This window comes from Nelusetta ayraudi, unplaced genomic scaffold (assembly GCF_046127955.1).
Source record: "Nelusetta ayraudi isolate G7.1 ecotype Tasmania unplaced genomic scaffold, CSIRO-AGI_Nayr_v1 ptg000005l, whole genome shotgun sequence".
NCBI classification, from domain to species: domain Eukaryota; kingdom Metazoa; phylum Chordata; class Actinopteri; order Tetraodontiformes; family Monacanthidae; genus Nelusetta; species Nelusetta ayraudi.
Window position 1 is genome coordinate 6,407,608 of NW_027466055.1, and position 103,767 is coordinate 6,511,374.

General features: G+C 42.9%; 3 protein-coding genes and 2 pseudogenes across 7 annotated transcripts; 4 read left to right on the top strand and 1 right to left on the bottom strand.

The window, feature by feature from the left end:
- The first annotated feature begins 2,436 nt into the window (after positions 1–2,436).
- Positions 2,437–5,755, top strand: LOC142905014 (UDP-glucuronosyltransferase 2A2 pseudogene; annotated as a pseudogene).
- A 661-nt stretch (positions 5,756–6,416) lies between these two features.
- On the top strand, positions 6,417–9,222 carry LOC142905022 (UDP-glucuronosyltransferase 2A1 pseudogene; annotated as a pseudogene).
- A 772-nt stretch (positions 9,223–9,994) lies between these two features.
- rec114 (REC114 meiotic recombination protein) lies at positions 9,995–44,639 on the bottom strand. Of its 4 annotated transcripts, XM_076051529.1 has the most exons (7): positions 44,424–44,637; positions 43,340–43,429; positions 41,541–41,624; positions 40,828–40,998; positions 39,827–39,907; positions 39,517–39,711; positions 9,995–11,159 (listed from the first exon to the last, which is right to left on the bottom strand). In XM_076051529.1, exons 1-6 carry the CDS (start codon positions 44,505–44,507, stop codon positions 39,547–39,549), a joined length of 675 nt encoding a protein of 224 aa, XP_075907644.1. In that variant the 5' UTR covers positions 44,508–44,637; the 3' UTR covers positions 9,995–11,159; positions 39,517–39,546. The 4 variants fall into 4 exon arrangements, with proteins under 4 accessions (XP_075907644.1, XP_075907652.1, XP_075907634.1 ...); XM_076051537.1 differs by lacking the exon at positions 9,995–11,159 and having other exon boundaries at positions 38,618–39,711; positions 40,849–40,998; positions 44,424–44,638; XM_076051519.1 differs by lacking the exon at positions 9,995–11,159 and having other exon boundaries at positions 38,618–39,711.
- Positions 13,248–39,256, top strand: LOC142905033 (neuroplastin-like). 2 transcript variants are annotated; one of them, XM_076051498.1, is made up of 9 exons: positions 13,249–13,989; positions 23,860–24,207; positions 27,720–27,894; positions 28,900–28,994; positions 32,566–32,699; positions 32,877–33,150; positions 37,914–37,935; positions 38,041–38,114; positions 38,208–39,256. In XM_076051498.1, the coding sequence occupies exons 1-8, from the start codon at positions 13,908–13,910 to the stop codon at positions 38,099–38,101; spliced, it is 1,191 nt and encodes a 396-aa protein (XP_075907613.1). In that variant the 5' UTR covers positions 13,249–13,907; the 3' UTR covers positions 38,102–38,114; positions 38,208–39,256. The 2 variants fall into 2 exon arrangements, with proteins under 2 accessions (XP_075907622.1, XP_075907613.1); XM_076051507.1 differs by lacking the exons at positions 37,914–37,935; positions 38,041–38,114; positions 38,208–39,256 and adding an exon at positions 34,017–34,921 and having other exon boundaries at positions 13,248–13,989.
- Positions 44,640–47,097: 2,458 nt separating the features above from the next.
- Positions 47,098–103,360, top strand: hcn4 (hyperpolarization activated cyclic nucleotide-gated potassium channel 4). The gene is made up of 8 exons (XM_076051560.1): positions 47,098–48,661; positions 63,595–64,018; positions 74,230–74,391; positions 78,079–78,297; positions 88,403–88,549; positions 89,143–89,383; positions 98,720–98,884; positions 100,409–103,360. The coding sequence occupies exons 1-8, from the start codon at positions 47,964–47,966 to the stop codon at positions 102,688–102,690; spliced, it is 4,338 nt and encodes a 1,445-aa protein (XP_075907675.1). The 5' UTR covers positions 47,098–47,963; the 3' UTR covers positions 102,691–103,360.
- The last annotated feature ends 407 nt before the right edge of the window (positions 103,361–103,767 follow it).

Consider the following 103,767-nt stretch of genomic DNA (forward strand, 5'->3'; position numbering starts at 1 on the left):
TGCTTAATCAGTAACTCTGTATCAGTAACTTGTCAGGGTGGGGCAAAATATGGCTCTTTTTTCTCTGCATTGCCACTGGTGTGTGAGCATGAGTGGAACACTGTGTATGACCTTTACTACTTCTGCTGTCTTATCTTAGGATCAACATAAAAAGAAAAATCACACAACCAAAGTTTCATTGAACCTGGAGATCTGAGTATATCATCTCATTGCCTTCCTGCAGGTAATATTAGTATTTGTAAACTGTCTGCACTTTTCGGTCAATCTAGTATGGCAGCTAAAAAAAGTGCTTTTACCCATCTGAGAAATGAAGTTAACAACAGTCCTCTGGCGTTGAACGCGGCTTTTGGCTTCATCCTCGCGGGACTAGAGAAGCTGGTGGAGCTGGAGTTCCAGTGTCCTTGCGATCCCACATGGAATGGAGTGTTTTCATCAGCATTCTTCATCATTCCTGCCGTCATGGCCTTCACCTTGATGCTGATCATTAAAGGCTGCAGATGTGATGACAAGTGGAGGGAAACCGTCTGTCCAGCCCTGTCCAGCTTCGTTCCTGCCATCGTTTGGCTGATTTTGCTGTTCCTCGACGGCCAATACTTTGCTTGTGCTATGACAGACTGGAAGGGCAGATTTGTACTAGTGGACAAGGCAGCTCCGCAGAAGTGGTGCGAGCCAATAAGTGAGGGAAATGTCACCCTACAAGAACTAATGCTCCGCTCGCAGCAGCTGTTTGTTTTTTCTCAGGTGAGTTGATTTTTCTTGGAGTCATGCTTTATAATTTTAATGTCAGTCACATTGACCTTTGCCGTCTACTTGAGAGAGCGTACTGATAGCGTGAATGGCCTTTGGAAACTTGACTTTGCTCTTTTGAATAATAATAGGTAGTGCTTACCGACGACTACTACACAGTCTTACCCAACTCTTTTGTATCCCAGGCTACAGGGCTTGCCCTCCTCATTCCCATCTGTGTGGGTCTCATAGTGTACTTAATCATGAGTTGCCAAACAGACAAGTCAAAGGAGACGAAGGATCAGACGACTGTTGAAATGAACACAGTCGAGGCGGAGACCTCGTCCTAAGAGGACGTACACCAGACCCTTTGTAAATACCTTTTCAAATTTGAAATGTTGACATGAAATGTTTTACAGCTTCTTTAAAGCCTTCGGATCATGTGCTTTCTTTAACGCGATGAAACGTTTCATAAATGTGATTCATTAACTCAAGATAAATACTTTTGCCCTGAGGAGCGCTAAACTGTGCTTTTTCAAAATTTACTGGGCTGCCGTTTTTTCGAGTTAAAGGAAACAAAGTGGCACAGTTGGAGGGCCTTTCCTCACTCAGTATTGTGCTTCCAACAGTTTGAAATGCATGCAACCAAGTGCTGTTCCATACTGCAATTTATCTGCAAGGGCCATTTACCACAATCAGATTATCATTTTAGTGTGCCTGACTCACGTTCTCTGTTGGATCAGTCAAACTGTTGTTGTTGTTGTTGTTGTTGAGAAGCAAACTAAACATTTTGAATGCTCCGATCTATTTCTCCATTTAAAAAAGATGAAAAATATGCAAAATTGTGAAATACTTACCAGTATCCATCTCATGTGTTGTCTCAAACCGTGGTGATAAACTAGAATGTTGCCACACCGTGGACCATCACCCTGCAGACATGAGTAGTGCAGTTTCATAATTATAAGCTATTTTGTTGTGTATCTGACCTCCTGCAATGATTGCATGATTCCTCTTCTCACAATAAATCATTACAGTAAAATGAACGTTGCTCATCTCAAATAAACAAGATTCTTTGCTTTGCTTAAACTCTTTTCTTTTTTTTAACGTATCATTCGTTACTACACCATAAATCAGATTAGCAGATGAAAACAAATTATGTTGCATAATAAAAGCTGAGTTCACAAACGCAGAACCTCTTATTTATGAGACTTTGGAGTTTTAAAAGAACTCTGAGGATATTCAGGTAAAGGGAAATCGGTGACAGTGTGGTTGGGGTAGGGTTTGCTGCATACACAAAGAATTGCAAAAACCCTCCTCCTCCTCCCTCACGTTTCAGGAGTGTAACCAAAATAGACGCATCTGTCAAAGACGGTAGCATTTCCATTGCCTCGAGTTTTAAGGTGTGACGCTCACGCTTAATTATCAAACAAATGAACCCTTCACCCAATGAAGTGTTAATAACAAACAAACAAACAAACAAACAACAGTTTAAAGGGCATGTCTGTTGATTTGCACAAGTGGCAGCGGAAGAGAAAGCTGCCTTGTCAGTCATTAACTTCGCTATTGCCGCGGTCTTTTTTTTGTCATATCGACCCCTCCTGCTTCGTCACTTCTGGACGTCGTTAGTCTGGACTCACTCCAAACAGCAACACTCCGGCAGCGCTGCGCTCCTGTCCGTGTGTCGTTTTTTTTTTTTTTCTTTTTTTTATCTGCTGGACACCAAGCAACTGTAAGTATGTCTCGAGAAGAGGTTTGATTGTATGCTGGATGCTGAACGTATTTGTTTGGGTGGTTCGCGGTGTGGGGATTGACAAAACGAAAGCACAGTAAGGCGAACACAGTTCGATAGTTGTTTTCTGTTAGGTTAAATGATGAGACCAAGCGAATTTCGCGATTTGCAGCAGACATATGAGGAAACCGGCGCGATTTGTTTTTATTTTATTTTATTTTATTTTTTACGCTTTTGACTTTTGAAGAGAAAAAGAAACAGGAACATCGAAAACCACCGTCGTGTCTAGTTTTATTATACTCGAAGAAAAAGAATCCCGGAAGTGTCTGAAAAGTTTAATCTAACTGTTCCCGGTTCGAGTGTGTCTAAAAATATCTTTATAGCGGGCGTATCTTGACTACTACTGTGGCAGAGGTAGCTGGGAACCGTTCTAGATTAACGTCACACACACACACACACACACGCACACACACACACACACACACACACACACACACACACACACACACACACACACCTCACTTTGAATTTACTAGCTACAGTTTCATTGTTTGGTGTAGCCAATCAACTGGCTGCTAAGTTGTCATAAAACACAAAACTGAGTTAGATTTAAACCATTGTTTCCTCTTGACATAGCACAGTTTTAAATTAGCAGGCATTAAGTTAATTTTTATAGGACCTTAATCAATAGTATTGTAAAACAAAACAAAACAAACAAAAAAAAAAAACCAACAACACCTGACCAACGAGTTTCGTCACTTAAAGACCAGCAAAATGTAGGGAATCGGAGTGGAATTCAGTAACTCCAACTGCACTGAACCCGCTGCCTTCATTATCCATGGGGAGGAAGTGGAGAGTGCAGAGAAACCGAAGTTCTTCTGAGGTCACATCTTGGCCAACCTCACCGGGATCACACACATCTCACGCCAGATGAGGGAAAGCCCAACAAGAGACCGTATTTCCTCAGAAAGTTCAAACAAGCTCACCTACCTCAACACGTGCTCATCAACTGGTCAGCTGTGAGCATCCTTGATCGACTGTTCTAGTGCATGGTTCTCCAGGTGTGTGGAGGAGCAGGGGGGACCTCGAGCAGGGGGTGAGGGCAGTGGAGCGTACCATTGGCATTGCATTCTTGCATCTCCAAGGATCTCCGCACACACCCTGGAACCCCTCGGTTCTTTCCGCTGCCCTCAGAGAGACGGGATAGTAAGATCAAGAGCAAAAAGCAGTTTAATCTTACAAGCTGTTGATGCCACCATCCCTAACTTTGGCTGTCAAGAACACTCTGAACATAAACTGACTGAATGCCTGCAAAATTTGCACATTTATTTTTCTTCAATTTAAATTATTTATTTTTGCTGTTGTCCATTTTAAATTGTATGCATGTATTACTCGAGATTATGAGTATGTTTAAATATGATACTGCTGGTGTACTGCAGTTTGCTGCATTTCATTGTTTTAAACAGTGACAAAAGTCACTGAAACAGGATGTTTCAATCCCCAGTTGTTGTTTTTTTTTAATTCCGTCAGAATTTTAATTGTAAGTCTTGTCTTACATGATCTGACAAACTGTTAAATTTTTTTTTTATATATATATTGACTGAACAACAAAAACACTATTTTCTTTTCAGATGAGGCCAGTTTTGTGTCACAGTGCTTTACTGCTGCTGCTGCTCGGTCTCATTCCCACCACCTGTCAAGGCGGAAACATCTTGGTTTTTCCTACTGAAGGAAGTCACTGGATCAACATGGACATCCTGCTACAAGCTTTGCACTCTAGAGGACACAGTATCACTATTGTGCGTTCCGATAAAAGCTGGTACATCAAAGAAAAATCTGACTATTACAGAAGCTACACAGTTCAGGTAGAGAGAACAATAGATCAAGATTTTATCACAGGCATCATATCCAAGACCATTGAATTTGAAAGGGGGTCTCTTCCAGTAACAAATTTTCTCCACATGATGTTTGGAATGTTCGGCATATTTGTTGATGCTCACTTAGCTGTGGGAGACTTTGTAACGGCGATGCTCGATGATCAGAATTTAATGAAAACCTTACGTGGAAGCCAGTTTGACCTCGTTCTTACTGACCCCTGTTGGGGCGGTGGAGTTATTTTGGCCAAATATCTGAATCTTCCATTGGTGTACAATGTTCGTTGGCTAATTGGTGTAGAGGCTCATCTTGCTATTGCTCCTTCCCCCATATCATATATTCCCATAACGGGAAGTGGAAACACTGATAAAATGACCTTTGCTGAAAGAATGAAAAATGTGCTTTTGTACGTAGTGAGTCAAACACAAAATCACTTGGTTGCAAAAAAAGCATATCAGCCAATATGTGACAAATATCTCGGTCCTGGTTATGACTATAATCAGTTAATGACTGAAGCAGATATTTGGCTCATGAGAGCAGACTTTGTGTTTGAATTTCCCCGTCCCACCATGCCTAATATTGTTTACATGGGAGGTTTCCAATGCAAACCTCCCCAGCCCTTACCTGCAGACCTGGAGGAGTTTGCGCAGAGCTCCGGAGAACATGGCGTCATCATCATGTCTCTGGGGACTTTTGTGAGCAAACTCCCAGCTGACATTACCGACGAGATTGCTGCAGCTTTTGCCAAGCTGCCTCAAAAAGTCATCTGGAGACACAAGGGCCAAAGACCCGCAAACCTGGGCGCAAACACCTTGATAGTGGACTGGATGCCTCAGAATGATCTTCTGGGACATCCCAAGACAAAACTGTTTGTCGCTCACGGAGGAACAAACGGTGTTCAAGAGGCACTGTACCATGGTGTCCCAGTTGTAGGCCTACCTCTATTTTTCGACCAATACGACAACCTCCTGCGTCTGAAAGTGAGAGGAGGAGCTGAGCTGCTTTCCCTTGGTACAGTGGACAAAGATGACAATTTCCTCAAGGCAGTGCAGAAAGTTCTGAACGATTCCTCCTACAGGATGAACATGCAGAGACTCTCCAGTTTGCACAGAGATCAGCCCATGAAGCCGATGGACACTGCCCTCTTCTGGATAGAGTTTGTCATGAGGCACAAAGGTGCGCCTCACCTGAGACCAGAGGCCAACAACGTGCCCTGGTACACCTACCACTCTGTGGATGTATTTTTGTTTATTTGTGGAGCTGTGCTGCTCATGCTTATTGCTTTTTTCATGTTTATCAGGTGTATATGCCGCATTGTGTGTAAACCAAAAGTCAAACGCGACTAAACGCTTCAGGAGTACATGTTTAAATTCAGCATATGAAATTAAACCTATTCCAATAAAAAATATGTTTGAATGGGGTTGCATATGATAACATTGTATATGGTCATTGTGAACAATGTTGCATGCAGTGGATTCAGTGCTCAGGTTCACCCATAAAAAATAGGTACATGTCTGCATGGTTGTTGCTAACTTTTATTATTTTGATTACAAATCTTACTGAGTAAGTCTGATGTTATATTATCGTATATAATACTATATCATAGTCTATATTATATTGTATGTCATAGATAAAATGTTCAGCTCATAATTTTTCTTTTTTTAAATCTCATTTAATTGCATTAAATTTCTCTTCGACGTTGTAATTTTATCAAAGCTGCATATGTTGCTACTGATTATATTTGAGACATGTTTATAGCATAGTAGTAAATTAAATCCCCTTAGGAAAGCAGGCTTTTGTAAAACTGTGAACCAAAAGGAAATAAGTAGATAACACTGGATGTTCAACTGCTGTTATTTTGGCTCTGTGCAATAAAGGCTCTTGGCTAGCTGAGAAAGTGAGCTCATTAATGTGATTTTCTTCGATGTGGGTACATTGTGTTTTTAGTATGTTGCATTAAACAATTACATATTTAGTAAAACGTATTTGGTCAGGATTGCTTAATCAGTAACTGTATCAGTAACTTGTCAGGGTGGGGCAAAATACGCGTCTTTTTTTTACTGTATTGCCACTGGTGTGTGAGCATGAGTGGATCACTGTGTATGACCTTTACATCTGCTGTCTTATCTTAGGATCAATATAAAGCGTAAAATTGCACTTCCAAAGTGTCACTGAAGTTGGAACCTGGAGAGCTGAGCATATCGTCTCATTGCCTTCCTGCAGGTAATTTTAGTCTTTGTAAACCTCTCCCAATTTCTTTTGACATTGTGTTTTGAAGAGCTACACTTGTTCCAAGAGTTACTTTTTAACTATACGTTCTTGTACCGTTTTCAACATGGTTTCAGGTTCTTGTTTTTTTTTCAGATGAATTGCAATGTTTGCTTTTTATGGTAGACTTTGCTATGTTCAAAGGACTTACACAGGCAGATGGTGAATTAATATTTACAGTATTGTGCAGAATGAATGGATTGAGTAAATATAAACATAATTCTATTTAATGATATTAGGCATGTATTCAAAGGCAATTCTGCTGTTTCTTTTAACTATAGGTCTCAACACTCTTAAAGAGCAATTGTCTTATATAAGATTCATTTTTTTCATTTTTAGACTAAAAATGCAGTGGCCTTTGGTTTGGATTGCTGTCTGCTCACTCTGTCTGACTGGGGCTTCCGGTGGGAAGATTCTCGTTTATCCTGTGGATGGAAGTCACTGGATAAACATGAAAATTATCATCGAAGCCCTACATTCAAGAGGCCATGAGATTTCCGTTATACGTACCTCAGACAACTGGTATATCAAGGAAACTTCGCCATTCTACACTTCCATTACACTTGACACAGAGTCGGGATTTGATGAAGAATTCATAAGTGACTTTGTGGCCCAGTTGCTGTCAATTCAGCGGGAAGGAACGTCTGCTTGGACACGTTTCAAACTGGAGATGGAACAGGGGAGAAAGTCTGCTGAAATACATATTAAAACATCCAAAATTCTCGAGAAGCTTTATGAAAGCAAACAGGTCATGCAGTTCATACGGGATACCAAATATGACCTTGTACTAACAGACCCCGTTACCCCAGCAGGCATCATAATTGCACGCCACTTTGGCTTACCTATTGTTTTCAATGTCAGGTGGACCAGTCACGGCGAAGGCCACTTCTCAATTGCGCCTTCTCCGTTATCTTACATTCCATTGACAGGGACAGAGTTCACAGATAAAATGACCTTCTTTCAGAGATTTGTTAACGTATTGAATTTTGGTTTTTGGCATTATCAAATAGAAACCTTTATCAAACCAAGTTATGAAGGAGTAATTGAAACATATTTGGGCCCGGGGGTAGATTTTCTGTCACTCTTCCAAGGAGCAGACCTCTGGCTCATGAGAGTGGACTTTGTGTTTGAGTTCCCTCGTCCCACAATGCCAAACGTTGTCTACATGGGAGGCTTCCAGTGCAAACCCGCACAACCGCTTCCTCAACACTTGGAGGAATTCGTCCAGAGCTCAAGAGACCATGGGGTCATTGTTATGTCTCTAGGGACTTTAATTGCAGAACTTCCCCAGGACCTTGCTGACGACATTGCTGGAGCATTTGCCAGATTGCCGCAAAAAGTCATCTGGAGATACAAAGGTGCCCGACCAGCCACTCTGGGCAACAACACCTTACTCGTGGACTGGATGCCACAAAGTGACCTTTTAGGACATCCCAAAACAAAAGTATTTGTGGCTCATGGAGGAACGAATGGGGTTCAGGAGGCCCTTTTCCACGGTGTTCCAATTCTTGGACTTCCACTAATCTTTGACCAACGTGATAATTTACTCAGAATCGAGGCGAGGAAAGCAGGAAAGATAATTGATTTTTTTACGATGGATGAAGATACGTTTTTTCACGCATTGTTGGAAGTTCTGAACGATCCCTCCTACAGGATGAACATGCAGAGACTTTCTAGTCTGCACAGAGATCAACCGATGAAACCGCTGGACACTGCCATCTTCTGGATTGAGTTTGTCATGAGACATAAAGGAGCAGCTCACCTGATAACCGAGTCCTACAAGCTTCCTTGGTATTCCTACCATTCTGTGGACGTGATACTTTTCTTACTCGGAGTTCTTGTGATTATTCTTGGCACATTTGCTGCTTTAATAAGATGTTTTTGCACTATGTGTATGAGGAAAAAAAGTAAACGTGAATAGGAATAAAAAAAAGAGAAAAAAAAGCAATCAATCTGAAACATAAACACCCCAAATTAATGTGTTCATAATGAAGCATATGGGACAAAGCAAATTGTTTTTCCTAAGCTTGAATGTGACCGTAAACATTTCAGTTGATGTCCTCAATGTTATTCTCTAACTTTCTAATAATTAAGAACACGAATGAATGCTAGTGAACTGCTAATTGTTGTTGGTTTACAAGATATATATGCATATATATACACTACCAGTCAGAAGTTTGGACATACATTCTCATGCAATGGTTTTTCTTTCATTTTAATGACAACATAGATTCTCACTCAAGGGATCAAAACAATGAATGAATGAAACACATAACTCAAAAAACTCAAAAAAAAAAGTCAGATTTTAATTTCTTCAAAATAGCCCCCTTCATATAAAACATTTAGAGTTATTTAACAATGTTTTCTTTGCAACATAATTTCATATATACTGCTCATATATTTGAGGTCTTCAATATCTATCTACAATGTAGAAAGGAGCAAAGATAAAGAAAAAACATTGCATGAGAAGGTGTGACCAAACTTCTGACTGGTAGTGTATATACATACATACATGCTCACATTTTTATGATTTTTTTTTCACTTTGTTTGCAATTTGCAGAAACACAGATGTGAAAGAAAATGAAAAAATGGCTCTTCATTAATTTAATAAAAAGTAAATTGATGTGTTTTTTGTTTTTAAATAAAAACCTTAATTAAACTTTGTCAGATATATTTGAAAGAATTTATCTTTTTTATCAGTCCACTATAGAGTACGTATGGAACCTGCTTCAATAAGGAGTCATAACCTGTTCTCACCACGAGATTTTGGGATAGGCTAAATGATTTGTGTGTAAGGTTAACTTTATCACTGTAACAAGTAACACGATGGAGCAGCCATGCTGATAGCAAACCAAACAAAACTGTTCATTGTCATGGTCTTTGACACTCACTGAAAACCTGTAAAATCACCCTCTCAAAGTCTCTGTCCATTCTTGATTAGGTTCTATACTTGTGTGCCAATTATGCGACACCCCGCTCAGTCTGCAGTGGGCAGAAGCTGAAGAGATAAAACTAACAACATCCTCAAGGCCGTCCAGGTAGTGTCATTAAAGTCCATCCACGGACATGCAGAGTCTGTCTGTATTACTCTGCTCAATGGGAAGGACTTTGGCAAAATCAGAAACACATATGTTGCCTCGTAACATACTGGCCTAATATGCTTCTTTGTGTTACAGAAATGACTGAAAACACTCAACTGGCCTAATCGCAAATTTGCTGTGGATGTGAGAATTTAATTGGATATTATAGAAATGGTGGCCAACAATTTGTATAAGTGTCAATTGGTACATATTACCAATATCATAAAGCTCATTACAACAACGGCTTGGGACTTGGCGCTTGGAAGGATTATGGAACTTAACGAGGGATAAAGACACGATACAAAATTCCTGAGGGTTTCACTTCAATAAATAAATTCTTTTTTTTATTACAAAACAATAAAAAAAAATGCTGCTTTTACAAAATTTACATCCACACCCTATTGGCTGATGGCAGCCATTGTACGAATCATCATGTAAACAGTTTTACATCTATACAGGTCAGTTACAAGGAGTAGAAGTTTGTTCTGCATCGTCTGATAATCTCTGAGCCTTCATACGTCTGGAGATGTCTGTTACCCAGTTAAGAAAGCAAGAGCATACAGAGTTCTATTCAACTTTGAGAGAAATCTTCACATTTGGCATTCGTGCCTAGCACAATAGTTGATGTAAACAAACGGTATTTGGTAAATATTAGCTGCCAGGTGGTGTCAAAGCTAATAAAAAGGGGTAAAATAAAAACATGGAGTGAAACCATTTTCAGTTGAAGAAATGACAGCACCTCTCTTGGAGGAAGAATCAAATGAAAGAGAGGATATTATACAGTATATGATGTCTCTGGTAGAAAGCAAAAGCTGTACAAGGCCAGTTAGCTGAACGCAGCATTACTTTGAAAGAAATGCCAGAAGCAAAAAAAAAAAAAGAGAGAGAGAGAGAAAAAGTAAAAGAAAATGAGCAGATAAGCATCTTTAAGAAGTGAAATTAGAGAATATTTTTCATTTTTGGACAGACCCGTCTGACTGCTTTGACCTATTTTTGTAAATGTTTTTGTGTTTATGCTAAGCTAACTGCTTCTGGTTGTGGCATCAGACTTATTAGTCTGACATGACAGTGCTAATACTTTAGTCATCTAACACAGGAAGGCAGGAATCATGCAAGCAAAACACGCTTGTATGTATAATATTGAACCATTTCCTTGAACGTTTTGTGCGCTGAAATACGAGATTAACGACCATAAGACCGGTTACATGTATTTATATGACGGTAAACATTTTACAGTTTGCAAAATGACAACACACAGCAACCGCAGCTCTCGACAAAAGTAATAAGAAGTCATTGTAAAATCTTTGAAAAGGTATTTACAAAGTGTCTGTGCCAGCACGGGGCCAGCAGGTGTAGTGGGCGGTGTACGTCCTCTCAGGAGCTCCTCGTCCGTAAGGAGCTCATCCTGAGTACTGTGAGCTCAGCAACATCTGCTTCCTGCATCTCCTCGTCTTGATGGCAACTCTCTCTGATTACGTACACTATGAGACCCACACAGATGAAAATGAGGAGGATAATCCCTATAACCTGGGATACAAAAGAGTTGGGTAAGACTGTGTACTGTAGTAGTCGTCGGTAAGCACTACTTATTTTTGATCCACACATTATTCAAAAGAGCTAAGTCAAGTTTCCAAAGGCCATTCACGCTATCAGTACGCTCTCTCAAGTAGACGGCAAAGGTCAATGTGACTGACATTAAAATAACGAAGCGCGACTCCGAGGAGCGAGCAGACAAACAAAATCAACTCACCTGAGAAAAAACAAACAGCTGCTGCGAGCGGAGCATTAGTTCTTGTGGGGTGACATCTCCCTCACTTATTGGCTCGCACCACTTCTGCGGAGCTGCCTTGTCCACTAGTACAAATCTGCCCTCCCAGTCTGTCATAGCACAAGCAAAGTATTGGCCGTCGAGGAACAGCAAAATCAGCCAAACGATAGCAGGAACAAAGCTGGACAGGGAGACGGGTTTCCGGCACCACGTGTCACATCTGCAGCCTTGAATGATCAGCATCAAGGTGAAGGCCATGACGGCAGGAATGATGAAGAATGCTGATGAAAACACTCCGTTCCATGTAGGATTGCAAGGACACTCAAACTCCAGCTCCACCAGCTTCTCTAGTCCCATGAGGATGAAGCCAAAAGCCACGTTCGACACCAGAGGACTGTTGCTAAGCTCATTTTTCAGACGGGTAAGCCATTGTTGTCTACTTTCCATACTAGATTGACCGAAAAGTGAAGACAGTCGTTGCAAAAAGCCCAAAAGAGGGTCCTCCGTTGTGAACACATTGGCAACAGCCAAGTGATGCGTAATTAACGCATCCAGGGGTAAGTTTTCCCCTCGGGCAAAATGCCACACTTCCACTCTGATTGGTTTCGAACAAAGGAGGGTGTGCCGTCTGCTCTGACATCGCTCAGGCTGATTGGTCTGTCCAGACTTTCAGGTGGGGTTACATTTGAAATGTGCTGTCCCTTGGGCAAACTGGAGGGAGGGCTGTAAAGTGGAGGGAAGTTTGTTCTGCTCGCGAGACCGCGCTCGTCATTTGCAGTGGGCGGACAAAGAGTAAATAAGCAAGCAAAAAGGACACACGGAGGCGCTCTGCAGTATTTGCAGCAGATCTGAGAACCATGTAGGACACTTTAAATGACAAGAAAAGAAAACCATAAATACAGCAATTCACACACTTCTGATTAAAGAACGCACACCACACGCATTAGATACAAGTGACAGGCCCAAATCCAAAACGCTATAGTTCCTGGTTTTTGCCTCACGCCTTTGTACCAACTGTCTGCAGGCAGTGTAAACAAGCCGTGCTCCGACCCTTCCGTTTACCACAAACGGCCACATGAGGGCGCCCGCGTAGTGTCGCAGCCGCGAAACTGTGGAGGCTTGAAGCTGGGATGGGGGGGGATTACAGGAGGCCATATTAGACTTTCAAGGGGATGTGGTACATGCAGCTTGAGAACACCCGGGTCACTGATGTGATGACATAATTCATAAATGGCCTCAGTGAGCTCAAGAGCATCGCTGTAAGCCTCTCGCATTAAAACCCTGACAAGAGCGAGCGTTGTAACGCGGCCCTCGCCGTGTGGCTGGTGAAATGCGCCGCCACTGCAACTCATTATTCTCATCACTTGTGCAACTGTCTCTCTTTGCACGCATCCGGTCTGCACCATCAGCTGTGGTGCCGTTTGAGGGGCCAGTGTGACCCGGGTCACTCACTGGTAGTGGGGCTATTTTGTTTGCTTGTTTTATTAGATGACACTGTTTATTCCAAGATATGTTGGGGAAGGGGTGCATAGTTTATGTAATATAAGACCAGCATTAATTATATGACAAATAATTCATATAAACCGCCTTTCGTCGCATTCACGAACTGTACACAAACGTCTACTACAAATCCCTGCGTGTGCACGCGTCCGTCCACGGTCGTGAGCGCATAGGGCACGCGCAGCTTGTCGTCGCTTCCGTCGTCGGTGTCCGACCAGCAGCATCTGCCCCCCCACCCCCCCCCTCGCCCCACCACCACCCACCACCTCCCCTCCTCTCCTCCCCTCCCCGCCCGCGCGCTCCGCTCCTCCACCGGGAACAGATTTTATGTTCGGGCCACATCGCCCCCCGCGGGGACTTGGATTTGTGCGCCACTGCTACTGCTGCCGCTACCACCATCAACACCACCACTACTACTACTACTACTACTACTATTACTTCTATCCGAATCGCCGAGTCGCGGCCGCCGCCAGAGTGCGTAAACGCGCAATCCTTCTGCGCATCTTGGGATCTTCCCCAGCCAGCCGCACCGTGGACAATCTCTCTGACATCTTACGGACTTCAACCACCGCAATCCGACGAGGCTCCGCCGCCGCCGCCGCCGCCTCATGGCCGCTCATCGGCATTCCTGAGCCACCCGGCCCTGGTCCCGCATCTGACAGCCGCCACCGGAAGGTCTTTCAATCCCAGGGAGAGGATCATCGCGGGGTTTTTTTAGTTTGTTTGTTTTTTTTTGTTTTGTTTCTCCCCTCTCCTCCTCTTCCTCCCCCGTTTCCAATCGTCCTTGGGTAGCCGTTGTTTTTTATTTTTTTATTTTATTTTTTATTTTTTTTGAAAACAGACTACTATGCTGGGCCCGTCTCCCTAGATCTCGTGATAAACACACGACCTCCCCTCCCACAATTTGTCCGACCGCGACCCCCCTCTTCCCGCCCCCAACCCCTGCTACTGTCATCCAGCGATGTATCCTAACGCGGCGATGCTGGCGGTGGTCCTCCTGGGGAACTTGATGCTGCTGCTGCCATCAGCCTGGGCTCAAAACGGTAAGGAAGCGCCTTGTGAACCGAGAGCGTTGGCAGTAAACATCATCATCGACGTCGGTCGAAAGTCACTCGACTCTGCGTGCGGACGACCGTTTGTAGCGGGCTGCTGCAGCTGCAGCTGCTGCTGTTTGGGGTGGTGGTGGTGGTGGTGGTGGTTGGGAGGTTGGAGGTGAGCTCGACGGCGGTAAACGACTTCTGCTTGTAGTTTGCTGCACATCGGATGGGGGGTAACCGAACACAGCCGACGTGTGGTTTGTGTGACATTAGTGCAAGGTTATTGACTGTCAACTAAGTACGCGTCTGTTGGGGGGGGGGGGGGGGGGGGGGTCATCATTTGGCAGAGGTGGGAAGTAACGAATTACAAATACTTCGTTACTGTAGTTGAGTAGATTTTTCATGCATCTACTTTGCATGAGTATTTCCTTTTCTGAAGACTATTTATTTTTACTCCCTATATTTGTACACAAATATACATACATTTTACTTACATTGGAAAAAAACACTAGTTATTGATTTTGTGTTTAAAAGTGTTTTAAAAAAATACACATTGTTTTCAAAGTAATTCAGTTATTACTATGTGTTATAGTTGTAATTAGGTGTAGTGGAGCTATTTGAACTATACTTTTGTGTCGTTTTACATAAAAGTGGATCATATTTTAGAGGGAGATTATTTTAGAGTACCTCGGTTTTGGGGGTTGTGTACTGTACAATACGTTTCCAGTACACAGAAAAATAAAGCTGCAGAAAATAACGTTCTCGTTATTAAAAGTATCTGTGCTTTTACCTAAGTACAGAATGTGAATACTTTTACCACATTGTCAGTCAGGCGTCAATCTAATATACGCAGATGCTCATTGTTTATTAAGTGTGTGTGTGCACGTGTGTGTGTGTGTGTGTGTGTGTGTTTCGTCGTTGAAATTAGTTCTAAAGATTCTACAAATGTAAAATGCTCACAGCTGCACTCAGACCTGCTTCAGTTTGACCAGATTCTCAATGCTTTGCCTGCTAACTGCAACAGTCGGCAGTTACAATCAGACCGCTATCTACCTGTGTAATGTTTAACCCCGCGTCGTTCCCAGAGGTCAAATAGAACAATTTCAATCGTTGACTTCCACACGACGTTCACTTTGCGTTAATCAAAATCAAACTGTCACGATTTCCTTGAAGTAAATGTCAGGAAATGCGCTGCTGGGTTTCCAGGATGACCTCTGATGCAACAGCTTCAAATTCTGTTGAATCACATCACTCTGAGGGCCATGCAGCTGATTTTTTTTCTTTTCTTTTTTTTTTTTTTTTAATGGCCCAACAGGCTCCTTGAGAAATATTGACAGGACCTCCAAGACACACTTGTATTTATAGGGCATTTCCTTTCCCACAATGCACCCACTGCCTGTTTAAATTACACAAAAGAAGCTTCTACACCCACATGTCAAGCATCACATGCTGACAAATCAGTATCCCTGATATAATCTAATCCCCTGTCAGATATAAGTGTGGCACACTAATAATGTTAATGCCTAATGCCTACCTCCTCTCGTCTAATAGCTGCACGCCCACCGTGCAAGACTTAAGACTTGTCATTTGCTGATGGAGGTGTTTGAACACGAAATCCATTGATGCCCTACTTTTGTTTTGTCTAATCATTTTCACGGTTTAAAAACTCACACGTGAGAAAAATATCAAGCATGACCCGTCATTCATGCAGGGAGTATTGCATTGTATGCTGTCTGTTTGAAGACAAAAAAAAAAAGTGTGATAAAGCTTAAGCAAAGGCATTCCAATCACTTCCTGTTTACTGCGGCCAGTATGTGTGCACTCTCGCAGAGGCCTGGTTCACAGTGTGCCAATGTGCACACAGACGTGCATTTCATCCGTTCGACACTGTCCGTTTGATCCCAACCCAAATGTCTAAATTTTAAAAATTCTCAAAATGAATATTTAAAAAACATTTTAGTTATGCATTATTTTTTATCACTGTTTCTTTTTTTTTGCAAGCTGTTCAGATCTGGCAGACACACAGAATGCATAAAAAATTATTTCTCTGCTACAGTTCAGATTAAGGACAGTCAGTGCACGGCTTCTTATGCAATCCTAGATTTTCCTGTGATTTTTACTCCATTCGGGCTGTAGCAAGGGGAGGGAGGGAGTGGGTCGGGGTGGGGGTGGGGGTGGTGGTGGCGGGGAGGGTTGGAATAATAACTATAATTGCATGAGATGTAATCACTGTATCTGGGAAGCAGAGGGAATTCATCCCATCATTTCCCAGTGCTCAAGGAAAAAGATGGCGCGCTATAGGTGGCCGGTTCCAGCGACAGATATTCAGAGGACTGTAAATAGCATCCATCCATTCTGCCATGTTTCTATTTTTACCCACCGAGACTCTGAGCCCAGAGAACTGTGGCTTTAAGGTCCTTTTGTGAAAGTGAATTCATTAACTCTTAATGGATGGCCGCCTTGTGCACAGCTGCGCGGCCTTCTAAAGGCTCGCTAGGTGGCTGTGAACTATTTAGCCTGGGAGACGGTGCGATGTTTAGGGAGAGAAAGCGCGGCTGCTTGAGAAGGTGGCAGGGACTGACCCGAGGAAGTGCATTTGTGTCTTACATAATGCCACCCCCACCCCCAACCCCCACCCTTGCAAAATGTGTAGCTTGATGCTGCCTCCTCCTGCCCGTCGACGATGCCGTTGTAAAAGTGCAATGTGTCAACCTCCACTGCCGCCATCTAGGAAAATTAAAAATTCAGATTTTTCATTTTTCTTTGTCGCACCGAGGTCAGAGGCTGCTTCAGAACAAGCGCGTGCAAAGTCTCATTTCTACATGCAATTAGAAAGCGCCACTAAAGCAATACGTGTTACAATTGGCACACGGATCGACACTCTAATCACGAAGTCAGTTTCTTGCCGCTTCAAAGATTTCTGCGTCGGCATCTCAGCGGCTCGGCTCTGCGTTTCGAGATTTCATAGGCACGCACCATTAAATCAATAGGCCTATGACACATAGCACCCTCTTATCACGTTTCTCTCAGCGCTCTGGACGACTGTACAGCTCAAAAGAGAAATATATACTGTGGGACCCAAGCCAGCAAGACAGACTGAGTCATACTTGTGAAATCTGATACAAACTGCAATGATTAGTGGTGGCATTATGCAATACAGAGCCCGGTGCAGATATACAGTACAGCATCCAGACAAACAACCGAGGGTCAACATTTCATTTATCAAAATTAATTTTCTTTTGATATCTTTATCTTGTTTTTTTTATTCTATCTTTTTACAGAATTACTTGTTTGGGGATTAGCTTTTTCGCTGAGTGTGTTGTGCCATGCTTTCACAGCTGGAAGTTTCCCGATTTAGCTCTGGCACTGCAACACCGGCATCTGTGCTGGCAGACCTCAGCACTGCACAATGGTGGCTGAGGGACAGATTATTCAGGGGTTCCTCTCATATACGATCGGTAAAGTGTCATTTACAAAGAAGACGACGAGTGGTTAACCAGCTTATAGATTCAGCGGGCTCACCTCCTTGATGTTCATGTTATTTATTTCAGTCAATTTGAAAAACTTGATAGGGAATGTATTCCTTCAGTAATATAGAAAATGATTTGAGGTAAATGAGACTCTACTGGAGATGACATTGGACATTGTTCTATTTTTAGATCTACCGTGTTATCCTGATGATGAGAGTCAGAGACTCCCATGATGCACCTCCCCCTGCAGGTTTTCACATCAAATCGTTTAAATTCCCTGGTTTGTGACCTCCCGAAGTGAAACAGGAAGTGCTCGCTGGTTGTGATTAAAGAGTGGGATTAGAGCATTTCTACCAAGCAGAGGAGTTATTGGGATTTAAATCTCATTAAACTGTTGACTCTCTTCTGTGATCTCAATGACAGAGTCGGGCATTAGCGGTCTTCTTTTGCTGAAAATTCTGTTTCACATAAACGCTTATATATTGCTCCAGCATATCAACATAATTAATAAGATAGGAAATAAAGTCAGGGAAGACGACTACATATTTGTATTCTCGGCTATATTAGCACAGAGAGACAAAATCAGCGCAATGTAACAATGTAACGGTCATCGTTGATAATTATGCTATGAGAACGGACGCTATGAGAGTAAATAGGCTTGAAGACCAGTTTGTTGAATTGATGATATTTTGCTAATGGTATAGCTGTGCTCTTCATATTCTAATTGTGTTTTTTTTGGTCTAAAAGGTATTGTTTGTCATTGCCAAAGTTAGGTGGCTTATAACCATATGGATGTATGTATACATACATATATATATATATATATATATATATATATATATATATATATATATATATACATATATATACACATATATATATATATACACATATATATATATATATACACATATATATATATATATATATATATATATATATATACACACACATATATATATATATACACATATATATATACACATATATACACATATATATACATATATATATATATATATATTTATATTTTGCCAATTGACAGCTATTCCAGAAATCCTCATTCATATTTACCTCGCCAGTCCTATGACACAACTACGCTTTAAATGGAATTAATTTGCATTAAATCATGCATTGAATTCAAAATGGCAACTGGAATTAGTTAACCTTTAAATAGACATGTATTATAAACTAGTAAAACCAGTCACAGTAAAACCCTTATAATTAGAGCAAAATGTTTAATTGATTATTAAATGTTATTTCCCAAAATCCAAAGTGTTATTTAAAATCACATTTTAAAAGAAATTCTTTAAAAACAGAATTTTAAGTCATGCCTTAAAAAGCAGGCTGGCCCATCTATTTTGTTGCCAGGTTGCTGCGATAAGTCTACCACTTCTGTCTGCCACTTCCTTTTCCATCAGGCCTTTAGACCAGATGAGTGACTGACTGCTCTGTGCTTTGTTCGGACTGTTTGAAGAAGTGGATGTGCCCTCCGCAGAATTCCTTGCATGAATTTGTTAAAGAAGTGATTAGCAGCAATGTTGGGTGCACTTGAGTTCCTCTTGACACGCTGTAATGTGCACACCAGGAAAAAGGCCTCAATGGTGTTTGCTTGATTCTTCAAAAATGCGACAGAAATGCGTTGTTATACATCTCGCTCACTTGCGTAAAAAAAAAAATGTCTGACAGAAGAAATAAGAGAGGGTTGACGTTTCGAGAGAAAAGATTCAATGTATATTTTTGACCTTGACAGACAATTCTCAGGACCCAGCAGTTATGTTGCCCCCGTGCATATGGCACTCTCATGTTTACCTACTCACACTTAAAGCCTTCTGCTTGCTATTGACTGTGCCTGTGATATCTTCAACAGCAGTGGGCCTCCAATTATTAACCTTGCATCAAGTTGGTTCTCAAAGTTATCAGCCAGACAGTCAGGCGAGCTGATGTTTGCTAATCAGACTGTCATGCATTAACTTATGATTTTGTGCGTGGTACTTGCATCCTGGGATCTGATGGGTCAAGTGCACACTTGCCAAGAATGGAGGCGTAATCCACTGAAATAAAACACATTTTGTTGGTTTTAGCTATTAAAGCAAATTAATGCAGTTACCCGCCGATGTTGTCTCACACAAATGACCTGTAAAGGTCTACGTATTTGTCACAGTGCCATGCAGGTACAACACAGATGCAACCACACGCACGCACATGCACAGCACAGCACACCACCAGATCGGCGGCCCCTGGAGGTTTCCTACTCACTGCATCCACTGTCTGTGTTGTGGGAAGCAAACGGGGATCTAGGTTGTAGGAAGGCAGCTGACTCACTCTCGGGCTACATGGTGGTGGTGTGTGCCTTGTTGCCTGTCCTCAGGGGAGCTCTTTTCTCTGCCTACATCAGTGGAGAAGGTAGGCTGTAATGACCGTGGCTCCCATGCACCCGAGAAAGGGTTTGTCACAAAGAATCGCATTTGTCTTATGGGAGCACAGTGGGACTGAGGGCGGAAGTAAGATGTGACACGCTAAAGGACTTCATTATTTTTGCGTTGAATTGTCTTTGCACAAGCAATGGAGTGATCCTCAGTGCTACAATTCGAACAGTGTAATGCCCTGTGCCATCACAGTACACCTGGAGAAGCTAGTCCTGAGTCAATTTCAAAACTAAATGATTAGTTCAGTCAATTTTCTAAGAAAGAGGCATTACCTGTGGTTGAGGAATATAGTTGAAGAAGAATAGTTAGACACCTATTCAATTGACCAAGATCATTTATTGTTGTGTGCTTTCTGGTTACACAGCCCATTAATAAGGACAGTAGTAGCAATGCTTCCTTTCAGTTCAATGATATAATGAATTCACAGGCTTTGAAATGTTTTTTTTTTTTTTATATATATATATGGCTAAAAACATGTTAACCTTTTAAACAGAAAGAATCTGACCTTGTTTGGGGCACCATGTCTGCCCAGTCTTATATAACAGCTGTACACAGGTTAAATGTTATTTGGGCCTTACGGCCTCAGAGAAATGTTAAACACGCATACAAGTTCCTTGTAAGATAAAAGCACCCAGCCCTCTCCTTCAGAAATGACTTAAATAAAAAAAAATTATTTAGGAATTCTGAAAGAATCGGATAGAGAGTTCCAACCTGGATGTCGTCCAAAAGGGTGTCCAACCCTATCAACAAAGACATTCTGTAAAACTGACACAACGAAACCCATGTAGGTCGTTATTCTGACAACCCAATAGGTTGGTTTGGTTTTTCCCCCACCCTGCCGTCATGTGAGTGGTTAGACCCACCTGGGACGCGGTGTGAAAGGTTGTTAACCGTCTTGGGAAAGTCCTCCAGGCAGATGGCTAAAAGGTGGAGATGGAGACGGAGACCGCCTCCTTTCTTTACTCAGGGTCCTTCATTGTGAACTAATGGCCTCTTTCGCGCATCTCTCAAACCATCTGTCTATCCCTGTCCAAGAAATGTACATCAAAGTCTTCAGAGAAGTGTCCTTTCCCCTGCAAATGCATATGTACTGATCCTGTCCCTTGGTGCTGGCCCCTCTGTGCTTGGGTCGTACACTTGTGGAGAGGATGTTTGGTCTCACCAATATGAAGATCAGGGCAGGCCCCATTGCTTGACCATGTTGCTGAGATAATGTCTTGGTGTTTCATCTTTTGGATGAACCAATCTCTGTCTGAGGGTGTTGCTGGGTTTCCAAACCGAGTGACCGTCAACCCACCCCAGTTTCCTTAACTTTCAAGAAATACATTGACAAATTTGAAATAAAAGGATCAGATCTATACATGATGGACACTTTCAATCCAAGATTGGCAATGTGCGCATTACTATTAATGGTGGAAATGCCAATATTGAACATTAAGTCGTGCCTTAAAAAAGCAGGCTGGCCCATCTATTGTGTTGCCAGGTTGCTGCGATCAGTCTACCACTTCTGTCTGCCACTTCCTTTTCCATCAGGCCTTTAGACCGGATGTGTGACTGACTGCTCTGTGTTTTGTTCAGACTGTCTGAAGAAGTGGATGTGCCCTCCAGCTCTGTGGAGTGAGACTGATGCCAATGCCTTTATGCTGCAATCTAATGCTGGTGGAAAACATCAGTTGGTTTTAAATGGTTGAAGCATAAAGTCTGAACATACATTGTGTTCTAAGAACATAAACCAGGCAAAAAGCACATAAAACTATTCTTGACACTAATATGAATTCCTTCGTTTTTGGCAACAAAAGCTGTTGTAAATCTTCTTTACCTGACCTGCTATGGTTGTTTACAACATAATTTAATTAAAATATAGGATAGCACGTTTGCTATACATATAACAGTTGATTTTAGGAGGTTGTTATTCTATATTGTTAACCTCAGTCAAAGCCTTGCACAGTAAACCACCGTCTCATACAGATATTGCATCTTTGAGACACAAAGTTTACGCCGCACCACTGCGGCTCTCCTGTTTAAACATGGAAATGTTCTGAGCACTGAACAAATGTTGCCTGCAGTTTATTCTGTATTTCCCAGCAGCACCCGTGAGCCTGAATTCAGTTTGATTCTTTGTGACATACATTTCTTTTTTATTAAAATTGAGGTACATTGGGATCATTAGATACTATGCGTGGCTGGCACTATTAATGCTTTGCAGTATAAAATAGTCAGGGTTATATATAGAGAGAGTGGAGAAAAAAAAACCCCACTGCACTAGCAGAGTAGTCACTGCAGCCTGGATTCACCCTCTGGGATTGTGTGGCAAGCTTTATAAGCCCAGATGTTCCCAGAGAAAAGATACAAATGCTAATTACTCATCGTATCTCTAAGCATTCTTCCATAGAAATATAGGAGCGCACAAAAACAGCCTCAGTAAAAATTTGTTTCAATTTTTCTCTCTCATCGTCTAATTCATTTCATGTGAGTGTGAGTCACAAAGTGGTGTTGGGAAACAGACTTGTTACCATGGTACCAAATACACTCCATTGTTAAATATGTGAAAAAAAAAATTTTGGCTCTACTTTGACTGCCAGTTTGTGTGGCATGCAAAAAAGGATGCTCATGAGCACTTCAAACAGTGCATTGCTGCATTGTAATATGCAGAAAACTATATAAAAACACTTACAATTGTGCCACTTACTTGTAGGTATTGTTTTAACTTTCAAAAATCGTCCTTTTATACAAAGAATGGCTCCAGTAACACAATATAATAAGCTAAATTACAGCACTTAGCTGAATACTGTGATTGTTCACAGCCCTTTGTCAAGCTTTTTGTCAACTATGATACATGACTGTGAGCAGGGCTGACAGATTGTTAGGGGGTGAGTGCTGGACACTCACGTTGCTTCTACAAAAAGTTTTTTAGTTTTCTGTGTAAGCAAATTAAGTTTATAGCCGACAGGCTGCAGAGGACGTCAGGAAACCTTGTCTGTGGTTCAGGTGATTTGTCATTGGATGAGGCTCATTAAGGCTGCGATGCGAGTCTTGTCTTGAGCTAACTACTGATGTGTAACAAGGTCACTTTTCAGGCCCTTGTCTTACACAGATGAGTATGAGTCATTATGAATTACATTGCATTCAAAATTTGAAATATGATTCTTACTTTACCTGGCAGTATTTTTGTAAGGATAAATGGGGTCTACACGCCCACTGCTAAGATTAAAATTGTGTGTGTGCGTGCGTGCGTGCGTGCGTGATATTGTATGTGATCATGAGTGAAATTTAAAAAACCATGCCCCGCAAATCCAGCTTATCGTACACGAAAGCCACATGACCTCATTTCTGGCTTTACCATCAATGAACAATATGGATAAGGAGATTTTGCTTATAAATATGAAGTACACATACAATACTACAATGCTGACAATTCAAATAAACATTAGTCCTGGAATGAATAGTTTATTGCAGGCTTGTTAGTGTGCGATTTTTGTCAATATAAAATCATTAATTAAAAAGGCTCAAGATTTCTGTCTACTGGGATCCAAATGTATGAAACCAAACTACAGTATTGGAAAAGAAAATGCAGGATTGGTTTATCACATTGATGTGTTTTGGTAAGAACCAGGGATGCTGTAACTTGCTTTTCCAAATGTTTTGGCTGTGTTTTTACATTTTAAAATGCAATTTTGTTTACCTGCACCCCATTAAATGTACTGTTTTCATTGCTCCTTCAAGGGTTTGGCCACAATGCTCAACTTAATATGGCTGGTTTTGGCCAGGGAAACTGAACAGATCTAGCTTTTCCTTTCGTCCATTGATGATCGAATGAGTTAGCTCTTCTTAATTTGATTTTAATCACCCTCTCTTTTTTCTTTACAATCCTATTTCTGTTTAATTTCCCATGCCTTGCCCTTCCCACACTTTTGTGCCTCTCTAACCCTCTTCTACTCTTTCCTTCTTTGCCATCCCAACACGCTTTCCCTCTGCAGCTGGGTTTGTGAAGTCGCCAATGTCTGAAACTAAACTTACGGGGGACACCTTTGAGCTGTACTGCGACGTGGTCGGCAACCCAACTCCGGAGATCCAGTGGTGGTATGCTGAGGTCAATCGAGGGGACTCCTTCAAGCAGCTATGGGACGGAGCCCGCAAGCGTCGCGTCTCCATCAACACGGCCTATGGCGCCAATGGAGTCAGTGTGCTGGGCATCACACGCCTCACAATGGAAGACTCTGGGACCTATGAGTGCCGGGCAAGCAACGACCCCAAGCGCAATGACCTACGACAAAACCCTGCCATGACCTGGATTCGTGCCCAGGCCACCATTGCGGTCCTACAAAGTGAGTGGTCTATATCCTGTAGCACCTAGACGTTGAACTACCAATCCCCTGTCCAAGACATTTTCATTTGCAAAATACATTTTAAAAGCCCACCCTTACCATGAGCCAGGCAAAATCCAACATGTATTTATTGTATTTAGCTGACTCAAATAGGCAGAAAACATATAATCAACCCCTAAACTCCAGAGTTTTTCTCAAGGGTTGATCTGCTTTTTACTACCGGTTTCCAAAATCCTATGCACATTTTTTAATCAGCCCCCAAAACCAGACAGTTAACCCAGTCCATAAGCCCTTTTACTGTATCGTAACTTCAACTTTTAACTTTTTTTCTTATTGTATCCCAACTTATTTCTTATCCTTACTTTATTCTTATAGTGACAGAATCCTTTGTGTCTTCTGCATCGGGGAGATGGTTTTATTTACACTGATGCCTCGCCTTGTAAATGCAGTCTCATACGCCAGTAGCACTTTAATAGGAATGGTGCTTTTATTTTGGTTGGGCACAGTGTAAATGGCGTGGGGAGAAGACACAAAGAGGATTCAGATAAAGTATAAACAAGCAATCCCCTGCTGTCAACTCTCAAACATCGATGGCTTTCTGATGTGTGCACAGTAGTCCACGTGATTTTGGCCCCTCTGTGCGGTGTATAACCCCGTGCCTTCTCAGCCATTATGCTTGCGAGTATGAATCAGCAATGGCGTTATACCCGCAATCTGTACGCTCTATGCACAAAAACATTCAAACAAACTGAATTTCAGATGGACACGTCTAAGCCACACATGCTTCAGTGCTTTGCCAACTGAAGCAAAAGGAGATGTGGAATGTTGTTAATCATTGTGATGTTTTTTGAAGAGAGCTTGATCTACGCTGGCACTTCCGATAGGGCTAATACGTTTTCATTCCCCCGGTAAAACTATTTGAGGTGTTGGGCTCAAGTCTAATCCAACGTTTTTTCCTCTCATTTGTACTGATTCGCAACATCTTTGCAACTATGTCAGCAACCAAACACAATTTAAGCCCTTGCATCATGTATTGGCATCATGGGGGAATTATTGTTTTTTTTTTTCTATTGTTCAAAGGCATGTAATGTTTAAGCTGTTAATTAATGCATTCAACTGCTTCACAAGTTCCCAACACTGACATGGAAGCAAAGAAAACATATTGAAGTTCTCTTGTTTCAACATTTTGCTGACTTAAACCACGAATCATTGTACATTGAATAAATACAACTTCATTCCCAGAACAGATGTTCAAGTAAGTAATCCTTAAGGTTGCATGCGTGCATGGATAAAATCTACTGGAAGTAGATTTTCAACATGTACTCCTATACTGTGCGGAAAGTGCTAGAGTACATTGGCGTTTATGTGAATCCTGAAACACTGTTGAAGAAATGGCTCATTTATTGAGAACCATTAGGCAAAGATTTCCATAATGACTGAAAACAAACAACTAACGAACAAACGGCTTGCCTGGATCCATCAACTACTGCTACATTTATTCAATTCATCAAAGCAGGTCCTATAAAGATTGTGCTTTGTTAGATGTAGTATATACCTCTAGAGTTTGACCTTAAAGAAACTGAAAATAAAAATAGCAAAGGGCATTTTAAATACTATATAATTAAAACAAAAAAAAACTGCAGAGATACTAATGACTGCCTCTTAGGCTTCACAATTTATTTTCAGTCATATGCTAATCTAAACTGTTCTAGTTCTCCCCGTATGATATATTGTACAGAAAACTGAATGTTTTGATTCTGTCATCCAACTCTCACAACTCTCAGCAAGTAAGCAAATAGACTTTTCACAGGTACATTTTGGGCAAAGCAGTGGCAAAGAAATCTTAACATATATGTGAATATGTCTCAGTCTTAAACTATGTTTAGAAAGTTTCTTACTCAAATTTAGTTGCTCAAATTGAGAATTGTGGGACTGGTGAATGTTGTCAAGTAATTGCATCGCTATTGGTTTGTGTCATTTTTATTGCAATGTGACATGGTTTAACCAAATTGAAAGTGAACATGTACTTTGGATTGTAATAAGAGCAAGTGTTTCAAAATAATCTCGCCGAGCACATGGTCAGAAAGCCAGGTTTTGCTGATAGCAGCGTCTTAGTACTGCACTTTTATAAAACATGACAATATCATAATTTAGGGCTTGCCTCGCCTTTCATAAAAATATATATATATACAAAGAGCTCCCCCGATTGTAGATCCTGCCAAATTGCTTACGGTGTTTGTACTCTTCAATTCAATTGCCTTAATACATCTTGACAGAGTCTGACTATGTGTCGTTCAATTAAAACATGTTGCGTAATGACTAGCGGGATCATTTAGGAAGGAGATATACTTCAGCACATAAAATGCTGAAAGGATTCAGCACAATTCCAAATACTGCAGCAGCACAAACCAAGGGATACGCGGGGGTCAGCTTGGACTACATTTTTTTTTTTTTTTTTTTTTTTTGTAAGATTTTAGACTTGGTTACACTGTGATGTGGCAGGATATTAACCTGTCAGTTGCAAGATTTCAAGTTCTGACAAGGTGTCCTACAGATAACCTTCTGGTGGTAAAATTGCCTGTGGAGCGCTGTGCCGTGTTTGCTAAATGTTAATTTATGTACCCCAAGTTCGGTGTGTATATGCACATCTCCAAGCTGCTAATAATAGTCCATGTGGTTCTGCTCGGTGTGGGGGGAGAGAGAGAGAGAGAGAGAGAGAGGAGGGATGGGGTGGGGGAGGACAGAGAGATATCCCTGCAGCTATTTAGTACATAGAATTACAAGAAGGAGTTGCTTCCCAGTCTCAGAAGCCCTCCTTAGCCCACTCATCTCTTTGCTCTCCTAGTGGTCGTGCAGAAGCCAGCCACAGAATTATGATGCCTCCCCTCTCTGCTCCGCCCCCTCGGGGGCTCTATTGTTGCCATGGTTGGCCCGCCCCAGAGAAGCAGGGGGAGGGGCGGCGTGGAGGAGGCTCATGCTTCCTACTCATAGTGAAAGGGCTCCTCGCTCTCCTATGACATCTTGCACTTCCCACTTGCGTCCTTGAAAATTTGACCGCGCCACTGTTCGGCAGCTGCTGCAGTTATCAATCAAACGCTATGTGAGCCCGGGCTAAGACAGAGGCTAAGCAAGAGCAGCGGCTCATTTTGTACATGCGCTGCTGTGTCAGAGATCGCCCATTAGACGTCTGACTTGAAGCACTTCAGTTTTCCAAATGCCAAAAAGTTATTTCACAATCCAGTTCATCAGTTTTGTTGCAACGTGATTATAGTAAAAAAAAAAATGATTACGTTCCATTTGTGATAAACGGATAATACAGTGTTTTCCATTTTTCTTTTGCGTGTCCACATCTTAGAAGGATTTCTCGCAAGTGTTTATGGCTTCACTTCATACTCCTACACAGATCACATAAAAACAGCATACAGCCCACGTGTTCGACGGCATGGGTGGGAGCATTTATACATCTCTGAGGCCCAGGTCGGTGATAAGGTTTGACTATTTTTGTCTTTCAGAACCAAAGATAAATGCCTCTGATCAGATCATCCTGCCATTGGACGGCTCGATCAAACCAGTTTTGCTCAGATGTAACCTCACCACCGCCCAAACTCCTCACAAAGACAGCTTTTGGATGAAGAACGGACAGGAGATCACCAATACGCGATCAGAGCAGAAGAACACGACGTACAGGTGACGCGCCCACTTTTAAGTAGGGCATATTTTGGAAAAAGAAAAAAACAATGCTCCCAGCAATCAAAAGGAAAATAATCGTACTAAAATGTGTGACAGCATGCAGGCAAAAGAACAACCCACAGCAAGTCTTGCATGTTGACATGCCTAACTCGGTACAACAAAGGAATTAGATTGCAAGTAGGTCAGATGACAGTGTTGCAGGCACTGTTTTCAATTTACAAAAAGTGGTCATTGTTCTGAAATACCAATGTCAAAAGGTCTGAATCATGGGACTGCTTTTGTGAGGCTACAGTAGTAGATGCATGCCGTCTTCATTAGGCACTGCAGAAGAAGAACAGCGCTTACAATAACATATACATCCATGGTCAAGTGTTGCCGCCACGAGTTTCCTTTTTCTTTTAACGCCTTCTTCTCTATTGAGGATAAGCGGTGCTGAAAGTAAAACCCAATCCCTCACTTTTGAAAACAAAAAAATACCCCGAGATTGGGTAACTCGTGCCACAGCGATGAACCATGTAGAATGATGCGATAATGTGTTTAGACAGCCACTGTTTAAGTAACTGTTGTGCACAACTATAAGTCACAAGTAACAACAGCAACAAAACATCACAAGTACCAACGACTTGTTTTCTTCCTGCTGTCAAACATTATGATCGCTGAGGCAGAAAACTACTGTCGCCCCTGCAGACATCCCACAGACTCTCCCTCGCCACAAGATAAGACCAATTGGTCACTTCCTTGTCACATTACATCAGCAATTCTCTGAAGATTTAACTAAAAAGCCTTATGGTGCCCTTCCCTGCAGAATACCGAGCTGATGTACCGTAATAGGACAGTATCGGGCCAGTTCTCGTTTCTCCCTGGCTGTGGGCTTTAAAGACCCTCATTTCAGGTTTCACGGTCCAAAATGATCACTTGCAGAGGAACTTAAAAAAAAAATAAAGTCCTAAATAACCATTTCGCATATGAACCGCAATTGAATGCGTTTTGTCTCTGTCGTAGAATTGTTAAACCACGGGCGGACGATTCCGGAGAATACATGTGCGTTTACACCTTCAACATGGCGCCAAACGCCAACGCCACAATCGAAGTGAAAGGTAAGGCCGACTCGGGTGACACATAATCACTTGAACGGCTTGCGCGGCCGGCCGCGAGGAATTGTGGCAAAGATAATACTGCAAATCCATGCAGTGAGCATGATGGGGCAGAACCCGGCGGCGGCTGTCACACTTGGCTTCCTCAGAGACAACAGTGGACCAAAATGGACAGGCGCTGCCCTCACCGGGACTCGTCTGCAAAACGTGACCTCCTTTTTTTTTTTTTTTGGGGGGGGGGGTTTCTCGTACCGAACGAGCCTTTTACCTTTTTCTTTTTTGCGTGGAAAAACAGATTTAAGCAAATTTCATTCGGCAGTCCAAATGGCCTGGACGTTGCCGTGTAAGGTTTTTTTATGGCGTAAAAGTTGCGCCGAAAATTAGCGAGGCAATCTGTGCGCCAGCCAGAGAGCCTCAGCGAACACACTGCGGCCGATTCATTCGAGCTGACAGCAAGGCCATCCACTTGAATAAGGATCCTGCTTTGAGAAAGGGCAAGTGAGACCCTGTGTAAGGGAAGCTCGCCTGTGTGTTAGTGCTTAAGCCAATTTGCTGTGGCATGGCTTCGGCGCATACTGAGCGTGCCCAGCCTCTTATTCCACGGCTGTCTTAGAGCGCTGCCTGATTGCGTAACGCGGGTGATGACCGTGCGCCCGTGCGCGCGTGCCTGTGTGTGTGTGTGTGTTCTGCTTTCACTGGCTTGTGAGATGATGGGAGTCATCAGCATTTAAACTGAAGTGTCCTAGCCATCACAAGACTGCCGGGGCCTTGTGACTGCTAAGGCAGGCGCCGTGTCCCCTGGAGAGAGATTTCAGTCTTTGAGGCAAAGCAGATGATACATGGTTTTGTCCTCTAAATGGTCCTACGACAGTCCTGCACCGCAGCGGCGGAATGTTTTGGCATTATCAGTGGAAGAGAGGTTAGCGGGAGGGGGACACGCAAGACTCGAATCCAAAGAAAATACACACACACACACATATACAGGTACTACCCGAAAAATTAGAAGATCAAGTAAAAGTTGTTTTATTTTGGAAATTTAACATAAAAGATGAAACCAACAAAATTTTATTGAGCCATTACACGCAAATTGACATCTCAAGCAGTTCCTTGTTGTAACTTTGCAGATTAAGATTTTTAGCTTATTAAAACCACAAACCCACAAAATTATAAAATTTGAGGGTTTTTTTTAAGCTGCAAGACCTGATCAGCAAAATCCAAAGAAATACAAACTTGAAATATACTGATTTGCATATTATTCGTTAATATAATATGTCAAATTCACCTTTTATGTTGAATTGCAGAAATACAGCAACCTTTTCAGGATATTCTAATTTTCTGGCTAGTACCTGCATGCGCACACACACACACACACACACACACACACACACACACACACACACACACACACACACACACACACACACACACACACACACACACACACAGCTATTTTGAAGAATTTAAATATAAAAGGTGTTTTTACACTTTTGTTTCCTACATGATTCCATGCGTGTTCATATGCAGTTTTGATGCCTTCAGTGAGAAACCTGCAATGTCAATAGTAATGACAATGAAAGAAAAGACATTAAATTCATAGTGTTTGTCCAAACGTTTGACTAGTCAATATATATTTATGTTTTTTTAACTCAATTCTTCAATTCTAGAGGTGATGGAGAGCTCCTCTGTGACCTAGGCAGCTAGCCGACAGCTATGCTAGCCAGCCTAGCACTGCGCTTCTGGCGGCGGTTCACTGAGATCCCTCGCCTACAGTGTCCTTGGCACACTCATCCTTGCAGGACTCGGCTCAGAGGCAACAGATGGAGGGCTCTGTGATGTTGTAGGATTAAGGCTCTGAATCCGGTCGCAGCCATCTCTGTGGCAGCAGCAGAGTTTATTGTCTGCGATACTCGGCTTACCGCTGGTGCACATTCGCTGCGTCATATTCCACATGTTAAACGCCGGTAAACGTTGGGCAACGGGTTTCACACGTACTCTTGCGGGCCGCCTGCTCAAGCCAATTGTCCCCGTTGCTGAGTCAAAACTGCAGAAAAATCAAGTCCAACCAATAATTGCGCAGCTTCAGAAACAATGACAGTGCAAACGAGACTATTAAAGAATTTGAATATTTTTTTTAATTATCTTAATCACCTCCTTTTTCTGATGGCTCTGAACTTCGCCTCTAATCGCGAGCCCCTCTCAGATTAATGTGTCACTTTGCTGCGTCTGGCACACATGGATTACCAGCCAGTAGCCCCAGTCAGGAATATTAACTGGAGGTATCTGTCCATTCCAGCACCATCTCTACATGACACATAAGTGCTTTCTTATGTTGTCAGGACGAGGCAAAAAATGAGCTTGGCCCCTCCCCCTGCCCCGGGAGCACGTGCACACCATAATTAGAGTGTGGTGATGTCACCTAAGAGCTCAAAGCCCTCCTGCCCCGTTATCCATGTGCTCCAGAAAAACGCTCACTCCAGGCTTCTCCCTTATCCTGCTTAACTGCACGGAAGAAATTATTGTTAATTTTGTGGCTTAGTGTTGGGGAAAGGGAACGTTCATCTTTCTGTGCTACTCGTTGAGACTGTGCCTAACCTTTGGGAGAGACTTGATTTGACTTGGCATCTGTCACAACGCTTTATGAGGTGCAGTGTATTTTATTCAATCATAGTCTGTGTTACAAGCTAGGCAGGAGCTTATTAATTGAGACATTAATTGACCCTTTTCAGTTCTTTCATTTTGGCTTAACATACAAATTGACTGCGGAATTATTCTGACTGGGTTGCAGTTGCATCTCATATTTAACACTGAACCCTGCCCAAACTCCTTGTGTTCTATTTGAATACCTTGATCTCTCGCAGAGATTCATTTCCACAGTTTTTAGCAATGGTCCTCATAAGTGATTGTACAATTATATTGATGCTTGTGTGCAATTTCCCAGACTTGATCCAAAATACAGTGGTGGAAAAGAGTTTCTGGACAGCCCTGTGCGAGTTTCATCAGTACAAAAGCTTTATTTTAGCAAGTGAAAACATTGCAAAGTGACTTTGTACAGTAGCTTTTGTGGATACAAAAGCACACCGATGCTAATTGCATTATTGAAGCTATTTAAAAGAAAACAAAAAAAATAAATAGTCACCGTCTCATACTTAAATAATTGCTGATATTGAGGTAAACACACCTTTAAATCCACTTTACTTGTTGGCACAAATGTATTAGTCATGGTGTGTGGTGCCGAGTAAAGGGATCACATGCCAACAAGTGATAATGCAATATGATGCGTGTATTTTCGGACAACATTTTTCAGTGGGCCTGCTCTGATTCATTCGAGTCCAGCAAGAAGCTTAAAATAATAATGACAACTGGACTGCTTCAATAAAAAAGGAGGGGAAAAAAAAAAACACTTTGGAGACCCATACTCCTCACCATTACACAGACATCTGAACAACACATTACTAACAGCTACCCATGCCTTTGTTATTCATGCCATCTGGTAGGAGTTAAAACAGTGCTTTGATGTCTCACTCTGCCAACACTGCTAATGATCAGATTTATTCCATTATTTGACCATTTTCAGCCAAACCTGATATCACAGGACACAAGCGAAGTGAAAATAAAAACGAGGGGGAGAATGCAACGCTTTACTGCAAGTCTGTTGGTTACCCGCACCCCACCTGGACATGGCGTAAAGTGGACGGAACTTCCTACGCGGTAAATATGCAAATACGTATATGTATGTATGCGCGCACACACACACACACACACACACACACACACACACACACACACACACACACACACACACACACACACACACACACACACACACACACACACACACACACAAAGATGGGTCAATTGACTGAACTGACTGTCTTGTGTTTTCAGGACATTGACAACTCCACCGGACGCTTCTTCATCACCAACAGAGACAACTACACAGAGCTGAACGTACTGAACTTGGATTTAAACACAGACCCTGGACGATACGAATGCAACGCAACCAACATCATTGGAAACACTGCTGAGATCACAATACTGCGAGTACGCAGCCACCTCGCACCACTTTGGCCTTTCCTGGGTGTGCTTGCAGAAATCATCATCCTGGTGGTTATCATCGTCGTCTACGAGAAACGCAAGTCACCAGATGACATCATCGATGGTAAGATTTTTTTTTTTTTTTGCATTGAAAAAATTGCATAAATTTAGATGAATATTTTTCAACCTGGTATTTGATCAAAAAATTATTTTTACTTAATGAGTTTTTAATTTGACGGTTTCACATTGTTTATTTGTGACATAATGCTTTTTTCACATTTCTTATTCAACTATCCAAGTCTTTAGTTTCTCTGAAGACTCATCTTTCACCATGACTCATGTCCAGAAAAAGCAACAGGCTGAACTGCTCTGTAAATGCTCAGTATATTTTCTTTAATATTTTTTTTTGTTCCAGGTTTAACCTGTGAGACATTTGTGTGTAACATACTGAAAATGCATTACGACGAAAGCCGTTAAATCAAAACGCCCTATGTTTGGAGGAAATGTCGCTAAAAATGTATGAAAATCGTGTTTTCTCACAAGGACACAAATTGTAATATTACGTTTTATGAGGGGAGGAGCGTCCAAGATTCTGAAATACTGCGCAAACATGCATTCATACCACGAGGTTGCAGTCGGAGGTGATGTGGTGTAAAGTGGCTTCGGAAGGACTCCCGTCCTTGAACTGACAGAGTAAAAGGACGATGGGGAGAAATAAACACATGTGACCTTTACAGCTTCACATTAGGTAACATCAGAAGGGCCCACCGTTGACCTTTGCAAGAGTTTGTGTTTTTTGTGCTGCACTAATGGCACTAAACACACATATTTCCCTTGATGACAGAAGAAGAACAGTGTTATGAAAAATGAGGATATCATCCAGTAACTTTAACACTTGATTATCCAACTAAATTGGTCACGATTCTCTTCCTCCTCCTCCCCCCCCCCTTTTTCCTCCTTTATGGCAACATAATCTTAATGGGTGGTAAGTGAAAGATTCTGCATGATTTTAGAGATTCTTGTACGCCTGAACAGCAACTTCGTCCTAATAATAAAAAAAAAAAAACAGATCTTATATGTAAATGCACAGTATTAATGGTTTCTAAATTTTCATCTAACAAAAAAAACAAACAAACTTGTCTTCATTTGTACATGTGTAGATCATCACTGTGCTTTTACAGATGAGTCATGTCAAAGCTAACTGGATGCATTTCTCTTGGTCAGTGTGATTTAAGGCAAAATGAAAGCATTTTTGAGGTCTACGCTTTACGTCTCTTCACAACTAATCCCTAGAATAGTGCACGTGTTAGTGTTTGTGGTCACAATGTCACAGACTAACCAACTAAACTCAGCTAAAGGTAAAAATTAAATGACTTAAGGTTAAAAGTGGAGATGGAGAAGAACTAAATCAATGCGTCATCAAACGAGTGAGAAAAACAAAATGTTTTCTTTTCATCAAAAGTCAAACCCTGCCTGAAAACGTCCCGAAAATTGAATGAAAATTGTCGTTTCTAATGCAGTGCATTGAGTCTTTTGAGTCAGTGCAACGTCTCTGTGGTTATACCGCTGTACAGCCACACTAAAAGTTATTACGCTGTGATTCTGATAGTTCAGGAATCTACAGGTCGTAACAGTCGTTGAACGCTTAGCGTATTTTTACAGTCGCTCGAGCCGTAGCACTGTCAAAAAAGCAGATGGCATTTTTTTTTTTTTAACTGTTGCCACAGACTGCAAGACAAACCTGTAAAATCGAATTTTACCAGCAGTCCCAGAGCGCCGTTTCTACCTGCAGCCTGCGGCTCATAACTGCAGTAGATCTCTCGCTATTCAACGGAATACCAACAAGTTGAACTCTGTGGCACCGGCAAAGTTCCATCATTTGATACTGGTCGTGTTTCAGATTCAGATTCCCCTCCGGCCAGAGAGAAGTGACCAAGCAGGTCTCAGTGTGTGTTCCAGTCAAAGGATCAATCTAGCACAGAAATAAAAATATTTATCACGTTGTTCCAAAATCTTCCCAAATACATCATATGGCATAACATTATGCAATGTGTGATGCAAGCTGAAGCATGCAGCCTGTTCAATAGCCATCCGAGTATGTTGCCATTTCCTCTTCAGTGGATTGCTTTAAAATGCAGCTCTGTGAAGATGTAAAAATCAGCCAAGACTCTAACGGTTCTTTTTAGATCAGAAAACCTGTAAAGCTGTTTCCCTGCTATGATAGTTTCTCATGATTTTTAAAAAAAAAAAAATATTTATTTTTTAATCAAACTTAGTTTGTCTCAAAGCCTGTCTCCACCTTCAGAGTAAGTTAAAAGTCGTTTTTACAAGAAACATGGGGAAATACATTTTTTGGAGGATTTAGTCAAAATATTTGCAAGTCCTTGCTCGACAACCAACCACAATCTTCACATCTGAATTCTCTACCGGGGGTTTCCGCCCAGTCAGTCCAATTAGTTTCAAAACAGTGGCGTTAAATCCAAGTTTTTAGCCAGAATACTCACTGTACCCTGCAACAGTGGGTAGTTGAGGTCAAGAGTGATCTTACGATCCGTCTTTAGAAACCCCGTGGATTGACTTTGTGTGTTTAATTTAATTAGAAAATCCATCTAAAGTGTGCTCGGATCTTGCAAAATTGTCGACCAATTTGCCAATTGTCGATCACAATGCCACGCTTTGAAAAATAAAGACGCGTCAACAGCTACACAGTACCCTACGGCTCAAGTAAGCTGCGTCTGTGTCCTCTAGTTTGGTTCCATCTACCAGAAAAATGAAGCGATTAAGGTGGATTATGTTTTCCATGTTTACGCCATTCAAATCAGGAATGAGGACTCCCTGCTTACTATGCGCGGCCTTTCTAAAATCTCCTTTTAGCATCCCGCATTCCCAAAGGTTTTGGCCCCTGTCTGCGTGCATTATGAATTCTGCTCTCTCGATGGCTTAGCCCACCCACCCCTCCTCCTCCTCCTCCCCGCACTCCCCCTTTGAACACTTTCATATTTCACAGGCAGGAGATCTGAAGGAAAGAGGCTGCCATTTCTGTCCTGACTTTCAAAAAAAAAAAAAAAAAACAGTTGCTCAAACTGCCGATTCTGCTGGGTGACATTTTTGAGCAAAACAACTGCACAACTTCAAGCAATTATATCGAGACAGTTCAAAGGCGGAGAGGGGTGGGGGGGGGGGGGACCGCCGTGGCTGCCAATAAATATCGTTTCCATTGCACACAAAAGCCACCAACCCCCCGACCGGATGCAGATGATGCACGGCATGTATCGTAAAGCCACTATCAGCTCGCACGGTGAACGTCCATTGTTTGTTTTGTGCCTGCGAACGCCATCACAGCAAACATAGTCTCTGTGTGTCCGTGAGGTGTGAAAACGGTGGGACGCCGACAGACGTCCCCCCACGATCAGAGAAAACCTCGTTTTTGTGTCCGACGCGACAACCGCTGCCATCCCTCTGCTCAGTGTGGACGCCGTTGAATGTTGCCGATGCCGTTGTTTACCTCCCGACTCTGGAAGCTGCATGGAAGTCGGTCACGTCGTCGCGTGACCCCCCCCCCCCCCCCCGCCCCCCCGGCGCCTCACCCGCTAACACATTCTCATCTGTACGCCCCGACGCCATGTTAACCACCCCATGCCCCCCAGCTGGGTTTCTGTACTAACTGCTCAGCCGCGTCAATATTCACCAGATCCTCATGACTCCTCTTCAGCATGTGTTATTTACTCGCGCTGCTACACTACCGGTCAAAAGTGTGGACACATACTTCTGATTTAATGGCTTTTCTTTCATTTTCACGACGGTTTACATTGTTTATTGTCACTCAAGGCATCAAAACTATGAATGAACACAAATGGAATAAGTATTAAACAAAAAGGTGTGAAATAACTCAAACAAGTTTTATATTTTGGAGGATTTAGAATAGCCGCCCTAACACATATATTATAACATATTCAGTTATTTAACTTTTTTTTCTCCTTTTGCCACATTAATCCACATATCTTCGTCATTTGATGTGTTCAGTATGTATCTACAGTGTAGAAAGTAGAAACAGGTGTGTCCAAATTTTTTTGACTGGTCGTGTATGTGGTGAGACAGAATTCTGCTGAGTCTCCTACTTGATGCGGGCTGTGATGTTCGGAAGTGTTTAAACCTCGACACGCTGACTGGAGGCTTCGACGGAGAGTTTTTGTTTGAGTTTGTTTTTTTTTTATTCCCTCATTCAAGTCAGACACAATATCGCACATCGGCGCACTCTGGGCTTTTAAAATAATTTGGAAATTGCTGGGTGTAATTAAAAGACGGCTTCAAGTGAGCCATCTGTAACCCTCCTCCACATATGCTTCCTTCGTCTGCAACGCGAGGAAAAAGCCCCTTGAGAGTCAGGCGGCAAGCGAGGTTACGTTTACAATCCTTCGGCATCGAGCGTGTTTTGAATACAACATATGAGGAGAGGAAAAATACGCCCTGAACACCACTGGCCTAAATTTAATGAGGATTTCTTTTTTTTCTTTCTTTGGCGACATGCTGTCATTGCTGTTTCAGATAATGACTTTCAACCACATCTGAGGATGCAGTGGTGTGTGGTGGCCAGAAAGAAAGTCGCACGGCGGCCCGACTCCTCCGATATTTGCTCGCCTTTTGAATTGAATGTCACAAAGCTCGAATACGCCGAGCTGCTAAGCGGCTCGCTGCCATGTCTGTGTCACAGCTTCCCACCAGCGCACGACTCTGCCCCACCACTATTCAAAGCAATCTGTGCTCACAAGCCGCATCATCACACAGTATTCACGTTACGGCCGCTCGCTTGTTTTCCTCTCGGTAGTATCTGCTAATTAACTTCCGTCTCCCCTTCTCTGTTCCCCCCCTTTCTTTTCAAATCCAAAGATGATGAACCAGTTGGACCGATGTAAGTACATAAATATTAATTATGCTCCTGGAAAAATGCGAGACGCTGTGATTTGAATTGCAATTGCACTTTGGCGGCTGAATCGCCATCTCTTTTCTTTCCTAGGAAAACAAATTCAACAAACAACCACAAGGACAAAATCATCCGCCAGAGGAATACAAAATAAGCAATTTACTGAAGTAAGACATTGTTGAAGGGGGACGGGGGGCTAAATATAGAACTCGGCGCGGATTATCCATCGTCATGCCTTCCTCTTGATTTTCTCTCCGCAGATGAGATGGCTGAACTGCATTTCGTTTGACTACAAGACAGTATGGAAGGTGGACGGAGCACCGAGAAGTTTTCCGAGAAGAAACGGCATATCTCGTCTCATTTTATGAGAACCTATATCAGCATAACACTGGCAACAAAAAGAACATCATGGCTGTCTAAAGCATGCCTTATTCAGTCGTACGTGGGGAATTCAGGATGACGGAATAACTAAAACCACAGACAAAGGTGTACACATTTTCAATGTGCCGTTGGTGTCTCCTTTCTTCATTTTATCATGTCCTCAAATGAGGTGATCCCTTTTGTATTACATATCATGTACAATGCATGCAAGGTAATTACGCAATAGGATACTCAGAATAGACACTTTCTGTTGTTATCCCTCGTGTGGCTTTTTTTGCATCTGAAATGGTTTTTTATGGAGTCATCCTTATAGTTAGTTTTAATTCTTGAGAATTTGTACAGCATATCATTGTCATTTGAACATGTTTGATTTTGTGACGAGAAGACCACTTTAAAGAGGAATACATATGTGGAGCAAAGGCTTCGATATCTGGCAGTATTTAAAAATTTCATTGAGAGTGATTACATAAATGACTACCGTGTGTTTATCTATTTAAAGAAAAAATGATATGTGTACAATTTTTATTTGTTTCCAGAGTACCTTAGGTGTCTTGTATATGTTGAAGTATGAGTGTTAAAATGATAGGAACTATGTAAAAGAAATAACTATTTTTTTTATATTTCCCAATTTCATTTGTTGATTTTTCTTTTTCCGTTTCTCTTTAAACTGGATAGCATGGCTATAATCCTATGCAATATGTATTCTTAAATAGATATGTGGAGAGCAGTTTGTTTTACTGAGTGAAGCTTTAATATTGTGGGATCACTTGGAAGCTGGCATTGCAAAAGTCACTGCTGTAGCTGCATGCCTCCCATTTCAATATCATCTATCCAAGTGTGTCACGGTGGAAATGGACCTGCATTGAAGCGGTAAGAGAGGGACCAGAGTATATAGCCACGATCAAACATTTGAGTGAGACCAATATTTTTTTTCTGAATAAAAAAAAGTCTGAAAATAAATGAAGCTTTTTTTCTATTTTTAATTCCATGGGTTATGGCACCACCACACTAACTCTGTTTGACTTAAGTCATTCTCTTTTAGGAGAAGAAAAAAAGAGTAACAAGAACGTTGAGACTTCTCGGTAACAGCATTCAAAAGAACATTGGAAAAAGAGAAAGAAACCTTCCACCACCACCAGGCACAGCCTACACGAACTGTATAAGAAAAACACAATGCACTAACTTGACCTTTCTGCCTTCAGCTGTTGTTGAGATTCGTCACTCTTCACGCAGCTTCCTCAGCTCTCCCTCCACCTTCTCCACGAGTGCAGGAAAGCTGGGATCCAGCAGGCAAAGCCGCAGAATGGGCTCTAATTCACCTTGCGCCACAAAGCAGTGGCGATACGCTTCAGGCAGAATTACAGCGGCCTCCCCTAAATAGTGCTGCGAAAGAGAACCGACGGAGATAAAGGCTCGCTTCTTGCTGGGACATGCATTTCGCAGTGGATGCTTCTGTTCGGTTTTGTTATTTGTGGGCGTCGCTCGTGAAGATCCGTACCTGGGTGAGACGCTTGACGGACAGCGATCCCTGCACCACCTCGGGCTCGGCTGTCACAGCTGCTGCCAGCACCGTCTGCGCCTGAAGAAAAAAAAAATGAAAAAAAAACACAGAAAAAACAAAATAAAACAGATTTTTCACACGCACACGGCAAGATATTGCAGGGGTAAGAGGCCAATCAATAACTTCATCACTAACTGAGCGCTATCCATCCTTTAAAGCCCTTTGATCTTCACTGTGACCTCCTTCAGAGCGTTTGTCCGCATCTGTCTTTTGCTAAAGGTCACATGCAAACCTACAGCCTGCACAGTCCTTGTTCATAGTCCGTCAGGTATCAGAACTCAGACGACTGAAGGTAAGTTCCCATCATGACCAGTTGTGACTCAACTCTATGTCATAACGTGAAAGGATAAAAAGGACAAATATCAACAGAAATGTTAACTGTGACATATATGTATATTTGAATTGATATATGGATATTGGATTGGATTGCTATATAAAAAAATGGGTTGGGAACTTTTATGGTTGCATTTCTGAACAACTTAAGCGCAGCGCTGTATACTGGTGGTAACGTGACCAGCTAATGCATCGTCTCCATCTCAGTCCACCTCCTGTAGCTGTAGCGTCACCTCTACAGATAAGTCAGTATTGTAAATAGCACCATCTAGTGTTGGCGTAATAGCCACCGTGCAAGGGGCTTAACGGATGATTGCGGCTGCTGGTTTAGCATAGCAAACAACAGCATTTATAAGAAACTCATTTTATGCAGCAAAAAAAAAAACTCCAAGCAAAAAAGCTTCATGAAAAAATAAATGTAGAAGGAAAAACAAAAAAAAAGTTGCAGCTCTTTAATTATCAGCAGAGGCAGGCAAAGCTGTTGTGGATGTTTACAAAAGATATTTACATTTTAAACGTCCAAACAGCTTAGCTGTGCGCTCTGATTAAAGAATAAAAATCTATTTCATTACTGGCAGCGTTTACTGAATTGTGAGGTGGCCGACCTGTGCCTCGGGTGCAGGGACCTCAGCAGGGGACTGATTCAGAGTCGGCAGGGCATCATCTCGAGTGATTGCTGCGTACTCCCTCAGTTTCTCCACAGCTGCAGAGCACCGTTTCGTAGCCTCTGCCTGGGTACGTCCATCAAACTGCATCCTCATCAAGCGGCCCTCTCCCTGCAGACGTCCACAAATGCAACAAATACATTTCTTATACATTTGTTGGTTCAATCAGCACCAAAATAACAAAGTGAGTGGTGAGGCTTTTTTTTCTCAAAATCAGTGGATTAAAAAGTTGGAAAAAAAAAAGGGGTTTAGGATACAAAAGAGGAATTTAAAAAATATTTTAGAACACACACACACACACACACTCACTGGCTACATTATGTGGCACACATGTTCAACTGATTGTTATTACAAATATCTATTTGGTTAATTACATGACAGCAACTCGGTGCATTTATGCATGGTTACCTGGGCAATTCAGTTTAAATAAGCAGGAATTTATTCGGCACTGTGCCCACTGTCTAGGATGGTGACTTTGTGCTAATAGTGTGTCAGGGGGGCATTTTCTAGCCAAACCTTTGGGCGCCTTAATACAGATCGAGCGTTGTTTAAAAAAAACGCAGTCTACCGGCGTGCAGCTGTTAATCATGTTCCTGATTATTGAGGCAGACTTTGGCAAAAACTGGGAAGCCGCAGGGCATCTCACAACTTACCTTCGGCGTAAATCGAAACATGAGGTTATCTGACCTCTGGTGTATTTTCAGAGTGTCGGAGCCACAGAGCAAAAGTATGGAATCCTGGGAGGGACGTGAAAAACCATAAAATTAGAGAAGCCAATTAAATTCTTGCTTTCACACCTCATATTCTATGTAAATCACAATAAAAGAAAACCTCATGTTTAAAAAGGAAAAAGAGCACCGCTTCATTTCAATGACTGGAAGGGGGAAAAACAGTTACCAAAACATGACTGCAGGGGTCTCTGTTTACTCAGTGTGCTTAGCTTTGAGGGTCACGGTAAGCTTACTCGCTATTGTCCCACAGCAATTGCATAATATTTCGATTAGCCTATTTCAGAGGATGAGCCTAAGATGGCATTTGCTTTGACTTTGGTTGGCTGAGGCTGAATTTACTGAGTGAACAGCACCTCAGCATTGGTTATCTTTATGCTTCAGCAGCATCATCACGACACACCACACGTGCCATACACACATACCATCAACATCATTAGTGAGTACATGGTGCTTTTTTTTTTTTTTTTTTATAGATAAAACGTATTCCTTTATTAATCTTCTTTGAAAGCATTTTATTTTTCGGCCCGTGTCGTGTTCCCTAAAAGTCTAAGCTCTCTCTCTGTTGGCGATTTCTGAGAGTTCACTGCGGCAGCCGTTAATAGACCAGTCTGTCGTCCTTGGTGAAAGCCCGCTTACAGCCCTGACCTGTCTGGCGTTGGCACCCTGGTGCAGCAAGATAGTCGTGTCACCTGCCAGAACCCCATTAATGAGACACCGAGTAATCCCTCAAATTCTGTGTTGTCTGCAAAGTAGGAAGCTAACTTTTGATTGATTTTGAGGCCACTGTAAGCGGTGTCCGCCCCAAATTTGTGCTCTACACTTTATGTAATACGCTTAACGAGACACCTACGCAAAGAAAAAGAAAAAAAGTTTACTTCCGCTATTATTTCGACTCAGACTGTCCAGCTTGTTCTGCCTGCCCTGTGGATACAGAGCAATGACAACCACTGCTTCCCCATTCCACGCAGAGAAAGTAAAACAACTCACACAGCACTTGAATAGACAAATACCAAGCAGTGATGAGCTTGACTTACAAATAGACTGAGGAGTTCTACAGTAGATGTGCTGTTCTTCTTTATGCAATGCCTCACTCTCTTTTCTCGCAAAAAGAACATTATGTTGCGGGGAACAGACATTATTTCTCTTCCCTGTCGTTTGCAAAATTGGGGGCTGGACATATCAGCGGGTCTCTGCACAAACCAAAAGCAAAATCACCCATCAGGACCCTCTCTCCTTCTGCTTCTGTCTTTTAAAATATAATTCCCCCCTCTGTATACTCTTGGGCTGAGACCGAAATGTCACCGTCATCCCTAGTTTTTGTCTTTTTTCCCCCCATGCATCAGTCTCTTCAGCTATCTGTCCTGTTATGTCATCAGACTTCTTCAGGCCATCAGTGTCTGGACTCTACGGGGAGAATTTCCTGGTCGCTGCTCAGTGCAGACATTCTCCTCGAATATGTTTAAAAATGTCTATACAGCCAACCAACAACTATCTGAACCAGCATAATAATAAGGACAGCAAAATACAAAAAAATAACACTGTTTAAATGTTTTAAGCACTACACACCAAAACACTGTGTGTCTCTTTTCAACTTGTGTTCCAAGAGACGAGGCCACGTTTAAGGCTAAAATGAAGTATTTCAAGACATGAAATGTAAAAACAAAAATAGTGCATTCATGGATAAAGAGGTGTCAGTTGTCAATAAAGTCGTTTGGTCTCACCAAGCATTCTATTCCCTGTTGCACCAGCAGGTATCCAGATTCAACAATTGTGATGAAAATGTGTGGTTTGCCAGCGTGGGACTCGTATATCTGTTGAGGAGGAAGTACAGTCTACAGTTAGGAAATAGCAATATTATTAGGACAATTGTTATGACGTTTGGAATTTTACAATAATATGTTGATTCTACTACTTTCACAGATGCTAATCCTTCCAGTAATTAGAACTGCTTTGTCATATTTTTATTAGAAATCAGTGAGACTGTTTTGTTGTTAACCAACTTCTTTCATGTGATTAGCAAAACAGAATGGGAATCCCTACAGTGTTGTTTACATGAGAGCAAACAAAAAAAGGCTTATCAGTCATCAATTCCTGAGGCATCAAGTGTTGCATCGTCATCATCATCATCTCGGGTCTTTTATTAGGAAAAACTACTGATGAAGAATGTGTTGAGGTAGGAAGTATTTCTGTCACCTTAAGAACAACATACTCCAGTTTGTCAGTTTTATAATCTATAACTTAATGGTGGAGTTAAGTTACACATTTGGAAACGATTAAAATAATGTAAACTTAATGAACAAGCCTTTCACGAAGAATAAAGTTAAAACGTGTCCGTTTGAAGTAGAATATCTAAACCGTACATGTTGCAGGGAAGATAAAATACACCTACTACTATAATCACAACGGCAGCTGCTACCTCTACTACGACTATTAACAACAGGCGCACGCAAACTATTAAGAACGCATTTCAACAAAGCTGATTAAGGACATGTATCGCAATAATACCTGCTCATAGCAAAACACACAATTGGTTAAAAAAAAAAAAAAAAAGAAAAAAAAAGAATACGTGCACAAACTCGGCCAACATATATTAAATCGACGCGTTAACGTTGTATTCCAATGAGAAACTTGCTACTTTACTTAGAACAGACATAGACTCGAGCCAAGATCTAGCATCACTTGAAAAATAAAACGTAACGCTAATACAAAACATGATATTAGCTACTAACGTTAGCCAGCTAGCATCATTCATCCGAGCAAGCGGTAGTGAAGTTAAGTTACGTTAAAGTTAAATTGTAATGTTACCTTCCATGGCGCCGCTCCTGTTACTCCGGAACCAGGTACAAGACGTCCGTAGCGTCGTAACTTCCAAGCCTTACTGGTAGCCATATTTAGGTTGTTTTTTTTATGTGAGTATTACTGAATGGAGAAGTCACGCTAATAGCATTTTGAGGACCAAGGTCCAACAGCCAGGTTTCGAACGCACTCATACGACATTAGCGCACCAGGTCCAACTAATGCTCTAATTAACTACTAGCCCCTCCCCAAGGAATGGCTCTGAGTGTCTTTATGATAGCTGACAGATTTATTCTCAAAGGTAGAGCTTGTGACCCAAGAGTGTGCATCATTCACATAGTTCTGTTCAGGAACTACCTAATGGGTAGTTTTATTATATTAATAAAACCAACAATTGGCCCAAGACAACCTAAGTAGCAAATGCTGCCGTCTTTCATATATCTAACACTGCAACAATGTTATCCATGTATTTGTTACTCTATATTTGATTAGTGCAACTATATGTTCTGGCTGTTCTAATAAGTGTGTTAAAAAAAAAAAAAAGTTATTTAATTAATGGAGAACGCTGCTGTCCATGGCCTCACTGGAACAAGGAGAGGGGAACATATTTCTTTGGTTCTACCTACATTGATTGGTAGTCAAGTCCAGGCTAGCTTCCTATTTCCTGACCAAGTAATCGAAATATAGTTGTCAAAGACAAGTTATGTGCAAGCTTATTTCATCTTTTAAAAACATGTGGCTGACTGACATATGTAGTAGTTGTTGTTGTTGTTTTCCCAAAAGCCCCCAAAACTTTCCACATGTTTTCTAAACTTTAACCTAATTCCTAAGTAGAATAGTTTTGTATTCCAAAATATATTGATTTACAACCTGTTGGGTAGACTGCAATATTTTAGTATTTGTCACATTGTTTTTGTTTGTTTGTTTGTTGTTGTTGTTGTTTTAAAAATAAATAAATAAATCTTATTTCCTGACGTAGAATTCATCCTTTTTCTATTCCTGCCATCATGCGTTTATTGTTGTTGGGTACTGAAGCCAATCCGCTGTTTTGGGGTGAAGGTAAGAGGTTACGCCGTCCGTTTACACCCCCCTGTTTTATGGCCACAAGGCAAGGGCAGGCAAGGCATCAAACATTCACGCTTGCTTTCACGCTCAGGAACAATTTAAAATTCCCCGTTCCCAGCCAAGTGAACGTGCAGACTCCACACAGAAAGGTCCCAGAAGTCTAACCCATGACTTTCCTGCTGTTATAGGCACTAACCAATGCATCACCTATTTACACTTTGTATTATTTGTAATTTGACAGCATATTCTGTGCCTTTCCCATATCCAAACACAAGAGTCAGGTGGCAGAGATTGCAGAGTGGTAGATTGTGTATGAGTTTATTATAGCTTCATGTTTGTGATGGAATAAAAAAAAGCCCCAAAAATCCATAATGCTGTATGTGAAGAATTGCTATTTGAGTGTTAAAGGTTTTGTCGCAGAACCGGTTTTGTAAGCAAAACAATAATTTGCCCAAATTAGAAATGAGTTTGGCGTGTTGACATCATTTTTGAAAGACGTCGCCGCAGTCCTTAGAATTGAATAATGATTGATGTGTTCCATTGCTGAATAGCAGTTTGAGACATCTGCACATGCTGGCTAATTTCGATGCATCCGAAACTGCAAATTGATTCTTAATCAGGTAAAACTCACATAAGATCTTTACATATACACATTGTAATGTATACACCCAATCACGAGATTTTAGTTATTTACCCCTTATACGTTAATACATTTCACAAAGTATTGAATTACATTTTCCCGATCACTTTGTTGGTTTTTCTTCAAAATATCAATGTTCACAGGGTTATATTGGAACTAAAGCACATATAAACTCTAAAATATCAGACTTTGAATTATTTACAGCTATTTAAAACGTGGGTGTTATCGGGACTCAAGCAGTACAATGGCTAGGTGACAGGTTTGAGGTTTGTGTGTGTGTGTGTGTGTGTGTGTGTGTGTGTATGTCTTCAATGTTGTGATCACTGACTGAGTTGATCTTTACTTTTTCTTCATAACTGTGATAATGATGAATGACTTTAGATGTTTTAATTTAAATTCCAGCTACCTGGATACAATGATAAATCATAATGATGTATGTATGAGTCCCATTTGCCTAAACTTTCAATTTTCACAGTTTTGTTTGACAAATTTCAATTAATTCCTTTTGCTCAAAGGAAAAAGTCCATTCTGCCAAAAACATGTTGCCATTAGTTTACATTTGCATACACTCGTGCACTTTCTTTTAACGCCTTCCATATCAAAATACAAGATGTATTTTAATTCCAGAAGTATTAAAATACACCCAAGAAATTTACCCGTACAACACAAGATGCGACACACACTTGCTGCTTAGAGTGAATCAGCTGCAGGTGCTTTTTCAGGACCACGAACAGCGACACTTGTCTTCAGACCTTTGTGTGTGTGTGTGTGTGTGTGTGTGTGTGTGTGTGTGTGTGTGTGTGTGTGTGTGTGTGTGTGTGTGTGTGTGTGTTTGAGGTTCTCAACTGTCAAGTCTGTTTCTTATGGAAAGCGTCATTGTTAGTATGCATAGTATTCATTTGTTTTTGCTCGCCCGTATGAAGTTAGGGTCCTGCAGTTGAGTGAACGAGGAATAAGACTGGGACCTTAAACCACTTTTGTTTTAAATGTAACGCTTCCTTCCACCCTAAGAGGCAGTCGACACAGTGCTATATGGACCTCGCTTCGTTGACAGTGGCTCCGTCGACTACCTGTAGCCACAACTTGAGGGATCGGGGCAGGGTTTTAAGAATGGGAAGAGCATTCCCCTTTAAACAAGGTGGGCTGAGCTTGCTTGCAATTCTCGCTCCTATGGCAACCCAATAGATCATCATCATGAATATTCACAATTCTCCAAAACGCAGAGTGACTGTGGATCGCTGATGTCACGGTCCCCGAAACGCTTTCTTTCTTTCATTGTTATTTTATTCCCAAGGATTGCGCCGCGTATTTCTTTCTCTTTTTTTTCCTTCTCCCCGTAATGGCAACCGGTAAGGTATCTGGAAAAAAGCGCATCCATCGTCGTGCATGACCTTTCCCTCGTCTCCATATCACGGTCCGTCGGCACGTCTCTCACATGTCACGCTAAGGTGACTTTCAAGCAGTTTTTCCACTTTAGCGCGCAATGTCGGAGCGGCGAAAAGGATGAGCAGCGGGGACGCAGTGGCCAAGCGGACCGCCCAGACTGTGCGTGAGGACATTTGCAAACTGTCAGGTAGTCTAATTATGAAAACGAGCATGTGTCTTCTGTTCCAGCGGAGCCACGGCGGTCCGTGTCATGTGCAGCAGCAGCAGCAGCAGCAGCAGCAGGAGCAGCGGCAGCAGCAGCAGCAGCAGCATCAGGCTTTCTGGGATTCAGATTAGCTCCAGACTGATCGCGCTCACAAACAGATAGGGAGCGCGCGGAGCCGGTGGCAACAATCGTTACAAAACAGCCCCAACAGTCTGGATGTGTTCAATTCCCCCCACGGTGTCTCAATGTCATAATGGACAGGTTGCACTCCTCCATGCGTAAAAGGCTCTACAGTTTGCCACAGCACATAGGACAGAAAGCCTCCATAATGAGCGAAGGGGAAGACGCAGACAAGGACACCCGGAGGAAGAGCATCAGGATGAAGCCGCTGCCGTCGCCGACCTCTGGGGGAAGCTGCAAAGGCATCGGGGAGACCAAAAGTGGGGAGTCTGTGATCATGGAGACGGATATCGGCAAGACGATGAAGACCAGCTCGAACGGAGACTGCCGGAGGTTCCGAGGCAGCCTCTCGTCCATCACAAGTCGGCATGTGCACGACTCCGACTCGGCGGAGGAGAGGCGCCTCATCACCGAGGGGGATGTCACCCCCAGCGAGGAGAGCCCCCCAGGAGCCATTGGCGACGGGCCGCCGGATCAGGACGCGCAGCCAGGGGCCAGCGGCGGCGGCGGCGGCGGCGGCGGCGCCGGACAGAGAGATTCCCCGGACCAGCAGTCGGGGTTCGTAAAGTTGGACGGCGTCGATCAAATTCTACCGGACGACGAGAGATTATACCAAGCGGGGTTCATGCACAGACAGTTCGGAGCGATGCTGCAGCCAGGGGTCAACAAGTTCTCCCTGAGGATGTTTGGGAGCGAGAAGGCGGTCGAAAGGGAGCAAGAACGGGTTAAATCCGCAGGATTTTGGATCATTCACCCGTACAGCGATTTCAGGTAAATTGTAGACACCTCACACTCACTGTTGCCCAAAAACAACAAAAGGCTGTCATGTTGGCAGCGTCACATTAACGTCATGGTCCACACGGCCCAGGTGTTTTTGTTTTGTTTTGTTTTTTCTCCTTCTTTCCCTCTGCGTGAGGATCGTTTATTAGGGCCACTCATCAGCTGAACAGCAACGCGTTCATTGTTTTGCTCGGCCTCACAGCGCCTTCGTCACGTATTCTTTAGCTGGAATGGTGACGTTAAAGCCCCCTATTGTTAGCAATCTCCAGCACAGTTTTAAAAAAATAAAATAAAAATAAAAATAAAAGCAATAAACCATATCCGGTGTGAAGACACAACAAAATAAAATATCAATATTTATTAGCTTCAGGGTCTCATTTCAGTCTGGAGGTGTTCTATACTCTTGTGTTTTTGTTATGAGAAAATAAACAGACACAACGCAGACACAACATTTGCTAAATAGGCCAGTTTGCCAATTCTGGGAAGGTGCTATACGACTGAAGCCTATCAGTGGTATTCTGCTGTGCACAAGGGATATGATTAGCCATTGATGAGGGTCACGTAAGGTCAGGAATTTGAGCACTGTGTCTCATGCCTTGTACTTAATGTTTTAAATTGACATTGCTATTGCATTTTGGTAAGTCTTTATAGACCCCATGGGTAAAGTATTATCATTATTATAAAAAAGATCGCAACCTTTTTTTCCCCCTCTGGAATAAATGCTGTTAATGGTCTGTTGACGAAAATAGAAGTGAAAGGGAGGAATGTTTTAGTTTGCTTCACAGACTCCTCTCCGATGTTAGTGCCCTTGAGTTTGTTATTGGGCATTTGCATCTTATTCACAGCCGCATGGAGGCAACACTAGATGTGATTTCAGGGACTGTCGCCTTGCGTTTGGAATTCTTGAACCGCAGTCATTCAGCGCTTTCGAAATCAAACTGATTGTTCTTTGAGACAAAATGATTGCCTTCAACCAGGCTGGAAACAAGACAAAAATAAAGATGGGCCCCTTTCTGGGACAAGATTTAACATGAGCATATGATTTCCTAACGTACCCAGTTAAACAAACTTGAGATATGCACCCTATTTCATGGCATGCGTTATTAGTATTGAACACACTAAACCCATGTTGCAGGGAAACTCTTCAAGCTTTCATATATTTGAGCTGTTGTAGACATATTTTACATGTTTTTTTTTTCCTACCTTGGCTTTGATGATGTTATGACATGCTGTGCAAACTCACTCAATAAAAGCGTGTTTTGTTGGGGGGGGGGCGGGGGGTTTCTGCCCGGATAACAAGATGTCTGACTTGAGTGAGAGACATGACATGGAGTTGCTCACATTCCGAGGTTGTCAGTAGAAAAGGCTGAACGAGAGTCTTCTTGGAATAGAAGGCGACATATTAATCTGAGTGTTTATCCTGAGAGAGGCAACACAGTGGTGGCTACATTACTCATTGTGGTCTGTGGCTCTTCTTGTAAGCATGACTCATGCATGGGCTCTCTTACACACTTCTGGAATAAAAGCACTTTTCTTGATCATAGTAGAAATGTGCATGAGGCATCAGTCCAAAATATAGTTTGAACTGCATCTTTTGCAGCACTGCTGTTGATATGTGATATGAATACGTCTGTTCCCTGATTGGTTTTGCAGTTCCTATTATGTAGTAAACATATGCAGGTCTGTCCCAGGAAATAGGGACTACCAAATGGACAGGGCGCTAAATCGGAAATTCTATATTATTTGGAAATCCACGCAAAGTTTAGATACGGCGTCATCAGCGAAAACATATTTTAGACCGTTTTGCCATTTCGTAACGCTCCTCCCTGCTGGTTGTGTTTCCCGCGACCCTCTCTGCTCTCTTACTCACTGGTGTTAAATGCCACATGGAAGGGTGATCTGGGGACTTGGGGAGACTTTCTTGGTACGGAAAAGGTCACAGTCTTGGCACCAGCCATCGTTTTTGAAGTGTCTTTGAGCACGGCGCTGAAACCGGGGCTGCAAATGTCACTGATAAAAAGAGATGTAAGCAGGACTCTGTAAGTGAAACACAACCAAATAAATGAAGACATGAAAAATCCCCAGGAAGGGAGGGTGCCCTCAGAATGAGGTTAGTCACACACTGGTCTGAGGAGGAGGAGGGAAATCACCGTAATTAAACATTTGGGTGTTTTGAGAGGAGTTTGGTTGTGGTTCAATCACGCAAAACTGTGATTCTGTAATCACTCAACTCCACAATTAAAATTGCAGATGGGGCAGTCAGTCAGAAGGGCAAAAAAACAACAAAAAAAAAACAATAAGTATATCAATTGGAGAGATACAGAAACTCTAATGATGAATTAAATGATGTCAATTTCTTAAGGGGTTTAATGTCAAGGACACCTTCTCTGTGAGTATTCTAGTATGCCATTAGGGAATCGTCAACTAACACATGATATTGGACATTCAATGCAGAACGTTGGAATGAGTTGCAGCCACTATTTTATTTTTGATGAACTGAGAGAGAAACATGGTACTTCCTCCAAAATCAGATCAGAGACAGGACAAGACGACTGTAATTAATGCACACAAGGAGATGAGCAGGACCTTTTAATAGGCTGGGAGAAGAGAAGGGTCTCCGTGATGAAATGTTCCATTCCCATGTCTGCATCAAAGCTCCGGCACTATAAGCTCAAATTGGAGTGTCACAAGAAATCACACAGTCATCACTGCGCCGGAATTCGGCAAAATCTCCTCTTGTCAAGTATTGTATAATGCTAAGAAGCAAGGGAGGAGCAATATCTTGCGAGGGAAAAAGACGGATTAAAAATGGCATCATAATCCAATCTGTAGCCTCATTTCCAAATCCAAAGCTGAACAGCCTCCTTCGATTCCCAACAAGCAGCCATCTCCCAGCAGATGTGGTCAGTTTAGCGGAGAGTGACATCTATAACCCTCTCCCTTCCCCCCAAAATAAGGATGACTATGACTGTATTTGACCTTACAAATATTTTTGGAGCTTTGATAGGATTGTGCAATATCATAATTGACGCTTTCATTGCTGCCCTGCTCCTCACTAAACGGCTCTGTTGGATATCGGCTCCGCTTTGCCAGCTTGCTGGATTCTGCTCTGAAAAATATGGCATTTCCTGTTTTCAGGCATGTGTTACTTTAAGCTGCGCCAAGTACGGGCAAATGTTCTCGTCCTGAACAACCGAGTGCGTTAAGATCAGAATATTTGTGCCGATGCGTTAAAAGATAACATTACAATGTGTGATTAATTAAGGGTGAAAAAATGCAATAGAACGCAATTATTCATCTTAGCAGGATGGAACCTCATTTCTTTTAACCTACTATCTTTTTATCAGTTGTCTTTGTGTGAATTTCTATCAGTGGTATTGCACCAGATTCTAGCTAAATGATGCAGAGCAACGCAAGGGCACAGCACTCTGATTGTCATGTGCCATTTAATTATCTTGTGATTCAGATCCCAGAGGACACATCTGCGGGAAAGTCTTCCACATTTGCCCGCACAGATAGATAGAATAATATTCCGAATTAGAACTTTTTCTTCCCCCCCCCCCCCTCAGACTGATGGCTCTATTAATCTGTCCCTTTCTCCTTTAGATCTGTGTTGCTAACACTATCAGGGAGGGAGGGGGAGGGGGGGTCAACTGTCCTGGGGTTTCTGTCAATCAGCTAAATCCCTTTGCAACACAGTGGCGAATCCTTCCATCCGCTCAGCAAAGTCCACTCTTTCTCAACAGCCTTTTACTTCTCCCGTGTGTCCAGTTCTGTGTCTCATATGGTGTCAAAAAATAATCGTGCGAAAGGACATCTCACCAATTTAGCAGGGGTTTTTTTTCCCTTCAATTTTTTAAGAACCTGTTTTACCTCTTTAAAGATCATTAACGTAAGCCAGTGACCAGTGCAAGCAGCAGCTCTGTGATACTGTCTCTGCGGTTATATATCTGTTGATTGAAGTAAATACTCCATTTTCCCAAATAAAACGTTGTTACGTCAGTCTAAACATTTTCCCTCTGTTGTGAAAGTGAATCATAAGATTTATTTTAATCCTAACCATTTGTCCAAATAGATAAAAATGTTTGAGGGCAGATTTCACAATATTAACATAACTGTGTTGACGTCTACATATTTGCATATCTATTTTATTTCACAAGGATGAAGTGTAGAGACAGGCTCAATGTATTCCCAGAAACACATCTGTTGGTTGCGGTGCTCTTCCTTTGACATCTCTTATATTTCATGCGAGATCCTGGGCAAATATGTTTTTGGTGGTTGTGGTTCCCTTGATGAATATTAAACGCTGTGCCAGACACTTGTCTTTATGGTCTCCATCAAAGCCCGTTTGCACGTGTTGTTGGAGCGCATGCGATCATATGGAATTGCTGCACTCTCTGTTTGTGTCAGCTTGATTACAGCCAACTTGAGAGTGCGTCTCTTTATTGATTGGCCCGAGTCCCGCGAGACCGCCGGCGTTTCCATCAGAAGAGTTATTGAAAAATGAAATGGGATAGAAACATATTTGCGTGCAGCAGGCGCGACTACCTTCTCTTGTGCTTGTGGCAGAAGTCGCGGCGCGGGGTCAGAGTTCAAAGGTCGGGGGGAGACGCTGGAGGAATGTATCACGATCCAAAGAGCTTGGACAGTATTTCAGCTCGGTGATGTCTCTAAAATGATGGTCTTCAGATTCAAATGAGATCAAAGTGTGCTTGATAAAAGATGGATGAGTCGGGTCCAGATGAGAGTGTTAGTGTTTGCCCTAACAGCGCGGTGTCTTTTTTTCGTCTCCAAAAGCGCTAATCTGCATGATAAGGTTGTGATGAGTGTTTTGACACTACATAGGATGAATGACACTCCACTCCTTTCGGCCCCGCGTTAAATAATTCCTCCTTTAATTTGGTGGGGGTAAAACATGGGGATTACACATGGTTCTGGCTGGGGCTTCAAGTGGGGTAATCAAAATAGACTGCAGTGCTCATCCACCAATATTAGGAGCCAAGAGATTATTACAGCACAATTTATTTAATGGAGGGAGCCCAGGGAGGATGTGCGTGGCAGTGGGTGGAAGGTTCCCTGTCATAGTAGCGGCATGATTGAACGCTGCCGTGTGACCTCGCCAGGCACACTTGTGTGGGAGTGTTAAAACAGTACACGTGATGGCAACTGTAAAACAATGGCCTCTTTTTTTTTTTTTTTTTTGATGTACTTTACTGACCCCAACCCCCAACCCCACCCCACCCCCACACCCTAGCCTCCTCGGCCTGATATGTCATTTCGTGCAGCTTTCACGTATTAGGGCAGAGGCGGCGAGTTTAACCTTGGCAAAGTGATGGTCATCTCGAGGTGAGATTATATTGATTGATTGGACATCATATACATTTTGAAAATGGGAAAGCCGACGGCAAGCGTTTCCTGTTAAGTGCCCCATGTCACCCGGCTGGAAATGCTTGATGAATTTTGCTCACCTGACAGATGTGATGCCATCCTTCCCTCTTCGCCATCAGTCAGGCTGGCCCGCCTGCATCAAATTATGATATGAATGTCCGACTAATCCCGGGCGACTAAAAGCTGCTCTTTCTTCTTTTCTACATACAACACGGCGTTGACAGAGAAGATGTGTTTCTCGAGGGAAATCATCGTCACATAGTCAAGTCACGTTCAAAGAGCCTCAACAGTGACCTTGGAGTGGCCAAGACCCCTGTAGGCCTCTCTGTATTTCTGTCAACACATTGTGGCAACAGTTTTCTTTTAGCACCAATCTGGAGAAGAGGACTGAAAAAATAAGATGCGTATTTGAAAAAAAAATAAAATAAATTGCATTACCGCGTTTGTGTTTTCAGCTTGATTCTTGCAGATGAGAAGCTGAAGAGGGGGATTAAAAAACTGCCAAAGGCACAAAGTGGTCGAGTGTAACTCTGGAGATGAATTTTTTTATTTATTTATGCATATGATTATTTTCTTGTGAGGATTATTTGTGGGTCAGTGGTGGTAAGGGGTAAAAAAGGAGAGTATGTGGATGCAGTCCTCCGATGATAACCAAGAGGGCATTCTGAACTCATCTCCTCCTGCACCATCGCTGTAATTGATACCCTCCTGCTATTATTGCTATGATTACCCATGTGTGAAGAGAGACGAAATGATAATGCGGAATGCAATGAATTGTTTGGTTACCTTTGATTGAGAAAACTCATTGTGCCTTATTTCAATCGGCACAATAGAAATTATTGCCTCGGGAATATGTATTCTGTGTGCAATTCCCTCCTAAATGTTTTACTCTGTTGTGTGGTGTGTGTTGTCACATCCTGGAGTCCGTTGTATTTGATATTACCTGCAGAGTTCCAAAGCAGATGCACTGATGTGATATCTTCGAACAGATGGAAGCATAAGGCACCTTGCACAAAAAAGTGCGACGTTTGCGCCAGTCAAATATTGACTCCACAGTAGATTTCGACCCTCATCAGCCATTCAGACGAAACAAATCCTATTTATTTTCTTCCACCAAAACATTCCATTGTTTTATGCAAAATTTGCGCCGCACATTCGAGACTCTCTCCTTCGCTCGATTTGGCCAGTCCCAGCTTGTACATTCCTCCTCACACAGGTTCTGCTCTATCTAGCACAGGTTGACCTTTCCAGCCTTGTCTGTGTCCCAGGTGGATTTTCTCACCCCCTCTTGTCCCGCTGAAATTGGATTGCTATTTTTTTCTTCTCTCTCTCCCCCGTCCCTCCTATCAGCCAAGAAAGGAAATGGCCAAGATGTCAAACTCGTACCGATATGCTGCTCCAGAGAGTGGGCACAGTATGAGACACACTATATTAAAAAGCACTTTGAATTTAATGAATGAGACTGGCCAATTCACTGACAGCTTTGCAAGCAGGTCCTAAAAGTTTAGAGCCAATTCGCAGAGCTGGCCAAAAGCAATAATCATTCCACCTGCAGGTGACTCGGGGTTACTACACGTCATTCTCTTTTTTTTGGATTCTTTGGTCTGATGTGTAATATTGGGGATCGAACATAGAAGATTTTAAGTTGAAGGCATGCAGTCGAAACTGCTGCAGCAAAATAGAGCTGTCAGATCTTTGATAGTTATTAAATACAACAATAACTTCATGGATCATTGTAAATACTGTGACTCTCGCGTTTCCTTCTCATCCCAACTAGTCAAAGCAGGTGGCCGCCCTCCAGAGTCTGGGTCTGCCACTGTCGATTCATCCTCGCCCTGGAGGGATCTGGTTGTTTCTCTTTCGATTGTGAAAAGCACTTTGAAACACCCGTCGACATGATTCAGCGCTTTATAAATAAAAGTCGAATCGATTGATTGCCATCAGTATTGACCAATTTGACGGGAAAAAAATAGGCTATCGTCATTATTATCTTTTCTATTTCTCAGGTTTCGAACAGAACGAACAAATGTTGACTCTAGCCACGGCGTTCATGCCTGTAATGAAGCGGGTAGCAACAGGGTTTACCCTTGGAGAATGTGTGAGACGCTCAGAGAGCTTGAAACAGCAGGACTTCCACTCACAGAGGGGTTGGAGCTAAGTGCACTGAATAAGAATCTCTGTGTGTGGCTGCCGCGATTCACGGGAAATACTTTCCCCGGGATCAATGTGTTTGGCCTGGCCGTGCCGCACGCTGGGTGTCTGGAGGACTCAGACAAATGGCCGGATAATAAGACACGGAATGGTGGGAGACAGACACCCCCCAACTCCCTCACCCCCGCCCACCAACAGGCACCAGGTGCCTGTGTGTTGTGTGTTTGTGTGCACGATCTCTGTGCTTATCTTCGCTCGCCGCCGCCGCCTCCTCAGCCGATGGCATGTCCTCTTTTGATCCGCGTCGGTTCTGCGCATGCAAAGTCGGGTCAAAACATCCACCCTGGTCCTGCCTGACTCTGTTTATCGTGCACAGTCAAGAAATTATTGAGCGAACAGATAAGCACGATAAATCCCACCTTGTTGGGTTTTAGCGGTCAGATAAGCCTCTGCTTTTGCTTACTCATGCAGACGGGCTGAAAGGAAAAAAAATCTAATGAACTGTGCCTCCTCTCCTGTGTGATTTGGTGTTACCTTAATTTGTGCACATGCGCACGCACACGCACACACACAAAGGTAGGCCGATGCTCTCATCGTGCACGCCTCCTGTTCTCGCTCTCTCTCTCTCTACGTGCTTTGTCCTCTCTGTCATTTTTCCTCCAAAATGTCCCCTATTTTGACCTTTGACCTCAGATCAATGTGTCCAGGAATGAACAAGGGTCGCGGTGATGCCGGCGGTTCCTTGCAGCTGCACCATTTACTGATTGCAGCAGCTAAAGTGACGAAGAAGATAATGGCCCAAGGCCTGGTGCGGCTCTTAGCGCGTCTACGAGGTGATGGTGGCACAACGTGACCAACGTTCTGCCATTATGGATGGAGGGACGCGAGCCTGCGTTTCCTCCGTGACACTCGGTGCAGAGCTGACAGGAAACTCCTCTGACATGACCTCCGCGGACCTTGTAAGGGATAGCAAGGCATCGTGATAAAACACAAATGCAATTAGTGGCAAGATGGCAGTCCGTAACTCCAGAGTGCAGATAATGGCACACCGCTTGCAGATTAAGTGCATGCTGACTCGCTCCCCACAGCTGCTGTGTTTCTATCACACTCGTGCTGGAGGGGGGAGTGTCACCATGTTTGCTTGACAAACGCAGGCGACCAACGCACATTTTTGGTCGTGGGAGCCGCGAGGTTACGCTCAGATAAGGTTGGGGAGACTGAGGTTGCCACTTGTGGCAGCAGGCAGAATGTCCCCCAGAATCAGGTGCTGAAAAGTGAAGTCCAAAGGAATCCCTGCGGCATGGAAAGTGCTGGAAAATAGGCCAACCTTCTTGAAACCCCCTTCTCACTTTGTGAAACAGCAGGTAATTTGAACATTTTTCTTGCCTCATGTGAAACAGCAACAGATTTAAAAATGTGGCATGTTGATCAGAGAAATTACTGGGAAAATTCCTTGCTGTTTTCTTCTGTATCATGTATTTCCCCACTCTGCATTTGATGCAAATTTCCAATGTACAACAGTTCACTTTAAGACATTATTTCTATGGTTTACGATCATAAGGTCCATTGACTTGTTCCAAAGTGAGATGGCTTCACTCTTGTGTTCCTCTGAGGTTGTACAGCACAGCTCCTCGGTTACCTTTTTGGGGCCGAGACAAGTAAGTAGAACATTCCCCTGCAGCCATTTGACATTGTCTTCAGCATTGTCTTTCGCTTGTCTGCGTTGAATAACAGTCCTCGCCAGCACTTTAGAGGGGCAAAAAAAAATAAAAGGTGTGCTCTTCCTTCCCTACCTTGATGTCCTGGCACAGTCATAATCTTCCTTATGAATCTCTTTGAGCAGTGTGAGGTGAGGTTTACGCCTTTGACTGAATTTTGCTGCTCCTCTCCCCTCTGTAGGTGTTTGGTAAATCCCTCTGTTTTCTCCTGGCCTAAGGTTGGGGAGATTTGCCTCTCCCTCTGATGAAATCTTCTTAGCTCAGGTTTGATAAAACACCGTGCCTCACCTAAATATAGCCACCTTTCGACTGCGCAGCCCCAGTGTCACTGACGTGCTCGCAGTGCGCCTGCTGGCTGTGCTCGGTAAAGACAGCAACGTTATGACAGTTCATTGGAGCGGGTGACAACAAAAATAGAATTAACCCCTTGAACAAGAATCCCTCCCACCCCCACCTCATTGTCTCCAAGAAAAACACATCTCCCTGTGTTCAACGAAATTGCATGTTAAAAAAAAAAAAAAATCAATTCGCTTCATATTAGCGATGTTTTCATCTAGTTGAGTTTGACAAGATTAATCACAGGTTGACTTTTTTATCATGGAAAAAAAATGTGATTTTAATTTCATATTGAACATTTCACAAGTGTCCAAGATGCTTCCAAAATGTGAGTGGGTTCAATCGGGCTGCGGTCAACTCGAAAGTTGTTTTAGTTTTGGTGTTGATTCAGTCTGGTTGAGTTGACGGCTGGTTGCAGGGAAACTGTTGCCACACTGTGTATGTGTGTCTTTTTTTTTTAATCTGTTCTGTTTGGTCTTTACTTCTGTTTGCCTACCAAACCGTTAAATACAAAAATACATTGATTCAATTTTAAATTTTGATTTCATTTTCAGCTTGTGATTTTTATTTTTATTTTAGATGGGGAAATTCAGTGTCTTGTTCAAAATTACTGCAAAGAAATTACAAATGTTAACACGATACAAGGAACATTTTATGAAAGAGTTTTCAGACCAACTTAATTACAAACAAAAGTTTCATTAGATTAAAAAAGACTCGCATCCACCATGCACACAAAGTTGTCTTCATCCTGCTAGAGGTTTTGTCTGGGTCTCGCGCCTGCTGCTCTTATCCTGTGTTCCCATTCAGTCAGTGTAGAATTAAATGGGGAGGCACTGATAAATGTTCCCTACTTGTACCTGACTTGACAGGTGATCTGTCTGCATGCTATGCCATCACTGTCCCAGCATGCAAGTCAAGACACTGGCATTTCTTGAGGGGGGAATGCAAACAGCTGCACATATGTGCACACCCACGTATGGAGTTTAAGACCCACAGTGTATGCAATACATACCATGAAACTGTCTCGTCGAGAGCAGGAAGTGTCCAGCTCAGGCTTTTTGTGGTAACTCTACTCTCACCATCACTTACAGTTCCAGGACTGGCTGGGTGAGGAGAATGAGAGAGGCTTATCGTGTAGTCAGGAGCACTCCAGGGGTGACAACATGTTCCTTCTGTCCCTGGTCACCTGACTGGAGAGCAGAGTGGTCCTCGGCTCTGTCCCCACAGACGGCAAAATGTCAGGGCTTTCTTCATCAAAATATTGTACTTACAGCGGCGCAACTCGTCAGGTGCAAACTATTGTCCCCACTCAGTGTCTCACAGCGGTGGGCACTGCTACACATACATGACAAAGACCTGCTCCCTTCTGTCTCAGCTCAGACAGATGTGTTGCTGTTCTTATTATTGTTACCTTACAACAAAGATGTACTTTTTTTTTTTTTAACAAAATATAATCTGGAATCTTCAGTACATATCAATATTCAACATGATTCCAAATCCATAACTGTTTTTTGATAAATACCCTGTACTTCAATAGATAAATCAGAACTCCAGTAATCTAATACAATGTAATGACCTAATGAAATGGCCAACAAAAAAAATAAACAGAATTTCTTAAACTTGCAAGTGAAATGTTCCTCCTCACTGAAAGTCGATTCACATTCTTTCTTCTTCTTTGCACCCATTTCCTGTCCTGGCAGGTGGCGCACCACCTCGCACTGTGAGTCGGCAATTTTGAGGATTCACCCAGACATACCTCATTGCTTAATGCCCTTAAAATGTGGGCCTAACATTCTGTGCTGGCCCAACAGTATTTATAGGACAATGTTCTTCTATGTCAGAGGTCCTAGTGCATAATAAAACACAGTAAATGGATCCCTGCTATGTTTAGGTGGCCTGACCTCCATTAGGAGGCAACCGCAAGAGTGAGCAGGAGGACTCGTGGACGTCTACCCTAGACGTGCATGCACGCAAGCACACACACATACGCACGCACACACGCGCAAACACACACCTATGGAAGTAAACCCACTGCTATGGAGGTGAAACAACGTTCTGCACAAAGCCACACTGGGATTTCCCAGCTCAGGTTAATTATTTTCCTATTAAATCCTCCATATTTACAATGAATTGCTTGAAATTGAACTGCAATGTACCATGTTGAGTTTGCTGCAGACGTTAATCTCACCAGCCACTGCGTTCCAAAGACAAACCAGCTTTGCTCAAAAAGATGGCAGATACGGGCAGGTTTTGCCACAGTGACTTCCATAGGCCCAATGTCACTGCTCTTTCGACTCCGTTTCCTTTCCCTGTCTTGTATGTTTTCAGGTAGCAAGCGACAATCTTCACATCTGAAATGCATCTCTTCATTGCACGGGCTTACAGCTCAAATCCAAGTATGTTTATGTTGATGATGGAGTGCCTATATTTCTGGATCAACATCCATCTTTGCGACAGAACGCAGAAGTATTCAATCATTTCCCATTGGCCCTTGCCTCCCAAAAGCTCAAGTAATTATTTTAGTGTACATTATGCTAAGAAGCAGAGTCTCACAGCAAGAAAGTCACGGGTTGGTCCATGGGTCTGAGGTCTTTCTGTGTAGAGTCTGTCTGCATGGGTTCCCTCTCGATACTCCGGCTTCTTCCCACAGTCCAGAGACATGCATTTGAGGAATGGCATGTCTAATACCAAGTATTTGTTTTTATTAGACAAGGTGTACTGTTATTGAGAAATGTTTTTTTTTCATAAAATGTGCAAACGATCGTCTATACACCTCATGAGCTTCTCGAAATACCTTTGCTTTGGATGATCTGGAATATCCGTGACCCCACGGAAGACAGATATCCTTCGGTACGCACATCTGTGGGCATATGCATATGCGAAGGATGTTCTTTTTTAGGGGTATTTCAATGGTTGACACAAGTGTTTGTGATGTAGCCCTCTTCACTCTGTTACACAGATGTTAAAAAGGAGCGGAGAAGGACACTCATGTCAAAAGCTTTACATGATTTTTTAATGTGAGAGTGCCTTCGCGTTGAGACCAATGGGAGAACAAAAGCAGGCACTGTTGAAACAAACCACTTCTTAGTCACCCTGTCAAGTGCTGGAAGACAAAGCATCCTGTTTGAAAGCTGCACAGCTCTTACAACAAAGACCCAGGCCATCAGGCATTTGTAATAATGCGGAATATCATAATATGGAGAGCAAATGTCATTATGGTGTCTTGTGTTGTTGTTTTTTTTCTTTGTCCTCTTGGGCTTTCAGGCTTAAGCTGAGCAAACGCAGCAGTGGAAAGGTCTGTCTAAATATAACTCAACTTGACAACAAGCTGGAACAGTAGATACCCCTTTACTTTGAAGAATTCCAATTACTGTCACTGTTTTCCTCACTGCGTGTGTGTGTACAAATGTCGCTGTGCAGCAGACATGAACCTGAGACGCATGTCCCTTTGTTTCATACACTAATGTGAGCCCATGTAAATGGCAGGTTGTCTTTTTTTTCACTGCTTTCTGAGCACATGTTGAATCATCCCTCAAATTATCTTTACAATCAAAGTGACATTGTAAAAATTTCCCACTGATGTGTCAGAGCCAATGAGATCTGTTGCTTTCATCTGTACAAAAAGCAAAGAAGAGGGCAGTGCTGATGTCCCTTTATTTGCCTCCACAATGCATCAGCAGTTGGGTTTCGTAATGCTCAAAGAAATAATAAAAAAGGGAGGAGAACTGCACAGAGGAGGAAAAAAAACATCTCAAAGTGAAAAGCTTTGGCCACATCGGAGCTGTTTAAAGTTTCTTTAGCGGCGGCGCTGAACAAACCTTGTTTGTAGCAGTATCAGCAAAGATATCAAGGTGTGAGGTAAAAGCTTTGAGTGAAAGTGTCTGTAGCTTCATCTTAAGTATGTCTCAGAAGACATCAGAGTGAATACCAAAAACAGCGAATCAAAGAGAACGAGATGTCCAACAAGATCTTTTAAAGAATAGAGGACCCCTGGTGCATCCCCAGATTTGTTTTGAATGTTTTACTCTCTCAAGTCGGCCATATCTGAACAGTAAATAATATCTTATTTGAGCCTGATGCAGCCCACAGATCTTCATATTTTGAGTTCTGTTGCTCAGCTTGCTGTAAGTCACTCGGTAGAGGGACGTAAAGAGGCAGTATCTGCCATAGTCTAACTTGCTTTCACCTGAATACATTTCCTAACTAGGTTACGCACTTACTATCCCTTCTTCCCTTTCAAGCTCATGAAATTGATTTTGCATTGGTACATGTCTTTGTGGTGCAGTTTGAGGTTGGTGAGTGAATCAAAAGAAAAAAGGGTGCTCACCGTAACAGTGCACAGGGTACGGGATCCCTTTCATGGTGTAATTCCAGACATATCACCCTGAACACAAAGAGCCAATCTGGATTGAATTACCAAGATGGCCGAGAGCGCAATTTATATCCAAACTCTGTGGTTCAGAAGATGGATGAGGTCACAATGGAGTTACTCCAGTTAACCCTCGTTGACCTCTTCAGTGTGATTTAGAGTCTAAACAAATCTCAGCCTTGTCAGGCCGCCATATGGCCCGATGTGGGTGGTACTCATGAATATACACTGTGATGTCAATACACTTTTAAGGTTGAAGGTACAGCTGGTTGTAGGTTCAAAGCATGAAATAAAGACAAATGTCCCGGTGTACTGCTCTTGTGGCTACAATGGCCATTTATGTGGTTTGTGTTGTTTAACAAATGTCATGCAGCATTGGTGGTGTGTGGTTTATTATTTTTAGAGCTTTATTTTCTCAGGGCGATGCTGCGGTGCAGTGCTTAGCACTGTCACCTCACCGCGAGAAGGTCAAGGGTTTGATCCCTGCCTGGGGAACACAATGTGATGGTTGCGGTTGGGTTAGCTGGACCCAAACCCAACCGTGTCTCTCACCCGTACTCTCGACAAACAGTCTTCCTTTATGTTGAAATCCTATAGCATTTGCGTTTGTACTGTAGGATTTTAAATAACACACAAGCTGCTCCACCTCTCTCTTTGATGTTGCATATAGACAGCATCGTCTTGGAGCAATCCAACCAAAGCAATAGTTTCACATTGTGACTGATGTCGTGTTAACTCCATGACACCACCTGTGCTGGTAAGGGTTAAGTGTCCCCAGAGCCTCCACCAACATGCCTCAAACCTCAATTTTGGGTGACCTGTACCTTCAATTTGATAATTCAGCAGAGCAGGATCTGAAAAATCTTTTTTTTTTTTTAAATACACCAACAAGTTTGATTAATTTGACTTTGTTCTTCTTTGTAACCAATATCTGGCTTTTCTTCATTTCTTCATCCAATCAGGTTTTACTGGGACTTGACTATGCTGCTGCTAATGGTGGGCAACCTCATCATCATCCCTGTGGGCATCACGTTCTTCAAGGACGAGCACACGCCCCCCTGGATTGTGTTCAACGTGGTCTCTGACACCTTCTTCCTCATGGACCTGGTCCTCAACTTCAGGACGGGCATCGTCAAGGAGGACAACACAGAGATCATCCTGGACCCGCAGCAGATCAAGATCAAGTATTTGCGGAGTTGGTTTGTGGTGGACTTCATCTCCTCCATCCCCGTGGACTACATCTTCCTCATCGTGGAGACACGCATCGACTCTGATTTCTACAAGACGGCGCGCGCCTTGCGGATTGTTCGCTTCACAAAGATCCTCAGTCTGCTGCGACTCCTGCGTCTCTCACGGCTCATTCGTTACATCCACCAGTGGGAAGAGGTAGGAACATGTACCCACTGTCCACACGACATTGCTGTCCACTATGCGACATGATTTCTGTGACAGTTACTGGGCAAATCATTCGAATTTTCACAAAAATATCAGCACAGATTTACAAAAAATGACAATGAAAACTGAATCACCATGATTTAATCACACTAAATGCAATTAAAAGCCAGCTGTTTTTGCCTGCTGCGTAACAACTTCGTACATTAGCTGAACTCTCTACCTTCCACTTCCCCCCCTAGGAAGAAAGTGTAGATAGATGCGGCTTTTGATTACTTCCCCTTCTGAAAGGGGTAAAGAGGCTCTCTTGCTGTACCCACAGCCACCAATTAGTTAATGAAGCCAGAATTTTGATTAGCGTTTTCCCTCCGTGTGCCCATCCAACTAGCAGTGGGACTACAAGGCTCACAGAGGAGTTGCTGCAATGTGATTATAATTGCCCCGATAATTATCAAAAGTTTCCAGTCGCTCTCGCAGGATGGATCTTCTTGTTGTTCAGCCTCAGAGGTAAAAGGTGCAAAGTGAAATATCAGAAGCTCAGCACGGTGTCATCAAGAAGACTCTTCACTGGAGGATAGGAAGTGGTCAGCCGGGCAATGCTGCACAGCGTTGGCCATACTGCTGCTAGTGTCAGGAATAAAAGCAACATTGGTTGCAAGGACAACTTGTTCTGGTGGATCTTAAATCGTCTTGCTGGCTGTGCCAATGGTCCCTTGCCATTTAAAAACTTGTTGTCCAATGCTGAAGTAAATCAATTTGTTCATACTGATCTTATATTTGAAAACAGTTTTTAAGATTTTTTATTAGTAAAATAGTAACTAGAATGCAATTGAATAGCGCTCTACTGAAAAGCCCTGTCTCCCAAAGTTCTTTACAAGGCTTTTCACTTATTTCATCTTAAAATAAATTGAGATCAAATTCTCATCTATAATGATAATATTTAAAAAAAAAAATACCAATTTCAAAAATATTTTAGTTGTGTTTTTCTGCCAGTGAGATTTAAAGCTGTTGTAACATTTGTCTAAGTAGTAGTTCAATAGTAGTTCTATTACAAACTGTAATAGAAACACAGCTACTGTTGTCATTGCCTTATTTTGACATTCACATATTAACAGCACTGTATTGATCTCCATTAATCATCCTATTTGGGTTCAGCACCTCTGAGGTAGTGCATGTTCTAGTTCATCCGAATGTATGGAATTACAGGGGCAATTGGAAAGGTTGACTAGGGAGCTGATTGGCAAACAAACGACAATGGATTTAAAAAAAAACAAAACAAAAAACCTCTGTGTTTCAAATATTCTGCCGGCGCTTTGGGCACGACAATGTGTGCAAGTGTGGTGACATTAATCATGCAGGGCCTCTGTGATGCCATTTCAAAGGGAAGGAAAAGTTCAAATAAACCACTGAGGGTCTGTGCACACGCCTGCCGGTGCACAACCGAGCCCAAAATGAAGGCAGGAGACACGCGACCGACACGTCAGACGGTGAGCTGTCACGTTAGGCCTGCACAGCCAGGAGACGGCTGAGAAGCTGGAGTGACAGGGAAATTAGAGAGGGCCAGATGGCAGAAAGCGAAAAGGGGATTGTGATTCACCTGATTTACTGCCTTATAACATCCAAAGACCACCGAAACAAAGGAGAAGGACAATGCGCTCACTCAGCCAGCTGCCATTTACATGTTTTATGCCTGTGTGGGTCAGGAGTGGGTGTGCGTTTTGCTGATGAATGCTAGCGAGGCAGACTGAGTGAAAAGGCCAGCTTTGCCTCAGCGCCAGAGCACTGCAGATGCAACCCCACAGAAATGTCATCTGTCCATCCAGAATAACTTGTCGCCCAGGTCGCCACCTGACTGACTTTGAGACTTTTCATTTTGGCAAAAATCACATTAGACAGCAATATTTAAAACTCCCGTGTTTTGCAAATTTCACTGAAGCTCCAACTCATCTATGAACTGCCTGAAAATTATGTTATATGTATTATATATATATTTTTTTTTTGCTTACTCCACATTCACTCAAAAAGCGTGTTCAAAGGGCACGTTTTTGGAACTCATCCCATTGTGATTGTGATTTTATTGTAGTTTGACATTGCACTTGGCCTGTCAGATAAGACAATCCTCATTTAATATCATTTATTTCGCCCACGTTTATTCCACCCGTGGTATGTGATATATGTGTTTTTGTACCCTTTCAAGAAAGAATGGGAAAACAGATATGAAATAGAAAATGTTGAAGACTTAATAAAGAATCAGTTTAATCAGGAGGCTACAATCCTGTATTTATTGTACAGGATACTTTAAACAGAGGGCTAAATGTCCTGTTTTCCAGAGCTCTATAGTCTCTTTGAAAGTTAACGGTGCAAAGGTGTTCCACTGGATTCCAACGTGAAAAAAAATCTTTTAATAGGGATATGTGACCTTTCATTCTTTTTTAAAATGTTCTTTTCTCAAATGTACAGTACATGGGATGTGCTCAAGAAAAAAACAAAAAAACAAAAAACAACTGCATGTTTTTTGTTTGCCCCCTGGCACAAATCCCTAAAACAGCAGGAGCCGCAGACCTGTGTTATCCCGATGTCCTCCAAAAAGAAAAGCTGATTTATTTTACTCGTATTTCACAAAGTATCCCGGGGCTATAAATAGTCCTGCACATATTCGTTTGGTTTGTTATCTTTTGCGGTTTCACTTCCTCCTCAGTAAGAAGTCAGACAGAGGACACTTCTTGTGGAAAGTGTTGAATACAGCTCAGTGAACTGCTCTGCATGGTTTAATGCCTCATGGGGTGATACTGTTGGGAGCAAATTTTAAAATTAGAATCCTTCTCCTTGTGTAGCTGCTGCGGCGAATAAAGCTTTTTAGGAATTCATTAGAACAAGACGATAGAATGAGGAGAGCGGTTGGCATAACCTCTGGGGGTTGAACGCTGACAAAAATAAACACATTCAATTACAGTTGCGTGCTTATCTGAAAAAATCCAAGTCCAATAGAGACTTGCCTGTTGTAGGTTTGCCTGATGAAGCCAGCAGCCCAACGAAAAGCTCACAGTACTTGGATGGAGAGCTATCTGTCTTGGAATGCCATGACTGTGTCAGAGACTCAAGTTTTTCCTTTACCTGCGTTCACACCAAATGCAACAACCGTGTTGTAATCACAAGCAATGTGAGTGTCCCATCGCTCGGTCGTAATTGAACCAATGTAGCCTCATGCCATTTTTTCAACTGATGGTGCAATCTCTGAATGTTTTCTTACGACATTTGTCGCGCTTGTCACGTTGAGGCATGAACATGGCTTAAGGTTGGTGCCAGTCTAAACCTTTACACCACAATCTGACGTCAACATACTGTGGATCCATACATATAAAACAAAAATACATTGATTCTTCATCTTTAAAACATATACAAACAGGCCATGTCGTCTTGTACCCTCTTTTTGCCTTCAGAATTGCCTTCATTCTTGGAGTCATGATTTTAGGTCCCTAGTGACCATATTGGCAACATCACACAGTCGCTGTTGATTTGTCGACTGCACGTCCATGATCACAATGGCCCCCTCCTCCATACCACAGAGGTGCTCGGTAGGGCTGAGATCTGGTGACTGTGGAGACCATTGAAGTACGGTCAACTCAAGAAACCAATTTGAGATGATTGGAGTTCTGTGATATGGTGCATTATCCTGCTGGAAGTGGCCATCAGAAGACGGTACACTGTGGTCATAAAGAGATGTACATGTTTCACGATAATACAAAGGTAGACTGTGGCATCTAAACAATGCTCATTTTGTATAAGGGGCCCATAATGACTCAATAAAATATCCCACTCTCCAATACACCATGAGCAGCAACCTGAACTGTTGGTAGAAGGCAGCATGGATCCATGCTGTCATGTATACACCAAATTCTGAGACATCTAACCAAATGCCACAGCACAAACCGTGACTCGCTGGGTCAGGCAACGTATCCAGTCATTTATTGTCCAATTTTGGAGATCCTGTGTCAGTTACAGTCCTCAGTTTCCTGTTCTTAGCTGATAGGATAGTGATTCCCAATATGTTCTTCTGCTGCCGCTGTAGGCCAGCGAGATGGTTCATTGGGTTACTGTTGCCTTTCTGTCATCTCAATGCACTCTGGCCATTTATACTCTGACGTCTTGCGCCAACGATCCACAATGATTCTGAACATTTTGACCAAGGCAATTGCTGCTTACCACATATGTTTCCTTTCCCAAGCCATTCTCTGTAATCTCTGGAATTGGTTTTTAAAAGTCCCAGTAGATCAGAAGATGGTAAATACACAGCCTGTCTGGCACCAACAACCATGCCAAGTTCAAAGTCACTTAAATCATCCATCCATCTCCTGCACTCAGGTCGCCTCACATCCATGTTTTTTGGACTGTGTGAGGAAGCCAAAGAACCTGGAGAGAACCTATGCAGATACTGGGAGCACATGCATGCACTCCATACAGAAAGGCCGAATAACATCCTCAAAAATTTGGCAGCGGAATGTTTGAAAACAAAATGATTTCTCTATAAATTCAAAATGAGTATCAGATAAGTGACCTCTGCACTGACTCACATCATCTCCATCTCCTCAAAGACTCTTAATGACTGCTGCGCTGACACTTTTAATGTCCTTTTACATAACTGAAGACGTGACACCCCGGCTGCGATGTCCCTTTTTTAAACACGGCAGGCATGAATTAGCTCTGATTGCTTCCTTATCCTCCCCAAACAATCAACACAAAAGGGAAATCGATAGAATGATGTTTTACAAACACTGGATGCTATGGTGGGAGTGGAAGTGGCTTCATGGCAGCGGTAAAACGCACAACACACACACACACACACACACACACGCTTCAGCCTCCACTTGTCACTTTTTATCAGGGATAAAATTACGTCTGTGACCGGATATTCTCCTCATTGGAGTCGTCTCCTGTTGACGAACCACTGACTTGGATGCGATTAGTCATCCTGTTAAATCAGATTCGAAGCACTGCGCTAATGACTGGAGCTCCCGAGGGCTTCCTCCTATTGCGACTGATGCCCGCAAAATAAATGTCTCGACAGGCCGCCGCAGTAAAACGTTGCTTCAGGTGTGGATGGAGATGGACTTTGTGCCTTCTGTTGAGGTGACTTGAAGACGTGCAGAGCTGCACGACAACGCAAGTTAATAATTGCAGGAATGCAGACTCTCTCACTCTCTCCTAAGATTGTCACCTTCAGTTTGAGAGGGTGGAGTTTTACAAAGCCACTTTTGTGAGTGCCCGAGCAGCAAAACAATCCGTATGAGTGAAAATCTCGAGTGACAAAAGTTTGCCTGTGGCTTCTCTCCCATGGGGTCCAGAGACGACGCGTTGGTCCTTTTCATTTCCACTCATTACATCTATACAAAAGCATTTAAATTGGGAAAACCGACTAATCGCCACCCCAAACTCACTGACCCGTTACCTTTTTACCGAGGACTGCTCCCTTAGAGATAAGAAACGCAGGAAGAAAAGATTTAATGGGCTATTATTGGGTGCACAATGAAGCTTGCCTACAGTAGTGACAGGTCCTCAACACTCTGAATGAGCCATGCGTGATATCAATACTCACAGAGGATTTTCCTAAAATAAAAAAAATAAAAACTCAAACAAAAATGTGTAATTGACAAAAAAAAATGAAAAATGATAATAAAAATAAAAAAATCAGTGGCACATGCTGGTAGGGGGTGTTTTTATGTGATCCGAGCCTTCCAGGCCTGTTTAGACAGATGATGGAAGGGTGTTCCCAGTGGTCCACTCCCAGGCCTACTTCTCATTCTCCACGTGAGCTCCGTCCCCCCCACAACAGCACGTATGAGCGTGACATTTTAGCTGAGGGCATTTTTAAAGCTGGCGAGCAGACCTGCCGCCACAGCCTGCTTCCAAAAATCAGTCAACATTGTGGATGATTAAGAATTAACGCCGAGACATGCATGAAGTGATTCAGTTGATGTACGTAATTACTCATCACAGGACAGCCACGTCTGTGCTCCTGCACTGGAGGACGCGTGCATTTTGCATCGGCGCCTAACGAAATGAACGTAATGCATGTAATTGCGCAAAATAGGCAGCATTTGCTGAATTAACCCATGACATCGAAATAGTTTGTTAAATCAATCATGAGGCAAGATGTGAAGGGATGCGCACATGAAAACAGGATTTTTTTTTTTTTTTTACACCAATGAATCCGATTTAGATACTTCAACTAAAAGAAAATTGTGAACATGAGTAGATTATTTAAACAAATACTTCCCTGATTAGAAACCTGCTTTGATTTTTTTATTTTTTTACATTGATTTATTTATACAAAATCGGCCGAGCTCTTGTGCGATGTTTTTGGTTTTCCCTTCCTGGGCCTAGCTGTCCTGATTGCCTTAGTGAGAAAATATCCCCCAGTGATACCAAATGATGGCTAAGAACTACTAATTGCTATTCTCGACTTGACTTGCCTGCAAATAAGAAAAAAAGCAGCTTTGTAATTAAATACTGCATTTTGCAAAAGGTTGTTGATGGAACAGCAGTTTCTCTCAGAAAAGCCATTTTTTTCTTATTCCTCACACATTGCATTAGAAGTCCTCTGGCCTGAAATGGAGACTGCTGATCCAATGAGGTTTTAGTTGAGGGTCAGCAGTTGTCGCTAGACAGCGGTGGGTGTGTCCAATGATGGCAATGTAGTGTGCATTCTGGGTAGATATAGGTGTTCTTTTGATCGGGTGCAAAAGACCCTTTGTGTCTTTTGTCCAGCCAGAAGGCATCCTTTTCTAATATAATGGCACACTTTAATGATGGGGTGACCCACTTTCAATTGAACAGACCTTCAAAAGACCTTCTTTCGTCTTGTGGCAATGCACTCCTTTATTTGATTGGATCCGCCACCAAAACCCTGGTCAAAAGAAACGTCCACTCTGGTGCTCCAGATTTAAATTAGTTTAATGGGAACCATTAATAATGCAAAAGTCATGTAAGCCAAACGTAGAGCTACATAACACATGATAGATAGTAGTAAAAGTTTCCGAGGAACAGAAACAAAGTTGTTGTTCAGTCTGCAAAAATGGTGTCCGTTGGACTTCGAAGCGTTTCCTTCCTCTCCTGTATCGAGACGCCAGGCATTCATCATCGTTGGCGAGATGGGCCGCAAACAGCAGATGCCTCCGTGTTGCGTCAACAGTGTCAGGGCAGCTATGTGTATGTGGGACATACGCGTCTCTTTTCTTTCACGTGGATCACGCTCTTCTCACTGCATCTGTTTGAGACGACTCGGCAGCTGCCTTCGTTCCACTTGCGTGTCTGTCTGGGCCTGACTGCTGACTCACATGGAGGCAGAGTGCTAACGCATGGTTTTTACACCTAGCTGTTGACGTCACCATGTTCTCCTTGTTCACTGGTCCTGGAGAAACATGGCAGCTTGCTCTGGTGTTTTACATCAATAATAATCAAAATAATGAAATTAGAATTAAAGGTTAAGTGTGTAATATTTGAAGATTTCGAAGAAGAAACAGCGACATCAAGTGGTTACATTTTAGGTAGCGTTGTCTTTCACATTCTCCCCCTCCTGAGCTTGCCAGTGAGTTACAGTGGCCTGCGCGCCAAATCCGGGATACCTTGTCCGCCTTCTTCTTTGTTGGTTTATTTGAAGACGTGACCAGTCACCCTAATGACGAAAAATGCACTGTCTTGCTATATGTATGTGTACATATATATAATATATATACATACATATATATATAATTACTATAATTACTGTTACTGTACTGCGATTATACACTTTTAATGATGTATTCATGGGAAGTATATAAAGCTTTTCCCGATATAAAATCATAAATCAAGCCAAATATCACACACTGGACTTTGAAAGGTATTTTTGCGATTTTGTGCATATCTGCACTGGCAGTAGAACGACTCCAACTCCAACTAACCGCTTGTCCAAACCACTGATCAGTTCCTTGTAATACATTTGTCGCTTTATTGCACCTCATTTCCTTTTTATTTAATTCTTTGCCTCGTGACACAGACTATAATTAAAAGGCCTCACCGCACACTACCGCTGGTAACAAAAAAAAAAGAAAAAGCCCTAATTTCAAGCATTTCCTCCACGCTAATTGGAATAATGTAGGTCATGTGATTTGAACCTTGCTCTTGATTTATGTCACAACGTCTCCCTATGTGCCGCCCCCAGTGGTGAGGAAGTGTTGTGTTGGTGCCGACGTGCCCTCATCAATCAAAGCTCTCTTGTTTATGCTGATGCTAATACTGTCGGGCTCCCTCTGTGTCCCCATCAATTCAGGGAAAGTGGTCAGTAATCCATCATCTTCAACCTAACGTGCCACGCGCCAGGACATTGCATGTGCCAACGGCAGGCTGTGCTCACAATGTCCCGTTTGTGTTTACAAGAAGCGCACGGCTAAAAGCGATGGGCCATCTGCATGGGGCTACATTTTTATTATTTCCACATCAGAGCAGAAACTAGAGGAGCAGGTGAAGAGCTTGTTCGTCTGCCACGGTGGAATGATGTAATGATGTAAACCCTCCAGCAGAACCATTCTAGGAAATGTACTGTATACTATTTAACACCAACATTTTGATTTAAAAAATAGACACCAACACAAAAAGTTGAATGTTTGCAATTTATTACAAACTTGCCTGCTCCGTGAGATGCCGTGTTCTGCTTCTTTAAACCTATTTTATTCATTCAACTTCTATTTACCATTTTAAACTGTTGCCGACATTTCCATTTAAAATAGGAATCCTGTCCATGCCTGTCACGGAAGTCTTTGGAGTGATTGTAAAATGCAGTAAAAGGAGACACAGGCACTGCGCCTGTAGCGACAGTCGAGTTTGGGGTTACAAATTGGAGATTTGCATGGCATTACGCCCGACACTTCCCACAGGCTTTATCCCACACGCAGCTGTTTAAGTGGCGAAGGTCTTTTGAGGGCACGTCTACAGTAAGGAGCGTCGCAAAAGTTGGGGCTAAACAGCGTGAGTCACTCTGCCGGCGCCACGAGATATTTGAAATGAACGTGTGCGAACGAGTGAGGCAGCGAAGACTCTGAGGGGTCACAGTGCAAAGACAGGTTCAAGGACAACCCGCGTGATGTGCACTACGAAGAAAACGTTCAATCATTTTGTGTCACGTCACGGGACGGGTTGGTGCTGCGAAATGGTTTGTTGAACAGCGAAACAGTTTTTGATGCGCGAGCAGGGACGCCGCCGTCCCTCCACGTGGAGGGGGAGAGTCTGGCTCGTCTCCTCGCTTGGGCAAAATCTCCGTGGGTACACCGCTGGCTTTACGCAAGCTTGTTGGCGGGGCCTAAACTGATGTGATGTGATGGTGCAGCGGCACAGCGCTAGTCCCCGCCTGGCCTTCTCTTGGCACGCAAACGGAGGGAAGAATAGTGCGCGAGTGCACACCTGTGAGCGTCGAGATGGAAACAGAGAGAGAGAGAGAAACAGAAGAGGCAACACGCAGGCAAACGGTCCCCGGGCCTGAAGAAAAGGGATCCAGCAAAATGAAATGAACAGAGGAGCAAAATAATAACCCCACTGACGAGCTCTTAAAACACACGGTGCGAGTGTTAATAAGGCGAGTGGCTAGGCAGTGCGCAACATGGTCTTCAGTAGGATTAAGAGGCTTTTGAATGGTCGAGGCCATTAAAATGTACACCGGCCCCAGAAGTCCTGGAGCGCCTTATGAGTATATTTATCATAGGATTAACAGACCAAGCCTTGCCAACGCTCTCACCCCAGGAGGGCGGCGACCTCTACCCATCTACCATTATTGTGTTTGTCTGAACAGCTGATGATAAGAGCCGCCGAGCAGCAGGGTAGGTAAAGCTCCAGTCCCGCTCTGCCAACTGTGCCCAGAGGATGTTTGTCAGAAACGGTGCAGCATCTGAACCCGCTAGAATGAAAGGCCGTAACGTCTGCGCGGTGCTGGAAGAACACTGCCTCCTTTAATTCCTCAAACACGGCAAAATAAAAACCCTGTGCATGATGTGATGAAAAGATCCGGAAGCAGGAACCGCTAGTGGGGGGGGGGAATAAAATCTCTCTGGAGAACGTGCGCGCGCATGTGCGTGTGTGTGTGTGTGTGTGTGCATTTTAATCAAGAGTTTCCATCACTCTGATTCCACATTCTTTCTCCCTCCACACAATCCCTGCGTTCTTCTCCTGCTCCTCTCCAGATCTTCCACATGACCTATGACCTGGCCAGCGCCATGGTGAGGATAGTCAACCTGATCGGGATGATGCTGCTGCTGTGCCACTGGGACGGCTGCCTGCAGTTCCTGGTGCCCATGCTGCAGGACTTCCCCGCCGACTGCTGGGTGTCCAAAAATAAGATGGTGGTAAGTGCTTCCCCCCTGCGCACAGTTCTCCTGCCTGGTCAGATCAGATTATGCTCCGTCTCTGATCTCTATCTTCTCCCTCAGCTTCCGTTATTACTGCACTAACTGGCCAACACAACCTCCACCTCTGTCTCCATCCCTCAGGCGTCCACGTTTGCACATAAACAGCTGTCACTTTAAACCCCATGGCAAATGTAGTTGTTTTTTTTTTCCAATGCTACATTTAGCTACATCAAGTGAAATTGTTTTTACGTCTATAGAACTTTTGACATAAATTCGATTTCTGTGTGTGGAGAAAAAATCTTTTGTTTGTTTCAACAGCTGCAGAAATACAGACCCCTCTTTAAAAAATCTGGGATTATTTAGCCAAAATTGGAATTTAATTTACTTGCCACTCATCACCTTTTAAAAACCATTTGTCACTTTCACTACAGGGACAGAAATCCACCCAGTGAGAATACGATCCCAGCCTTTGATAGCCACGCACTCTGGCAATAAACAATGGATTTTTGGGTTGCCTCTTGCCTAGAACATCAATCTCTCGCAGTACGTAAACCAGCTTCATGTGTGAGAGCGAGCGTGAACTACAGCGCAAGCTAGCACAACGTTAACGTCGACGTTGCGAGAGAAATTTTTACCTCTGCATCATCTGAACGCCTGGGTGACACCACATGAGCAGCATGGAGGCATGTTGTGCTTTTCCTCTGCTGCTGTTTTACATTTGATCAGATGGCGATGTAGGTTCTGTTCCAAGGGGCACTGGGTGGAATTATTTCCCTCTGTGAAAGCCAAGAATTTAGCTTCACTGTCCCTCCGAAGCTCTCTCCATTTTGCTGAGGGTGAGCGTGTTGCACCTGATGTGTGGCTTGGAACTGCCCGCAGCTGATGGCCTCGTGTTAACTTGGCGTGTAACAAGACAGGGAGGCTCCATAAGGAATCTGAGTTATTGCCGGCTTATGTGCGAGGGCCCTGGATAGAGATTGATCTTACGTCAGTGAATGGTTCCCTGTGTAGTATTACAGACCACTAAATCAGCATGAGTTGGGCCCTTAAGGAATTAGAGTGATTTTCTAACTGATGGCTTATCAATGGGCGCGTCGATGTAAATGTCTGAATTGCTGCGGTCTCCCCTTTGTGTGGTATGAAACCCCTTTCACTGACCAAAAAAAAACAAAAACACTGAATGGCATCGACGGGGAGGAATAAAGCATGAATTACCAATTTTTTTTTCATGTGACTTACTTTTGTCGTCAATATATTGAAGTCAGCTGTTTGGCGTCTAAATTGTAATCACGGCCATTCACAATCAGGCTTCCACAAGGCAGCAAACAAAACACCGACACGGGGCTAAAATGATACGCCTGAGCCCAACTTACGGACAGAATATCTGGAAAGACGTCGGCCGTGATGGCGCTGTGTGATCTGCAAAAAGGGCAAAAGAGCGAATGCAACGAGCTTTTGAGCTTTACGTAAACCAGCGTCCAGTCAGCCCGATGTTTCGTCCCTCCGCGCCGGAGCCGATGTCACATGAGTAGTTGCATCGCTCAAGGTACGATGTATTTGGTTCATCATGCCTCGCTGCCTAGCCTGACACGCTCACTTGTTAAGATTTAATCATAAGGAACGACAGATGTTGCGAACCGCTGTCCCCTTGAGATGTTTCACACTTTACACACACACTTTAGCTAATTTAAGTGTGCTCTGCGTTACCCACCCGCGTCAACGTAAACAAACAGACACGCACGAAGGCCAAAGTGACAGGGAAACTAGTCAGCCACCTCTCTGACCAACCCTCCTGTGTAATCAACCTCTTTCGATTATCCGGATTAAGACAAATGGTTCCGTTCAGATGCCCGCCGCTCCCTCCTCCGTTTCTTTTTTTTTTTTTTTTTAACGCTTCTTCGCTTCCACCATGAAAAATGCATTTTAACCACTAGTTCAAGAGCCAAGTTGCAAAGGGGATTATGTTAAGTTACATAAAGCTTGAGCTGTCAGGCAACATAATGTAAACGGCGGCTCATCATGAAGGTATAGTGCAGCATGCATGGATTAAAATTCAATTCCGTGTCTTTTTCCTGCAGCAGTGAAATCGCAGACGTGATTGCTTTCTTAATCTTTCTGTTTGATGTCGAGAAGCATACTGTATTTCAAACCTCTGTGTCAGTAGAGGTTGGAATAAGTCTAACAATAGACACACCAGTAAAGGAGTGGATTTGATTTGAGAGAACTCTGTGGAATTCACGATCAAAATGAAAATGAGAATGAGAATCATCATTGATAGCAAAAAAAAAAAACACTTTCTGACACTCAAGGTCACCGTACACTAAAACTTAAAACAAAGAATAAAAACCATGAGAAATACAAGGTTTAGGGGTTATATACTGTAAAAAAAAAAAAATAATAATAATAATAATAATGTATATATATAGATTTATGTACATACAAAAACCTCTTTAGAGAAGTGTGTGATGTGTCATTGATTTTATTGCTCTGAAATATTAAAAAAAAAAAGTTATGATGGTTATGGCAAATACAATATTTACTTAAGCCATTGCGGTGGAAATTGCCACTTTCGTCTTAACACATTTTTCGCCCCCTTTTAACGCAAACTGTTGCAGTGCAGAATTCAGATTCAGAATTAATTTCTAAGAACTTCTGCGGATTTCACAGTGGCAGCCTTCGCTGACATCAACCCCACTGAAATCCTGCCGAGCGCCCAGGAATTTGAGGCCTTGAGACGTGAGCGCGAGCGCTCATAATGTACTCTGGGTTTTTAAATCCCGCAAGATGGAAGTAGGCTCTCATTACCATCAAAATGGAGTTTGTTGTGATTCACACAGTAAACACTGTCTAATTAATTGCATTACATAGAAGAATAGTCCTCAATGTGACAGAATAACAAATATATCTTTCTGAATTAATTAAAGCCTGGGGGCCAGGCAGCCCCTTAATGGAAAGCTCCTGACTGACGTTACAGGGTAGACAAAGACTTTGTTAGTATTGGCTCTGTCACGGTTGGTCTGGTCCTGATTGGAATCAGCGTTTTGTGTATGTGTGTGTGTGTGTGTGTGTGTGTGTGTGTGTGTGTTTGTTTTTTTTACTGTTCCATTATCTTGTTGGGTCATCACTCCTTACCTTTTGTGGTAGGACACTAATGAAAACGCTATCTCCTCTTGCCTTTTTCACTGTTGCAGTGAGTTTGACTGCTGTTTGGACCCCCGTCGAGAGTATTGATCTTGAGTTGCCATGAGCCAACGGAGGAATCTTGAAGGGGGGGGGTTTATCCGTGAATGAGAAAGCAAATGGGAAACAAAAAACATTTTTTTTCTCCTTTACTAAACAGATGACCTACTTACTGTCCTGCATGCTTTCAGTGTCTCACGCTCCTCCATCCCGACCATTCTCAGGGCTCCGTTTTAGGCTCGCGCCCAAATGTCTGCTTGCTCCAAATGTTTGCATATTGAAAAGTGTGTTCCGCCATGCCAGCTGCTCCGCCTTAGACCGTGACAGTTTGCAGTGGACGTCTGCCGTTGGTCCGTGTCTCAAGTGATAAAGGGGGAGTGGGTGTTACTGTCGGGGTGCTCGTTGACCTTTAATGTGCGGTAAGCATCATGCTAAGAGAATGAGGTGACACAAGGTGATCCGAGCACTCACCCTAACTCACCCCCTCTGCTCTGTTTGATCCAGAATGACACATGGGGACAGCAGTACTCCTACGCGCTCTTCAAAGCTATGAGCCACATGCTGTGTATCGGGTATGGCATGTACCCCCCGGTGGGCATGACAGACGTGTGGCTTACCATCCTCAGCATGATCGTGGGCGCTACCTGCTACGCCATGTTTGTGGGTCACGCCACGGCGCTAATCCAATCTCTGGACTCATCGCGACGGCAGTACCAGGAGAAGGTGAGTGGAGACGACTTGCTGTGTACAGCTGTGTTTTCCTGGTGTCTGAGTAAACAGCGCAGGTGACGTAAAAGAATAAGGTTGTTATGTTGTCAAATATGAGACATGTATGCGCTGTAATTTGACTGGATACAGGTAAAAATGTATTAAAGTTATTATTTGTATTGTTTTTTTCTCAAATAACATGATATATTTTTTAACCCAAACCCTATTTTATCTATTTTTCTTTCTATTACTTCAGAAAGACAGGGACATATTCTCTTTTCAGCTTGCTTTTTCTTCTTTCCAATGAATATGTTCTTCTTTTGTCCACACTCCCTTGTGTTTACTGTTTCTCTATAAAGACCTATAAGGGGCAAGGACACAACTTGTTTCCCTGATGGACCATTGTGGGGTCTTTACATTGTTATGTATCGTGCTGTTTGTTTTCTTGTTGTCGTTGTTGTTTTTAGACTAGTGGGCTTGGTGTTGCTGGCTTTGTTTGGGTATGATTGGTTGGTGGGGATTTGTTTTTCCTGATGTAGCAGAGACCCAGAACCACCATGGAACCATTTTTCCCTAATTGGAAGATTGTTTTTATGTTTTTTGTTGTGTTTTGTTTTTTGTCAAAAGAAACACTATCTCTCAGAAAGTTCCTCACCTGCAGAGTTATTAAAGGGCCATTTGCTGTAAATGGCAACCACTTGTCGTCATGATATGGAGCAATGTTATAGACTTAGCCCCCAAATTAATTTAAATTAACATCTCCTTCGCTTACTTCAGCCGTCTGGGTTTTTGCAAAACGTCCTTATTGAGAGACGAATGTACAGCCTTACCAGCGTAATGACAGGCAATCGTGACAGGTGGCTGTTAAGACCGAGACGTGTTCCACAGTGCCATGCCCTCTGTTGGCCCAGCGTGGGCGATAATGAGCTGAGCTGCCACAGCGCTATATTGCCCACTGTCTGCAGTGAGGAGGAAATTGGAAACGATGACCTCCGGGGAATAGAGACAGAGGCGGTGTAGACCCCACCCAAGTGTGAGAGGGAGAGCAGGAGTGAGTGAGTGCAGAGGAATTGATTATGTGATGTAATGGGTGTAAGATGGGATGCACGACCCAGTGGGTCCGACCATGTTCAAACGACGCGTTCTATTTCGGATTGGGTTTGGCTAGCTTTTCTGAACTTTCCTTTTTACATTCACTGGGATGGTGTCACCGACTTCATGGCTGGAGTCTGCTTCGCCAGTTTGTACTGCGTTATGGATGTTTGGTTTTGTAGTGATTGCGATTTGGAAGCCATTGTCAAGTGTTTGCAAATCCATTGGCAGCGACACATTGTTGTCTTGTGAAAGGACAGTGACAGAAGTGTAGAAATTTGTGTTAAAACTTGTGGGTCCTGTATCCTGATGTCCATCTCAACAACACAAACCAAACCAGAACGACAGTCGGATATGAGTGAATACTTCTCAGACTTGGTCCGACTCAGGCCCTGCTCGATTAATCAGCCCGTCTAAAATCTACAGGTTGTGGTTTTGTGCAACCGGTTCGAAGACCAAGTCTGCAGCGCAACACACAGATGGCCCTGCTACCAGCGCTGCTACTCTGACAAGCTGCTCATTGCAATGAGAGCAGACCTCTTTCACCCTCTTTCCGCTGCTCAGCTTTAAGAGGTGCCTCGTTGCCAAGTAGACTGAGAAGCCTCTGTGTCTCGACACCAGTCAGCATGTGCTACCAAGAAATTCACAGCCATTTCTGGAATCACCCCCGAAGGCGCCTTAAGGATCCCCTGGCCATTTGAAAAGGCTCCCGGGTGCTCTGTCAGCTTCCCACAGTGCCTCCCCACTAAAAGGTTATTACGGCGCAGCCTCAATTAATTATAAAGACAGAGAATTCTCTCATTTATCTCTGTACATGCCGAAGTGATAAGACTCTCTCTGGGAGCCAGGCTGTCGGCAGAGCTTTTCTGACTTTGAGAGGCAAACAGTCGTCATGTGTACTCTACTCTACCAAGCCCCCTTGTTGCTTATCAGGGTTAGCTCCCAAACCTGTTGTCACTGGCCCTTGTATCAGTTGTGTGACAATGGTATCTGCCTCCCTGGAGAACTTACTCTGCTTTTCCTGTGTTCGGCGACGACCATAATCCAAGTACCGGAAAAGTGGACAGCCCATTGGCAAATCCCCGGAGTTTATAAGCAGTATGGAGACATAATGTTTGTCGTATTTTTTTTTTTCTTTTACTGTTTTTCCCCAGTAGGACTCCATTGTTTGGGCACTGGATGGAATTAATTGCCCTGTATGAAACTCAGGAGATTCACAAATTTTCTCCTAAAGCTATGAATACTTCGATTAATTTAATAATCATATTTACTACTACTTGTGATATTGAAAACTAGAGAGAACTGGCGTCAAGGGGATGACACGGTGAGGAGACAATGGATTTGATTCTTATTTTGGCTGAGCTATTCCTGTCACCTCACAACACGGTCACAGGTTTGATATCCAGACTCTTTCTTTGTGAAGTTTGCAGACATAGAAACATATTATGATTTCATTTTAAAATGTTGGCGTACATCTGTACTCCCTTAACTCATACTTACTGACGATTGAGTTCTTCAACACAGTTGTTTTGAGGGTCTTTTCCAAAGAAAATATTTTGTCCTGTTCAGTCAACACAAACATAGCTGCTGTTTTCACTCGTAAGAGAACGTGGAAAATGCCACCGATCTCATTCCTGATGGCGATGAAATGAAATATGCCCTTATTAGAATTCCAACGAGACCATTAGCAAGACTCTAAAGACTGCAATGTTTGCATGTTTCTGCAATATTATTTAATGTTAAATCAGAAAGAGAAAGATCTGAGCCTTGGTGTAGCTGCTTTGATTTGCGATGTGAATTTTTATTTTCGCTGGAATCAGAGTTACGGGGGAAATCCAAAGGGCAAAAAATAAAGAATTGATATTCCCTTCTGTAATATGAAGGGTTTTTCCATTTTAGCGACGGAAATATAAAAAAGTAAAAGCAGCTTAATATTGAATGTAGAGGAAGCGACACCTCATTTAAGTGCTGCGTGTTTGTGGTGATGTCTCACAGCCTGTGTCATTATGTTCTGTATATAAAGAATAAAATGTAGAAAATATGGAGCTGTCACACAGATGAGTCTGTGGCCGTGGTGGAGGCTCATCTTTTCTGCAAACACGCAGAGGGGATTTGCAGGTAGCATTTGTGTGTCTGGAGGAAACAATCAGTCGGGCGATGATGAGGGAAAACTAGTCCGTGCAGGAATCTTAGAAGTGTACGGATGAGAATAATGGGCTGGTGCCGTGGTGGGGCTGCGCCTTCAAAGATGGTGAAAATTATCATCAGAAAGCCTCGGCGAAATCTTTCCTGAAAAGAATTCTATTACAATGTGGCACGGTGTGAGAAATGCCCGGGATGTCAGAAGCTTTCAAGCCGACTTAAATGGGCTCTTGAAGAGGATTCACTGGCCCATTTACTGTTACACAAAGTAAAAAGTGCAACAATCACACTAAATATGGGGGAGGGGTTTGACGTGTGACCCCACTGAGATGGAAGAATGCTTTATTGCTAATTTTATTGTATATTTATTACATGCTAATTTTCGCTAAACTGTTTGTTTCTTCTTTTGTTTTCTGGTTGTGAACGAATGATGTGGACACAGCACGTAACAAAAATGTGTGCATTTTCGATGTGTCAGCAGCCTAATTTGCTGCAGATGCATCTGACTGCAGGGATTAGGCTGGGCCCGTATCATACTGGGATTGAATAGAAGCAGGTTGAAACTGGTTATGATGATGGCCGGTGTGCATACGTCTCAGCAGCAAGTGTGCATTATAGTAACCGCTAGATTCTCTCTGGACGTTTACTGATTGGAGTAGTTTTTTTTTTTTTAGTGAGCCTAACGATCTCTACATTCCATGTTTTATGACAAGAAAAAAATGCACTGTTGAATGTTAGGCCAGTTGGTGTATTACTATCCAATTTCTAAATATATAAGAATAATTTCTAAAAGTAATGTATACGTTTGGGTAAAATACTGTACATCACATAAAAGCAATGATTTTTTATTTTATTTTTGTTTTGTTTATTCAAAATTCATCATTTTACAAGCATTGTTTCAATGACCTGCAGCTGTTGCAGCAGGACAGGGGTGACTCCAGTAAATGCAGCTGCTCTGAATAGAGAACCCCGCCATGGCTTTTGTCACTGAGTTATAATACGCTGCTCGTTCATCATTTCACAAGGCGGCAACGTGAGCTATTATTTCGCCACGCTGTATAGAACCCACATGCGCGGAATGCGTGGGTTGTTGACGTTCTGCCTCTTAGCCGACAGAGGAGGTGGTGGCAGCAGAGCTGAATCGACGCGACTCGGGCTGTTGTTAACACGTCGTGCCTCTCTTGCTTCTGGATCACCGCAGGCTATCTGAGATGACTCGGTGCATTGGCAACATGCCATTGTCTGTTTCTCCTTAAAAAAATAAAAAATAAAAAAAAAGTACAAGCAACGCTAGCGTAATACCGAGGCTATGTAGTTGCACCCCTGTTTGATTCTTGTTTCAAGGGACCTTTAGTCTATGGCACGGTTCAGTAATCTGTGAGAATGCTGAGCAAATAGTCGCGACCCGGTGCCTCTGTTGGTACCGTGTGATCCCCGCCGTCAAAAGTTCTCTGATCTTTTCAGTATTCAAACTCCCTTGGGTGTTTGGTTAATAATATTGGTACAGCTGAGTGCTTTGGTGTTTTGTGTTGTTCGTTGTTCGTCAGCAGAGGGATCAGGGGCGGCCAGCAGGGACTTGTATACATCCAGCGTGATGTGGCATGCCGGTCCCAAATGGCCCCAGAGAGGAAGTGGCAATACGTTGCTTCAGCCCCTCCCCTTCAAATCTCTTATTAACACTTGGCAATTAAACATTGCTCCTCGGGGGATAGATAATAGGAAGCCCAAAGCTGATTATTTTAGGGTGAAGAGCCTCCAGGGATTGTTTGTCGCCCCCCCTCCCACCCCCCACTTCAAATCTGCAATCTAGACCGCTGCAAGTACAGCATCAGGGGGTGACTGTTGGAGTATGAAGAGGTGTTGCAGTAGGAGTGGGGAAAATTCACTAATACTGGCTGTTAACTTGTAAAATATGCACTTTCACTGTTTATCCATATGTAGGTGGGGGCACTACTTCACATGTGGAATGGTGAATTTGCAAAGCTTTAAATCTAAAGTCTCATTTGAAAAAGGCAATAGAGTGAAGAGCCACACAGCGGCTATAAAATAAATTAATGTATTTCTCAACCTCAGGGTGATGATTAAAAGATGTTTTTGGAACCCGTCTCTGCTGCTAGCTGTGACACATATGGAGTTGCTGCCTTGTAAATGTTTAGGGGCGACTGTCCAACGCCACAAAAAGGTGAAATAAACTGTGACAGTATGAATCTTATGCAACAACAATACAATAAGTGCAAGGCCAAGGTTTAAAAATACACCAGAATTCCCCTGTAAGTCATATTTCCTCCAGATTGTCAACTCAAGGACACAGCTGTCAACAAGTTAGGGAGCTCAAGTCAAAATGTGCCTCACAGTAAGAGCCTTCCTCATTAGCGGAGGCCTGACTGATGATGTTAAATCGTGTTACGTCCCCTTCTCCTCCGTGTGCCACCCAACTTTGACTGCTCAGTCAAGGACTGTTGGCATGACCAGGACAGGCTTCATGAAGTACATGCCCCGCGGGTCGGGTGAATCTTCATATCTTGCTAGCCTGACATAAACTCTTTACATCAATCAATAGTGATGTACAACACTGTATGTCAATGAAAGATGTATCAAAAATGTGATTTGGGCCTTTTGGTTTAGTTTTCCAAGTTTATACCCAAACCTTTGGACTTACTTGTGATTGAAGGTTACTTCGAGTTAAAAAATAGTTTTTGTTTTTGTTTATTTTTTTAAAATCTGGTGGTAGTTATTGGTGTGCTCTTTCATGGCTCACATACGACAAAATGTTATGGACAAGGAAAAATAGACCAGTTTAGGGAAGTAGATGTTTAAAAATGTCATTAAGTTCTTCTGGGATTTAAATTATTCATATTCGGTTTAAAGGGGGAAAAAAACAACACGTATTTGCATCTGCTGTAGAGCATCATGAGAGAGAAGAGAATTGGGCAAACATTAAAAGCCACATGAACAAAATAGCCAGAAAGAAGAGAATGGGGAAATGGGAGTTGGACCAAAGAGAAGCCATGTGGAGAGAGATCAGAATGGGGAAAAAAGATGAAACACCTTGAAGTTGCACTCGTGTAAAACTCTGCGGGATTGAGTACCCTACATCTGTCACTCCTGTTGGGGATGACGCATGCGAATCACATGCCAAATCAATTCTGCGGGGAGGTTTTGCTGCCGTGTTTTTTTTTGACAGCTTAATAGCAACAACTAATGCAGCCGCTCCTCTGAACGGTTAAGTTTTAATGAGTTAATTGATGCCGTGGCAATATAAGGTCATGGTTGACAGCTGAGTCCTATCTGAGTGAGTGAGTGAGTGAGTGAGTGAGTCAGAGTGGTGTGTGGGTGAAAGCCTGATCCTTCACGGTCCCCTCACGACTTTGTGGAGACCGGCTCCAGACTAGACTTCAGGTTTGCACTTAAGCAGAGCAGGGACATGCTGTCCATCCCTCCTTATGTTGATGCGCAAATGAAAAGTCCTGTACTTTATTCTCAGATCACGTCATGGTCTTTCACATGGAATATTTTTAAGTGTAACGCATGGGATCAGGCATTTTGCATGTGCTAAAGTTAAAAGAGAATGTGCCTCGCTCTGGTTTTAAAGTGAAATATGACAGCACAATAATCCTTTGTACTGATTAGGAGTTCAATTAAAGTATTCTAAACTGTGAGACCGCAAAATCAAATACAAACACACAAAAATAAACAAACAAATCACCAACCACGGTAATACAAATATTCAGAAAACAATAGGCTAATCAAACTTGCTTCATTACACTCATTTGCTTGGCATTAGCCTAGCTTAGTACCATGAGCTAGAGATGGTGCAGATGACATAACACACCGTAATGGCTGCAACAAGCCGCAAAGAAAGCAAAGTTGCTTCTGAATGCTTTGCTTCAATCTTAACACCTTCAGCTTCAATTGCATCGGATACCCGTGAACACGTCTCACTGGCAGGAGACTGGTGCGCATCACCGAAAGAGGTCCCTTGGGAAACTAAACCCGGGGGGAAAGGAGATCCTCATTTTATACTATATGGGGTGGGAACAAAATGGAGTTTGTGCCACATATAAATGTTCACTGACCACATTGGGCAGTGACAGAGACAGAAGCAAACTGATTTGCTTTTCATTGTCGATCCGGTTTCATCTCTTCGCATTGGTATTCCTGCTAGCTTACTTGAAATTTGACATTTCAAATACCTTGTCGGCAAAATGTTTGTTAGCTACTGCCCTGGTTACATCACGTCCCGGCAGCCTTGCTGAATCTGGACACTTGAAGATGATTGGACTTAGTCAAAGAAAGCAAGGACGCTCCATGTGGCTGTAAAATAGGGGTAAAAACGCAGAGGAGAGGGAAGGAGGGAGTTATCAGCCCATCACAGCATCAGGGGACAGACGACTTCCCCTGCTTGGAATCCTTCCATCCCTGCCAGCGGTTTCTCTGAGACGCAGCATTGATTCGTAAATATGAAAAGCCTTTTTGAGCAACACACAAAGCAACTGTTTTGAAGTACAACTGAGCTCATTACGGCATAAAAGCGACAGGACATTATCTCGCGTTTGCTCACTTCACAATGTCCTTTTATGCCGGGGGAGGGGGGAATCAAATGATATCATGCTGTGAATAGATAGCCACATTACTCGATGACAGGGCTTTCTGATTTATTTATTTTTATTAAACTTAACAAAAAGGCTTGGAAGACAAACCAGTGAAAACGACGGTCCTCAAACGTCTCGAACGTGTCCCAGAACGTGGACGCTGAATGTAGGTTACACCTGTCATCTTCACCCAGGCCTCAAACGCAGGCCAGCCGTCCACAAAGAAAGTCGTCGGCAGCTGTCGAGATGGCAGTCGCTCTCCAGCTCTGTCGTCAGCAGAGGAGGACAGCCGAGTTCCTCCTCAGTCATCGCCACATTAGTGAATGGCCAATTTTACGCCAAAGCGATTTTGTTTTTTTGTTGTTTTTTTTTTTTACCATAACCGAAAACAAACAATTAAAAAAAGCGCTGCTTGTGGCTGAAGATCACGTTGACATGACGAACCTGTAATGAAGCAGCGATCCTCTCGAGGCAAACTGCCTTTAACCCGGAATGACTTTTTTTTAAAAAGATATCTGCTGCAGAGCTGCGTAAAGTGCCAGCAAACATCATTATTTCAGAAACAACTTGATTGTCACCGCCAAGACCACAACATCATTTCTGTTCTCGCAGAGGGGGAAAAAAAAAAAAAAAAAAAAATGTGACTCACGCAAGACGGCCGTCTTTATTTAGCGAGCCGCGCTTCCAGGAGACGAGCGCTGCCGACGGTCTCCTCCGAGATCGGCAGCGACTAGGTTCTCGCTCGGCGCTCGGTATCAGAGGAGTGCACGTGGGGTCGGCGGTGTCGCTGAGCGTCGAGTCTAGTTGGCAGCACGCAAGTGGTGATCAAAGAGCACCTCTGCTGTTGCCTCATGAATGGTTAATGTTCTCTGTCTTCAGTGTTTTTTTTGTGTGTGTGTGTGTGTGTGTCTTGTATGGGTCAAGGATTTCCACCGTTTATTATTCCCCTGGGCGCTCTAATAGTTCTTTCATCTGCATCAATAAAGGCAGTGAAACTCTTCAGATTTTTCTGAAACAACTTCTATATGTAATGAGAAATCATAAAGACTTGACTGATTAAAATTCTTAATTACTGTATGTGCTCATGTTTGGCCCCTCCCCCAGCATCCCTTCTAGACAGAAACAAATACATGTGTGTTCATTGTCCTCCTGTCACTCTTTTCTTTCATCTGTGTTCGTCTTGTTTTTTTTTTTCACCCCGTCGCTACTTAAAAGGCATGATTTGAATTTGTAATCACGTCGAACCGTCGCCTCAAAACGCTCCTGTGCAACCTGAACCAATATTCGATGCTGGGTTTGGTGTTTGGATGTGAATTCTTTCGGAGCTTGGAGGAAGGAATCTTAATTTAGTATCAAACCCCTCTGATATTCCGACGCTCAATTGTCTCTAAATTCAATTCAGCAGCATCCAGTTGGATAGAATAGGTTTCAGTTGCAAATCCAGATTAGGCACAATGATTAGTGCTTTTAGGGCTCTGGTGAATTGTCGGCATGACTAAAGCACTTCTCAGCAGCGACGGGGCCTCTCCCAATTTTTCTTTATCTTTGGACAAATGGTATTTTAGTCAGAGAAATAATGATAATAATGGGTTTGAGGGAGTGCAGCAATGAAGTGATCAGAAAAATGATGGTTTAATGTAAGTCAAATTAGCTGGAGACAAGACAAGAGCAGAAAGTATAACGGGTTACATGGAGTTGCAGCACTAATTACAAAGCAAAAAGGTCATTGGTCTTTTTCCAGAGTCGGGAAGGTTCACGCGGAGTTTAGATATTTCTCCAGTGCCTGTGTTTTAAAGTGTCAGTACATTCTTTGTCTACCCGTGGGTGGATGGATAAAAGTTCCACAAAATGTACTTCTGTATTAATATACTCATTATTTTGTCTTTTAAATGATTTTTGAATCAATTTTATGATTCATGTCATAACACTACATCTGGTACCAACCAACCACGTTGGCTCACTTAAATCCCCCTTGTTCCCCATTCTGATACTTGCTTTGAACTTCAGAAAATTGTAGCAGAGGCATGCATTGAGTTGATGTGCTATTTCTCTTAACAAGAATTTGAACACTGAACAAAAAGTGGCTGGGGAGCCAGTGAGTCCCTTAGGACCTTCCGAAAGAGGTATACATAAACTTACCACAACCTGCAAGAGCATGACTGGGTTGTTTATGTCTCTGTTTGGCTGTGATTCTGACCTCTTGTGCTCGCTCTCCCTGTGGCTGTGTAGTTTCGCTTGCAGCACAGTGGCCTTTCGCTAACCCGACTGTTGTGCCCGTCTTTGTGTCCCCACAGTACAAACAGGTGGAGCAGTACATGTCTTTTCACAAGCTGCCGGCAGATATGAGGCAGAGGATCCACGACTACTACGAGCACCGCTACCAGGGCAAGATGTTTGACGAGGAGAGCATCCTGGGAGAGTTAAACGAGCCGCTGCGAGAGGTAAGGCGGCTCTGACAGTTTGGGGATCGGAACCTTCTGAGGCTTCTCCTCTGATTGTGTATGAAGGGATCGTTCTCCCAACACTGAAATTCCAATGAGCGCCTCTGGTGGTCATGTACACCCCAAAAAAATAATAACAATAAAAACCAAAGACAATGTCTTCCTTCGGCTGGTTTTATCCAGGATTCCATAAGACTCGGCAGTCCACCATAAGGCGAGTGGAAATATTTTCATCCAGCAAACTCCAGAAGGGATACAGGATGAGAAATGTCACCAGACACCATGTTGACAAAGTGGCGAAGTTGCAATTTTGGGTCAACTATCCCTTGACCCAAAATTGCATAGGCCATATGTGAAACTCCTTATTATAGTTGGTGCTTCCTTTGTTAGCAAATTTATCTCCTGGATGTCTCCAGTTTTCCTGTTGTTTCCAAGTTAGTTTTAAGAAAAAAAAAAAAGAAAAAAAAATCCCCACAGTTGACAATTTTCCCTCCAATGTTCCTCTCGCCTAAAATTGCTACAGTCATTTCTTTTTTTTTCCCCACGGAGTTGCCAATGTCGTTTTTGTGCGCTTTCTCTTTGTGCTCTGGCAGGAAATCATCAACTTTAATTGCAGAAAGCTGGTGGCGTCGATGCCCCTGTTCGCCAACGCCGACCCCAACTTTGTCACCTCCATGCTCACCAAGCTGAAGTTCGAAGTCTTTCAGCCGGGGGATTATATCATCAGGGAGGGCACCATTGGCAAAAAGATGTACTTCATACAGCACGGGGTCGTCAGTGTCTTAACCAAAGGCAACAAAGAGACCAAGCTCTCCGACGGGTCCTACTTCGGAGGTAAGGCGAGCTCGTGTAGGCCATGATCTCAGGCTTAAAGGTCACACGCAGCGTAAGAGTCTGCTCTATTTTAATATTAATAATGCTGTCCTTTAGCACCTCGAGAGGCTGCCCTGGATTTTAAATTCAGATTTTTTTTTCTTCCTTTTGGGCTAGGAGATGCAATAGCATTTGAATAATGCTATTCAGGTTCAGATATTAGCGTGTCATGAGCATGAAGTAGTGCATAGCTTGTCCCTTTGCTTGAAAAAAAAATCTACCTTATGGTTTATGCAGGAACCCCCCCCCCGCCCCCTCTCACTCCCAAAACCCCCCTACACACATACACAACCCACCTCCCACCCTCCCAAATCCATAATTCCATCTTGTACATAGTCAAAAATCTCGGACGGAACCGGATAAAGAAAACAGAGCTCACTTGCCTTGCAAAGTCTGGTAAATGGCACGGAAAGGTCAGCGGGGGTCAGACGGGGTGGAATTGCACCCTCCTTATAATCCGGGGTGGCTGTGACACATGTGTGGAGGGGCTGGTGGTGGGAGGTGTCGGGGGGTGCGGCAGGAGTAATGCTGCCATACTGCCCTCACCAAATACCAATTAATTCGGCCGGTGACAGCGTATCGTTTGGACTACGCCGTTAAGTAATGAGAAACGGTGGCGGAACGTTTAACAGCACATGACCTGCCAGTGGAAGTTTAATTACACTTTGCCTCCTCCAGTTCGTCTCCGACTCCTCGTGCCCTCCCTCCACCGACGGGCTCTGGAGAAATAATGAGATGGTAGCGGGCAATCTATCCCCACACATGCCAAACTAATCAACATTTTTGAAACAACATGGTCCCCTTTTGCCTCTCCTTCTCTCTCCCTCTCCCTCTTTCTCTCTCATGATGTCGTCCCAAAAAAATAAAATAATGCTCCTCCATAGCCCCCCTCAGCATGGTTCCTGTGTTTGAGAGCAGATGTTGAGCTAAGTTTATTTACGTTTTTATTCAGTTAAGAATTGTTGGTTTAGTCATGGTTACTCTAGTCTTTATCCTAAAATCTATAGTTTATTATTATCATTATTATTATTATTATTATTATTATTATTATAATTGTTATTATTATTATCATTATCTCAAGATGTCTGACCTAGCAATTCTTCAAGTGGAGTAGTGAGGTAATCCTGAGCCCAATCTCAGTTCCAGTGTGTTTCCAAACACAAGCACAATTCAACAATACTTGAATATACGGGCGGAACACGAGGGTCGCCCTTCTGATGGAACTGATGTATTCTGACTTCCTGCCGTGTGTGTGCGTGCATGTGCGCGCGTGTGCGTGTGTGTGTGTGTGTGTGTGTGTGTGTGTGTGAGCCACCACCGAGTGGTGAGTTCTCTTTTTCCTTGTCACCCTCGCACTCATAGTCTGTGAACTGCTCGCCACCGCCGCCGTCTCGGCCCCCCCGCAACTCTTTAATTCATCGCTGGCCTCTGCATTATTTACAACCATTATGAGCTCGACGGTCCGCTCCGGTTTGTTAGCCGCGGATTAGCCGGCGCTGGAGAGCCCAATGTCCAAAGTGGACGTGACATGTCCTGGATGGGGGTGTCGGCCGGCGGGCGAGGGGGGGAAATGTGATGTGACTGCTGCGCTAATGCCGGGGGGACGCGGCCGCTCGCTGCCAAGACTCGGCCTCCTCCGAACCCCACCCCCTTCCCCACTCCCGCCGCCTGCACTTCGCTTGTCCTCCTCTTAAGGTCCTTACACACACGCCGCGAATAAACAACGTGAAAGTGCATATTTTTCGCCGGTGAATGTTTCCAGTACACACCTAGCGCGAGACGAATATGCGTCTAAAATTCGCTAAGCAAATAAAGTTTGGCACTCTTTCTTTCGCGCCGAAGGAGAAACAATGGAGTCAACTACATCCTCAAGTGATGATGTCCTGGTGATGGTTGAATTAAAAACTAAAAAGAATAAAAGTCTTTGGCTACACCCAATATTGTTTTTGAGAGGAAATGGGGGAGTTCAACACAGCGATCCAGGGGCTCAGATTTTACCCAGGGAAATTCCGCCAGTACTCTAGAATGTCCGTCAAGACAATTTGAAGGATTGCACCATCAACTGGCTCCACGTTTGCAGAGACTAGGTCGATGTAGATGTGATCGACATGCCAACATCATTTTGATTGGTCAGCTGTCTAGCCAATTGCCTTTTCAAAAAATAACAGCCGTTTTTTTTGCTCCGTATAAATCTGGTGCCAGTGTGGAAGGTTGCATGGACTTCAAGAGGTTTCAAAAAAAAAAAAAAAAAGCCAATAATTTGCCTGGCAAATTTGCTCCCGGTGTGTAAGGACCATTACAGTTAGCCGTTGAAACGCTTGGCCCAGCAGCGCCTCCACTGCCCCCTGGTACAGAGCAGGTTATTGTTCTGTTGCAGCCTGTTTCTTTTTTTTTTTGACTCAAGCCCCGCTTCAAGTGGAACTCGGCCACCTCGCAGTGTCGCTCGGAGGTGCTCATCAAAAGCCAACTTTGATTGCGGCCGTCCGTCCCCCGTCCGCCTCCCGAGGCACCTCACTTTGCCTGTGAAGTGAGTGACCTGCAGCCGCTCTGCAGGTGGCAGCAGGAAAATGAAAAGAGGCAAGTGGTGAATGGGTAGAATCTGAGTTCGTTCCTGTGTTGCACTAGTGCAGTGGTTCCCGGTGCAGTGGTTTATGCAGTGGTTTCCCCAGGTAAAGCCTGCATCCTTGGAGGCCAGAGCGGGAGTATTACCGTCCACTTTGTTGGGTCACGCAGGTGGGGCCGCTGCCGACGGAACAGCTGTGTTTCGAGTCAATTCAAGTCACATCAAAAGCGCCGTTGCCGTCCCACAGAATGCAGCACTGTGACTGGGGTGAGCAGCGATGGTGAACTCAGTTCACCTGCATCGCTTAAAGGGCCAGCGTCAAACATTTCATAGGGTTTGGATTGGCAGAAAAAATTAAAAATAAAAGAATCGAATGTCTGCCTAAATATCCAAGAATGTGGACATTAATTTTCTTGACCCAAGTTTTGGGAAAACATACTCTTTACAACTTCTTCTACAACATAACATTGTCAACATATTAATGGGTTAATATGTCTAACCAATCCTGCTGGTGAAGTTTAGACCGCTTGGCCATAAACAGTTTATTTAGGTGGGGTCCGGGCAGGTGTGATTAGAAAGCATGTTTGACAAAGCCAAAGCCATTCGTAGTAAATACAATCAAAGGTTCTCCAGCATCCTCCGCACCACACCACAGAACCAATGGACATCCTCCACCTGTGTGAACCCTGGCCAAAATGGGGGGGGTGTTTATGCAGTGATGCTAATGCTGTCAAGGAGAACGCAGTGCATGTCGCGGAGAATCAGATAGCCCAAAGTAGAAGTTTTCTGGCTTTTGGAGGGGGGGGGGGGGGGAGAGAGACTTTGCATCCTGCTGTCGGAGCTGACAGCAGGATGCAGAGGCCAGGTGAGCTTTGCCAGACCGGACTGCAGGACACAGATACCATGACAGGAGCCGTAGCAGTCCTGCTCGTGTTCATTAATTCAGATGCACGCGCACTCGCAAGAAGGGCGGGAAAAATCAGGCGCACCTTCCGGAATCGCATGCAGATGTATGGAGACTGAGGCTAAAACTCAGCCAAAGGCCAAAATTAGCATTTCCTTGGATCCTTGCAGAGGAGAGGAGATTTGCTGGTATAGTGCTCAGTGTATGACAGCCTGCATAGTAAACAGAGGGCACGTTACTTTTTTCCGGCTGTTTTTCACCCATAGAAGGCTAAATAAAGCCATGTCAAACCCCAGTCTTACATATCGCTTGTTGTGTACTTTATTCGGTGCATCGTTTCATTTTCAAGCATTTCAAAGGAATAAACAGACTTGTTACTGTGATTAACTGAAGCTGGCTTTTACGGTGATTCATCTCTTAGCAATTTAACACTTGTAATACCTTGCTAAATGTGTTAGCTGGGACCTTTTCATTAGCACTGCAAAACCTGCTGTTCCCTGTCTTTTCCTCATTCTCTTTTTCTGCTTGTGAAGGAGTGAATGAGAAAAACATCTTTTGCTGCCATCAAATAATTACAGTTTAATTTTTGATGCTTGCCTCTTGCAAACCGGGAGCATTTTACAGTTCGTTTAAGGTCTGTCATCTTTTCTACAGCAGCGTTGTATTACAGACCAGGCCAGAATTTAATAGCAGCATCTCTTAACCAAGTTTTTTTTGTATGACAGGGTACAAAATTTAACAACGCGCAGCTGTAAAAACCAGTTTCTCTGCAGCCTCGCGTGGCTTCCTGTTGATTGGCTGAGTCACGGCGGGCAGCAGCTGGTTTCTGTTTTTTCGCGGCAGCCCAGTGAGATCAGAACTGTCCCACGGTGTCTAAGATTGAGTTCAAGCCCTTAAAGCGCCGCAGCCTGAATACCTGATACCAAATCAGGCATTTTGCTGAGAAACCCCCTGTCCTGCATGTTCAAAATGGCTGGCACTGATCAGCTCCAGCACACTTGATTTAAATGATCATCTCATCATCCGGCCGCTAAACCAGTCTGTCATTCAAAACGGGGGGGCGACCCTGGCAACAGGGCTGAGAGACACGTGATAGCAAAGAACTTGCACATAGTGAGCTTACTACTTAATGTGACACATGTCTGCTCACTGTCTTTGAATTTGTCACCTTATTACAGACATGTTAAAAAAAAAAAAAAAAAAAATCTCCCTCTCTCTCTGTGGAGCTTCATCACATCAATGACTTTCATGGCAAAGACTTGCATTCAATACCTGAGTGATTACCTCTGATTGTGTTCAAGGTCCATTCATCTCACAGATCCTCCTGCAAATTTCATCATCTTTTTTTTCAATTTCCTTTGAGCTACTTTCGTGCCATTTGATGGTGAGATTTAGAAATGAATTTGGTTACTGCTTGAACAATGGTTAACGTGTGTTAGATTATTGTTCTCAACACTAAATTGAGTTTTATCCTTCGTTTTAATCATCCTTTTTTCCCCCCCAGTAGTTTAACTTAACTGAAATCAAATCCAGCAGGCTTTGGCAGATTAGATGGATGATCACTATTTGTGATGCAAGGAAAGTGGTCTAGTTGAATTAGCAGGTCAACTCAAGTTAATATCTGCAAGCATCTAGCTAGCGATCACACTCCAGAAAGAAGTTGTCTTAGTTGATTATGTTGTTAATGTTGTTTTGGGCTTATTTTACACATATACAGGTAAATTTCCTCATTCTTTTTTCATGGAAATTACAACAAATTAAAGATTAAAAAAAAAAAATGTCAAAGACCAGGTTGTGAACACATGACAGACTGGGCAGTTTTTTGGGATTGTTTTTACACTGCTGGTGTCTAAATAGCAAGGAACCTCAGTGAGAATAGTATTGCAGTCAGTAAGAGCACAGATTCCATGTGCTATACATTATTTAGCATCTTTTTGTCTTTTGTTTTGCTGTGCATCAATATTATTTTATTTTGTGTGAGATAAGTACCTGTCCTCTTAACTGTGGGTATAGGGCTCAGGGTTACCCAACCTCAACATGGGAAACCACAGCCAAGCAGAGCAGCAGATATAGGCAGGTGAAAACAACATCACCTGAGTTGACTCGTAGTTATATAAGCACTCGTTACTCCTTGCTGTGTTAGGTTCGGCGGGTATTTTGAGGCTGTGAAAGAAGAATTGGACCACATCAGTTGTCGGTAACCATCCAACCAAGTCACGTCTTTGCCTCTTGACAAGTCTTGACAGTCTTGCCATATGTCCTATATGTGCACTTTGTCTGATTTTGCACTGAAAACCTCAGAGCGACAGCCAAATATTTTTGCTCCGTGCAACTCCGAGCTGCTGATTCCCTCTTGTCCCTCGTACATGTGTTCACACACTAGCATGCCTTCAACTTGCCACTATGAGAGCCCCTCTGAGAGACTCGAGGGAAGCATCTTTTACCCGTAAAAGCTCAGGACACGTGGGCTGCAGCATCCAACATTAGCCCAGTCATGTGTTCCTGAGCAAGGTCACAGAGCGTGACATCGCCAGCCCACCCTGCATTCCATCTTAATTGACATCATTCAGTTTTGATGAATTATTTGTCAATTAAAGGCTTAATGTGTAACTTTTTTTCAAGATTTTTATTTATTTTATTTTTTTTGCGGGGGCATTTAAGTCACTAAAACACGTGTTTTCATTTACTATTAAGGATTTATGTTCACCTAATGAGTGGGTCCAATATTAAGGAATCAGCCATATTTGCTCCATCACATTTCTGCAGTCAACCACAAATAATGATATTTATTTGCTTAATTGCTTATCATCTCATTATTAATGTCAATGATAAAGAAATGAGGGAGTATGCATGTGGCAATTGGTTAGAATCAAAGACACATTTACCTTCCAGGAAGTACGTTGACTGAGTCTGTTTGAAGGATTTTATGCAGGATATTTGTAGGAGACTAATAATAATACATATACATATATACATTTGTCTTTTTGGCACTTTGGTGCCATTGCTTTGAGTCTCTGGGCTGCACCAATGCAGAGGTAGTGCAGATGAGGCGAGAGAGCTCACTGTGGCTCGTGGCCTCATCCCCAGCAGTATTGGCTTCATCCAGAAAGCCACCAGACAAGAGGATTTAATACCGAGCTGCGGTGCTCCTCTTCAGAGGGGATTACTAGAGCGCTGCTGCAGGAAATAGACCCCCAGCACATCCAGAGCCAGGGCCGCCCCGTCCCGTGCACTTTCACAGTGGACAAACACAAGGACGCAACCTTTTTAGTGCCTTAGTGCTTCATTGTTTGCTCACGACGCTCTCTTTGGCGCACATACATTGGCGCGGAAAAAACAGCAGCACGCTATAGACGAGGCTATTATTATGCCTCGTATAGAGCCCATATTACTCACTCACTGTACCGTCCAACCGTGCACCCTCCCATTATCTGGATTTTGATCCCCTGCTACGAACCCTTGTGCACAATAACGACCATTTCACACCCAACGACCGGAAAAACAGAAAAGTCCTGTGTAGTCAGACGCACACAAATATGCTCACTGCGTGCTGTTTGACTGTACTCGGTAGATGATTGGTGGCTTTGGTGTGTGGGTGTGCATGTACATGTTTCTAACTGCAAAGATGGAAAGTACAAGCAAAAAAAAAATGATTGTGAGCTTTTGGCATCGCCAAAAACCACCATCAACACAAGTAGGCCGCACAGTAACGCACGGAAAGTGCACCGTATGGGCTTATCTGTCAGTGCTGAGGTATGATGCAATGACCTAAGTGCAGGACAGTCATCTACACGCACTCAACAGAGTGTGGAGAAAAAACCAGGACATGGCTACTCGACATGAATAACAAACTAGTTCTGAAAGGCAGGCATAGACCGAGGCTTCACTCATCCATGGCCATACTGGTAAGAAATGTTTGCAGTTTTTGGCTTGAGGATCAAAACGACTTTATCTTGTGTGAATCAGAGATGGTATTATGCATACTATGGTCTTAATATGTGGTTACTTAATATGAGGTTACATTTGTACGTCTGTTGCCAAACTTATTGTGTGTTCATTTGCCATCTGTAGTGAATCATCAACAACTAGGACGTTACAATTCACAAATTGCCTCTAGTCCAGTTTGAACTTATATCATCGCTGTTGTTTTGTCTGGGCCCCCTGTGCCTTTGTCATATTTATAGTATAGTACAGTATAGTGTCAGCATGAGCGGTGCAACAGGGGCAGTGCTGTCAAGCAATTTAATGTTGCAACAAACAGCAATGTCCCACTGAAAGCATGTTGTGCCATCTGCCTGCTCACTGTTGGTAAAATATGTGCCTCCTTTAATGAAGCCTCTGGAATCTTATATTTCATATGTTGCTGGCAACATTTTACAGTCTTTTAAAAGTGGATTTAGGTTTTATCACAGCATCGTCACATACTAAACTGTCCAACACCAAAGACTGGATATCTGATCTTGCTTCGGCATCTGCTTGACACAAACATTAGCTAAACAATTTTTTTTTTATTATTATTGTAAAAATAAATCCATTTAACATTGTTACGCTGTACATTGTAACAATGTAAAGTTTATGTGACTATCCTCTGCATTTACATACACTCTTAAATGTCACACTATGAATACAATTATTAAAATATATGGAGTATTATTATATGGATGGCCCCACATAAAGATTTCACATTTACGCTGAGATAAACTGAGTTTGGATTGTGAAGGTGGCGAGGGACCTTATTATTGTTGTGCATTTAGAAAAATAGTTTCGACCAAAGAGTGATAGGAAACGTGTCTATGGAATATATATAATGGTTATTTTTACAACGCTCTGCTGCTGCCTTGCTCTCATGAATAAAACACCAGCATGTACACAAATATACTACATTCATACGCACACATGCATACGACACAAAATTTGCAAATGACTCGTGGGGACCTGACTTTAAGTCTTAGGTCTTTCTTTTGAGGATGCTTACACACAGGTAAGACTGCTACATAAGTTCATGCAGTTGCCCAAAAGCCTAAGTTCTCTCACAGTCATTTTGCACTTTTCACGTCAAGCAATAATCTTAAATGTATAGAAACATACACACACACAATCACATTTACATCTTAAACAAAGAGATAGACCATGCACTGGCTAACGTCATCATGTGGCTTTTTAGCAGATCTAGTAGCATGAACGATACACAGTGCAAGTTTCCCATATGCACAGCATATTTAAATTTTTCATTACCCCTGATAGTTCAGCACACACATTCAGGCTATGGCAGAGGTCTGCTGCTCTGCAGCCGTTCCAGATATTTATTCTTCTCTTCTAAGGCCTAAAAACGTCTCTCATGTAAAAACAGCATTAGGCTTTCCTTCAGCAGTTGGCAGAGAAGTCCAACCGTTATACCGAAGCATTTGCTTAGAATGTTTATCATCTCCAAACGTCTTTTTTTCTAGCTTCTTGTGGGAAACACCTCAATGCTCAAAGACATGATTCTGTTCATAGACAATATGTAACACACATTTTTAAAAGGAAGCATATTAGTTTATTCAAGGAGATATTGCTTTGTTTCTAAAATGTCTTCCTCTGTCACATTGAAAGAATGTTTTGAAAACACTGAGAAATGTCTGTTTCAAAATTTGTGACCATCGGCAAAACCTACAAAAAAGTGTTTCCTGTGACTTTGTCGACAATTAAAGTTACTGACCAGGTTGTTTGAGGCGGACACAAGAATCAATAAATGCATTATTGTGCATATGCAAATGTCTGTAAAATATAAAAGTCTGTGACTTAAAAATTGACTTGCTGCCTTCTCTCTTCTACTGTTCTGTTTTTCCAGAGATTTGTTTGCTTACAAGGGGGAGAAGGACAGCCAGTGTCAGAGCAGACACTTACTGCCGTCTGTACTCTCTGTCAGTGGACAACTTTAATGAGGTTCTGGAAGAGTATCCCATGATGAGACGGGCCTTTGAAACCGTTGCCCTGGACAGGCTGGACCGCATTGGTAAGAATACATAACTCACATATTTTACGTCAGCAAGCACATCACTGTTAAAACTTTTGCTGGTTTTAAATGATCACTTTCTAACTATTGCTGCTGCTCCCGGAGTGAGACAAAGAACAGAAACCCCCAAACTCTTCAAGACATTTGTGTTGTATAAAAGGTCTGAGCTTTACTTTAAAGGCATGTGCATATGAGCATGCAGATCGACACTCCAGCTTCCAGATCCCTGGGTGACTTAATCTTACACAAACAATTGATATTCTCTTCGTACCCATCATTGTTCCCAGGCTCAGTCTGAGCAGATGAAAAATTCACAATGAACGGCAGGCCCGTATCATCACTCAGCCATCAAGGCATGCTCTGTTTTATCCTCAGCTATGTTTAGAATGGAAGACAGAGAAATTGCTCAAGGGGGTCTCTCAGTAGAAAATGGCTGCTTTGAAGAGATGTGGTGGGCTGATAGTGGGGGTTTCTGTGAAATGGTCTCTGGTGTATTTCATTTCTCCTAGGTTGCTGCTCGCGAGCCAACTTCTTTCCCTTATGCAGTGTTCTACAAATTAATTACTGTCTTGATTGACTTTTTACCATCTGAGTGGAGGGTTGCAGGTGATAAGAGGTCAGATGGCGCTAGGCCTGAGCCGGATAGATACTAATCCACAATGCAACAGCTCTACTTATCCACCACCAGCCATAACCGAAAATGGAAAGATTGATCTTGGGTTAATTGGATTTGCAATCTGCTACGATTTTACAGCCTATTGTCGGCAACAAATTGAAAATGACACTTATATGAATTAACCCTGTCACTGCTCGTGCAACCATTCAGCGATGACTGATGGACTTTGTAGCCAGAGGTGAGCTCAATTCTAGAGGTTAGGTCAGCAGTTACTCTTTCTATAATTGTGATATAAAACCAACTTGTTCCTTTGACCTTGTATACAGCCTACAAAAAGTATCAAAGGGGACATTTTTGTGTTTGTTCGATTGTTTGGTTGGTGGAAAGTTGGAAGCAAAAACATCTGCAATGAAAAAAAAAAAACATTTCAAAACAAAAAGAAAAAGTATTTTTTCATATGTCTTCTCTCTGGGTCATGTGGCTAATTCTATAACTCTGTTAGCATTTTACAACAAATTGTTTAAAGGTTATAAAGTTTTAACTTGTTTTTCTATGATAGCCTCAAATAAAATGAAAATTGGAACCTAGGTGCCCTATTGATCCATAATCTTGTGGTACCCAAATGTGGTACCCAAATCTTTTATGACATGTCTATGGCTCTGTCTCATTCTTCTAATGCTTTTCTATATTTCCCACTTGTGATTTTCAGGTATATTTTTCTCTCGTTTTCCTTCCTTTAAAGCTTTTTCTTTGCCACCAACTCCATTGTTAAAAGTTGTTTTCTGAAAAATGTGGTTTCTTGAAATGTATGTGAGAATTTTCTTCAATGGTGACAAGATTTATGTCAAAGCAACATTGATCCCTTATTTTGCTTTCAACCCTCTGTATCTGTGTGTGTATTTTTACAGGCAAGAAAAATTCAATTCTACAACACAAGGTACAGCACGACCTCAGCTCTGGTGTACTCAACTACCAGGAAAATGAGATAATCCAGCAAATTGTGCAGCACGACCGAGATATGGCCCACTGTGCTCACCTCATGCAAAACGTACCACCCCGGACCCCACCCTCGCCAACTCCTGTCATCTGGGCACCCCTAATCCAGGCACCTCTCCAGGCTGCAGCTGCAACCACCTCCGTCGCCATTGCCTTGACACATCATCCCCATTTGCCGCCAACTCTTTTCAGGCCTCCTGTTTCTGTTTTGGGATCCATGAAAGACCCTTTTAGTAGATTGAAAAAGTTACAAACATTTGTACCTACATCGACAGAATCAGGCTCCACTGGAAATTCACCTTCTAGCACACCTTCTAAAGTGCGAACTGGAGTAGACATGCCGTTGTTAGCCTCTTTTCAAGCCCAACATATCACGTCAGGTAAAGGGGCAACTCGCACTGGTAAAAAGGCCTCAGGTAGTGAAGACAAGCATGGAACTAGTGGAAATGGGGTTGGATCCTGTGAAGGTGGGGCTTCCGCCTTCCCATTTGGACTGTTTTCCTCCTCTGGCTCACCATCATCTAGTTTGGCCCAACTTCATCCACAACCACGCCCTGGCACTCCACCGCTTTCACACCTCTTCCATCAAGGATCCACAGGTGGAAGTACAGGGTCGGGAATGAGTGCAGGAACAGCAGGAGCATGTGGCGCTTCAGGGTGGTCTACCGGTGTCGCAGTTGGAGACTTTGGAGAGGGAGCCACAGGAGGAGATACTTGTTGGGCTGGGGATGATTTCACAACTGGAACAACAGACTTGACTTCTGAGCTAAATAGGGAGTCAGGAGTTACTGCTGAATCAGTCAGAGAGATCTCAGGTGAATCAATGAGAGGCATATCTGAAGTGTCACTGGGTGCTGCCTGTAGTAAATTTGGTGGTGGGTTATCAAGTGGATCTAAGGGAATGGTTGACTGTGTGCCAAAAGGAGGAGCAACCAGAAGGTCGCTAAGAGGGACTACAAAAGGATCAATTGGGAGAGCATTTGGAGGATCAATGGGAGGGACCTCTGGAGAGACGTCACCAGTAACTACCACTGGAGGGTCACTAGGAAGAACTTCTGGTGGCACAGCAGGAATATTTACCAGGGTTTTGACAGTAGGGCCATCTGGAGGTACACTTGAAGGTGTATCTAGTGATCCTATGGTATTGAACCCTCTGGGATCATTATCAAGAAGTTCTATTGGATCATTAACTGGTCATTTCGGAGGGGGTTTGGCTTGTCAAGGGGCTGGGGCAACCATCAGTCATATTACTAAAACAGCAGGAGCCACACAAGGTAGTCATCCAGGAGCTTCTGCGGGATGTCCTGTCGGGGGTACTTCTGGTGGAATTACTGTTGGAGTCATTAATTCCTCGCGTTGTCAGAGTCCTATATCTTCCAGCTCATCCAACCCAATGCCTGGTCAGCTTCTTCAAATTCAACCACCTGCAAAACCTCCTCAAGTGGCTCCTTTGCAACAGTTTGCTGGGGGAGGCAGGACTACCAGCAGCTTAAACCTTCTCCATTCCCCTCCACATGGATCCCCCAGTAGAGGACAACAAAGCCAGCAGCCTGCTGAGGGCTCACCATCTTCCCTCAGCCAATTTAGCCTTGCAGGCCTCCAATCTGGAATTTTGCCTCAGCAGGTTTCCCTAGAGAGGTCGGCCCTGGCCTCCTTGGCCCAATATGGTTCAGCAAATGCCTCTCCCTGCCTTACCCCTGTAGCACCTAGTCCCACCATTCAAAGTCCAGTGGTAGGCAGGACTTTCCACTACAGTGACCTCCCCAGTGCCACAGGATCCAACAATTCTCTGCCTATGCCACAGTCAATTCTTCCTCCACAGCTACTGAGTCAACCACAGCCAACAGGGAGAGATTCCCCACTGGGACGCTTTTCAGAGGACCTGAAGCTTTTATCAAGTTCACACCCATCTTTACCCCAGGAGGTGGCCCAAGCTCTGGGACACCATACACCACGCTCCTCTGTGGAAACTGGATATTACGCTTCACCTTTTTCATCGCCGACTCTTGTACCCAAACCCTGTAGCCCTCTGCCCGGGCACATGACTCCTCCAGTCCATTTGTCCCCGGGGCACCATCAGCAGACTCAGTCCCCAGGGGCCTCGTCGTCCTCGCCTTTACAGAGAGGCTCCTCTACGTACACTTCAGATCTAGAACCTCAAGCTGTCCGCTCCAAACTTCCTTCCAATTTGTGAGGATTAATCACACCCTCCTCTGCTCCTCCAAGCTAAATCACATGCACACTATCAGCATGTGTGGCATTTTTTACTTTGTCTTCAGACTTCACTGTGTTTCACCTCTAATTTTACTGATACCTTAATTATACTGATTTAAGAGACATTTTACTGAGTAACCGTGTGCTCTAGAATTCTCCAAATTTGTTTTATGCTTTATCATTTTATTTATACACACTGTACATAGATAGAGATATATTTAAATAAGTTAATTAAGGAATTGGGAGGGTGTGAAAGAATCTCCAGATGAAGGACAGTCTTTTTATTTCTATAACTATGCCAAAATCATCTGTTGATGTTTATAGAGACAACTCAACCAATCACACAGTAATACTCTTTTCAGCAGGAACCTATGCACTAATACCTGCATGTACAAAGGCTTTTGTGTGTTTAAAAAAAAGATCTACATTTTTAACAACATGCTTCAAGACTGACTGAGGCTGACTCTTGTACCATCTCCATACAGGATCACATATTGTTGATCCTAAGTATATCTAGTAGATTGTACTTATTTATCCTCTGTAAAAACTTTTCAAACTTTATGAAAGATGGAGGAGAATATATATATATATATATATATGTATATATATATATATATATATACATATATATATGTATATATATATATATATATACATATATATGTATATATATATATATATATATATATATATATATATATATATATATATATATATATATATATATATATATATATATATATATATATATATATATATATATTTACACACACACACACACACACATTTCTTTTTTGTTGGAAACCAAAAAGGCTTTTAATGTGGGGTAATCATTCAACTCCTCTTGGCCTATCAACCCTTATTTTGTATCACTTAATCTTAATAATGCCGCTATTTCAAGCAAGGGAAAAGGGTTCAGCGAGCTACCCTCCATCTCACTATTGAGGTATGACAGCATGCGAGTGACTGCCTTTCTATCAGAGTCCTCAAACCATGTTCAAACAAGCTCACTTCGTCTTCCATACCCATGCCGCTATTGTGTGAAAAACCTTTGTCG

What these genes read in the sequence shown, in the direction of transcription:
- LOC142905033 (XM_076051498.1), top strand. Translation starts at nt 13,908, where the DNA reads ATGTATCCTAACGCGGCGATGCTGGCGGTGGTCCTCCTGGGGAACTTG. An exon ending in CAGAAGAACACGACGTACAG is followed by an intron (nt 27,895 to 28,899) that starts GTGACGCGCCCA and finishes TCTCTGTCGTAG; the next exon opens with AATTGTTAAACCACGGGCGG. An exon ending in GATGAACCAGTTGGACCGAT is followed by an intron (nt 37,936 to 38,040) that starts GTAAGTACATAA and finishes TTTCTTTCCTAG; the next exon opens with GAAAACAAATTCAACAAACA.
- rec114 (XM_076051529.1), bottom strand. Translation starts at nt 44,507, where the DNA reads ATGGCTACCAGTAAGGCTTGGAAGTTACGACGCTACGGACGTCTTGTA. An exon ending in AACAGGGAATAGAATGCTTG is followed by an intron (nt 41,625 to 43,339) that starts GTGAGACCAAAC and finishes CGTCCCTCCCAG; the next exon opens with GATTCCATACTTTTGCTCTG. An exon ending in TGTTTCGATTTACGCCGAAG is followed by an intron (nt 40,999 to 41,540) that starts GTAAGTTGTGAG and finishes GGACGTCTGCAG; the next exon opens with GGAGAGGGCCGCTTGATGAG.
- hcn4 (XM_076051560.1), top strand. Translation starts at nt 47,964, where the DNA reads ATGGACAGGTTGCACTCCTCCATGCGTAAAAGGCTCTACAGTTTGCCA. An exon ending in TGTCCAAAAATAAGATGGTG is followed by an intron (nt 74,392 to 78,078) that starts GTAAGTGCTTCC and finishes TGTTTGATCCAG; the next exon opens with AATGACACATGGGGACAGCA. An exon ending in TAAACGAGCCGCTGCGAGAG is followed by an intron (nt 88,550 to 89,142) that starts GTAAGGCGGCTC and finishes GTGCTCTGGCAG; the next exon opens with GAAATCATCAACTTTAATTG.